We start from the raw sequence: 143,528 nt of genomic DNA, 5'->3' as shown, positions 1-143,528 counted from the left end.
TCTAGTAATTTGGTTCTATGGAGCAGATTCTTCTCTCGTAGTTGAATTCAGTCCGGTTGTAAGATCTCATAGCAACTGTTTTAGGCAGCTGCTGTTGGATATGTGAAGGAATTAGAGCATGTGCAGAGTGGTGCCTAGCTGCAGAGAAAGACCACAGGATATGCAAACTGCACGCTGCTGTTTTAATGTTATAATCTTAATCTGACTTGTGTAAAAAAAAGCCTTTGATCCCAGATTGTAGGCAGCAAGAGCTATGTTGATGTTGCTTCTTTTCTCTCAGCAACAGTGCTGCCTGCAGCAGTGCTGTGAGGAAGCCTGCCATCTCCCTGGCTGACAGCACCGATCTGAGGTGAGGAATATTGGCATATAGGCCACAGGCGTGATGAGATTTCCCTGTGAAGGACTCATGAGTTTAAAAGAATGCTTTGCTTTCCTTTCCTCCACAGCCTTTCCTCTATTTGCATATTGTGTTTTTTTGAATCATGGCATTTAGAGGTGGAAAGGACCTTTTACACCATATAGTGCAACTTCAGCATAGCCTTCCAGCAGGGGTGGTAATATTTTTTCAGCCTGAGGGTCACATGCCAATAGTGGACAGAACAGAGGAAAAAGTGGGCAGAGCAACTAATGTGAATTTGTATACAGTGGTACCTCGCAAGACGAATGCCTCGCAAGACGAAAAACGCGCAAGACGAAAGAGTTTTCCGTTTTTTTGAGTCGTTCCGCAAGACGAATTTCCCTATGGGCTTGCTTCGCAAGACGAAACGTCTTGCGAGTTCTTGCGAGTTTGTTTCCTTTTTCTTAAAGCCGCTAAGCCGCTAATAGCCGTGCTTCACAAGACGAAAAAACCGCAAGATGAAGAGACTCGCGGAACGGATTAATTTCGTCTTGCGAGGCACCACTGTACCTTCGTATACTAGGCAGTTTCTTCACACACATCCCTCTGTCTTCCATCCAGGCAAGCAAGAAGCATGATCAGAGTTCAAGGGACATATTCCAGCTAGGCAAAACACTCAAGGAGAGGCCAGATGAGGGGTATGGCTAAGGAAGAGACTTGAGTACCTGACAGAGAGGCCTGAGAAACTGCATGTGGCCTCAGGTCTGAGGTTGCCCATCCCTGCTTTCAGTATCTACTTGAATACTTCTCTGACATTTGTGCAAGAATCAGATTTATAGATTTGATGCAGCATACTGTTGTGCCTTAAGCTGTCTGCATTGATCTAACGGACTTGGGTGTGTGTGTGTGAAAAGACAGGTAACCAAACCCAACGCAGCTTTGAATAGAGTATGTTAGGAAGAAACACCGTGTACTAGCTAACACTGTGTACTAGTGGCTGTGCACAGTACAATCCCCTCATCTGTAGTGAAACCTCTATAGCTGGAAAATGGCGAGTTCTTACAGGAGATGCTTGTGGTTTATGTAAAGATACACCCACTAGAATGAGTACATTTTTTTTTTAGAAATACAGGTTGCTAAGCAACAGTCACCTTGGCAATATAGACTGGGAGCAGGAGGAAAATGCTGTCTTCTTTCAGTAAAACTTGTCATCTTCTTGTTGTGCCAAGCATATAATGTTGTTACTTCTGATGAAGCGGGGGGGGGGGGCGCGGAATCACTTGTGCACACTTTGCTAGTCTAGCCCCCTCTCTCCTACCCCTGCAGTTTTGAATAAGCTGAGCCATATTGTCAGAGTTTGAGTTTCTAACCTGCTTGGTCTTTGCAATCCATTTTGCAGGGTGCTGCTGAATATTATGTACCTTATCGTAGAGACTGTCCGTCAGGAATGTGAAGGAGACAAGCCTGAGTGGAAGACCATGAGACAGACCTTTAGAGCAGAACTAGGTAAGGATTCTGTTGCTTCCCATTTTGTGTTTGCTAAGGCTGTTTTATAAGTCTCTTGATTTGAAGTATCAGTAAGCCAGGAAGGTGCAATTACTTTGTTGCAAGAAAAACTGCCTAGCCGGGTATGGAAAGGTATCTTTTCTCATTTGAGCTAAATGGGCAGGATGTTTAGAACTAAACTGAAGCAGGGACAGTGTATACATAGACCAGAAGAAATACAGTGGTTATGGACAATATAACGGCTGTTATGTTGGACCTACTAGTGAATTGACGGCAGAGGATCGGGTTGGAATATATACAGCTAGAACTGAGGCATCTGCATGTAACATGGCCATCGCCAATATATTGCCTTTCAGGGGCACCTCTGTATAACAATGAGCCATTTTCCGTGATGCTCTTTGGAATGGTGACCAAATTCTGCAGTGGCCATGCCCCACACTTCCCTATGAAGAAGGTGTTGCTGTTGCTCTGGAAGACTGTCCTGGTAAGAGGTTGTTGCCTACAAATAATTGGTGTTTTAACAGATTGCTTCTTTTGCTGTAACTAAAAACTCTGTCCCCTTGGGATATAACCAGGATTACACAAAGTGATGTGGTGGTGCTGTTTTAATTTCTTGACTGAGATCAGTTCAGAGACAAGCATGCTTAGCGTTTAAGCTGTAGGACATGCATAGGTCCAGAGTCCTTTTTATTATTAAAAGCTCTATTGTATCTAACCAATAAATGTAAACCACTACAAGGATGTCTATGTGTTGTATGATAATATCCTAGGTTGAGTTTGTCACCACCATTAAAAAATCTCGTGGAAACTTTGCAATACACAGCAGTGGAGTTTTGGGGGTGGAGATATTATACCCACAGGCGCAGGACCAGTCCCTTTTCATGCACTGTGCAGTGCACCTACAAGCTATGAACAGTGCTGGGTTGAAGCAGGATCTTAGATAGTGACTTGGGGGAAAAAATCCCTTGCTGATCTTTTCCATCACTGTTGACAAAACAGACACACAGGAGAGCTGCTCTGTAATTTGTTGGGCTTATTCAACTCCTTTCATATATGTCCTGATAATGCCATTTGGCACATCCCTGTAGCAGTGCTGCTGGTTTCTTATGCTGGCTGCTAGCTGAGTCTGGCAATCCTCAGGGCTTTTTGATTGCTTGAAAATAGCAGATGGCATCATGGATCCAAGCCTGAGCAAATCGAGCTGCCATTGACACATTGGAAGGAAAATAATTATTAATGTGAAATGAGGCTTCTGGGTTGTTTTGTTTAAATTAACAAATTTATAGATATTTTGAAACTCGGAAGAAAGAGATGATGAATATTTTCTTGCTAGCTAAAGTATCTTAAGAAGAGCTTCAGTTTACATGGGAATCCTAGGACTGACAAAGAAGCACACTTGCTGGCCTAAATTTGAAAACCAGGCAGTCTATAATTTTATTTAATTATGAAATGTTTATTCCACCACACCAAATTGTTTTAATTTTTCATATTTTAATAAACGATTTCTGGATATTGACCAGAAAAGTATCCCAGGTTAGTTAATAAATGGACTTGCAGTGCACTAATGCATAATCTTTTTTAAAAGAGCACAGGAACAAAAGAAGTTATTTTAGTTGGTGCCATAATGAAACTCTTACTGCATACATTTGGCTTACCTTTTCTTTTTCTTTTTGAACTGCTGAAATGTATAGTTTAAAGATGGTGGTGCTACAACTAGGATGCTATAATATAATCCATTTGTGGATGATAAGGACATATTTTTCAGCTGTTTAAGACTAAATGATCATGAAATCAATAAAGTGCAATGTTGTTGCTAGTTTTCAAAGGACCTACTTCTGTGATCAGTTCAATGTGGTCCAGCTGCCACTCAGCTAAACACACCTATTTCAGATAAGCCTACCTGGCTTTTCCAGAGTTCTTGGTGTTCCTCTGGCTGCCGAGTAAAGAGCATAATAGTACAGATACCACAGACAGGTATCATATGCTACTGTTTAAACTAAAGTGGTCTTTCCCTGTCAGTGAGTGGATGAGAATTGCCCGGAAGTCTCATGTAAGCCCCTCTGAACTTCTTGAAGAAAGAGAAGGATATGTTAAATACAGTGGTACCTTGGTTTTCGAATGTAATCCATTCCAGAAGACCGTTCGAGTTCTGAAATGTTCAAAAACCGAAAACTCAATAGCCAACAGCTAGGCCTCAGGATCTTGCACTCAGCAGAAGCCGCATGGCACGTTCGACTATCGAGGCATGTTGGAAAACCAAAATGGTCATCAACAGAGATGTTCCAAAGCCGAGATACCACTGTATGTGTGTCTGCTAGGAATGTGGAACTCTCAGCTTCATGAGCAAGTGTCTTTAACTTCATTTGTTTGAAAGTTAGCTGTGAAAATGTTTCATATGAGCACAAAGACAGGTTTAAAATGCTATGTTCTTTGGTCTCTGCTGTGCCTTCTCATATACACAAATGGTTCTTTGAAGAATGATAGACATTCCTATAACTGCAGCAAATCCTCCATTCCTCCGTCTTGGTTTACCTTTAACAAACTGGTTTTTGAAAGGTTTATGAGTGACCAAAGAGATAATGGAAGTGAATGACCTGCAATTATCCTCTTGCCGTAGTGCACCCTTGGAGGATTTGAGGAACTCCAGGATATGAAAGCAGAGAAAAGGGAGATGTTGGGGCTCCCCCCACTTCCTGAGGATAGCATAAAAGTGATTCGCAACATGAGGGCTGCCTCCCCTCCAGCATCTGCTTCTGATTTGATTGAGCAGCAGCAAAAACGGGGTCGTCGAGAGCACAAGGTAAGTCAGGGTACAATCCGGGTTGGATGTAATCTTCCTTTGTTTAGGAAGACACTGAACCTAAGGAGAAGGCAGACTATAACATCATTTGCTGTGTGTTTATTCTTCCAGGCTCTTATTAAACAGGATAACTTAGATGCCTTCAATGAGCGAGATCCCTACAAAGCTGATGACTCCCGGGAAGAAGAGGAGGAGAATGATGATGACAATAGTCTTGAGGGAGAGACATTCCCTCTTGAAAGAGATGAAGTGATGCCCCCTCCTATCCAGCACCCACCGACTGACCGACTGACCTGCCCAAAAGGTTTGCCTTGGGCACCCAAGGTCAGGTGAGCACCTGTACAGGATTGTTGTATTTAAAGAAAATTCCAGAACTGGAAGGCTCTCATCTTCAGCCTCAAACCAGTGCTCAACTACTTGGTTAGTACGCCTAATAGATTACTGAATATGATAACTATAACGAAATACATGCTCTGGCTTCTCTCATTGACATTGTGATCATGTTTGGGAGCCTTGATGTCTTTGAGGATGCTTGAGATCAGAAGAGCCATTCTCATTTTTTTGTGTCTAGCATATTAAGGAACTTCATCTCACCAGGGCTTTGTGGTGAATGAAATATGTAATAATCTTGAGGAGCCCTAAAGTTCTGTCTGAATATGATTCTCTTCTCTTTTCTTCAGAGAAAAAGACATTGAGATGTTTCTGGAATCAAGTCGGAGCAAATTCATTGGCTACACCTTGGGAAGGTGAGTTAATGGCACCCCAAATTTGTTGCCTCCTTGTACTTGTTTGTAGGGGATCTCTTCTTACTATGCAGTTAATGTGCTGGGTAACTGGCAGCACAGACTTTTTCCTGAAAAAAGTAAAGACAGCAAGCTGTTCAGGCTTCGTTATTTTTTTAAGCATTCACATAATCGTTTCTCATCCTGTGTTAAGCCACTACTGTGATACTGTTCGGACACTGAGTTTCTGCTGCCCATATTGTCAGCTCTTGAAATCTCAGGAGGTCTGTGCATGCAATCATACATGCATCTCAAAACTATAAATGCAGCTATAATGTTTTATGGTATTGTGCTGTAATTTGAATAACTAAAAGGACTAAAATACTTAAACAACAAAAATAAGGTGTGCCGGTATACACAAACACACACACAATATTGCTATTGACAGATGAAGAATAGGACCAGGAAAAGACTTAGGACACCCACCATGTGTAGAGTTGCTAAATAAATTAGCATATCAAGTGGTAACAGACATTTTCCAGGCTTTTGGCTGGTACAACTAAAAGCTTAATAGGAATGGTGAAAACCTGCTACGCTAAGTCACAAAACCATATTGCAGAGGGTACATATGAACTACAGATTGAATCCAGATAACCAAACTTTTTCCAAGTCTAAGAAATCATAATTCTTTCTTTATTATGTATTAGTGCTTCATTTTAATAGGGGAAAAAAATCTTACGTTTTAGATGCATCCAATTAGATCCTCCTATTTATTTCAGGTTCTGTTCCTGATGCATAACTAATTACACAAACTGAACATTCTTTAAAATCTAGCATGCTTTTATATTTTAAAGTTGAGAGGAAGGTTCCTATAATTTCCAAGCATTCCTGTTTTTTAGGTTGCTAGGTAGCCTGAGAGAATCATATCTGAACTTACTAATGAACAATTTTTATTGGCTCAATAGGAGCAGGAAGCTCTTGCACAAGTGAAAGAGATTTTTTTCTTAGACAATTTATCAGGACATGCCTAGCAGGTCTTATAAGCTGCCCTGTGATCCTTGGATGAAGGGTGGTACAGAAATTTAATAAAATAAAATAAGGTGCTATTTGAAAGCATTACAGAGAGAAGAGTGAAATCCCTTAATCAGATTGACTAGCTTCCTATTCACAATTTTACCAGAATAGCTCATTTGTATCACTTACGATATTTACTGGCTGACTGGTTTTGCTTTCACCCCCTCTAGTGACACTAACACAGTCGTGGGGTTGCCTAGACCCATTCATGAGAGCATCAAAACTCTTAAGCTGGTGAGTACTCACTGTGTGGACTTCTTAATTTGCATGTGTAGAAGACATCTCATCTAATTGGTTACTGCTTGTCTAGGCTAAGAAATATATCCTAAGCAGGAAAAGTGCTTGAATTTACGGTGCTGCCAAGATGACGAGGTTAACTTTCTTTGCCCGGTCTCTTTATAGCACAAATATACATCTATTGCTGAGATTCAAGTACAAATGGAAGAAGAGTATCTGCGTTCTCCCTTGTCAGGGGTAAGTATCATAGGGCAAATGTTCAAAAGGGGGAAGACTTGTGGTTTAAAAAGCATCTGCATGAAGAAGTGGAAGGAGAAAAGTGTGAATCTCTAATTTGGAACTGGACATTTGGCTGATCTTTGCTATCTACATAATGCTGTGAGTTGGTCAAAGAGTTGATCCCTCCTGATTCCTAACCTGCAAATCAGATTATTGGCTTTGATCCAGAGTTCCCATGAGCAGAACTCTGCCCATGAGACACTCTCATTGGAAAGAGAGACTCAAGAGCCAACCCTTATGTGGTATGATTCTGTGCAGCTGCCTCTGGAAGGAGTTCTTTATTAAAGAAAGTTTTGCTGAGTTTCTGGATGAATGCTCATAATATTCAGACTAGCTTAGCATGCACTTGAGGTTGGAATGAATGATGCTATCATCTCCTTGTGTTAATAAAGGGGGAAGAGGAGGTTGAACAAGTTCCTGCAGAAATCTTGTACCAGGGTCTACTTCCTAGCCTGCCACAGTACATGGTGAGTTATCGTTTACTCCTAATGTTCATTCCCAAAGCTTCAGCACACCCTTTTCCCATTTCTTAAACTCTAGCCTCTCTACCATTTTCAAGATGGGAGAAATAGCTACACTCAGTTTGCATTTCACTGCTGGCTTATGCAAACTCCCATTCTGATATATCTCTTCTTTGCTTGCCAGTATGTGACAAGCTATTTCCTTCGATGTTTCATGTTCATCTCTTCCCGTTATCTGTGTTTTTGAGTTTCCTTCTCCTCTTTCCTGTTCTTTGGCAATTCTGAAAGCCTTCTTTGCTTCACTCAACTTTCACCCACAGATTGCCTTGCTGAAGATCCTGCTGGCTGCAGCACCCACCTCCAAGGCCAAGACCGATTCCATTAACATCCTAGCAGATGTTTTGCCAGAGGAGATGCCGTGAGTGTCATTCTTAGGGGGAAAGCATATGGTGAATGAAGGGCAAAGGCAATAAATGGATGTTTACTTGACATTCAGTGGTTGGGCGTTGAGTGGGCAGGCTGACATTTATTTGTATATTTAGACATTCCTTTCCTGCTGTTCTTTATAAAAAAAGAATTCAAATGCTTTTCATATGATGGAACATTTGATTGTCTTGAACCTTGCAAAATGATGTGTGCAGCCTAGAATTAAGAGATCTGGTAGCAGAGAAAAGAAGTGTTTGGACTGGTCCTGGAAAGCTGTTTTAAAATGGGTCTCCTTAGAAATAGCAGGCCTCTTAAGTATGGAGAGGGATGTTAAGTCAACCATGTCTTGAGAAGCTTCAAGGCAGCTTAAGTGGTGATGCTCGTGCTTCAATAGAAGACCTTTTTTCCTGAATTTGAATGTGTCATTAATACATGCACAGTACTTCTCCATGTCTGGAGCAACAAAGATTTCATAAGATTGGTAAATAGGTTCTGCCACTTAGCATATATGGGTTCAAGGCAGTACTTTTTTTCTTTTAAACTTTTGTTCTGCACAGTACACCCTGAAGTGCTTATGTTGGCAAATGGAGCCACACACAGCTTGTTGAATTCTTCATTTTATTGACATATTAAACAGAGTCAGGAAGGGCTTGGAGAAAAGTATTGAGGAGTTGCCATCTCTTCCTTAATCACCCATATATTAACTAAAATTAAAGCAACCTTCTTCACTGGCCTATAGAAAAGAGAGACCATAAAGTGCTACTTAAAGGAGAATTGCACTAATGTATAAGTAATAGCATTAAGCACAGACAGATCTGCCCTACCACAGTCAGCATCACAGGCCATTGAAGCTAATATTGCTGCTTTGCCTTCCAGAACAACTGTGTTGCAGAGTATGAAACTAGGCGTTGATGTGAATAGGCACAAAGAAATAATTGTAAAGGCCATTTCTGCTGTTCTGCTTCTACTGCTTAAGCATTTTAAGCTAAACCATGTCTATCAGGTAAGCATGAAATGGCATGAGCAATCAGCATTGGAATTGAAAGAGAGATTGAAGTGAATCTGGAATTTGCTTGGCTAACCATTCTTATCACATCTGTTTCCTGCTCCAGTTCGAATACATGGCCCAGCACCTAGTGTTTGCCAACTGTATCCCCCTTATACTGAAATTCTTCAATCAAAACATCATGTCATATATCACTGCCAAGAACAGGTAGGTGGGAATATCTCTAGCACACCTGTATCCCAAAATGCTATGACAGGAAATGTGACACACTATCTTTGCAGTGGGACACCTAGATGGTATCCGGATGGGATATCTAAGAATAACTAGTTATCCTCCACAATTTTAACTTGCAGAAGGGTAGATGTTTCATCCCACTGATAAACAAAAACCTGCTGAGAAATCATTCATCTCCACCAACACTACTACTTGTCTGTTAAATGGATAGCTTTAAAATGTGCTTGTTTGAAAAGACATTGAGTGACGTTCATGTAGATCCCATGGTCATGAGTGTTACTGAACTCAACAGACACCATTGTCCTAGTGGACTAGAACATTAGTTGGTTGACCTGCTTATTTTTCTTGGCAGTAGGTAAGTATCTGGGATAGGCAGATATAGAAAGATGTTCATGCATGAAGCCTCTTGGTTGTTGCCAACTGCATAGCAGCGGGTGGAGATGATGTCACAATCATTTTTCTCATATGTTTGAACCTGGCAGGGGCAACCATTTTGGACATGGTGTATTTGACTAGATAGGTCATCCATTCTGATCCGTTTGGGGTGTTTTGTGTTTTTTAGCATCTCTGTTTTGGATTACCCATACTGTGTGGTGCATGAGCTGCCTGAGCTGACTGCAGAGAGTCTGGTGAGCTAAACTACCTGGACATAAACATATATAGCCAAGGGATGGAGATGGCATTGTCAATAAGGGGCAATTCCTCACTTTCCTTACTTGGTAATATTTCCTTTGTTTTGCTTTTTTTCCTATAGGAAGCTGGAGACAACAATCAGTTTTGCTGGCGAAACCTGTTTTCCTGCATTAATCTACTTAGGATACTGAACAAATTAACAAAGTGGAAGCACTCGAGGACTATGGTGAGTAGAAGGGCCTCCTCTCATAGTGCTGTTAAGGCTTTATTGATCATGTACCATCATTTTGGCCTTAAGCAAATGGATGTTGACCAAAGCACAGATGAAGTCTTAGAAAACTGAGAGTGTTCCTTTGTTTTTTCAGATGTTGGTGGTATTCAAGTCTGCACCCATTCTGAAACGAGCCCTCAAAGTGAAGCAAGCCATGATGCAGCTTTACGTTTTGAAGCTTCTCAAAGTGCAGACCAAGTATTTGGGGCGACAGTGGAGGAAGAGCAACATGAAGACCATGTCAGCAATCTACCAAAAAGTGCGGCACCGCCTCAATGATGACTGGGCTTATGGCAATGGTATGTCCTGGATCTGTCTCTCCTCTTTCCACCCACTCCCAAGTCTTTCATAAGCCTTTAACTGCTATGCCAAGCCAGTTCCCTTAAATCACCCATCTGCCTTCCTGTTAACAGATCCCATCAGTAATTGCTAGGAGCGCATGGTGATGGCTCCACTTATCCTAAACAGAGCAAGCTGAGGAATGTGCTTCCCCACCTCTAAAATGATGTTGCTTGTTAGACAGTGTGTTACAGTAACTATAGTGTTGAACTTGGACCTCAGAAATACATGTTCAGATCCTTGCTATGAACCATATGGTGTAGTCTTGGACAAGTCAGTGGGTCTTAGCCTTAAACCTATTTTCTACAGTGGAACCTCAGTTTCTGAACATCTTGGAAGCTGAATGATTCGGAACACAAACACAGAAAACCTGGAAGTGATTGATTCTGTTTTCAAATACGCCTCGGAAGTTGAACAGCTTCTGCTGCATGTTTTTCCATTTTTTCAATGGATTTTGCTGATTGCCCATTGATATTCGGTTTTTGAACGTTTCAGAAGTCAAACAGTCTTCTGAAACGGATTACATTCAAAAACCGAGGTTCCATTGTACTAGAGTGACCATAAAGAACAAGATGGAGTCACTCCATACTTCTTCATAGAAGGTTGGAATACAAATGTGAGATATTATTGATGTCTATGTCTGCTGGGAAGTCCCTTTGCATCTCATCCCTAGAAGTTGTATTTCTTAAAGATCTGCCAAATGGGATGACATAATGCTGGACTGCCTGTATGACATTGTATGGCATTTTCATTGTGGGGGTATGACTGGAGCTCTTCTGCTCCTTCAGCTGATTGTTTGCTTCATGACTTTTGCAGATCTGGATGCCCGTCCTTGGGACTTCCAGGCTGAGGAGTGTGCTCTGCGTGCCAGCATAGAGCGTTTCAACTCTCGCCGTTACGACCGGGCACATAACAATCCTGATTTTCTACCTGTGGATAACTGTTTGCAGAGTGTTCTGGGCCAGCGCGTAGAACTGCCTGAAGATTTCCAAATGAATTATGACTTGTGGCTGGAAAGGGAAGTTTTTTCTAGACCCATCTGTTGGGAAGAATTGCTCCAATGACGTTTGAGAAGAGGGAATCGGAGCTAGTACGTGTGCCCAAGGACAAGGCATCTTCTCTTTGGTCAACTGGGCATAGAGAGAAGAGATAAAACTGGTTTTTCATATGGCTTGTAATCTGCAGTTCTTTCCTTCTCCTCCAGGTGGCGGCATGGATTTATACTGCTCTCAAGGTCCTAGCAAATATGGCTTTCCTACATCTTTTGGGCTGCTTCAATTACTGATTGGTTTAGAAGGTGCTAAATGGATTCAGAGTAGTTCACTTTGAGACTCAGATCAATTGAAAAACGCTGAGCAAAATACCAGTGTCAGCTTTTATTGCTATTCACGTGTCCTTGTTGGGCTTCTGTCCATTGACATTGGCCAGCTGTTCTGTTCCAAAAGTAGTATGGCAGCTTTTTTCTGCTATGCCCCCACTCTTATCCCAAAAGAACAGAACCCTTTCTCTGTTAGCTGCTAGGATGGAAAACAGTATCATGAATGAAAGGAGAAAAGATAGGTGGTGCATACAGTTGTTCATACTAATAGGAAAAGGAGCGATCTGGAGTCCCATCTAGTGCATGTAGGGACCTTGTATAATTGAGAGGATCGGGAGCAGGGAATAGGATGTGTTCATAGCATCTGCTTCCACTCTCATCTGGTGGATGGCTTGGCCCTTCACAGGGAAGGCAATTTAACTGGATCAGGGATGTTACCTTCTTTTGTTCCTGTAGTGGCACCAAACATCTAAACAACTGCTGATCATGCCCCAGTATAATTGAATATTAATATCTATTTCTTTCCATTGAGCAGTCTTCTGTTTTGAAGGCTTCACCAGGGAAAGAGAAACTCTTGACATTTTTCTGTTTCCATCAATATGCCATTCTTTCCTCCTTCGTTTTTTGAAAGCCTCAATTTTTGAATAGCTTTGATGCACAGATGTGCATGCCAATGTAGTTTGCTTAATTTGACCCCTTGCCAGGGCACCTTGTTTGTGCCTGCGCTTCTTGGTTAAATGTCGCATAATCCTAGTCTTCTCAGTCTGGATGTTGGTGACCCAAGCAAGTAACTCATCCTACCTTGATGCTCCATCCCAGTCTAGTTCACATAAACAGAAGATGAAGTGGCAAGCCTGTGTCTGGACTTTCCCACTGCAAGTCACACCCACAGCCATCTGGAATAGTACTGTCAGTCCAGACAAACGTCTGCCACTTCCAATGATGTTTTGTAAGAACCTAGTCTCTGTGTTCCTGCAAACCAGGACCGTGAATGTGGTAGAAGTAAAGGCATTTACTTTAAGTAGATAAGTGGACCTGACAATAAAGTAGGTGCTTTCACTTCCCTAGGAGATGGTATCTGCTCTGAGAAGACTCACAGCCAAATCTAAGTGTAGCCTGTTGTATTTATAAACATTCAGGAATAGGCAAGTACAGTAGGTCATCACCAGGTACAATATGGTAGAATGCATTTTCCTATTTGTTTGTGCTTTGTGGTCTGATTATATGCTCAGGCTACAATTCTAACATATTTGGAAGAGAGCCCCATTGAACAGGCCTCCTGAGTAAATATGTTTAGGTCTGGGGTGCCATTAAAATGCTACTTGTGGCAGTGGGTGGGACTGCTCCAGCACTCCACACTGAGCCTCAATTACTTGTCCCCAAACACACCCGGCTGTTTAACTTTCATCGCTGAGGTTACAGAGTGTCTCTCAGGCAGACAGCAGCAGGGACCAAGACACACAGTGTCAGCTTAGAATAAGAATCAAGTTTTAGCAAAGCCAATTCATTTGTTTTGAGCAAATGTCACCAGGCAGACATTTGCTCACAAATTGTAACGTAGCTACAGATGGGGCTCCAAGCTTCTTCAGGGTGTAACATACTGAGACCGTAGGGCTCCCCCCTCCCCATCTCTGCATTGTTAACAGTGTGATGGTGACATGATCATGCAACAGAAGCACATGGTCGCATAAAAGAATGAACAAGCATTAAAAACAACAAAATGCCTATCAACTTACAGTGGCTACTTTTGTGTATGAATCCTGAGATCTGTACGTATCTCCTGGAAAGAAATCCAGACAATTTCTGCTCAGTGGAAATTAGGGACTTCAGTGGGTGAGTACAGGATCTTTCTGGCTTTGCCCTGCTACCCACAGACTTCATAGAGCCTGGTGGCAAAATGAGCACCTGGGTGGATGTTGCCTCTTGACAGATGCAGCAGATAAATAACTCTTCTTTCCTGGGTTCAGTCAACCTGTCTCTTGGCTTACACCTCAGCTAGCTCAATTCCTCTACACCTCAGCTAGCTCAATTCCTCTATACCATAATGGGAGATAGAACTGGAGACATGGGGACGAAGACCTGATTAGCCTTCCTGGGTTGAATTGGGAGTATTTGGGGGAGGCCTGGTTGCATGGTGGTTCCTTGATATGTACTTGCTCAGTTTATCTGTAAAAATTCTGATACCGGCAAACATCTGGCCATTTTTTCCTTCTGGAGCGCTACACTATTGGATTTTGTTTTTAAATTACAGTGAAAATGAAATCCAGCTATTATGGGTAAATTATTCTGTGAGCACTTGCTGGTCTGTGACACAGCTGATGGGGACAGTTGCATGATGGGTACAGACTGCAAACTTGAAAGCTGCCTTCCTCTCCCCCACAAGTGCATTGATGTCTGTGGATGGAGAGGAAGGATACTTGCATTTTCCTTGGTCATTTCAAGCAATCTGAGTTGTGTACCACAGAATTGAACCAGGAAAGCAGGCAGTTAAGATCCCTTCCAGCACGGTCCCTTTGCAGTAGTAGATTTGTTCACTACTTAAAGTTTTAATAGGAGATTCTAACCAGGTAGAAGAGAGCTTTCCAAACTTTTTATGTTGGTGACACCCTTTTTAGGCAGGTATCCTTTCGCAATTCAGTAAATTCATTTTGCATCATTTCACAACATAGTAATTGTTTTACTAGCAAACCAGAGGTTAAACTTAACCTCTTTTTAGCCTCGGGAACAGCATGGGGAGCATTCATGTGAAACGCCTACACACTGCAGCCGACACACTAATGTGTCGCAACACACAGTTTGGAAAGCTCTGTGGTAAAGTAAGAAATTGCAAACTATGGATAGTATCCAGCTAACACATCCCATCATCACAACAATTTCTACTTACCCCCGGCACATGCCCTGAGGGGGTTGCAGGAACCCCTAGAACAGGCTTCCTCAACCTTGGCCCTCCAGATGTTTTTGAGACTACAATTCCCATCATCCCTGACCACTGGTCCTGCTAGCTAGGGATCATGGGAGTTGTAGGCAAAAACCATCTGGAGGGCCGAGGTTGAGGAAGCCTGATCTAGAACATATTTAAGGGGCACACAAGGGGAGGAGAGGGGAGATCCAATTGTGCCAAGTGGAAATTCTTGTGCTGGAGGGTTATATTACTCAGGGTTACTTTAGATACCCCAATTTTTTATTATTTACTCCTACTTATTAAAAAAAAACCCACCTCAGGGCATTTCTCAACAGAAATAATTTACAGTGAGGTTCAATGTTGGAAAATTCAGGACAGACAAAGGAAAGAACTTCGCAGAGTCCATAATGAAAACACCCAGAAGATGTAGTAATGGTCCCCAACTTGGATGGCTTTACAGTGGTACCTCGGGTTAAGAACTTAATTTGTTCTGGAGGTCCGTTATTAACCTGAAACTGTTCTTAACCTGAGGTACCACTTTAGCTAATGGGGCCTTCCCTGCCGCCGCACGATTTCTGTTCTCATCCTGAAGCAACGTTTTTAACCCAAGGTACTATTTCTGGGTTAGCGGAGTCTATAACCTGAAGCATCTGTAACCTGAAGCGTATATAATCCGAGGTAACACTATAAGAAGATTAGACAGACACATGGAGCATAAGGCTATCAGTGTCTGCTAACCACAATGGCTTTGTTCTTCCTCCACTGTTGGAGGCAGTATGTCTCTGAACACCAGGTGCTGGGGGTCACAAGTGGGGAGAGTGCTCTTTGACTCATGTCCTGCTTGTGGGCGTCCCATAGGTATTTAGTTGGTCGCTATGAGAACAAGACTATGGAATGAAGAGCTTTTGGCCTGATCGTGCAGGGCTCTCCTTACGTTCTTAATATCATATGGATCCTGCCCCTCAGTTGCTTTGTTTTCTACAAAGGCAAAGGCCCAGAGATTGTGTATTGATGACTGGAATGCATAAGCAGTTTTTGAGAGACAAATTGATTCATCTAATAATACTTGGAGTGCAGACAAGGCACACTCAGGCTGCTCCTTTGGCCCAGAGGCAACTCATCAGCATTTTAGTGCACATTTCTCCAGATGTAGTGTTTTGTGTGCAACATTCCCCAATATACACATTTTTGTATGCCCACTTCACTAACATAGTGCGTTTCTATGCACACTTTCTCCTAATGTTTATATATTTTGGCACACATCATTTCACTGCATTGCAAAATGCAGAGATGTGTGAATTTCAAAGAATATCGATTTCAGTTTGTGCTGTATCAGGAAGTGCAAATTAGGGAGTAATCATGTCAAAGTGCAATCTGAATTGAAATTATCCCCCATCCAAACTTCCCCCCTTTGTTCAACGCCTAAAGTTCACAGTGACCGGCCCTGGTAGAATTGTGACATCAGAGGAAAATCAGCCAATCGCTGCCTTCCTCTTTGTCCCTTCCTATTCCCTCATTCAGGCAGGGCTTGATTTACTAGCCCATTGAGCAAGGCAATGCTGCTCACAGTGAAGAGGCTGCTTGGGCAGCAGTGCCGCCTTCAGGTGTCTGGTGAGGAGAGGATCTCTCTGGTGAAAAGCCTGGTGTGTGAAGAGCTCAATGTCCCCGAGAACCAGCAGACCCTGTTGTTCCAGGGGAAAGTGCTGGAGGGGGAGCACAAATTATCAGACTATCTCATTGGCCCAGAGTCCATCCTCTATCTGGTCATTAAAAAACCTGAGCAAGCTCGTCCTGAGGAGCCCTCAAAGCCGACCGCTGCCCAGCCCCACTCAGTGTGGTATCGACTCTCGCAAGTCCTGGAGAAACATTTCAGAACTTCCGACGCAGTGAGGGTTCTCGAGCGGGTGCTGAACGACTACTACAAAGGCCTTGGCTTGCTGAGCCTGGAAAACATCGAAGAGTTAGCAGGGGACCTCCTAAGTCCTGAGGAGGGTGAAGGTGAACCGGTGGCTACAGGTGAGCTCCCCCAGCAAGAGGGGCACCCCACAGCCCCAGTGTCTGAATCCAGGGAGGATAAAGCGACCCAGACTGAGCCACAAGAAATGCTAGGAGGAAGGTGGTGCTGGAAGAACTCTTGAGTAGACTTATTTAGAGAGGTCTAAGCGAAAATTAAAATAGTGATGGTGTATGGAACATGGAGCTGTGTCTTTATGTACCATGGAGGAAGGAGGTTTAGTAAATGAAGATGACCATTTTTAAAAGGACCAGAGCTTCAGTTGGTATTGAAACTAGTGCTGTGCCAGATTTTTCACTGGCAAACAGTTTTGGCATGAAAGGGAAGGCGAAAAGTTCACTGAACAGCCCCTGAATGCGTTTACCCCTACTGACTGCTGCTTTGGTGTCATTCCCCCACCCCCACCCCGGTCATCTCATTTCTGTCTGTGTGATCCCAGCTAAGTGGCTGCCTTGTTCCTAGTGTGGTGACGTCATGGGACCACACAGCAAATCAGAGCTGGTGATGTCCAATATTCCTAAGGCCCAATGAAGCCCTAATTTACACTCATTCTTGAATGAAGGAAGTCTGTATTGGCTCAATGCTCCCTGTGTTATCATACTCCACTGGCCATTTAATTGTCTGACAGCACAGCAAGGCAGGATGCATCAGCACCATTGTCTTGGCAGCAGGCATTCTGAGGGAGGTGCAAAAACACCTATGAAAACAGTCTCCCTGTTTCAGAACTGGCTCTATCATAGGTTTATCTCCACCACCACACCCATCACACTAGGCTTGTATCCAGTTACATGTAAGACAGCGTGTGCTTCACAGATACATGGTCCTTGGTTCCATCTTTGGCATGGCTATTTAAAATACTGGTGTCCAAACAGTGGAAGATCTCTAGCAAGACTACATGAACTGGTTGAGCCTGACAGCCCTGGTTGAGATGGACAATTGTCCTTGTACGCCCTCTCTCTGTACATTGAATCAAACATTATTTTCTTAAAGTCAGTGTGTCATATGGGAGCATATGGCTGGCTGGCTTCCCAGGACCGCAAGCAGGAACTCAAGCATTTCTGTGGCAGCTTCCCAATTTTGTTCTGGAGCTGAAGCAAATAGTTGAAGAACCATTCCCAGGATCCATTTTACATGCTTCCCCTAGCAAATGTATTGGATTTTGTGCAGCCGTGATTCCTGCGTATAAATGGATCTGCATGAGAAGTGACTGTTCCCCTACCTCCAAGTAGAGCTATTCCACTCCACTTCCCAAGAAAGTAGTCTCCCAATTAGTAGTGGGTGGTTGTTTCTTCACATATACTAAGCTGGTATCAGCAAGCTGCTTCTGAAATGCTCGTTTTGACATGGTTCCCAACTTGTCATTGTGTTCCTCCACTGAGATAACTACCCAAGAGCAGAAGTGAAGGAATGTTTTCAGAATTGGAGATTAAAACTGACATTTCACTACAGAGGGAGTGGGGCGATTAAAGCACCAGACTTATGAAGAGTGCTACACCCTGCTGTGGAGATGAGATCGCTGTCTTCAAACATCTAAAAGGTTGCCATGCAGAGAGTAGAGCAGACTTATTCTCTGTTGCTCCAGAGGGCAGGACCAGAGCCAATGGGTGGAAATTGCAGTGAAGCAGATCTTGCATAAAAATGAGGAGAAACACCCTAACAGTAAGCGCTGTTCAACAACGGAACAGACTGCCTCAAGAAGTGGGCGGCTGGGGAGGGGGGCGGCTGGCTATCTTTTGCAAGAGGAATTTGAGCAGGGCCTGGATCTCTCATGGATGATGTAATTGCATCCTGCATTATAGATGTTACATTGAGGCAACAGGTTGGACTGGATGACCTAATGTCTCGTCTGACTTTTTGATTCAAATGTGCGTGACATCAAATTGTCTCATGGGGAGGGACATACTTTAAACATAAAACCTTACAAATGGTAAAATGGTATCTTCATGCCACCACATCTCTTGTCAGCCAAAGCCAACCTTTCTTAATAAAAGAGTTTTACATTGCTTTTGAGCTATGTTCACATAAGGGGAAGGATATTCCACAGCTGAGAGATAGACATGGAGAATACCTCCTTGTCTCCTTGCAGTTCTTACCTGGCATATATATGGTAAATTTAGTCCATCTTAGAAAGTGTGATGGACCATAACTAGAGCCAGGCTCAGGTATAGATGTTGAATCAAAGGTGTAATATGTGGCAGCAGCTCCAACAGAGCTATTCAGATCAAAGGATGAGCCATAGTTTGTCTGAAGTGATTCAGTGCATGATGAAGTCTGCAGCCACCACATTTTGGACAACATTTGAGCTTGACCAAACATTGATTGCTGAAGAGAATCAAGAAAACTTAATTCTTTTTTATTCTCATCACTCAGTGACTGCAGAAGTCATCAAACCACCCTGAGATCTACAGATAGAGGATGATCTGCTGCTGCTGCTGCTGCTGCTGCTGCTGCTGCTACTACTACTACTACTAAGTACTGGAAAAAGAGCAACTATGTTTGCAGAACCATAGTTTGTCTCCCAGCCCTAGGGTATTATTATTTTATGTCTTTTCATATGAGAAAATTAATGCCCATGTAGAAAAAGTGTCCCTTTGGTAATATATAAAGGGTTGCCTGGGTGTCATTTTTGCAACAGGTACATGCATGTCTGTCATGAATCCATCTTCTCTATACATTACAAAATGCACACCTTTTCCTGCAATGGCCACCCAGATGTTCTTGGACTCCAGCTGCTCTCATTCCTGACCCTTGGCCATGCTGGCTTGGGCTGATGGGAGCTGGGCTGGGACTGACAAGAGGTGAATCTGGAGAATCACAGGCTTCCCACCCTTGCTACATGGAAATTGATTTTTCATATATGGAAAAGTAATATGGGAAGGAGCCATAGATCGCATATTTATGTAATATTGGCTGTTACAGCAAGAGTGTTGTGCATTGAGCTTTTCCTAGGCATTGAAACAATCAAGCTCAGCACCATGCACCACTGGTCTAATAACAGCGTTGTAGGCACTCTGCCCTCCACAGGTCCCATCAAACCACCAAACATTCCTTTGGGGTAAAATTAAATTGGCAGTAACCAAGTGCTTAATTAGCATGCAGTAGTAATTCTGTTTGTAAACACCAAAGCCAGAGGAATGAAGTTTGAGGCAGCCGTGGAAGGTGGAATTGTTTAATGAGATGAAACGCATAAAAAGGACTGAGGGAGAGAAAAATCTGTCAGTAATATAGCCAACACAGGAGCTAATATGTCTGCATCTGTGCCTACATGAGGAGCACGAAAAGTGGGAGCTTTGGCCAGGCAGTGTCCCCTCAACAAACAGGGCTGTTGTATGCTGGCGGCAGGCTGCTCCACTAACTAGATGCTGCCTTCAGCCCCAGCTTCAGCTTCCTGACCAGACCGCAGGGCAGTTTCCCATAGAGTGCATTGCAGTAAGCTAATGTTGAGGTTACTGCTCCATAGACTCCTGTGTGTCCAAGCTGTTCCTGTCCAGGAATGGTGTCGCTGGCATCGCAGCCAAAGGTGAGAAAAGGCACACAAGCGGTGATGATGGATCAATGACGATTACCTCAAGCTATATACCTGATCCTAAGGGAAAACAGTCCTTTCCAGAGCAGCCAACTGATCTATCACCCAGAACCACAAACGGCTCACCCGCCGCTGGGCCCCATTCTTGCCAGGATTCAGTCTCAGTTTATTGGTCCTCGTTCCACCCAGCGCTATATACACCAAGGTGCTTGTATGAAATTGCATAGTCTCACCTGATTCAGATATTACGGAGAAATAGAGGGAAATGGGGGAGAGTCATTTTGTTTGACTAAATATAGATCTTAAGCACCCTTCTGAGCACTTGCTTTTTCACGTGCTGAGAGACACTGCTGTGGTGTGGTCCTGATTTAGGGTGATTCGGGAGGAAATGATGCTTTCATGACCACCGAAGGACAATGGTGAAGAAGAACATCACCTCCCTCCCTCCATCTGCCCATACTGCAGTTTAGCGAGCATTAATTGCCTTATGATGGGAAGAACGAGAGCACGCCGGACAATAATAGTCTAATCCCTGAAAACCGACAAAACAAGGTCCTGTTGAGATGGAGAAGCGCGTGACGTCAAGGAGAGGCTTAAAATATACTCCCGGGTTGAGGGAAGAAATCACATGACAGTTGTGAAACATGAGCTGCCCTTTTGAAGCACAAACCTAGGCAGGAGATTAAAGGGTGTGAGGGCAGGAGAGTAAAATTGCAGCTACTAAAACATTGTTTCTTTCCCATCCTTTTCTGAAGGCTCTGGCAGCCAAAACAGAATTATTTCATTCAGTGTACAGCCTTTTTGTACAAATGGCTGGCTAACCAGTTCCCCATCTGCTTTGCTTGACTGCCCCAGCTAGGCAGCCAACGAAATAAAAGCCGGGAGCAGTTCCTGGAAAGGGATAGCATTGAAGGGACCAGCTGCTGGTTCATGTTTGACTGCCCCCTATTAGTTGTTGCAGCTGGTTGATGAATGGAGCTCAGAACTGCATCCTTCAGCTTGCTTGCTTATTTGCAATTAACTATGGACTGTTTGCCTCGGCTTGCTTATTGGCTTGACATTAAATCTATCCCTTCGTTTAGCTGAAGGCTTATATATTTTGTGAATTTTAGCCAGAATCATTAGAATTAGCGCTGTGTAAAAAACAAACAAAAAAAGCCTCCCAGTGTTTTTCAGTTATTCTCCATCAATAAATAAAGAATGAATTTCTCCTAGGTGGGGTGCTTGGTTTTTGCTGCACTTGGCTTACTTTTGAGGTGGCTGGAGGGTATTTCTGTGAGTGTCATTTTTTCATTCTCCAAATCTCCCTGGTGGTCTGCACTCTGCAACTTTCCCAAGTGCCCCTGCATATGGTTTTGAGGAACTGCAGGATGGGAAGACAACAGACCATCCAGGGCTTGTTCTATAATGGAAGAGGACATTAATTCATGTCCTCCCCACCCCAAAGCCACTTGTAAGTAAATGCAATCTCTTCTAAACCTAGAAGTTCCTAGAATTTCACCCCAAGATAAAAGGCAGGTGATAAACCACCCTCTTTCACAGGAGATAATGATTATCCGGAAATTTAAAGGCAGGACTTGGCACAGGGCTAGTGAAAATGGGATCATCATATTCAAAAGCTGTGAGCCTGGAGTTGATATGGTGGTGGCTACCTCTCTCATTTGAACATAAGAACTCAAAAAGATATTTCATGGATCAGGCTAAGGGCCCATGTAGTCTGGCATCCTGTACCCCCAGTGAACAACCAGAAGTATGTAGAAAGCCTGTGAGCAGGAATTGAATGTAACAGCACTCTCCCTATTTGTGATTCCCGGCAGAGACATACTTCCTTTGACAGTGGAAGTGGTGTGTGTGTGTGTGTGTGTGTGTGTTTGGACTTGTGTTTGTTGGGGTTCTGTGCAAGATGAGCTTTTGCTCTGACCCAGCCAGGGGTGGAGAACCCAGTGGCTTCCAGATGTTGCTGGACTAGGGCTCCCATCATCCCTTCTTATTGACCAGGCTGTGTGGGAAAGGTGGGTGCTGGAATCCAAGAACATCTGGAGGGCCACTAGATTCCAATCCCTGAGCAAGGCAGTGCCACATTTACATGCAAGTTGCCATGCTAAAATCTGCCCTGATAATGTAGGGCTTGTTCCTGGTCACATTCTGTGTGATGTAGTTTCTTCAGCAGCAGTAATATGTCTCTGCAATGAACTTTGGGAAGCTGAACTATTCCTGTGAATGCTTTGATGCTTGTTGCAGAATCTGCTCCCTACTTAAGTCATGAAAAGTTTTGTGGAAAGTAAGTCAGACCATGATGTGAGGAATTGCAGCCAGGATACACATTGGAACATTCACTGGATACACTTTAATCTGCCAGGAAAGTGAACGTAGTTTGACTTTCCTGTGTAAGAAATGGTTGTGTGAATGCGCCCCCAGATAAGACTCTACAGAAATCCAGGACATTCAAAGGTGGGGGCAATTTACTTCCGGAAAAAAAGACAGAGGCTCTTTTCTCTAGTCTAGGGAATAGTTCTTCCTGGTTTGTCCATAGGGTAAACTCAACCTTATTGCATTTTTCATTCAGCTAAAATTAGAACAGAGCACAGTACTAATTAGAAGAGTAGTCAATGCAGAGTAACATTACATGATTGTTTTCTATAGCTTTCTGAGCTTAGTGCTTCTCAAATAAATCGGCACTTGCTATTCCCGTAATGGCATCGTGATGACTCATGTTCAGAGTGTAACTCTCTGTACCACCCCAGTTGCAGTGTAAAGTGATTCCTCATTTTTCCTTTATGTAGCAGCACATTATTTCTCATTTTGTATGTCGGCATACCAGGGTTGCACTGCATGCATGTACACTAGCGTCAGGGGGCATTCCCCTTGCCTCTAGAAACCTCAGAAAGAAACACCTGAAACCTGAAGAAAATCATCTCTGTCAGCTCTTGCTGACATTTTATAAGGCATCCTCAGTATCTCTAAAATACAAAATAACATGAGGGTGCAGATTCCAAAGGGGACGCTATTTCCTTGCTTCCAATTTCCTCCTCTCTGTACCATTGAAAAGGGGCTTCGGCCCAGAGCAGGGAGGCATAACATTTTATTCCTAGCCTGTTAATATCTAGCACACTGGGGCATCCACTTACCATATTGCTTCTTCAGAAAGCACTAGCAGTGTCTGCTGCTGGGACAGCCCTCTAAATGGCTTACTGACCTGACAAGGTGGGCTACTTCCTGGTCTTAAAGATGGCAGCTGAAGCTTGAAAAGGTGCAATTTAGAGAACACTCAGACAGTCACGACGTCTGCATCGTAACCAAAGAAACTGTGCTTGCTGAGCATTTCCCTGCTGCATACAACTCTCAAAGGGCTCATGGGATGAGGAGATGGCAGCTTCAGGTCTGACCCAGTCTTGTTACTATTAAAACACTACCTCTTTCCTAATGCTTCCTAAAACAGCAGCCTGCAAAATCCTCTCTCGTCAGCATCCATACTTGCCAAGATCAGTCTTTATCTCCTTGTGTTTTGACTTTCCTTCCCACAAAAACCCAAATGTTGATTTCTCCAAATTATCCCCCCCCCCATCCCACCTTCCCTCTCCGTCAGCTTGAAACAGCTATGAATGAATGGCTGGTGGTCATGTGATTCTATCACCATGGAGACACATGGCAGCTGTAAGATGTAAGAATCAGGATCATAGGAGGGCGGCTGCATAACCAGCAAGTTATTTATAGGTTGCTGTTTGTGAATTTATGGAATCACATCTGTCTTTGAGCATCATGTTTCATATTCACGCTGATTCCGGTGGGGAAGGGCATTATTCTTTTCAAGCGTGCATTATACAAATCCCCCAAGTCTGTGAATTAATGCAGAGAAGGAAGGGTTCTCGGTAGCTTATACAATCTCTGAGCAAGCTTAGATCAGGCTGGTTTAAAATTCACATTAATTTTTTCATCATGAGATCCTCTCACAAACCTACTCAGACTTCTCAATACATAGGTCAAACCACATCTTTGAACATAAGCTGCTGATGGCTGCCCCAAGAACACATGAAGGAAAAGGCATACAGCAACCCATGATCGTTTCTTAAACAAAGAGATTTCTTTTTGGTTTTTCCATGCAAATAGGAAGCAGGAGCCAGCGGCTGTTGGCAGCACAAGGCGAGATGTGGGATCACCTATTACAGGGTTGAATCTGAGAATTTTTGGTTGCTTGGTTTCTCATTTCTCCAATCTTAAATTCAGTTCACCACATTTCTGCAGCAATCTTTGAATTTTTTAAAAAATTGTCATGAAAATTATTCAGTATTTTAACGCAAATTTCTCCTAATAAACATATTTTTGAATGCAATTTTAGCTGATGTACACATTTTTGCAAACATTCTTTCCGAATATGATGCATATTTGTTTGCTATTTTCACCAATATATTCTTTTTTATGCACACTTTAACCTCATACTTGATTTTTTGCAAAGTCATTTGGGAACTGCATCACAAAATTTGGATGAGCGCAAATTTCAAAGTTTAGTTCTGTTTTGTTTCTTGCCTTCTTTTGGAAAGTGAGAATCTGATGGATTCACCTCTAAATGTGAACTGAATCAATATTCTCCCCCATCCCTAACTATAGGTACCCATTTTTGCCCCCTTTCTTAGAAGGTGAACATAATCTATTCAGCCCAACCTTAAACATTTTGTTATCCCCTAGGTGAAATATGAATAATGTGATCCAGCAGGCAGAAAGTTGGATCTGGATCTGGAGGACTTAGCAGTATCCATAAGCTTTCTTTGGCAGAGCAAATAACAGTTTGGGGTGGGGAAAGAGTTAACCCACTGCTGGTTATTGCTGCTTTAACTTACCAGCCAGGGGGAAAGATGGGTGGAGGTGTCCGGATATTATTTTCTTAATTTTTGCTTTGCCAGTCTGCTTGCACAGCAGAAAGATGCAGATTGAACTCTTCTCTGGAGGCTGGACCAGCTTAGGATCCAGTGGATCCTTGCCAGCCCTGCCCTGCCCCCATTCTACCGTATTCAGGGCTTAGGTCATCAGTAGTTTGTGCCATCAGTGGGCACATTAGCAGCTTTTGTGGAAGCAGATCCTCACCACCACCACCAGTACCCCAGCCGAGAGAAACACCTGGCTCCCTCCTGCAGCACATATCTGGGACTAGGATTGCTCTGCTCAGTAGGACATGAGAAGCAATAGGAAAGATGGCTTCTCTTTTTAATGCTGTGGTAGCCTTTCTTCATTAAATGGTCAGTGCAGAATCACAAATTTGTTAAACATCTAAATGAGCTAGGTCACGGGTGTCAAACACAAGGCCCGCGGGCCGAATCCGGCCCGCCAGACCTCATCATGTGGCCCGTGTAGCCGGTGGCAGCCACCAGCCTTCACCTTTTATTCTCGCTTCTTTCTTTTTTTTTGACACAAGAAAGCCGCCTCTTCAGCGCATGCGCGGCAGCCTACAAGCCAGAGAACGTCTGTCCTCTAGCGGCACCGGATGTTCTACACAGGAAACCTCCACTTTACATGCATTCCTACAGATACAACCGGCCCTTTGAGGGTGACCAAACTGCTGATGCGGCCCCCGATGAATTTGAGTTTGACACCCCTGAGCTAGGTTCTGCACAATGGATAAATAAGGTGATAGGCCTGCTGGAATGTATTTTAGTGGGGACCCTTTTCTTATAAAATAATCCCCTTTCCACCAAAAAGAGAAAGAGAGAAAAGAAAAGACTCCCACCAAACAGAATGAACCTCTTGTCACACCTAAGGCTGTCCAGCTCTTGAGGAGTTTCTTTGCCCTAACTCAGACTCCTGCCTTCTATCCTGCTTTAGAAAAAAAATATAAACAAGAAGAGAACATTTGATTTATGTCTCCAAAGACACAGAACTTGACAGTATTTTGTGAGATGTCTCAAGGGACATAACCCACTGTCTTAAGCACACAGGGAAAATTCTGATAAATTGCCATTTAAAAAACCAAGGAAGCCAAATGTCAAAATATAAATAACTTTATTGGACAGGCAGGGTGGAAGTAAAAGAAGGGAAAAGGAAAGGTAACAACCATCCATAGATACCCAGGCCAGCAGATAAAATGGATAATGAAAATCTAACTGAGTTGCCAATGTGCTATGTGCTTGGATGAAGTCTTTACCCACAGGCAGTTTTTCTTTTTAAATACCTGCACCATCAAGAAAGACACCCATATTGAGGTTATTGCAATATGGGTGCAAATGCATTTATATTTAATATTTATTTGTTTATTAAACTTATATCCTGCCCTTACACCCAAAGGAAGGAGCCCAGGGCAGCAACCAACAACTGATAAAACAATAAAAATGTCCTTACATGATTCCAGTAGAGATGTAGGCTGGGGAAAGATCTTGACTTAAAAGCTGGTTGGAAGAAGGTGCTGAAAAGACAACAGAGATGGCACCTGTCTAATATTTAAGGGAAGGGAATTCTAAAGGATAGCACTAAGACGCAGTTGTGAGAAGCAGACCCTCCTGATAATGTGGCATCTGCAGGAGGACTTCAGCTGCACAGCACAGTGATGGGTTGGGTATATAAGGGGCAAGGTGATCTTTCACATATCCTGGTCCCAAGCTGCATAGGCTTTATACACCAAAACCAGCAGCTGGAACTTGGCCCAGTAGCTTCACATGTTGGCAATATCCTGTCCCAGCGAGCAGCTGAGCTGAGCTTTTATGCTCCTTGACCAGCCAGGAGCTCATGCAGGAGGCTGCAAGACTGAATGCACCCTCTCTCCAAGCTCTGCATCAGGCAGGGAGGGGGCACTTGCCCCAGTCCTTGCAGCGCATACCAACTGCCTCATCAAAAGACAGCAACCCAGGGGAGCAAGCAAAGTGTTCAAGAACTCACTTCCTTCTCCAGGCTCCTGGTGCTGCAGTTTGTAATAGATTACAAAACAGCTGAAATAAAGTTATTTCATTGACGGCCCTCATATTGTTATGTACAGAACAACACTGAGGGTGTTTAAATTATAATAACAACAGCAACTTCGTACATTAGTGAAGTTAGCGTGTTATTAGATGCACAAAAATGGCACCTACGCAGCAGAATCATCTGCCATGGCTGGCCTTGGGCTAATCACTTGTCTCTTAGCTTCAGTGTTCCTTGACTGAAAAAATAGGGTGTTCTTTGTTTGCCTTTGACCCGTTTTAGGGGTTGGTGTTAGAATTCCTGATCAGTAGAAGATTTGTACTTATACATGCAGGCTATCTCGTGGCTCATGGGGCTCAGCAGGCAGTTGACTCCACTCTCCATGTGCACTATTACTTTGCATCTGGCTGAAGTTAAGTGGACCTTAGGGTTTTAGTGAACAAGGAAGTTGAACCCACAAGCTTATAGTCTGCCTTTGTTGATCAGTGCATGAAACTGGCAGCATATTAGCAAAATATTTGGTTTATGGACAAGCTCTGCTGTCATTTGCACAGCAGTCTGGAATCAGAGCTGCCACCTTTTTATGTCAAAAGTGCTGTTCCCCTGGAACCTGGGGATGGTGGCAGATCAGATAGAACCAATACAGAATCTGGCAGACTGGGGGGTGATGCCAGAATGAGACTTGGTGTTTTATGGCTGGGTGGGTCATGGTAGAATTTGGTCAGCCATGAGTGGTTAATTACATCGATTGCTGCCGAACTTGGCCCCTCCCACTCTGCCCTTCAGCAGTGAGCAGACCTCCATTCTGGGGGGTGGAGAAGTAAGGATTGCACCACCACGCAGCAGAACCAATTGCCACAGCTGGCTCTCCCTCCCTGCTCATGGTCACTGAAGGCCTCCAGTCCTGGGGGGAAATGATTAAGAAGCTCACAACTGGACAACAGACCATCAGTCGCCAGTAATAGGAGGGGGAGGAGTGAGATGGGATGGAGGGCAATGGGTGGGGACACTCATGACCAGATGAAAATAAGACTTTGAGTGGAGGATATGCCACCTGAGCAGTGGAATGTGTAAGAGTGGCTAGGAACGTGATTTACATTGCATCGTTTTATGCAATGTGCTTAGTGGATCCTTCAGAATAATACTGCCATTCTGCCAAAGGCGCTTTACCATTTAAAACACCAAAACAAGGACAAGCGGCCTCAGGGCATTGGTGCCACTTCAGGAGCTGATGATGGCAGTGGTGTAGCGTGGGTTGTCAGCACCCGGGGCAAGGCAAGTAATTTCTGCCCCCTAACCCGTGGATTTGCGCCCCCTAACCTGTGGATTTGCGCCCCCTAACTCTAACCCCCAGATGTTGCGCCCGGTGCGGCCGGCCCCCCCCTGCACCCCCCATGCTACGCCACTGGATGATGGCACTAGTTCCTTGGTTTGGGCTTCTTCCCTTCTGCTTTCCACTCGGAGCACACAACTTTTTAGACAGATCCCTGTCTGTGTGGTGAAGATGCCCTGCCTGGATCTCTTCAAGTGTGTGGCCTTTAGACTGCTCCAGAGCTTGAGCTCTCTGAGCTGTGAAGTTCCTGATTCTTCAGACCCAAACTCTGGGCCCTTGATAATACTGCCTTGCCTATATGCGTTGGAACTCTTCTGATCTTCCAGGTGGCAGCACGTCCATCCACACCACAGGCTGCTCGCGATTGCGGACACTTTCCCGCAGTGCCCAAGCGGCTCGCCCGAGGCATGCCGGGAAAAGCGCGCCTTTCACCGAAGCATCAGGTGTTGGTTGGCTCTGCCGGGGAGGGGCCTCGAGGGTCCGCGGAGCAGCAGCAGGTTCTAACCCCGCTCGGGCCCCCATGCCACCGCTCTGGGGCGCCGGGTGGGTGTGCGGGAGAGGCGGCTGGCTGCTCCCCCGCGACCCCCTCCCGCCGCCGGATCCCCGAAGGGCGGCGAGCCGAGCCCGTTGCCAGCCGAAGCCCCGCGCTTTCCCACTGACGCGCGTCGGCGAGTGACTCAAGCCTACGTCACGCGCGCCCGGCCAAAAGACGCTCTCCTTGCCTGGGGAAAGGCGAGCAGCGCCAAGGTGCTCTCGTGGCGGCGACGACGCAGCCTGCTCCGTGGTCTCTCGACGGCGACGAGCCGACGGACCTGACAGAGCCGCAGAAAGAGCGAGCCTTCGGGGAGTAGGAGGAGAAGCGGCAGCAGCAGCGGAGCAACTGGGCGAAGAGCGGCCCGAGCGCAGCGCGGCCACCTGGGTAAGCCGAGGCGCGCGTCAGGTCAGGGCGCGCGGCTTTGCCTTCCTCCCATTGCCCAGCCGCCAGAGCACTTTCCCCGGCGAGTTGTCAGAGGTCCGCCCGGTCCAGCCCAGCCGCCTTCCGTCCTGCGTCCCGGAGTTGTTCCTCGACGGCGCGCCGACGGGGCGGGCAGCCCGCTGGTAAGGAAGGTAAGGAAGAGTGAGCCCTTTTGGGGGCAGGTGCAGCGCCTCCTCGCGCCTTCTCCTTCGTCTTCCATCTGTTTCTTCCCGGTACGCAGGTAGGATCTGCTTGTTTCCATCACTTTACCAAAAGGACAAGGGGGGGGGGGAGAGGAAACTCCCGGTTGCTAGGCGAGGATGGAAAAAGGATCTCGCCTAGCAACTGGGGAGGAGGAAGGCAGGTGGACCAAGGGTGGAGAAAAGGGAAAAGGGAGCAAGGCGAGGAGGCGCGTCACCTGAAGCCTAAAAATAGCCAGCGATGCGGAACGGAAGGAGGCACGTTTGGGCGAGATAGATGGGGGGGGGGGAGAGAGACGAGCAACTCGCCCTTTGCTGAAGCCCGGAGGGATTGCCACGATCCCTTCCGAAGAGATGCTTGGAGAGCTGTCATTTTAAGTATGGGGTGGGGAGCGAGGTATATAGATCGTCAGTGGCCATCCTGAAATCCACGCAGCCTGAAGTGTGACCTTGATTGTAACATTGGGAAAGGAAGCAGAAACCACTCCGTCCTCATGAATAATGAAACGCCGGCACTTGAATCCTGGCTCGCTTGGCCCCACCTCTCTCTGGGACAATTCATCGCAGAAGTTAGGGGTATAGAAGATGGGCCACAATAAGCTGCATTCATTTGACTCCTAAGCTGTGGTTTAGGGTGGGGGAGAGGATGCTAGAGGTTTGCCTTGTTTCATTTTTTAAAAAACCCTTGGCATTTGTGAAAATGTTGGCTGCATTGGGAAGCCAGTTCTGCTTTTAGCCCTGGTGGAAAAAAAGATGCCATTGTATTTGATATAAATCCTATGCATTGAATCTTCCTTTTTAGTATGCTCTTTTTGAAATGATCAATAAACCCTTTTAAAATACAATCCAAGTCATCAGCTATTGACGTACGTACTTGAATGGGGTTTGGAAGTGGAAAGTGACAGATCCAAATAGCCTTCCTATTAAGAAGCAGCTCTGACTGTAACATAACTGCCTAAAAAATAGATTGTGTTTATGGTGTTTGCTCCTGATTTGCATTTGCAATTGGAAGCATGTGTGCAAAGCTCCATTAACACTTTTGCTTAAACCAGAGTGAATCTGGAATCAAATTCCTATCTCAGGAGCTATGTGCAAGCTATGTGGGTGTTTTAGTGCCCCAGAAGAAATGTTTAAATGGTGCCTACTGCACCATTTAATGGCACCATCCTCAGGCTGCTGGAGGATTATCCCCTATCCCACCTCACCTGGTCCTTTTGCTTGTCAATCTCTGATAAGGCCTCCTTCACTACCATTCCAGGTCCTGCAGCTGGATGAACAGACCCCTTATTGGACTATCTGGTTTCCATTTCCTCCAATATGCCCTGCACTCCATGCCTTGATGTGCCATGACTTCTTAACCATTTATGCTTCATATCCAGCCTTAGACCACTTTCCCACATCTTCCCTCTGCTCATAGCATCAGGTCCTCCAACCTGCGTTCATTCCTTGTTGTGCATAAGCAGCAGAAGCACATGTGCCAAGAATTCAGGGTGTACCTTTCCTCTTCTGCTACAGCAACAAAAGTGCTGTTCCATATTAGTATGTTCCTAGATCTCCACCACGACCACCTAATTGTAAGGCTAGCATAGTCTCTACAAATGACATTGAATTACTATGCAGCATGCCACTATAACTTAATAATGAACTTAGAAAGCTTGATATTGTCCCCACTAACTAACAGCAGCCCTCATGGGCTTCATACAAGAGTCTTTCCTAGGCCTATCTGGAGATGCAAGGGATTGGACCTGAGACTTTCTGTATGCAAAGCAGATGCTCCGCCACTGAGCTATGGCCCTTCCCCTGGTTTTGGCTCTTCCTGTTTGTGGACATATGTTTCGCAGATCCTAAGGTTAGATAAAACTGTCGGATAATCCAGCAGGGTCTCTTCTGTTGCACAGCCCATATGGATCTCCCCAGCCTGTGACTTATTTTTAGCTGCAGAGAAGCATCCTTTTAGAAGGCATCTCTATCCATCTTGATGTTCTCAAGGGAATAATAAAGTTTCCATTTGCTTGCCTGTCTTCCAGAAAGCTCATTCTCTGATGATGAGATTCAATAGGGACTTTCAGACAGAATGTTGGATCTAGGAGTTCAGGGTTCCATTCCTAGCTTAGCCTCTGCGTGGCCCTGGGTCTGCTCCCCATTTCTAATGTGACAATAATAATAGTATCATAGAATTGTAGAGTTGGGATGGACCACAAGGGTGCAAGAATATTTTTGCCCAGCATGGGGCTCAAACACATATGAGATTAAGAGTCATGCTCTACTGACTAAACTACCCCAGCAGTGATGGAACTTGCAAGGTTGTGTGTGTATGTGTGTGCGTGCGCAGAAGAAAATGAGAGATTTAAAATGAGTTTTAAAATGGCAAGGCACTTGGCGCAGCTAGAAGTGCCACATCCATTATTAATCATGGAGAATGCATTGCTGGTGGCCTCTGGGGGGGTCCTTCTGACATCATTCAGCAGTGCCATCTCTCCATCTGTCCCTCTCCTCTTGCCCTTCCTCAAGGGTGACCTTTTCTCTTTCAGCAGCTTTGGGCCTCACACCTGCATCGCTCTGCTCCTCCTCTGTCTTCATGTCTCCCAGGGGAGTTAGTGAAGCCATTTTTTTGCCTCCTTTCTTTGTTATCACTACAGCAACCCTCCAAGATCAGAGACAGAGGGGAGGGGAATGTATATCAGAGCAAGGGGAGAAAGCAGGTATGTATTGGAAGTGAACCGTATTCCTGCGGGTACGTGTTGGAAGTAAACCATAGTCCACGAAAGCTTGTGCCATTGTAAGTTTCGTTGACCTAATTTAAAGTGCCACAAGACTGTTGTTTTTGCTGCAAGAGAGTAAGATGGTGAATATAGTTTATGTTGGCAATGCTGTCTTCCATGAAGGTGCAGCCCCCAGTTTTAACCCTGAGTCCCCTGCTACTGATTTCCATGGGAAGATTAGCCTTCTGTTTTTGTAGTAAAGAACCAATTTGCCCTCAGGCTCTAAATAGAAAAACTCCACCTTGTGAATGCATTCACATCATTAAGGGAGTCATATGATTACTGGCTTTCACTGCCTTCAAATACAGGGTCATATTGTTATAACTTATATATGCTGCTATGATACCAAACAAGAAATGAACATGGCCTGTATTGGATGAATAGCCCCTTTTTACTCATTTTCTGGCCAATGATGGTGCAAAGTCTCTCTCTTTCTCTCTCCTTAGAGATATGAAAACAAATGGAGACATCTATGAAAGTATTGATGTGGGGACACAAAGAGTTGAGATATGTTTTGTAATTAGCTCCCTAGCTCTCCCTGATAGACTCCCAAACGCAATGCTGTGAAATAAGTCTTGCCTTGAGTCCCCCATAAGAGTGCTGTTGAGTAAGCTGTGACGTCTTTTATTACTAGTAATAAATTTATTAATAATAAAGGCCTACAAGTGGAATTCAACATGGCATTAATTGGGATATATGTGAGTGGGATGAGGTCTGCTTGGCAAGGGAACTCCCACATGCTCCTGTTTTGGGTGCCCCCCATCCTCCAGAGCAAAGGGGAGGAGAGGCAGCTTAATTCTTGTTCAGTGAGTGGACTTCATTCTGCTTGTGCAGCAACACAGCTGAATCTTACCCGATAGCACTTTTAGGCTTCTAAAGGTGACCACAGAACAGCAGAGCAGCTCTTAGATGCATCATAAGTGCTTCTCTCCTGCCAAGTGGAAGGAGGCTTGCTGTTGGGATGTCCCACACAGTGGGGGGGGGCAGGGGGAAAGGATCCTTTGGTGTCTCTGTATTGAGGATGCACAGGATCCTAAGCACCCTCATTCACGTAACATGGCCTTAAGAGGAGCCCTTTGCCAGCCTGTACGCTGCCATGGTTAATTTCCTCCCACTGACGGCAATGGGAAGGGTGGTGGGAAATGGCAAAGAAAAGGGTAAGAAAAAGCAGTCTCCTGACCCCCACCCTTGCCTGGCAGCAAGCTGTCAGGGTTTAAGAAGTGTTTTTAGCTGCACCACAGAATCCTTCCCCCTCCCCAATAGGATTGTTCTGCCACCGTGCAAAAACACTATCTCCCCACCCCCACCCCTGTATTCCAGCTCACAACAAACCTGTGCCATATGTTGTTATTATCCATGTTTTGCAGAGGAATAATTGGGGCTGAGAGAGTGTGATGTGCCCAATACCCAGTGAATTCATGGCTTGGCAGGGATTTGAGCTCAAGTCTCTAAGGTCCAAGATTCTAGGCATTGGCCCATTTTTAGCATCCGATAGCAAGTCTTTGGAAAGAAGATCCATTATATTGTTAACAATGTTTAGGGCAGTGTAACCAACAGCAGCAACAAAATTCTTTGCCAATTTTGCTCAAATTCTTATTGAAAAATCACACCGCTGAATTGTCTGACTGTTGTAAATTTTTAAAGCAGGCCAATTTGACTATCTTTGCATGTTCTGTAGAATTGCCTCTGTTTTAGATTATTACTGGGGAAAACAGAACAAATCCAGGCACTAGAAATCCTGCTCAGCCCTCCTCCTGATATTTGATAGGGAAGTGCCACTCATCTACTTCCAAGCTTGTCTTCATAGCCTCAGGAGAGCTAGAAACTCTGTTTTCCCCATATGAAAGCTGTGGGTTTTTTAGGGTGCTGAATTTTGTGCCCAGTGTCATTTTTGCACTTGAGAGATACAATCAAACCATCGAAGGATATACTTTGCTCTGGCAATATCCATTCAGACACAAGGCCATGTGGGGTGAGTTTTGTGGGTTGTTTGTGTGCTAAAGGTCACCAGCATAAGGAACAATCCCCCTCCCCAAAGAAGCTGGAAGGTGTGAATAGAGAACCTGTGCTAACATTGCACATATTAGCATACAAAGTGTGTCTCTTGTGATACCTCTCTGCTATCCATTGTAAGGCACCAGTGCGAGCTGGACAGTGGGCTCTGCTCTTAAGCAATTCTTACTCACTTCAGTGAGCACTGCTTGCAGAGGAGATTTTCCCTGTGAATTGTTCCTGAAATAAATGAAACAGGGTAACTGAATTTATTTCTTCTCACTCCCTGGTTTAATTTCTATTATTCACATCTGTGCAGCATCAGTGTAAGACATTAGCATCAGTGGGACTATAGAAAGCTGACTTACACCAAGTCAGACCATTGGTCCATTCTGTATTACACTAACATTGGCTCTTCAGGTTTCAGGCAGGGGGCACCCCCCGTCCTGCCTGGAGATGCAGGGGATTGAACCTGGCACCTTCTGCATGCAAAGCAGATGCTCTCATGGCTTGACCTCGCAAGAAACTGCACTAGGAAAACTCATTTTAAGGCTGGGAATGCCAACCACCACAATAGCACAATGCCTCTCATACAGAAGTGCCGCTGCAAGCTGACCCAGTTTGGAGCAGCACTTTTTTGCCAACATCATCAGATGCCATGCATGAGCATGGCAAACTATAGTATCCCCAGGTGTGTCTACTTTACTGAGCATGCAGAGGGTTGCTGTGCAAGGATAACATGTCATGGGAAACTACTCTCTTCAAATCTCTGCTCTCACATGAATTTATTGAGTGGCCTTAGGCACCCCCACCCTCAATCTGCCTTAGTCATATGTTTTAGGGTGATAACACACGCCTACTGTACATAGCTGAATGTAGCCTTGGGGTTCCAACTGTGTCTGCTAAATTCTCAGCCCTCAGCTGCATGGTTTAAGGCTGCTGTCTTTGCAACATCAGAGCAGCTGAGTCGAAGACAGCCAGAGGACTGGTGGCACATTACTTGCAAAGCCCCATGTGGACTTTGGAGCAGCTCAGCCAATGGCATCATTAAGAGGGATGGCATGGCAGACAGCAGGATGAAGGAGGAGTTTGCAGGAACAGATGACATCAGAAGACAAAGAATATGTTTTATGGGATAATAACCATGTAGCTCATTATGCTACAGGCATATAGCTATATTGTAATAATATTCTTTTTATGACATCTAACCTTGATTCAAGACTTGCTTCAAAATAGTTCAATTGATATTGGCACAGAATGAGAGAATTGTAGAGTTGGAAGGGACCCTGTGAATAATCTAGTGAAACCCCAATGCAGGAATATGCAACTGTCCCATACGGGGATCAAACCTGCAACCTTGGTGTTATCAGCACCATGCTGAAACCAAGTGAGCTATCCAGGCACAATCTTTTGGATCTGATGGTAGTAAAAGGTGTATTGGTGGTTGACTTCCCAAACCAAGCTGATGGTAAGAATGTAGGTCATTCTAATAAGCTTACTATGCTTATATTTTGATAATTGGGATCAGTGAAGCTTTCTGATGGGCTACTGGCAAATATGAGGAGATGTATGGCAAGAAGAAAACAAAAGAAAGTCCATATTCTGATATGGCCTGCATGTGATATGCAGGCCATGCTACTGCAGTAAAACAGGAAGCTTACATTGTCCCAAAAGAAGGAAATTATGACACATGGAGAAAAAATTCTGTCCTTGGTGCTGAACGTCTCATCTATTGCAGCATTAGTGTTGAAAAGATAAGCTGGTATGAAATGCAGCACTACGTAACTGTCCTGTCAGCACAAGGATTCTGTTTGTACAATGGGACTTTGCACAGTCTGTTCTAGGGGTTCTTCCAACCTCCTGAGCAAATTTGGGGAGGGTGTGGGGTCACACAGGTCTTCCCTCTGTGTCCAAGAAAAGTAAATAAGCTATCCACTGCACAAGTGGAAATTCTTGCGCTAATGGGATGGTTACTTAGCACTGTGCTGGTTACAAATCTCGTCTTTTTAACGCAGTCTCTCTATCTTATAATTTATAACTGTATGCTGAACTGGATGGAAGGATCAACACCAAGGACAGCAGCTTCCTCCATGTGATCACAGGCCTTCCTTATTTACCAGCCTCCCCACCCCCCTTTACTCCAAGGCAGCCTTACCTTATAAAATCAAATATATTCACTTTGCCATTGCATGAGGTGTGGAATAAGAAGAATCAGGTCTTCTGTCTGGGAACAACCTCTCCCAGAGATCTTGAAAAGCTGTTTCCCGTCAGACAGTGCCAGGCTAGATTCATCAGTGGTTTGCCTCAGTATAGCAGAGCTTTGTCTGTTAAACAGCACACTTTCTGCAGGTTTATACATTGCTGAGAAAGTTATTCTTTGCTTGTGTGGGTACTATTGGAGAGTCCCAGTTCTCCCTAGTAATGTTTATGGAAACCAGCTCAGACCATAACCGTGAACTTGCAGAAGATCCAGCGAATTGCTTGTGGGTTTTAGAGAGCCTCACGAGGGGATAGGAATGCTTAACAGTGAGATATTTTAGACTGGTTTGCTTCTTCACCTCATTATTTCCTTCCTTTTGAGAACTCACAGTTCAACCATCCGGTTCCTACTTCTATTAGAAATGCTATTTTAAGCTGCCTGTTGCTAAGATACACTGTCAGTTCTATGCACTTGCTGTATCGGTAGTGTCTAAGAACGATGTATCCAATCAGTTTAATTAGTTTCCCCAAATTAAATATAATTTACAATAGGATTAGTTTGGTAAAAAACATGCCATTGTGTTCTCTCACTGCTTACAACAGTCACTTCAGGGATAAGACACCTTCAGAAAGTGCGTCCTTTTCTGAGTGCCCTCAGATCTCATGTTTCATGGCAGGATCACCACAGCTCAGGAGGAACCTTTTTCCTGGTACCTAGTAAACAGCTAAAACCTTCCTCAACCTAAGGCCCACGGGATGTGTTGAAAGGTTGTCATTGATCCAACCTTTTCTGTTGTCTTTTTTCCATATTGGCTTAAATATGACTTATTCTTAGAACTTGGTGTACTACACTTCCACATCATCACCTCAGTGATAAGGAAGACTTTCCACCATGTGACTTCCCCCAAATCACAGAACTACTGACCTGGTTAGGAACATTCATTTCTTTGAAGCACATGAAAGGAGAAGGCCAAGCCAAATGAATCATTGTTCTTGCTATGAGAACAGGTCAATAGCTAGCCAATTAGGTGAGGTGTCTGCAGTTTGATACATAGGAAGTTGTGTACCATTCTCAAATGAAGAGTAATTTCAGATTCTCTTGCTTATTGGGCTAGGAAGGATCTTGGTTGCTGGTAAAGAAAAAGAAACCTGTCTTAAATGATGCAGTTAAATGTACTAAAACCTGCACATAAAAATACAGTGTTGTATAATAGGAAGAGTGTTGAGTGTAGAACAGGGAGAGCTGGGTTCAAATCCCTACTCAGTCACTACTCAGTCAGTGGCTTTACTGATGACCTTGCACAAATCTTGGTCTTACATTCTTCACAGTGGTGTGATGAAGAACAGGAATAATCTCATGCACTGCACCTTGATCTTCTTGGGCAGAGTGCTGGAAACAAATGTGGTAAATAAACAAACATTGTCCCAAGCCTGGACTCTATAATGCGGGTTTCCTCAACTTGGTGCTTCCAGATGTTTTGGATCACAACTCCTATCTTCCCTATTAGCTCTGCTGGCTGTGACTGAGAGGAGTTGAAGGCATAAGGTTGGGAAGGCTGCTATAATGGATTGCTGGGATGCAGCTACCAAGATTTTGCTGTCTCATATTGTGTGTTCCAGTTTTTCTCCAGGGTGTTAGATCAAACTAGCAAATGGCCAAGGAAAGTACTTGTTGCACAGAAATATTGCAGTTACAGGTAGCTATGGAAGATAACACCGCACGCACACACACACACACACACACACACACGGTTAGTAAGGGAATTATAGTGCCACATATTCAATGAATTAGCCGGTTCCTTTTCATTCATGGATCTCAGACATTCACAGCATTATATGTGGCATCTGGTGTGGAGTAAATGCAGATGTGGGTCCAAAGGAACAATCAGAAGCTTGAACTGAACTTTGCTGATGGGTGGTGTGTGTGCGCACGCTCAGCTCTAAGAGGGCAAGGAGTTTCTATTGATGGGCTGTGAGGGCCCTCCTTGTTCTGGGAGCATTTTGGAGGCATTGGCTGTTTGAAAAAGAATTCCCTCATGTGGCCAGTGCCTGAAAAGGCAGCATTCCCAGCTGGTGGGCAGGAGAAAGAACTTATTTACTAGGCCTATGCTCAGTGCTTCCCAAAGTTCCAGGCATAGAACTGGCGACACCTCTTGTGCTGTGGTTCCTAAATACCAACAACCAACTGGCTATTGGGCATTTGGGAATCATGCACAAGGGATTTTGACAGATGGGCCAAACAACACAGCTTTCAATCATGGGATTTCCGCAGTGATGTCACAGGTAGATTGTTCTTCCCCTCTGTCAAAACTGGTCCCTGGAGCAGTAAAGATTTTCAACCCCTGGTTTAACCATTCATACACTGCATCAAGATCAGCAAGTGTGCCAAAGTGCAATCAAACTTATATTGTTACCACACAGAGACCCATTCTATTTTATCAAGTGCATTTTTTTGATCAATTGACAATACTGATAATGGTTGATGGGATTTCTGTCTTCATGGTTGATGAGTCATTCAGTTACAGCTGCAATAGTTAAGAGTTACTAAGGCCTTTCACTGATTCATACTGCATTAATTTGAGACTCAGAACTCTAGTAGTATGGTACTGAGTGTTCTGGGGAGAAATTATTCTTACTTATATCAGCTTTTCACTCCGTATGTATTTTCATGATACTTTGGTGGTTATTTTCTTCTTAAGAATGCCCTGAGACATGAGACTTTATTATAAGGGCATATGTGTGTGCTTGCCCATGAACCTTTCTCAAAATCAACCTCCCATTGACATTCTGTCCCTTCTGCATTTCTGACAGCATAGTGGTCTTTGCATAGGCTGTCTGCCAGGATTCTGAAAGAAAAATCTTTTCCAAGTTGGGATCATGAGCTGCGTTGTTGTTGTTGTTGTTGTTGTTGTTGTTGTTACTGCCTTTCATGAGGAGCAACCACTGCATTCTGAGTGGTGCAAAAAGTAAATAAATATGGCCAGTGTGGGGACAATTATCATAGTGAAACTTTGTTGCCTGGTTTAGAAAGTATTCTTTGGCAAGTACATCCCATATAAGCAGAGTGAGCTATATCTACAACTGATAGCTCGTTCTACATGAGAAAGGCAATAATGTATAGTCAGATGTTGTTAAGATACTGTATTTTTCGTACCATAGGACACACCGGACAATAGGACGCACCTTGTTTTAGAGGGGGGAGAACAAGAAAAAAAAAATTCTCCCCCTCTCTGCCCAGCGCCCCTTCAGCGAAGCGGCAGGAGGCGCTGCGCAGAGAGGGGGAGAATTTTCCCCCTCTTGTTTCCCCGCTCTAAAACAAGGTGCCGTTTAAGGTGCGTTCAGGCGGCTACCTTGGAAGCCTGGAGAGCGAGAGGGGTCGGTGTGCACCGACCCCTCTCGCTCTCCAGGCTTCAGGTTCCTTTCGACTTGCTCTTTGGGGCTGGCGGGGGGAAGCCCACCACCAGCCCCAAAGAGCAGGTCAGGGAGCAGCGGAAAGGCGCAGCTGAGAGGCTGCTGCCATAGTCGCGCGTCACCTCTCCAGCCGGGCGAGGGTCGCGGGGCTATGGCGTCTTCGCTCCATAGGACGCACACACATTTCCCCTTCATTTTTGAAGGGGGAAAAGTGCGTCCTATAGAGCGAAAAATACGGTAACTCCCACTCTATGGGACCTGAGGTGAAATTTCTCAGAAAACAAATTTCTGAGCAAGTGAAGGGGGAATCGTAAAGTGTGGTTTTAATAACCAGACCTGATCTCATCTCCTTTGGGGTTAAATCATCTTGTGATGTGGACACAATGTCACACCATTAAAGCAGATTAGAGCCACCATTTTACTTATTGAAAAAATGAGGAGGAAAGCCACCCCCTTTTACTGCCCTGTTTTATAAGTACAACTGGGTGGATCAAGAATGTAACACGATCCTAAGTATTTACCCAAATATATCATGACCATAAGAATAAGTGCAATCTTTGTATAAGTCATCAGTCACCTTTATGAAACAAGTATTGCATTCAAGGGCCTTAGTTGCTCCTAATATTGTCAGGAATATGCTAATAAAAACTGTTTTTAAACAACCTTTTCATTGCCTTATTCACACATGCTTTCAAGGAAACCAAATCCCATAAATCCTGAAATAGTTCAGTATAAGAATTTTGCAGAGTGTAAAACTGGCAGGGTTTCACTGAAGTCCAGGGGACTGGGCTGGTTTAGCTCTGTTGAAAGACAGCAGCCCTTGAATGGAGAGGCAGGAGTAATCAATGGCTTTGCATGCAGTGCCAAACATTTTGCAGATACTATCTGTTGTAAAACTGTCATGGGCAATTTAACCTACAATTCCTGGCCATCCCAGTTGCTCCGATAATGTCATCAGCCGAGAGATAACCTTGGTGCTTGCTGTTGTCATGGAAGAACTGCTGGAGCCTGCCCAGTTCTTTAGTGCAACAATATTTTAAGCTAAATAGCACCTGACACATTGTTGGCACTAAGCACAGGTAAAACAGAAGTCATAGCACTTAGCTATTGCCAAACCTCAGACTTTCACAGATTCCAGACAACAAGGAGGAGGGACTAAGAAAGACAACCGGGTGGTGAGTCACAGTACCTTATAGGGTACAGCATTGTGAGAATGTAACCATTTCACGGTCCATCCGTCCCCAGACATACCCCTATACATATATTGCTTCAGAAAAATTCTACTTAAGTCCCAATTTCTGCAGCAAGTAAAGCTTCAGTCTCTATTGACTATGGAAATAGAGCAAATTTGCATATTTATTGAATTTATTTGCTTCTGCACAACCTATGCAGAGCACTGCAATTCTACCTCCTGTATCTTCTATTCAGTCCTACCTCCTCCCCGGAATCCAAGATTTCACCAGGCATTGCTTGCACACTTTTAAGCCTTGAGGACTAGAAGTTTGCTTTGCTCTTTTAAAATGAAAACTGAATTCTCAGGCAGATGCCTTCTGGAGCCTATACCCTTTCTAATTTGCACATTGATGAATCACATGGCTCTGGATATTCAACAACACCAAAGAAAGCAGAGAAGTGTAATGTTTTAATTCATTTGTTTTTTGTTTTTCAGATCTCGTAGATGACCAGGATCTGAGAGCTGACCTTCAAAACCTGCACCGCCCTAGCAGATACCCACTCCATCTTGGGCTCCCCTCTGCCCCCAAAATCCCTTCCTACATAGGAGTGGCTGAGCCAGACAGTCTCAATGCCTAAGCACAGCAAAGTGACCCAGAGGGAACAAAGTACTGAGCATGTCACTGAATCAGTGGCTGATCTGCTGGCCCTTGAGGAGCCTGTGGACTATAGACAGAGTGTCTTAAATGTGGCTGGAGAAAATTGGAACAAGCAGCAGGATGTGGATGACACTGGCGAGGATCGGCCAGCGTGGAACAATAAACTGCAGTACATTTTGGCTCAGATTGGCTACTCCGTGGGGCTGGGGAATGTCTGGCGCTTTCCGTATTTGTGTCAAAAGAATGGTGGAGGTAAGTGAGCAAGGGAGAATAAAAGTCATCTGTTATGGACACATGTTCTGCTTTCCTAATATAATAATACAAGAGGAAGGGAGCATAGGCTTGAAGGCCATAGGATGCTATCTCAAACTGAGGCAGACAATACACAGTACTGACCATGCTAAGTGGTAGTAACCTTCTAGGTTTCAGGCAGGATCCTTTCCTGGCTCTTCCTGGAAATTCTGGGTAAATCATGTGCTCAACCATTAAGCTATGGCTTTCCCTTCAATGGATTGTTGTAGTCACTAGTCTGCATGATCAGGCACCTCATTATAGAGTTAAATGAAGAACTGTTATCCTGAATCTTATGACTCGTCCTAAGTTTATCTATTCTATACAAACCAAGACTACTCCTCCACCACGCTCAGCAAGTAAGTCTCCTTTGCTGCGTGATAGTGTGCAAGTATTATTTACCTGGTCATTTTGAGTTCAGGTAACAATTTGTGATGGTGAAAGGCTGCCATTATTCTTGGACTGTGTCTTTTTTAAAAAAACAGCTATGTATTTCCCTGATTGTGCACTGCAAATCCATGCCTGAACCACACTGAACCATTATTATCTCAAAATATGTGAATATATAAACAAGCCCTTGCTACAAAAGGCATTCCTCTATAGCTTAGTAATAATTTTCACAAAGTTGAACTCAGCCAACTCTTCTATGTGTTTGAATTTGCCCTAGTTGAGCTGATTATGCACTGTTAATTTATTTCAGATTTACAGGTTGTGCTCTATTTCCTAACAAATTTGCTTTCCATGGTGTGATTCTTGCTCTCTGTGAGATAGGATGATAATATTCCATTAATCTTTTTCTTTTTTTTAGCCACCAAGTTGCAGGAAAAGCAGATTAAAGGCATAATTGCAAAGGATGACTGTGTAAGGCACATTGCCCTTTGGTTGGCTGCACAGATAGAGGTGACCACTGGTGTTTTCCCTCCTATCAAGTGCTGAGTCTTCAATGTGGTCAATAGAACATTAAATGAATGGTTGTTGCACCTTGAAGGCTTACCTGCTTTCTATTAAGCATATGCTTCCTGGATTATCCATGGATGAAGCAAAGTGCTGGCTGAGTATCAGTTGTGTGTAATGCGACAGGAATGGATTATTGATAGATAGATGCTTTTGTGATAAATGCAATTCCTTGGTTGATAATGTCTGTATCGATTCTGGGTTCAGCAAGCTCTTTCTGCTAAAAAATACTGCTGTATGTGAAAGTAGTAATTTGTGTGTTGTTTTCTTCTCAGTAATAAAGTGTGCATATGTCTAGCAGAGAGAACAGATTTTCATTAGGAAAAGGGTGGTATTGGGCCAATTCTTTGGAACATTGTGTGCTCAAGAACTTACAGGATGCTGCTGCATGGGTTGAATGCTTTGTTGAAAGCTGAACACCCAGGTTAGGGTTGCAAACGGGAACCCTTTAATTGTACCTATAATCTTGTTACAAAACCTGGTTTCCCCATTATGTGTACTGATGGCCACTGTGTGCCCTAAATGTGTAGGAAGCACCTGAGTTTCTCTGTCAGCTGACATGTCTGTCTTTGGAACTGGAGTGCATTGCTTTGCTAGTGTATATGGAATTTTGAAAGCCATTGCCTATTGGGGTCACCAGAATCAGAGGCAATGGCGTAATCAAAGACAAGACAGTTCCAGGCTCCAGGGAAGGAGGTAGACAAGGACTAGAAGCAGATGACTGAGTCAAAAGGCTCCAGACTAGGCAGAAAAGAAGTTTGAGGCAAGGGAGCTGGTGTGACTGCTCAGGGAGGCAACTTGTTCAGGGTAAAGAACCAAACCTGGCAACAGTTACACAGAACTAGCCAGGCCCTTACTGGTTCCTCTGACCTAACTTGGTTGGAGAGCAGCCATGCTGTCTCTGACCAGGACTGGCTCAATATATTTTGCTGCCTTAGGCAAAGAACAAGATGGCACCACGCCATTTCCCAGAGAGAAGCTGACTGGACTGGCAGTACTAGCAATGGAGTAGTGTTCGTCATAATGCCTGAAGGCAGCAGAGTAGAGAAAGGGCTCTGCCCTCTGACAGAAAGCACCACGGAGACTAAGCCAATCACTCACTTCTTCTGCTGTCTAAAGTACATGAGATGTGAAGTTACATTTTAAATAAGAGTATTCAGTCTGGCTGCTTTTTCTTTAAAAAAAGGGGGGCCCTGATCCAGAATTTACTCCTCATCCAGATCAAGGCCCTGCAGTGGTTTTCTGCTAAAAAAAAAACCACCCTTACCTGTTTGTTCTTGGTCCTCTTTCCTCTTTCTTGGTATGCTGTGAAGTGGTTGGTTTTCTTTATTCTGTTTTGAGGTCTTTTTCATATTTATTAATATCTATTATGAGCCCTGCTGGAAATTATTTTAAATAGTGTCATGGAGGAGTTTTATGTAGAGTACTGAGTTTGAGTTTATGGTAGCTTGTGCTAATAGTGGTTGCTTTCAGAGCCCTGAGCTGCTTCGGGAGGAAAGGTAGATATAACAACAACAACAACAACAACAACAACAACAACAACAGTAATAATAATAATGAAATTAATTGTAGCTAAGACCTTTTTCTAAAGGGGAAAAAAGAAACCTTGTTGTCATTTGCTTTGATCAGAGTCTTCCAGTGGATTCTTGTCAGGAGCTGACCCAGTTGTGTGAAGGATTTTTATATCTTTTTGAGAAGCTGTGAGTTGTGTCAAGAATTAACTCGGTGATGTTGTGCTGGCTGCACTTAATCGTTTCCAGCCTGCTTATCTGACTACCCTGAATATGAAGCAGGATCAAAATCCTGCCTACACAGCTTTCCTGTCTTATTAGAATTATGAACGTCCCAGGAATATTGATTTTTTTTTTTTGCTTTGAGTTTTTGGTCAACAGCTCTGTTTTCCAGCATGAGAGTTTTTGGCCTCTCTGGCCAACTGTTTATATTTCTCAGACTGCCCATTTGTTTCGTACTTTCTTCAACTAGCCAGAGATATATGGCCCTGCTATTTAAGTAGAGTCCTTTATGAAGCATTTTCATCTAGCCCTTCCAGGAATTGTTCTCTTTAACTGCATAGCTGGCACTGAAACAGCCATTGTGAAGGCAGAAAATAACCACACTGTATATACATTTATATATGGAATGTTAAAGTGATCCTGTGTGTTGTAGTTGTATTAACCTCTCCCTCTATTGTCACGGCACCATTTTAAATTAGGAGACTTGCTTCAAATAATGTTTAGAAACAAATGCTAACTGGAGCTGATGAGAGCTGGATGGGCCATACAAGTAAGAAGTGGTTGTCTCCTAGGAGCAGTCATGGTCACCTTCTCATGCTGGGACCTGTGTGATCAAAGACGGGCATCTCTAATGACCTTTTTCTTTCCTGCCAGGTGCCTATCTGGTTCCGTATCTCGTATTGCTAATCCTCATTGGCATCCCTCTCTTCTTTCTGGAGTTGGCTGTTGGCCAGAGGATCCGCCGGGGCAGTATAGGAGTGTGGAATTACGTCTGCCCTCGGTTGGGGGGCATTGGATTTGCCAGCTGCCTTGTAAGTGCTTGCAGAAGGCTTGTGGTGGCTTTGGGACAGTTGTGTGGATGATAGACAGGTGGTCTTCCATATGTGCTGTCTAGCAGAGATGTGCATAATAGACCCATTTCCCACTGTCAAGAGGGCTTAGTTATTGCAGAATATAATTAGAAGATACCAGTCTGTGAAGGTGGTTGGTTAAAAGCTCAAGAGTGATGCCTTGAACAGTTCTTTCCCCCAACTATGGAACAGGATCAGACATTTACCATCAAGTTCTGATTTCCTTTGATTTCCCTGCATGGTCCTATATATATCTGAACTGAAAGGACATGCCCTTCAAGAATGTGCCCTAACTGATCCACTGTTCACACCTGTCAAAACAAACCTCTTTGTAGTTTAGTCCTGATGATTCACTCTACAGAGGGTCAAGTGATGGGCAGGTGGGTGCTAGCAAAAAGACCATTTCCCCTCTGGCATTGATACTGGAACTCAAGCTTAGCACCACAACTCACTCATGCACATTGTGCCATTCAGCATCTTATATAAACTGCTGGGATGACAACCAAAGCCCCTTGATTGATGTGGATCACCTGTGCAAGAGCAACACTGCTTCCTTGATATCTGGCAATTTTAAGGGAAACGATCACTGGACATGCCCACATCACAGGGCAGAGCAGATTTTGAGAATGCATGGGGAGACGAGGGGAAAGAGAAGTCCCATTGCGTATCACTGGATATAAGCCAGTGCATTTCAATGTTCCATTCTCCACCATTCATTTTAGTATCACTTTGTTTGGAAATACGTTTTGCTGTCCAGGATCCAAACATTTTCATTCTCCTCTTGCCAGGTCTGCTTGTTTGTTGGGCTCTACTACAATGTGATCATAGGATGGAGCATCTTTTACTTTTTTAAATCCTTCCAGTACCCGCTGCCTTGGAGCGAGTGCCCCGTCATAAGGAATGGCACAGTGGCAAGTGAGTCCTTTCTCTTTACTGCTTTGCATGTGGTAGAAGGGAAATGAGGCACACTTCTTCAGGTGATAAACAGCATTCAGCTCTGTGACTTCTAATCTTCCAGAATCTTATAATTCACATGTGATAGTTGTTGCAGTAGTAATCAATGTTGGCTGATACCACACAGCACAGATGGGTGGATGCATTCATTTATCCTTTTCCATCATTGTGGGTCCCAAGGAGAAATAAGTCTTCATTTGCCCTGTACTCTGTAGTTACTATAGTTAGGTAATTCAACATTACTTTCTCTAGGGGTATTGAGAGTAGTGGCAGAGAATGGCCTTCCAGTCAACAACTTAACAATAGTTCAGGTTTGTTTCCAGCTGATAGGGTGTGGGAATTCCGTTTGGGCATTGGTTGGCAGGAAATGGATATTTTCCAAAGAGTGCTATAGAGACACTCTGGAGGTTAATGGAGCATTTAATAGAATGTGAACACCTCCCAGAATATATATAAATCTTTTATAGTGGGTGTAAATTGCCCCATTTATTTAACTTTTAGTTTCAGTGGCAAGATCTTGGATTCTTTTTCCTTTCTCCTAATGTGAACTTCGGCATCCTTCCTGAAGTGCCCTATGACAGCTTGTCTCTTCTACTTAGCCTTTAAATGCTGTCTTGCTTGCTGTGGCACAGGTGCTGTGGCACAGGTGACGAAGTCAAAGCATGTAAAAAAAAAACTCCATAGCTTTTTTCCCTTTTCAGCCGTGGAACCAGAATGCGACAAAAGCTCTGCTACTACTTACTTCTGGTACCGGGATGCCCTGGACATCTCCAACTCCATTAATGAGAGTGGTGGGCTTAACTGGAGAATGACTTTATGCCTCCTGGCCGCTTGGAGCATTGTAGGCTTGGCCATGATCAAAGGAATTCAGTCTTCAGGAAAGGTAAGTGTTGATGGTGGCAGCCCAAAGCAGAAGAGAGATTGCCAGAACCTACAACAGGTGGATCCAGTGGTGGATATAAAGCGGTGGATCCAGGGATGGGAAACCTGTGGCTCTCCAGATGGTGCTGGACTACAACTCCCATCATCCCTGCCCATAGGCCATCTTGGCTGGGGCTGACAATGTCTGGAGGGCCACAGCTTCCCCATCCCAGGGACACAATCTTGCAGCCAGGAACAAAGCGTTCAGCAGCTTCCACACATCCTGAATGGTTCATGGGGCCCAGGTAACCATAATGGAATAAGAAGCTAAGAAAAAGGAAAGGGTGAACACTTTTTCTTCCCAACCACTTGATCCAGGAGGGCTTGCTCCATTTTGCTTGGCCTGTGCCTCAGAGCAGCCACCTGAAAGTAAGAATAACATGTGAGAGAGCCCATAGTTGAATAAAGTCAGCAATACCCAATAGCAATCACAGGCACAGCTTCCTCTCTTTTGGGATACAGCTGTTCAGCTTACCTATCTTAGGGCATATCCACATCAAACCAGTTAGCAGTCACTTATTTCCCCATGGAGAACCACAGGAACTGTAGTTCTGTTTGGGGAAAGGGCTCAGGATCTCTAACAGTGAATTCATCAAAGTACCACATTGGCCTGAATATAAGCCACACCTGAATATAAGCCACTCTTTTAAAATTGGAGGGGGGTAATAAAAAGAAAAAATACCCAAATATAAGCAGCTCCCTTCCTCACTGCTCCTGGCTGCATACTGGGGGGGGGGGGGCTGTGTTGCGTTGCCAGCGGCCTTTCCCCTTCCTTGCTCTCTCCCTTCCCAGTCTTGGGGGAGAGGATGGGGAACTACGCATGGGGCTGCCGCCACTTCACCACGCTCCTGGCGCCGTTTGCCCTGCGCTCCTAGCTGCATACCGTATGGTCGCGAATATAAGCCACACTTTAACTTTGCACGGTTAGAATTTGGGCAAAAAGTGCAGCTTATATTCAGGCCAATACGGTATCTCACCAAACTACAGTTCCCAAAATGCTTTGTAGAAAGAAAAATACTGACAGAAGTTTCCAGTAGGGTAGATTTGGGCTTATTGTTCATCCTTAAGACTTCCTTTATATACAGTCTACTGCTGGATTATATAAAGTAGGATCTCCCGCTTTCTCTCCCTCTCCCACTCAGGTGATGTATTTCAGCTCCCTTTTTCCTTACGTGGTACTGATCTGTTTCCTGGTCCGGGGATTGCTCTTGAGGGGGGCGATAGATGGGATTCTGCACATGTTCACTCCCAAGGTAAGCCCACCACACTCACCATGTGCCTTTAGACCAGTCAGAGAAATGTCTCTTACTGGGAACTATAGCTAGCAAGAATCCTATGTCTCTGGTGATCATCACAATCCATGCCCTATGTTAAACTGATGCCTCTGTGGCCCTGCCTGGATGGCACCAGAACAGAGCAAATTTTACGTAGGTGTAGGTGTTGCTTTTTTAGTCAATGGTGCTACTCTCTCTGAAACTGAAATGCTGAAGATTAATTGCTTTGGGCGTGCCAGTCCAGGTCTGTTTCATTATTCTTCCTGCTTGGGTCAGAATTGTACCAAATTAACCAGGTTTGTCAAAGGACAGCTGCAAAATGGATCGACTTATTAGCTGTTTAATTAATTCATTAAACAAAGAAGTAGGTGATTGAAATTATGAAGCTGGCATTAATCCCGATTAATTTTAAATAAGATATTCTAAAATACAAGCCCCAGTGTCCAAGTTCTCATTGTAGGTAGAATGATTAGCAGCCACACACCTTCCATTTGCAATACTGTGCAGGCCCCGTCTGTAAATGGCATCTCCATCAGGTTTGTCCAGATTCTTGGCAGCAGAAGGTCCCACCGGTATCACACTACACACAATCAGCATGCAATGGATGCTTTAGCTGAGATTCCTGCATTGCAGGGGTTCGACTAGATGACCCTATGATTCTATGATTCTAATTTGGTAGGGCTCACTTTCCATGCCACAAACCATGGTGGACTGAAAGGGAGTAAAGTGCTTAATAGTTTGCTAGTACATTAGTTTGCAGAGAGCACTTGCATAGCTTGCTAGCATAAGTGTGACTATCCTGTGCAGTCTATTAAGTGTGTTTTGTAAGCAGCAATCCTTAATCAATAAGGTTAATCAAGCTTTTCTTGATAAAGGGATGGGGGCTAATTCTAACAGGCATGGGTCATTTTGAAACACTGAGTTTGTTTTTTCTCAACTTTCATTTGGACACTACCTGTGTTTTCAAGCTTTCTTCCATAGGAATCATAAGGGCTAGTGTTTTTTTTTTTTGCTTTTCTCTTTTAAAAGATCGTGACATTTTTTCAGGCATGATATTCCATACCTAACTGGGTAAGCCCACAAAGTGCACAGGCAGTAAAAAAAATCTAAAATGCAATGAAGAATAGGGCATTCACATTTCTGCATCTGAGATCCATTTATTTCCATGGGACCTGATTCCCTTTCTATTGTGCCCTTAGGCATCAATAATTGAGTCAACAGAGGAGAAAGATAGAGAGCTGTCTCTAGCATATGCACAAAGAACAGATACCCAGGCAATGGTGTGCTGTTCTCAGCTGCCAATGTTATACATTTAAATATAAATGTGCCATATGTGTACCAAGCCGAGCATCTCTGATGCAGGATGGATGACTTGGCTTCCCTCTCATCTCTCCTTACAGCTAGATAAAATGTTGGATCTCCAGGTGTGGCGGGAAGCAGCCACTCAGGTCTTCTTTGCCCTCGGACTGGGCTTTGGCGGAGTTATTGCTTTTTCCAGTTACAACAAGCAGGACAATAACTGCCACTTCGATGCAGCCTTGGTCTCCCTCATCAACTTCTTCACCTCCATTTTGGCCACACTGGTAGTCTTTGCTGTGCTGGGCTTCAAAGCCAATGTCATGAATGAAAAGTGTGTGGTTGAGTAAGTACTCGTTCCAGTCTCTCCCTCCCTCCCTCTCCCTTTCTCTCTCCCCAAAAGGCTTCTCTAGAGGGCACAACCACAGCAGCTATTTTTCAGGGTACCTTATAGTTACTTTTAAAAAAGCATCAAGTGCAGCTGGTGCAATTCTGTTCTGGCCTGAAGCTTTGATAGCCAGCAACGGTGGTTTCCTTCTGGCCAGGTGGCAACCTAGAGTGCTCTCTGGAACTAGGAAAGCAGCTTTTCATCTTATTATTATTGAAGAATGTGTTGTGAAGTAACTGGACTAAAACCTGCCACTTCATTCATTCATTCATTCATTCATTCATTCATTATTATTCAGTATTCATTCAGCTCATTCCTTCACAATTTTCTTCCCTCCATTTTATCCTCACGACAACCTTGTTAGGTAGGTTTAGCTCAGAGACTGTGACTGACTCACCCAGTGAACTTCATGGCTGAGTGGGAACTAAAACCTTGGTCCCCCTGGTCCTAGTCTGACATTCTTGATTAACCACTGCACCACACTGGCTCCCATCAACTGCTGGGGTTCATTTTGCCTGTTTTGCTGGAAGAAGATGCCCTTCGCCCAGAACAAGGTGAACAAGGCCAGGCAATGGCTCTGTAATGACCTTTAGCTTCTTCTCCATAGGAATGCTGAGAAGATTCTGGGTTATCTGAATACCAATGTCCTCAGCCATGCACTCATCCCACCCCAAGTGAACTTCTCCCATCTCACGGCCAAAGACTACACCGAGATGTATGGTGTGATAAAGACAGTGAAGAAGGATCATTTCGATAAGCTGGGCCTGGATCCTTGTCTACTGGAAGATGAGCTTAACAAGGTATGTTTATAGCCAGACTTGCTTTTCACAGTATATTTATAGCTGGGCTTGCTTTTCATGGTCATTTTCGACCCTAGATGCTGGTTCCGCTCTTGTACATCACTGAAGTCTCAGAGCAAGTCAACTTGCTTGGGAACAGCACATGGTAGAGCTCTCTTGGGATTGTACCACTTCTGCATGGTGCAAGTGGGGGATCTCATGCTCATATGCACCCCATTTTCTTGTTAAAAAACAACCACCTCTCATTGCATATAGAAAATCAACACCTTGCATATAGAAAATTAGCATATTAGGGAGAAGGCTAAGGCAGAAAGCTTGTGATTTCTGTTTAAGATCACTCTTGGTTGCAGTTCTTACCATGTGCTGATGAAGACTTCACTGACATAAGGAATAAGGAACTGAAGTATGTCAAAATCATTGCAAGAATTGAGCTTGTGAGAGGTGGCCGACTATAACAATGTTATGGAACAGATGTGTTTGGGTGCTATGAATAGTAGAGCCTATGTTTCATATGCTGAAGTTCCCAAGTTTATTCCCCAGCATCTCCAGGTGGGGGTGGGAGTGTCCCTTGTCTGAAAACCTCAAGAGCATCTGTATAGATGATGCTGAGCTAGATGGACCATTGGTCCGACTTGGTTTAAGAAAGACTCCTGTCTTCCTGAGATTACTGAGGGAGGGGAAACTGAGAAATGAATACATCATGTAATTTCTATGGGATACATGCATTGAAAAGCCACAACTTTCCATGACTTCTCAGAACATGTACAGATGTAGTGAAACAGATGCTTGTTCAATCATTTGTATACATTATGCATCATTTTCCTTATACCCACAATGGTTTGGCTGTTTGGTTCTGAGAGCCTGTGATTTTACAGCTAGAAATCTATTTACATGAATACATGCACACCTGCTTTTATGATGTAATCTTCTGCCCAGAATAACGCAAGCATCTTCTTTTGGCTGTGTACAGTCAGTGCAGGGAACTGGCCTTGCATTCATAGCTTTCACAGAAGCAATGACCCACTTTCCAGCTTCTCCTTTCTGGTCAGTGATGTTCTTCTTGATGCTGATAAACCTGGGTTTGGGGAGCATGATTGGGACCATGGCTGGCATCACCACACCCATCATTGACATGTTCAAAGTGCGCAAGGAAGCATTAACAGGTAAGTTCTCTCTTGGGGAAACTCAAGAAACCATTCACAGAGTAGCACTGTTGTGCATGCAATGGCATCATTTAGTTCTGGCCAAGACTTGTGCTACAAAATACATTGCTGGATGGGATCAAACTGTAATTCTTAAAAGTCATGGCATAACATCAGAGCTGAAATATATTTGCTGTCCCCAAAAAGAGCAGAGGGATTTGGGGGTTAAGGGGTGCCTGTCAACATTGGAAAGCTCACACACTGTGATAATGTGGCAGTATCTGGGGAACTGATAATTTTGGGTCATTTCATAAGACCAAACTGTGGAGGGTTTATGGCTGAGTAGATCTGGGCTGAGTTTGGAAAGTTGCAAAATGATTTTGTGATTATTTCATCAAACCCCCACATTTATCATACCACTACAAAGCTGATCCAAATGGCTGCTAGTAGCATATTCACCGTGCAATCCAAGAATGCTTTGATTACTTCAAAGTAAATCACAGTGGTTTCAATGGATTGTAGCCCAAATGTGCCTCGGGTTATGATTTGAACACTTCATTGCATGCCAAACTCTGGTAGAATCAATTCAATGCACATGTCCAAATTAGCAAGCTATGTAAAACCCAATTAAGCAACGCAGGGTATGAAGCACTGGTAACGAATTCCATTGCAGTGACAAAAGCAAAAACCAGCATTTAAACTCATCATTCAAAGCATCCACATCTGAAGCCTGATGTGAGCCTTGCAGTCAGGACCTATCATTGCTGACAAGCTCAGTAAAGTTAAGGGGATGTTTCTGAGGTATATAGTACCTTCTGTGATCTCCACATGCCTACCTACCTAGATACTTGCAGATTTGTATGTAGCAGATTTTGTTTTACATTTCTCTAAAGATTACATTGCATATTAAAAACTTAAGAGCAATTTATAGGGCACTCCTATGAATATTTGCTTAGAAATAAGCCACACAGTGTTCAATGGAGCTTAATCTCAAAGAAGTGTGTCTAAGATTGCAACCTTAAACTTTTAAATAGTGAAATCAAGTACTTAAAATTCACCGAAACCAAATGTTGTGCTTGCCTTAACTCTGTTTCCCCATAGTGGCCAGTTGGGGCTTCTACATTTAGGATAAAATTTCTTGCATAGAAGCCACATGTGGAAAGTTGGGTGAATCCCACATATAGCTTGCCACACATGTCTGTTTTACCATGAGTACCAAGTACAGGAGGCGCTAGTGGTAGCCCACTTCTGTCAGGCATATGCACATTAACAAAGTTGATGTGTATTCATTTATCAGCAAGCTACATGCAGGATATGTGGCCTTGTAGGTAAGACATTTTGTCATGTCTGAAACTGGCTTTGGAGTTACTTTTTCTGCAGGAGTGATATAGCCATAGAGCAACGGACATAGCAACTTGAAGCTCACTGACCCAACTCCATGATATAGGACAAACAGGGGCAACAAATGCATAATTTTTTGAAGTTGGCTCAGTCTGAAAAATCAGGAATCTCATCATCACAGCTCTATTGTATCTTCAGCGCAGAGTCATTTTTTTCCATGCACCTCGATATATATTCAGACTCCTATGGTGAATTGAATTGAATGAGTCAAGTTGGAGAACTGACATGTGGGTACTATTATGACCAGAGATGATGTGAAAGATGTTTTGTAAGATTCAAAGAGGGCATTAGACTGCAAAAGTCAGAGTGACCTGGGTTACTAACATCCAAATCCAGTTCATCCTGGCCTGGAAATTGGGAAAAGGGTGCTTTCGTCAAGTGAATCAAGAAATCGGTGACTCTTCAAGAGGAAGTTAAGTTATAATAATTTTTGCAACAATTCTGCAAATATAAGGAACTTGGGATCTAGTTAGTATGGCACAGACATGAATTTGGGACATTTTAAGTGCTGGACTTCACAGCCTCAATAACACTTAATGAAGAGAAGATGTTTCCCTACATCACAGTGAGCAACAATGTGATAACTTTTAACACTTTCCCAGATTATCTAGTATAGCCTCAAACTTTCCCCTGTCGAATTAGAGCGCTTGTCACAGATATACCCTGAAGCACTTTTTGTCCGTTTGAATAGCTCTAACATATTGATGCACTGTTTGTGTATCTGAAGAGCTCTAATCTCTCTTTAATTCCTGCCCTTAAAGTCTTTACCATGCACACGCATCTCATGATACTGCCAGGGGCCCTTGTAATACGTTGCTGCTCTTTGGTAGAAACAATATTATCAGTTTGTCTTTTGGATCCTGCAGCAGTTTTGCATGTTCTCGTGTAGCTGATGGTTACTGTGATCTGCTCTTTACAGTTGGCTGCTGCATTTTTGCTTTCTTCGTGGGGCTAATCTTTGTGCAACGCTCAGGCAACTACTTTGTCAACATGTTTGATGATTACTCTGCAACGCTGCCACTCACCCTCGTAGTCATCCTGGAAAACATTGCGGTGGCTTGGATTTACGGCACCAAGAAGTAAGCATTTATTTCCAGGAGGGTTAGCCTGTTCATATTCCTACAGGCTTGTCTGAATTCCTAAGCATTTGGCTTTGAATGCTTCGCCCCTCTTACCTACCACTACATGGGTTTCATTGTTCTTGAAGCACTCAGGCTTCTTGATGCTTCTTTGGACTTCTGGCCCCACCAGAGTTCCCATCCAAATCTCTCCATCCAAATCAAGGGGAAGTAAAGAGCAAGGAACCTTGTGCTTCAACATCTGTTTGTTTGCTTTCTTCCTTTCTTCTTCCTAGATTCATGCAAGAATTAACAGAGATGCTGGGTTTCCGCCCTTACCGGTTTTACTTCTACACATGGAAGTACATCTCGCCTATTTGCATGGCTGGCCTGATGACAGCCAGTGTGATCCAGCTAGCTGTCAGTCCTCCAGGTTATAATGCCTGGATCCGAGAAGAGGTGAGTTGGCAAATAAAAGTGCATCCCTCAAAGGCTACAAATCCACAGGCTGTGTACCAGTTGGCAACCAACCCACATACTATACAGTGAAGCAACAGGGTCCTCGCTGCAAATGGCTGTGATCATTTGTGCAATTGTTAGGCCAGCATCCACCTGGAGGACAGAGAGGCATCATACCAGAGTACCTTCCATTTCTTCCTGCTTCCAGAGCTGTGGCCCCAGAGGTTGCAGATACACCATAAAACCCAACTAGCCAATATCCTGCTGGAGATGATTCCAGACAGAGCTGGCATGGATTTCTGATCACCCTGCCAAGGAATTGGGAGTGAGAGGCTATCTTAGCCATGTAGAGTGACAGCGGTTGAAATCCCAGTGTTGCAAATGCTCCCTTGCTTTTTAGGTTAGTCCAAGGTTAAGGAGCAGTAGTTCAAGGTATGGAATCTGAACATTCATGTAAACGTTTATTTGTTCTGCAGGAAAATTGTTGGTCCAGCTTTGTGTAACTATGAGAAGCTACTGCCTCTTTATTAGCATTTTATTTAAGTGGGGGTTGCCTCCTGCAAGAGCAAAATGTTCTAATGCAGTGTGCTCTTGAGAGATTAACCCTTTGGCAGGTGTTTCAGGGTGTGTATGCAGAAAAGGGAACAGAGGGGTGAGAAAGACCTTTTGGCAAAAATCCTTTGCATGTATAAGATTTTCCCCTTGCAGTACATGCTGGCCCTTCTCTTGGAGATGGGAATACATGCAGCATACTTTACTTGCCTTGGTGCCACAGAAATAGCAACTTGATCACTTCAAGGACCTCACTTGTGTCGAGGCTGGCGAATGCCAACTGCCAACTGTGTTTTCCCTTCTCTTCCAGGCAGCAGAGAAATATCTCTATTACCCCAAATGGGCAATGGGCATCCTTGTCTCACTGATCATCCTGGCCACCCTTCCTCTGCCGGTCGTCTTCATCCTCCGCCAGTTTCACCTGGTGTCAGATGGTTCCAATGCTCTTTCTGTCACTTACAAGAAGGGGCGTATAATGAAGGACATCTCCAACTTAGAAGACAATGATGAGACACGTTTCATCTTGAGTAAAGTACCCAGTGAAACCCCTTCCCCAATGCCTACACATCGTTCTTATCTAGGTCCAGGGAGCACATCCCCAATGGAGATGAGCAGCGTTGCCAATGGACGCTACAGTAGCGGGTACCTTACGGCTACCACTCCCGAATCTGAACTGTGACCGTCAACCAGCAACCTCCCTCTGTTTGCTGGGTAAAGGAGAGGAGGTCCAGGAGAAGGAACCTCTGCTTTAGAACCCCTTCCCAGAATTTACAGCAGACAGGGACTAGATGATGTCAAGAGAGGGTAGACGTGGGAAGGGGCCTTCTCCAGCTGAAATGCCAGATCCCTCCTCAGTGAATAATAGTAATAAGACATTGCAATAAATTTTTATGGGCATAAGGAAATTTTTAGCCAATTGGCATTGAAAAACACAAATTGCTCCTATATAAGAGGCTGGAAAAGGGGGATAAGTTAAGGCAACAGCCAAAGAAAAGAGCACCATGTTTTCTGGATCTCTCTCCTTGTCCATCCCATTCCTCTAGTTGGGAAAAGAGATATGCCTCATTCCACTGAGTATGTTTAACCACCACCATTCATAGCACAAGGAAGATCAATCTTCTTGGTATGGATTCTACCAGACCACCTGTGGTTTTACACTCTGATAATCTCCAAATAGCACATTCTTGGTCAACACTTCTTGCAAGTCTGGGCCAAGATATATTTTATGTAGGCAGCACATTACAATGCCTGGCGATGCCATCATGTGATACCTGCCACATCATTGCTGATGTTGGATCAAAAACAGTAAGGAACAATGGGATCTCGTTTCAGTGAAGTTTGCATTGGTATGCGTGCTAATGTTACTTGCAGTATTCCTTCACCAAACGTCTGCTTACGCAGCGGTACAAATTCAGGTATGTGCCATGTGCATAGGCCAGAATCAGAAAACTGTTCCATCAATGTAAATTTTCTGGAATTTGTGGTGTCACTCCTGATATCTACATAACTCTGAGCAGGCTGTGACCGCAGCCATTTTATCAAATACACCATCTGTCATAAACTTTTTCAGTAGCAGCCATACTCTGCAAGCACTGTGAGTGCATGCTGGAGTCTTTTTGCTGTCAGTTTTGCGACATTAAAAGCACCTTAAAAATAATAATAATAATAATAAATGTTCTTACTGAAGAGAGTGCGCAACATCTTTCAAGGTAGTCTAAGTGTGTTGGGTCTGTTGCATTTTCCATCAGATGGTGCAGTCATTGCCTTTTACTCTTGTGAATTAGGCTGTGCATGTGTCACAATTATCTAGGATGCAGCTGATAACATTTTTAATGAATAGTGATTCAGCTCCATCCAACCTCTGGTTAGTCACATTCAGCTGGTGACTGAACCCTATCTTAAAAGTTTTCTATTATTTTCATTTTAGTAACTAGGAGGTCATGCAGTTCCTGTGTGGGAGTACACACTTAATGGGATTCTTTAAAAGAATGTTGCTCATATATGCCACTGAATTTTTAAAAATCTCTTAAAGATTTTTCTTTCTTTCTTCATTTGCAGTTTGAGCACTCCCCTCTGCACAGTGAGTCTGTGGGAGCACACATTTTGCCTGCTGGAGAACAGCAGAAGGGCACCGCTGCCACAAACCTGCCCCCGAAATGTCAAAGTGCAACAGGCTCTTGTGCTGTTGCATATGATATTTATGCTGCCAATGGTTAAATGTGCAGAAGCTGCTTTAAGTGCTGTATGGTTAAGGTGATTTGAGAGTATATAGTCATGGTCATTGATCTGTAGAAAGATCCATGGCCAAAAGTTATATTGTTTTCTCCTGCTGGAAGAGTATAAGATGAGGAAAATGGAACTCTGAGAATCTTTTCATGCTTGCTAACATGGGGGCAGCTTGTCTCATGAGCAGCTCTTTTGTGGCCTTAAGTTAGGGAACATGTCTGGCTCCAGAAGCGCATGCTTGCAGCAGATAGCACTGTTGGTTCCAGTGACAGTTGACTGATCCAACCAGCCGTGCTGTGAAAACCAATTTAAGTGGCTACCCACAGAGACTATCTCCATGCATTCATTCCAACACAGCCTGAGCTTACAATCCCGTGCTCAGGTATTTGGGAGTAGGGTGGAACAGATTGGTCTACTTCTCATCCATGTCAGCTTTTCATGTGTTTATTCATAAACCAGTTCTATCCTGTTTCCACATTAATTTTCAGATTTCTTTTTTAAGAATCCATGTAAAAATTAAATATATATGTAGATTGAAATGCCCCAGCCAGATGGGTGGGGTATAAATAATAAATTATTATTATTATTATTATTATTATTATTATTATTTGCATAGTTCATCATAACATATGAATTTTATATATTTATTTGGATTATATATATATATATCTACACATAAATATATTTCAAGTGTTTCAAAACATATTCAGTATAAAAATAAAAATAATGGCTAAATGCTACAGCCCAGCTACTGTAATTTACAGTACAGTACTGTAATTTACAGCTAGTGTAAATACTAAATTTATTGGGTATTATGTTACTCCTTTCCCTTTCTCTAGTAGCAGGACCCCTTCCCAAAACATGCACTCAAATCCAGTAAGATCCCCATCCAGATGCAAAAGGCATGTTAAACAGAAAGAAAGTGAGGACTAAAACTAAGTCAAGTTCTGTTGCAGAAAAAAACAATTGTGAATTATGAGTTCCATAGTCTTTTTTTTAAACAACAACAGCAACCACATTTTGGTACATTATTAGGCCAAGAAGTGAATTGTAAAATTTGGAGAAGTGCGAAATCCAAAGCATAATTACATTTCAATCCATGTCTGGGAGGTGTGAATGAGATCAGTTCACTTGAAATGCAGACTAAACCAAATTCTTCTCCATCCCTACCTTGGTGTAAGCACCACTGAACATAGTGGGAATTCTCAGAAAAAATGCACAGGCTTGCACTTGTAGTGGGAATTTCTCCCCACATCACTGTAGCTCTCCACACCCCCTCCAATCAAACAGGCTTGTTGTAGCTCAGGAAACCTCCCAGACCTGGCTGTTCTGTGTTGTGGGCCTTGCTGCACTGGGGCAGTTGCCATGGCAAACAGTTCTGTGTTACCTGACCAGAGCACCTGCTGTCTTTTGCCATTAGCAGTAACTACTCTCCGCAGAGTCTCAGCTTGCGGAAACTTTTCAGCACTTCTTAGACTCCCAGAACCTAGAGTACAAAAAAAAATAGGAAGACATTTAGTGAGGTGGCAATCCATCCTAGGTCCTGTTGGAACCGAAGGGAATTCGTCATATCAGATGGAAAGCTCCTTGTGTCCTGGTTTGATTTTGCCTCTTCTTCGGCATGCAAAATCTCCCTGCTACTCTTTCCCCACTCTCTGCTTTACCCTCTTAAGGCAGGAGTAACCAATGTGCTGTCGTCCAGGTGTAGCTGCACTCCAACCCCCTCCAGCTCCACTCAGCATGGCATGGCCAATGGTCCAGGAAAATGGGAGTTGTAATCCAGCAACACTTTAAGGGCATGCCTCCAGATGGCTATGCCTGCTATCGTTCTTCTGATTCAATTCACTGGAAGCCTCTTGCAGCCTCCTTGAATAAATTCCACTCTGTATTATTTGTTTAGTCCCTGTAGAATTTCTCTTGAGTTGCTTCATGCAGACTCTGGGCCTCTGGGGAGCTTAGGTGCTTTGGAAACCAATCCCTTTGCCTGACAATATTTTTTAATAGATGCATCTCTGAACCCCCTAAGCAAAAATTAGCTGAACTCTACACGGCCCTTTGAAAGTGAGGAAATGGAGAGATTGTTAAGTCTGTTTCAGTGTGAGTCAGCAACAGAAGCAAGCAATGAAGCCTGGCTTCCCAACCCAACCCTTTCCTCTCTTGCCTTTATCCCTTTAGCTTAATATAGCTGGAAAGGGTTAGGGTATCGTCTTTTTTAAAAAAGAAAACCCTACATTGAGGCACACCAATAAATGTTAGTGTCTATTTTGTATGGGAATGAAAAATGTCAAGGCTTATTCATTATGGAACAGCAGGTTGTGTTGTCAGGAAAATGCCAGGCATGTGAAAAGGGAGCAGAACACCAGACTGTCTAAAATCCACATTCTCTCTGGTTCCTGAAACAAAGAGCTGCTTTACGGGGTTTACTGATTATTTGGTTTGCCTGTGCCATTGCATATGCATGCCAGTAGTTCATCGCTTTTTACACTTTGGCAAGACAATGACCGTCTTTCTGTTCTCTGTTCTGATTTGGCTTCACTCTGGTTTGTTTTAGTTTGGTCTGCTTTTTAAAGCAGGAATATGCTGATTTGCACTTCCTAGATGCAGATTTGAGTGCAGCCATCCTTTTGCACTTCTCTGAATTTTTTGATTTTTACACTCAAAATGTAAAAATACGTAAAATGCATATTTTAGGTTAGAATGTGTATGAAAATTTGTGCACTGTGAGAAAATACATTTAAAAATAATGCTGATTTTTCTGCTGTTGTTTTTTTAAAAAAGCCACTGATTGCTGCAAAAGCATAATGGAACAGACTTATGAATGAACACATGCAAAGCTGATCTATCCATCTCTAGTGCCAGTGGGTGGCAGTGTTTTGCTATGTCCAATGTCAAGGTTGCTCCACACATTTGAGGCTCCCTTGTTTTCTCTGTACAGTTTTGCATGCAGGTACACGGCCAAAGGATGTGAATTAAGCAGTACGCAGTAGCCCGTTTGCAGGATAAGTGCAGCACTTCCCCAGGCCCCACCCTGCAATTATGGGAATTGTTCAGAGCCTCTTCATGTACTGCTGGTTTACACTAATATTTCCCCACACAATGGTGTGATCCTGTAATGAAAACATGTGGAGACCTTGAATATGTGACATTACCCAAAAGCATCTAAAATAACAGGGAAGAAGGAATGATGGTAACCTGTAAGGCACAGTGTGCTTCTTTTTACCTAATGACAGCCTGACACACTCTTTTGGAGATCATGACAGACTGCTAGCTCTGTGTTGCTTTTTCCTTAATCCTAAACACATTGCTAAGGAAATAAGCCCCATCAATTCCAATGATACTTCTTTCTACCATCAGAATGCTGGTTGTAAAGGTGTAATGAATGCCTGTTGCAGGACCTGGATTACACAAATTGCAAGGGGTTCAGAGGAGACCCAGCCCATTACCTTTTGTGATGGTTGCTGTTTATAGAAGGTTAGGGGGTGGTTGGGGGTGGTTTGACTAAAATTGAGGAGCATGTCAATATAATTGATTTGATCAAGGCTCAGCAGAGACTTGTCTCAGCACCATCTTCATCAGTCGGAAGCAGAGAATAAATGAGCTTTGAATCTGAGCAATGAAATGGAACATTGTCCCCAACACAATGCCTATCTTGTGATGGGATTTTGATGCCTTATGTTTTGGGTTGAAGAGGAGGCTTTGGCCTTCTACTTACTGTGTGGTGGTGGCAACTTTGGAGTTGTGACAAAGGAGGGATGTAGCTGAAAGAATTGCAATCTAGAAGTTTTCTTCTTTTGTGTTTCTTCTTTGTGTGTGTCTTTCTCTGGCCCCTCGTTGGCATCCATCTGTCTTGAGAGGCAATGAAAGAGCGCACCATTGCTGGTAAAGTCAAACTGTTGGAGGGTTACAGCACCTGCTGTGGCTGTACAGATATGAGAGAGACTTGTTTTATTGCAGCTAGGGCAGATGAAGGCATCCAATTTCGCTGTTGCAGATGCACCATGGCGTTTCCTTGTTTCCTACCTTACAAATATGGTTAATTGAGCTCAGGAGGTGGCTACTGTAGCTTAGTGGGGAACTATGGAAATCAGCTTTAGAAGGTCTGCTGATGAGCTGTTACATAATTAGCCCCCATAGGAAGTCCATTACTAGTTCCATTGTTCTCTTTCCCAGCCTATACTCTTTCTTCCTCTTCTTCCAATGTTATCTCCTTTAGAATGGAGGTTGCTAGGGACTTGCAAACCTCTTCATCTATATGTATTTCTGTTGCTGTGCATTCTCAGCTTATGCACATTGGCACATTATTTTCCAAGTTCCATAGGGCAGACTAGAACCAATGTAAACCAGTGCACCTCCACTGGAGTGAGTAGTTCAGATGCTCAGGTGAAGCAGATCTGTGCCATGTTGCTATGGATCTTGGCCACCATTTGAGTGGGCCATGCCTCTGGTTCTGAGGTGGGTCCATTGCATTTCCTTCTCTTATCCTGTGGCGTAATGCCAGCAGCAATGGGAAGAAAAAGAAACACTATAGTATATGTGTGTATATATATAGAATAACCTATAGTTTCTATTTCTATTGTATATTTATTCTGTAAATGTTGGTGTAAATTCTGTTAAATGACAAAGCATATTCCAAAGTGATCCGTGAACTATTTTCATTCTCAGTGCTGTACAGATCTATTTTACTGTATATTTGATATATTTATAATTTTTTAGTGTACGACTGGTGACCACACCCTGCTGAGCTGCCCACTTGGGGGTGGGGTGGGTGGGGAGAGCACAGAAGGGCACTGCCTTCATTATTTCTGTGGAAATATAACAGTATTACATTGTGGCATTTTGCTAGGCGTTAGAATTGGGAAGTGGTGGGATTAAATGTTAGATGCCTTGAGCAGTTGCTCCATTGAGTCTCCTTGTGTTAGGGCTTGTAACTGCTGTTGTGTGTGTGTGTGTGTGTGTTTTATTAGGGTTAGCTCTATCTATAACGAAGTCACTTTCAAAGCCATTCCATAGCTTTATGTTATGATGGATGTTCTCAGTAGATGACCATGCCTTGAGGGTGTCTGAAATTTATGGCTCATTCCTGTCAGGGATAAAACAGGCACACTACATGCTTTTGTGACCATGTCCAGGCTATATTTCATAATTACAAGAATGAGCCAGAAATTATGATCACTGTTGAACTGAAGTACAGAAATGGGTGGTGTTAGATGGGGCACTTCTGAAGTCAAATTTGACCTTCCTCTTTAGTGTGGGGAGGGCCAAGTGGCCTTTATTTAGATATATACACCTGTTGTTTGCATGACCCAACTTTGCAAAAATAGTAGCCATCATATGATGATGGATCAGTTGAGAATATTCTCAGAAGAAAATAATAATCCTGATCTGCCATTGAGCTGGCCCCTTTAGTTGATACCTGATCCAACCACTTAGGATATCTAGTCTCTTATAGCACACACTACAACTTCCAGAAAGCACAAAAGCCCAGATGGGAAAAAGCAATATTCCAGTGGCCCCTCCATTCAATGCCCCTATCTGGAATGTATCCCATAGTTCTAGTATATTCACTCTTAAGTACTCAGGAGCTATTGAGTGAATCCACTTTTTAGGGGTCCTTTTCTTTTATACATTCATTCTATGTATCCTGATCCTTCAGGCACAATCAGGTCATACCAGGTTTCTGCCTTTTGGTGTAGCCACATAAATACTGAAGTTGCTGAAATGTTTACCCTATGGAGGAATGCCAGTCATACCCAGCACACTAGTTTTATATGTTTAACTTGGCTAGCAGCCTCCAGACAATAGCACAGGCAACAGAGGGAATTTACATTCCAATCCAGAAAATGAAGTTTCTATGTAGTACCAAGTTCCACATGTAGGTCTAATTCTTTGGATCAAGATCTGTGGGCATAAACTGGCTGCATTCAAATGTGAGTGCCATCAGTTTGTGCTCCGTTGCTTTTGGTTTGATGCAGATCCAGGTGTGCATCCCCACCTGCAATGCAAATCAGTCAGATCAGAGCTGGATGGACTTCAGACACCCTTGTTGCTTGACAGTATATGCCTTTTTATCTTGTCATGAGAAGAGCTTGAAGCCAAAGCCTTCCGATTTTAACCACGGCGCCTCTGTTGCTTTAGAGTGGAACAGGTGAGCTTTTAGGGGTGCAGGGAATGTAGTTGCCAATGAAATCTGAAAGCATAGATCCATAGATATGGCTGGTTTATCATGTGGGGAAGTAAAACAATGAATTGACTGTAGATGGAATAAATAGTCTTATATTAACAGTCCAGTCCTATGCAGAGTTAAATGTGCTTCGTTTTGCATAGGTTCAGCCTGCACATTGACCACATGGTGGGTTCATCCTGTAGCAATGATAAATTGAGTAGACTTGGCCACATCAGAAAAGATCCCAAGGTTCTTAGTCATTGGGTTTCATCCATTGGAGCGTGGCTGAGCTCATCAGTGTTTTCTACCTTAAATTACCTGCACCTGGCATTCCAGGAGTTGAGGGAAATGCTCATCATTTACCCAATAAGGCCGCTCTGGATTAACTTTACTCTTACCAGCTGATAGTTTTCACGTTGCCTCAAAACTGCTTAATAAACCTTGGCAACCCCATCCTCCATCACCTTTAGATCAAACTGCCTGTAACATAATGAGCTGCAGTTTTAATCAAATATTTAGATAAAATAAAATAAGATAGCTGCTAATGCAACAGGGAATCAGGTTCCTGACCCTGCACTCTTAACCAATTGTCCCCCCTTCCCCTGATCTCTTACAGGGACAAGCTTTTTCTAAATGATCAAATATTACTCGATCTTCTTGCTAGAGCCATGTCTTTTAGATTTTTAAAGTAGCAGTGGGTCCAACAGATAGCCATGAGGGATGTCAGCACAAGACAGGAACTCTGAATCCTTCACTCTGCTGGGAAAGGATTCTTACCTCCAGCTGTGGAGCATCCCCTTCACCACAGCACAGTGGCATCACATTGGTGTACTTGACATAGCAGGTCCATGCAGAACCACTCAGAGATCTGTTCCAAAAGAAGGCCCCCCCAATGAGATGTTGTCTTGTTCTGGGAAAACACTGTGCTATTAATACCTTGGCAGAATGGCGGAGGTTTCCCAGAATCCACTGTGGAGGTTGTTTGGCAACCAAAGGCCCGATTCAGCCGTGGAATACAAATATCCATTGACTTCATAGCAAGCCCCAAGAGGTAGATGCAAGTAGTATTGTTAGCCTGAAGACAACTCGGGTATCCTGGGGGAAAGAGGCAGGGAGAGGGTGCACTTGAGCCTAGCATCCAGTGCCTGACATGCTGGCCTCCATAGCTGGGCCCTAAATCCCTAACTGGGATGCCTCTAACTGCAGTGAGGAAAGCAGAACTCGGAGCAGGTGTGGTGGCGCTGGCGAGTTTTCTAAACTTTCATGCAATGAAAAACATGGAAAGTACATGTCTCTGATGAAACTTTGCTGTAGAAATAAAAACAGCAGCACAGATTGTAGTGATTTGTCTCATATACAGTGTAGCCAGTGTAAGCACCATATGCACCCTGTGTCAGCGGGAGAATTCTGTTGTATGGGAGAAATACTGTAACAACTCCACAGCAGCCTGCAATTAAAAGAGTTTCTTCTTTATTACCATGCAATGTCTCCTGGGTCTCCTTTTTTGCTTGTACATAATGCCAGGTCATTGGGGAGCACTTGTCGTTAAGCTCTTGAGGAAAGAATGGTATGGCCCAGTGCACAACGCTTAACTCACAAAGAAATCCTTTATTCTGATCACACCAGGACTGGAGAGATGGTGCTGCTACATCAACAGAATAGCTGTTGTATCCAGTGCATGCTAGACACACACAACCAGAAAATGTAAAAAAAACTGGCATCAAAGTGGCAGGCATTCAACACACATGCACACCGCGGTGTCCCTGGAAACTCCATCAGGGTCCAGAAATTGTGGATTATGCTTGTAATTTTTGTTTGTTTTATTTATTTATTGAATTTATATGCTGCCCTATACTCGGGGGTCTCAGGGCGGTTCACAGACTAAAATCAAGATATAAAACCACAAAATACATAATAAAAATAAAAACAACAACCCAATAGCCCCCCCCAACACATTTTAAAAGGGCATAGGATGTAAATCAGATCAACCAAAGGCCTGGTTAAAAAGGAATGTTTTTGCCTGGTGCCTCAAGGTGTTTAATGAAGATGGCAGGCGAACTTCCCTGGGGAGGCATTCCACAGATGGAGAGCCACTGCAGAGAAGGCCCGTTCCCATGTTGCCACCCTCTGGACCTCTGGAGGACGAGGCACATGAAGGAGGGCCTCAGAGGATGATCTCAGGGTCCAGGTAGGTTCATATGGAAAGAAGCGGTCCTTGAGGTATTGCAGTTCTGAGCCATTTAAGGCTTTGTAGGTCAAAACCAGCACTTTGAATTGGGCCTGGAAACTAATTGGTAGCCAGTGCAATCGGACCAGTATTGGTGTAATATGCTCAAATTGTATTATTAATTTTGTATCCCTCCCTTCGCCCCACAGGAGCCCAGGGTGGCAAGCATCAAGAGGTAAAAACAGTACAATTTAAAATAAAACACATTTAAAACACTTTAAAACATTTTTTAAAAAAACAAAACAGAAAGCATTTTAAAAACAACTTTAAAAAACAAAAAGCACTTAAAAACATTTAGAACTTCTAAAAACATTAAAAACCAATACGCTCGGTCATTAATGTTATAGTTGCCATGGCCAGTATCTATTACCCATCCTGGGTAAGCAGGTATGTTTTTAGATTTCTCCTGCAAGTCAATAATGAGGGAGACAGGCAGACCTCTCCAGGGTGGGCATTCCACAAATGGGTCACCACCAACAAGAAGGATCTGTACACACCAACTGGAAAGGAGCTGCTGGACTCACATGCTGCCCAAACTTAGAGGGAGCCAAGGAAATTATGACAATGGGGACATGTGCCCAGCACACAGCCTACATTGCAGCTTAGCACTGACAGTTCTTCTGTCCCAGCAGCATATCCAGGTAAGAGCCCATTTCTGCCTGTCCTAGATGTTCCTACAGGTAAAGGGCATCCTTGCTCTGGCAAAGACAACTGCTTGAAGAGGATGTATCAAGTGGTGTCAAATGCTAATTGATAAAAAGCCACTCTTCAATGCCCAATGTTGGGAAGTAGGGTTGCCACTGATTCCAGAATGTAAAATTTCCTAACTGCCCCACTGCTCCAGGGAAACACGCCTAGGCTCCAGGTGCGCAGGCTGATTTCTGCATGCAAGTCCATCACTTACAGTGTCAAGCCACAGGAAAATATTTTCCTGCCAAGTTGTTGTGGAACATATTGTGGTCATGTTATTAGGTTTAAAATGCCGAGAACAGGGATTTATTTAATTTCTGATTGATTCTACAGAAATCGTCCCTGGGATTGGTGAAAGAAGTGACGTCACTATGGTGTTGGTATAAGCACAAGATGTCTCCCTGCTCCATGGGAACTGGCCAAAGCTCCTCTAATCTTGTTGATTTCCTCCCTTTCCAATACGTTGGCATTTTTGTTACTTTGGCACAAAAAGCATAGACTCCCTACATTGTGTACCAGAAGAGAGCCAAATGTTTTTTACTGTGACAATCTGATGTGGTTTCTGAAGGATTTCAGGATATTACCCCGTTACTTTAGGAACAGATAGCCTTAGCCTCAACAGCTGTTAACCAGCATAGCTCAATTGACTTTCACAATTCCAAAATTCAGCATCCTTGAGGGTGGGTCATGGTGAGAACTGTTTACTAGTGTTCACTGCCTACTTACTGACAAACAGAACATGTCAACTGGGGAAAGGGAAGGTACTTGCTTCCAGGCCCAGGGCTGTCTCTTTAAGGACTTCTCAGCCAGCGGAGTGGGTATGGAGCTGGACCTAAAAGGATATAGAAGGCATAAATCAGAGCTAGAACTCCATCACGCACAGTGATCTGTCCATGGTCCTGCAAAGCTTTGTGCTTCTATTCCTGGGCAAAAGGGTGAGCCCTAAACCAGGCATAGGCAAACTCTGGCCCTCTAGATGCTTGGGACTACAATTCCCATCATCCCTAGCTAACAGGACCAGTGGTCAGGGATTATGGGAACTGTAGTCCCAAACATCTGAAGGGCCGGAGTTTGCCTATGCCTGCTCTAAACCCTTGCTCTCTCAATTCATCACGCCATCTGCAGGTGATGAATGGGGGAGAGGCCTTTTTTCCATTTGAAGGGGGTTGCAATTTGAGTCCTAAAATACCTCCCAAACAGTTTTTTTTGGGGGGGGGCTTGCAATTGTAGTGGGGGCAGTTCTTATCCTTCCTGCTCTTTTCTTTCCAGTTCCTTCCTGCTCTTCTTTAACTTTGTCTAAAATTGCCTCCTTTGCTGGCTGCTGCCATAGCACATGGGTGGTCATCAGAACATTGCTGCTACACTATCAAAGCTGCTAGCTTTTAAAATCTTACCGAAAAGAGAAGGAGACAGATTTAACAATAGTTAAGAAAGTAAAATATTTGGGGGTTAATATGACTGCTAAGAATTTAAATTTATTTAAAGATAACTATGAGAAATGCTTTCCTTGTTGGGTCGAATTGCAGCTATAAAGATGAATGTATTGCCAAAAATGTTATTTTTGTTTCAGTCATTGCAAATTTTGGACAAGATGGACTGTTTCAAGAAGTGGCAGAAAGATATTTCTAGATTTGTCTGGCAGGGCAAGAAGCCCAGAATAAAATTTAAAATACTAACTGATGCAAAGGAAAGAGGTGGATTTGCCCTGCCAGACTTTAAATTGTATTATGAGGCAGCAGCATTCTGCTGGCTGAAAGATTGGCTGCTTCTTGAGAACACAGACATTTTGGATTTAGAAGGGTTCAATAATGTTTTTGGGTGGCATGCATATTTGTGGTACGACAAGGTCAAAGCACATAAAGCATTTAAAAACCATATTGTCAGGAAAGCATTGTTTAATGTCTGGATAAGATACAAAGACTTATTGGAAACAAAAACCCCAAGGTGGTTGTCACCAATGGAAGCTAAGGCTCAGAAAAAGCTCAATATGGAGGCCAAATGGCCGAAATATTGGGAAATATTGGAACAAGATGGAGATAAATTGAAATTGCAGAGTTTTGAGAAATTAAAAGATAAAGTGCGAGATTGGCTTCATTATTATCAAATAAGAGAGGCCTATAATTTGGACAAAAAAATTGGCTTCCCGGTGGAAAAGTCAAAATTGGAAACAGAACTGTTAGATCCCAAAACTAAGATACTTTCAAGAATGTATAACTTGCTGTTAAAATGGAACACGCAGGATGAAACGGTTAAATCCGCTATGATCAAATGGGCACAAGATATTGGTCATAACATTATGTTTGCTGACTGGGAACAGTTGTGGACCACCGGTATGAAATTTACGGCATGTAATGCCTTAAGAGAAAATATTATGAAAATGATATACAGGTGGTACATGACACCAGTCAAGCTTGCAAAAATATATCATTTGCCCGATAACAAATGTTGGAAATGTAAAGAAAATGAAGGTACATTTTTTCACCTTTGGTGGACGTGCCCAAAGATTAAGGCTTTCTGGGAGATGATCTATAATGAAATGAAAAAGGTATTTAAATATACCTTTCTGAAGAAACCAGAAGCCTTTCTCCTGGGCATAGTCGGCCAACTGGTGCCAAAGAAGGATAGAACTTTCTTCATGTATGCAACAACAGCAGCAAGAATACTTATTGCAAAGTATTGGAAGACACAAGATTTACCCACCCTGGAAGAGTGGCAGATGAAGGTGATGGATTATATGGAATTGGCGGAAATGACTGGCAGAATCCGAGACATGGGAGAAGAGTTGGTGGAAGAAGACTGGAAGAAATTTAAAGACTATTTGCAGGAACACTGTAAAATTAATGAATGTTAAAATGATGTTAGATTGAAAATAAGTGGCATTAGCAACAAAGTTAATAAGAATATGCAAAAATGAATTGATAATGGGTGAAAATATAGAGTTATAATATGTTAAGATATAGAGTTAAGATAAACGAAAGAGGGTAAGGATTTGCTGATTTGATTATTTAAATGGGAATACAAAAAGGGGAGGTGTGAGGAGGTCAAGGAAACAAGCTAATGAGCTTAAAGTAACAAAAATGGATTTGTTTTTAATTCCTCTTTATTTATTCGTTTTTTGTATTTTCTTTTTCTTTTTTCTTTTTTATGTATCTTTTTCTTTTTATATGTCTTTTTTGTATTTTGTAAACCTATGTTTTTGTAAAATCTTAATAAAATATTTTATAAAAAAACCACAAAAAAAAATCTTACCGAAAAGAAGAAAACAGTTCAAAAGAGACAGGAGGAACATCCCACTACAATTGTAAACTCCTCCCCATAATCATTAACTCCCTCACAATGACACCCCAAATTTGGATGAACCCCTCAACCTCACCCCACACATATACATGTAAAACCAATCCTACTCTGGACCTGTATTGGTTCTTGCTATCACCCTGACGTTGGAGTGGATCCCTCATCCGCCCCCCACTTCCCTGACTGTCCATAATCTCTGCTGCCTTGGTACAGGGTAATTATCAAGGCATTATCCTTGTTTTATGTTGATAGCGGAGTACAATGCTTTGGCAGCCCCAAAAAAGCAGAGCAGCACCACTAATAATTAGTCAGAAATGAGAGATAATTTGATAAAGACTTACTTTGGAATCTTCCCAATTACACTGGCTCCCTTTTAATGTTTCATCTTTTTGTTGCTGCTTCTAGAGATTAGCCAATTAGTTAACCATGGTATTTGGGGTAGAAAATCTATGCCTAATCCATTCATCATACCAAAGATTTCTGCCTTAATGTTAACAGCGTTACAGGCTGGCACTTACTTTAGTTTTGGGGCTGAGCTCTGCAGCCTGAACAGCAGAAAGCATTGGCTGATGGAGCATCATTCCAAATGTGCAAACAGTGAGCATAACTGCAGTTCTAAATTCAGAGACTGTGCCTGGCTGGATTGCTAGTCCTTGCTCTGCTAATTTAATTCCCTCCATTTACCAGGCTCCTTTGGCTCAGGCAGAACTAAGCGGAACCTTTTCCCCATAATACAGTTCTGAGCTGCTCTTTATGACTTAATTACAATCTTTTTAAAAAAGAAAAAAACACCCTACTTTCTCTGGGTGATGGAAATAAGCCCAAAGTATGAGGCAATCTGGGCTAGGGAATTGCACTTAAGTAGGTAGGTACTCAGTGGAGAGAAGCAAAAAGGGCTCTCTGGGAAATCCAAATATAATATTATAGATGATAAACCCCACATCCCATCATCTTTGACCATTGGCCATGCTTGCTGGGGCTGGAGTCCCACAACATCTGGAGGACCACAGGTCCTATACCCCCGGTCAACTTTATACTTGACTGAGCATTAATTAATGCATAGATGTCACAGAAATAAGCCCATTTGCTTTAAAACAACAAGGTGATAGATCTGTGTTGATAACATTGCTAGAATTACTACAATTTTCAGAAAAACTCTCAAAATGTACAGTTTTTTGGGTGCAATATAATGTTGAATACATCCAACAGCAAGCTACTAGCCACAATTGCTATGCTCTGCTTCCACAACTGGAGGAAGTATACTTCTGAATACCAGTTGCTGAAAACTGCAAGAGGGGAGAGGGCTCTTGTGCTCAGATCCTGCTTGTGGGTTTCACCCAAGCATCTGGTTGGCCACTGTGAGAACATGATGCTGGACTGGATAGCCATTGGCCTGCTCCAGCAGGCTCCTCTTATGTTCTAGAGAATTTACCCCATCTCTGAAACTCATCATCTCTAAAAGATGAAACTGCGAATTTCAAGCAAGGCTTCCTAGAGAAGTCTTAGTTGGGTGGGTGGGAGGGATATTTACCTGGAAGAAAGGCTCAGTTTTATACATGAAGCAGAATTTCCACTATGCACCATTAGGAGCAAGTAGGCAGAGAGAAGTTTTTCTCCCTCTCTCATAATACTCAGTGGTGTCCATTGAAGCTGAACGTTGAAAAGATTCAGGATAGAGAAAAGAAAGTACTTACTCATGCAGCAAACAGATAAACAATGGTGTTTGCTCCCACAAGGAGGAGTGGTGGCCACCAGTGTAGATGTCTTTAACATAGAATTTGATAAATTAATGGAGGATAAGACTAGCAGTGGCTACTAGCCATGATGGTTATGTTCTGCCTCCACTGTCAGATGCAGTATGCATCAGAATACCAGTTGGAGGGGATGGTAAGTAGGGAGAGTGCTGTTCCATTTGTGCCCTGCTTGCAGGTTTCCTAAAGGCACCTGGTTGGTCACTGGAACAACAGAATGCTAGACTAGATGGGACTCTGGCCTGACCCAGCAGAACTGGGGTTCTTATGAGGGCTGTGTGTGCTCAGCATCCTGCCCAAGTAACTGTGGGGATACTGTGTCATGTGGCCTCTCCTTCCTTCCCTGTTTGTGTGCTGCCCTCCAAACCTATGCCAGGAAGGAGCATAAGGGGATTTGAACCCATTCCTGTATCCCTGCCTGGAGACTGGCAGTTGAGGGTCATTGCTGCCTGCAGAGGCGGAGCTAGGTGCTCTGGCACCAGGAGCGGCGTGCACCAGGGGGCAGGGCTAGCCGCTCGCGGGGGTGGGGCAAGCGTCCCAGGGGTGAGGCAAATGTCACAGGGGGTGGGGCAAGCATCCTGGGGGTGTGGGGGGGTGCACCGCCCACCACGAGCACAGCAATGTCACCCCCCCTCAGGGATGGCCCCTGTGGCAGGCCACACCTGCCTTGCTCCACCTCTGGCTGCCTGAGCTGCTGGGACTGGTGAATTGGGGATGCTCTGGCATCATTGTGGATGTTGTGATGTACCCCATCATTGTGAGTTTATTGGTCCTCTCTTTGTGTGGGTTGTATGCAGGCATCATCACTAGCAAAGTTCCTAATTGGTGGGTTTTGGCAGTATTTGCAGGGATGGGGGCACCTGTTGTTTTCACACCATTTTTGGATGGTGTGTGTGTGTGTTTTGCATGTTTTCTCCAGCTGAGCCCAGCAGCTGTTCTGCCAATGTAGCAGCAGTGCGTCTCTCCCCACCCAGCATAATTGGTGTATAGAATTTTTCTGTTTAAGTGATTTTTCTTTTTTCTATGTCTGCAGCTTGCACATAATTATAAATCTTACATCAACTCAAGTGCCCATTAGATTTAAATAGAGGAAACGCTTTTCTAGTCCACATTAACAACACACACAGTGGTACACAAATAATATAAGAGAAGACACACTCTTATTCTTGCCAGCAGGGGAACAGTCAATGGTAATAACAGCTACAGTTGGATCAGAGTCTAGGCACATTGGCCTAGGGAGCTTCCAGACTGTTGCTATTTTTGAGTGGGATTCAAACACGTACTGGCAAACTCAGGTTGCATGATCACAGCTAATTGGGGGTTGGCTTGCAGAACAAACCCACTTCTCTTCCCCAAAGATTGGACTATATGCAAATAATGAAGTAACAGGGAAATGTACTGGAAAGTGTATTTAACCTCCCTGAAAACAAATCAGAACAAATGCTCGTTAGATAGCCAGCCACTGTCTAACCTTCCTGTGAACAAATCAGAATGAATGCTCAACAAACATGTCACCTTAGAAACAAATTTTGCTGAGTCCGATGGGCTTCCCTTGAGTAATTTTGCATAATAGGGTTAAGCTGCACAAGGCCTTTTCAGCATCAAAGTTTTGCTTTGCTATGTAGATAATACATGCCCACTTAAAGACTATATCGTGGGTGGGCAGATCAGGATCTACTGATAGATTTCTGGGTGGTTTGCAGTAGATTGGCAAGAGGTTCTGACTTTCAAGTGTTTAACTACAGCCAGAACAAAACTATTCATTCCACCTAATTTTAGCTGCTGAATCAGGTGGGGTGTAGAGTGGGGTTGTGTGAAAGCCAGAGAGCTCAGTTCTTTTCTGGTTCTGGAAATGAATCCCTAGGTTCAGAATGTGCTCAGAGGCACCCAATTCTTTTAATGCTAACTGTCTGTCTTTTGCACCTGACTCTAGATGTCAGATCTTGGGGTTCTATTGGAAGAACAAAGTAGATCTCACAAGCCTGAAGTCTGCCCATCCTTTCCCTATATCCAACTCCCAGGCTTGAAAACAACAGAGACTGGTGAATTGGCCAAGGGCGCTCTGCATACAAGATTGATACTGCCTCCAAACTGTCATTATTGTGGGGGAGGGATTCAAGTGCACATTGCTACTTTAAGTTTGCACAGCTGAAGTGCATTAAAGGGGTTTCATAGTGCAACAAATCTTCAAAAACGAATCGGTTATTACTATTATTTTGCAGCTTGGGAAATGCATTGAAAAGCATGGGATGAATGAATGACTAACTAACAGGAAGACGTGGGAACACCCTGCAAGCAAATCAGGGTGGATGCTCATTGTCCTATAACTGCCCCACAAACAAATCAGAACAAACTCGCAAGAAAGACCAGAAAGAATCGAACGTCCCCATGATTTTTGTACAAGCATATGACTGACTGTTCAATAAACAGCTTATCCAGAGGGACCCCGTATCACAGATACAGAGGAAGCAGCCTTATAACCGAGTCAGACTATTGATCCATCTAGTACAGCCTTGTCTACACGGCTTGGTTAACGGATCTCTAGGATTTCGGACTGAAGACTTTCCCAACTCCCCACCCAGATGGACCAGGGATTGAAACTGGGACCTCTAGGCACTTAGACTTTGCTTTCACGTGCCATCCTGGGAGCTGTGGGTGGAAAGCTGGGGTGCCCCATTCTCAGAACCTCCAGTTGGGGGGCGGCAAAGCAGGATGTTCGCCACGTTGAAGGTGCTTCCTCTGAGACGCCGAAAGGTGCCGTTGTGTGACCCACAAGCTGTGGATGATTATTTTTTTGGGGGGGAGGACGACCCTCCTTTCCCCTCTTTCTCACGACCCCAACTTCCTCCTCTGAATCTGAAAGCCGGAAAATTTACACTGGTGGGGTTTTGGGATGGCTTCGCTCTCATGCCAGCTCCTTTACACTCGGACCCCAAGAGGACTCTCCGTATCAGCTCGCCCCTCCCTTCCGAGGACAGCTTGTTCCCCGTCTCGAGTTGCCCCCCTCTGGAGGAGGAGGAAGCCGCGGCGAAGAGCTCAGGCAGCCCCGCCCCGTCCACACACCCTCCGGCGCCGGAGCTGCCAAAGCGCGCCGGCACCGACGGGGTTAATCTCTCCCCGCGCAGCTCCTGGGAGGCGAGGGAGACGAGCCCAGCCGAGCCGGGCTGGGAATTGAAGCGCCCAGTATCCGGGCAACAGGCGGCGGGAAGCCACTGGCTGCGAAGCCGCCGGAGCCGTCCTGCTAGCGCTGCCCTCCGCAGAGCGCCCCCTCTGGACAAAGGGGCGAAATGCTCCCGCCTCCGTCGGCTGCCTCGAGCCGAAGGCCAGGAGGAGGCTGTGCGCTCCGGCTCTTCCGTGGAGCCTCGACGCCGCGGGGCATCGCGCAACAGAGCGCCTGGCGCGGGGAGCACAACTCGGGCGGCAGCTGTCCATGGCCCCTCTCCGCCCGCCCCCAACTTCTGGGCGGCCCCCCAGTTGCCCCTGGTGACCAGCCCCCCCCTCTCCCTGCAGGCTGCCCCTCCCAGCCCTGTCGGAGGGGAGGGGTGGCAAGAAAGAGGCCAAGTCGCCCAGGCGGTGCGCGGTGCTTCCTCCCTCCCTCCCTCCCTCCCTCTCGCCCTCCCACCATCCGACCATGAGGCAGCTCGGAGCGGGCTCGGCTTCCTCCAGTTCTTTCGCAGGCGCACCTGAAGGCCGGCAAGACCCTTCGCCGTCTCTCTCGGCAGGAGCTGTGAGGAAAGCGCAGTCCCACCTGGACCCGACGACGGCCACCTCCGACGGAAAGTGCGTCTTGCCGGGAGCTTGAAGCGGCTTCTCCTCCTCAGCCTTGCTTGGACCTCGCCGACGCCGCGCCCCCCTCTCGCCTTCCCTGGGGGTTGCTGGAGGGGAACCAGCTCAGCCAAGCAGAAGCAGCGGCGGATGGTGCGCCTGGTTCGCTCGGCTTTCCTCGCCCGGAGGCTCACGTCTAGGAAATAAGCGGCGGCGGCGGCGGCTCCTTCCTCGAGCGCGGGAGACGTCCATGGTTTGCTTGTTTGTTTCTTGATTGCGCGTCTGACCTGCCTGGGAGCCAAGGCGAAGCTCGGCAATCCCAGACGGCAGGAAAGGCGAGAGCCCGGGAGTGAGTTGTTGGCGGATCTGTGTCAGAGAGAGGGAATCCAACACTGGAGCTCTTTCAAAGTTTAAAGTCAAGTCAAGCCCTCTCTCCTCTCCACTTTGGGAAGACTCAGCAACCTGCTGAGGACCAGAAGAGAGAAAAGAGCAGAGGAGATGATTTCCTCCTCCTCCTGTTCCTGCTGCTGCAATATCCGTCTGATTTGTTCCTAACACGGTGTTTTTCTTTACCAGACTCCTGTGCCCTCGATAAACACGCGCGCACCAGTTCCGTTGCCATCTGCTTCCAGTTCTGCCTCAAGGCAGGGGGGGCCGAATCCTGTAGCTCTCCGGCTCGCCAGCCAGGCCCCTTTCCTTCCGTGTCTGGTCTTCGGCTCCCCCTCCGTCGAGGCACTTGTTGCTGCTCGGTGGCTGAGGAGCAGAACACTTCCCGCTGGCCTCCTCCACGGCCACGCACGCACACACAGAGAGACACGCGCGCACACAAAGACGCTCTCCCTCTCGAGAAGGACTGTGCCTGCTCCGAGCTGAATGCCAGTCCCGGCCCACCTCTGAGACCCACCGCTCCTGCCAGGGAGAGAGCGAGAGCGCGCGTCCTTGCCCAGCCGCCCAGCGCAGCTCCTTGCCGGACGGGAAGGGTCATCCGAGGGCACCTGCGGGCCACCTAACCTGATCTATGATCAGCTCGGTGTGTGTCTCCTCTTACCGCGGGCGCAAATCCGGGAACAAGCCACCGTCCAAAACATGCCTGAAGGAAGAGATGGCCAAAGGCGAAGAGTCGGACAAGATCACTATCAACGTGGGGGGCACCCGGCATGAGACGTACAAAAGCACCCTGCGCACCCTGCCAGGCACCCGCCTGGCCTGGCTGGCCGACCCGGACGCCCAGAGCAACTTCGACTTCGACGGGCAGAGCAAGGAGTTCTTCTTCGACCGCCACCCAGGCATCTTCTCCTACGTGCTGAACTACTACCGGACGGGCAAGCTGCACTGCCCCGCCGACATCTGCGGCCCCCTCTTCGAAGAGGAGCTCACCTACTGGGGCATCGACGAGACCGACGTGGAGCCTTGCTGCTGGATGACCTACCGGCAGCACCGCGATGCCGAGGAAGCCTTGGATATCTTCGAGAGTCCGGAGCCCGGGGCTGGCGGGGCTGGCGAGGAGAACGAGGAGGAAGGAGCCCCGGAAATGTCTCTGCAGCGCCTGGGCATGGACGACAGGCCACCGGGGGCCACGGGAGCAGGAGGCTGTTGCCGCAGCTGGCAGCCCCGGATGTGGGCGCTCTTTGAGGATCCCTATTCATCCCGGGCAGCCAGGGTGAGTTGATGGGCAATTGGTGGGGGCACCTATGGGAGCGGGGGGGGGGCTCCCCACACACTGGCCAGATCCACAGAGGCTCAGCTGGGTCCTCATGGGCCCCCACCACTCCGTTACCCTTCCTGCGCCACCCCATTGTTACGTCTTCTGTTTCTCTCCAGAGACAACAGTTGCTTCACATTTTTAAAATTTGTTTCAAAATTTTGTTACTAAATTATTTCCATGAGTTACATTCAGTTTGAGACATTTTTGTTATGGGCAGTATGGGATTTCATCCACTCTTGAAGGCTTTTGCGTCGGGTTTCTTTTCTTTGTGATGACCCTCCTGCAGTGGCGTAGCGTGGGTTGTCAGCACCCGGGGCAAGGCAAGTAATTTGCGCCCCCTAACCCGTGGATTTGCGCCCCCTAACCCTAACCCCCAGATGTTGCGCCCGGTGCGGCCGGCCCCCCATGCACCCCCCACGCTACGCCACTGCCCTCCTGTTCATTCGCTGCTATTTTCTCTTCCTCTTTCCCTTCATGTGACCTTCTCTCCTTGCTCTCCCTTGCTGGCACAAATGTGAGAGGGAAGCGTCTCGGTTCTTATTTTCTCTCTCTGTGTGTGTTTCTTTTCTTTTTATGCACACACATAGAGGAGTAAAACAGCACCCCTGAATTTGTATGGATGTGGCTTTCCCCCACCCCAGACAATGATCATCCCAGCACAACTCTCAGTATGCAAACACAAGGCCTTCAGATTCCCAAGGCAGCCTTGGAGCAGTCTGCCCCAGCATTACGCATGCTGTCCCCTCTTCCACTCATGGAATTCAAGATCTAAAATATGTTTAGGAAAGCCTAGTAATAATTACCTCTATCAGTGGAGATCACATAACAAAAACTACCATAGAGAGATCAAAATTTTCATAAGTCGTAGGTCCATGACTTTTGAAAAACAGGGGTCTGTAGTACTTAGCTGATTAGGGACCACTGACCTATATTTTCCCCTCCTATGCTTCTTCCAAATTCACCACTGGCTTGCATGTGTCCTTTCACACCTCTCTCTTGTGTCTGTGCTTACATGCGTGTACACAGAAATTCATGTCTTAAGCAGCCAAAGAAAGAAGAAGCTGTGGGTGGGAGTTTGCCCTTGACGACCCAAGGAGGGTACATTGCCCCCAACTTTTATTTCTATTTATTGTCCTCTTTGATCCACTATTCAAAAACAAGCCTTCCTTTTGCTTAATGAAGCTGTGATGCAACCCCCTGGTTTCACCCATGATAACAGTAAATTTAATTTTCATCTTTTAGAATTCTAACTTGCAAGCAGATTAGTGATACCTGCCATTCCTACCTGTTTGCAAGTTCCGGAACAAGAAATACAGCCTGACGGGAAGCCACCTGCTACTTGCCTGCTTTTTCGCTTTGAGAGATACTTTTTCATGCCTACTGATGGAGACACACCCACTTCATTCCCATTCAAACCCACACAAATTAATAGAGGCAATCTCCACATGCTTCTGCTTTTTAATGTACGCATAAATCAAATGCATTATTCACACCCAGCCATACGCTCTTGCTTTTATACTCAAGAAGTAGTGGTTCATATCTCTGTTTCCTTAGTCACACCTATCACGTAAATGCTGGCACATATACTCTTAGCTCTCTCTGTCTCACATGCAGAAGCATTGCTGGCATTTAGAGGTGTAAAAAATGCAAGGGAACACTCTGAGCTCAGCCTAGATCCTGGCAGAGTTCACATTAAAATGTGTGCGTTGGTGGGGGGTTGGACTCTCTAGAACCATCATAAGCAGCAAATACTCTTTTGGCACCTTAAAGACTAACAGGTTTTGGTGGGCATAAACGTTCATGGACTGGGGTCCACTTCATCAGCTGCATGAAACATTATCCTCCATTGCAGGTATGGCAGAGGTGTATGCACATACATCCAACATGTTTTCTTCCAGCCAAACAGCCAAATCCCGAAACCAGACATTCCAAAGACGGCATTACCGGCCCCTTCTGTAGTCTCAAAGGTCTTAGATTTCCAAAGCTGCTCTCAATTTATGAGAGGGTCCAAAATAGACTTGCTGAAAACAGCCTCCAGGGATTTTCCCACACTGCCTTCGCCTGTCTCTCGTCTTCTCCTGGAAAATGCTTTCCCCAGCCGTTGACCTCGGTGATGCCTGGTGATATGATTAACAGAGCTAGAAATGAAAAAATCTGCCCCAATGTAGTGATGAGTACATCTGTCCCTACCTTCTCCCTGCAAACCATTTAAGAATATGATCAGCCCAGGTCATTGCACGAAAAAATCTCAGTACCTGTTTTGTTTTTGCGAAGGTTTCAGTTTCTTGGAGAAAGCAAAGCTTAAGGGGCTCTCACTGTCAATGGCAGATGGAGAACCTGGCAGGAAATGTGACTGTCCTCCCCCAGGGACCAAGGCGCAGGGCCATAGAAGAATGGCTTCGAAAAGCATCTAAATTAAAAGGAAGAGGATATGTATTAAGATTTGGTGGGCATTAGCTAGATGGCATGACCTGGCAGACTCTGCTGTACTCTGGGGAAGCTGAGAGCAGTTGACCCAGGAAACTTCATTTACCTCCATCTCCAAACTTCCTTCCAACTGTGATAAGGATCCTCATATGGTATAAACAGGTGCTGTTCAACTCATTTCAAGCTCTCGATTACCGGTATCTCAATTTGTACCAGCTAAGTATCCAGTACTGCTAATGTTACATACTAGTGTTGAGAAGGGTGTTTTAAATGGTTCATGAAATATGAATGGTTTGTCTTAGAAAGTGCCCTTGCGCTTCATTTAGGTGGTGTAGAAATAACCCCCCCTCCCCTTAATGGAATCCTGCTCTGAAAGAAACAAGTGTTGATGCATTATTTGCCACAGAAACAAGATCTCTGATCTTTGTTGTCCACTAAGGCTTGACTTTCCAAAGACTGCCATACCATCTTTTTCATCACTGGAATAAATTCTAGCTGGCCTTAACTGGCCTTATTAACCCTTGTTCTTCATTGGGTACATGACATTTTGATTTGCTTTCTCAGGCCAGAAAATGTTTTTAATAATAATAATTTTGTATTTTTCTTGACTAAGAAAACATAGGGGGAAAGGTACAAAAGTGATGTTACTCAGTCTCACTCCTTCAGTGTTCCTGCTCAAAAGATGTTGCCCTTTGCATGTAGTTGTATGAAAATGTGGGGAGCAAAGGACAGTCCTTTGTGGCCAAGTTGTTCATTGTAATCAATATTATTCATGCTTCCCTGGCAAGCAAGAATGTCTGGGTTTTTCACGCAGATGGCATTGGGATCAGCCCAGACAGGCCCCATTTCTGGCTGGACCCCATTACTCTTAGCCTGCCCCCAATTTCTCCCTTCTGCCACAAACCAACATCATAAGACATCTTGGTCTATAAGGTTGTGCTGTGAAGGGGAGGAGCCTGTGGCATCATTATCAAAAGTGACAGTTTTATTGGTGCTTTGGCTGGAGCTAGGAGTCCCTGCTGTGGCATTGACCTCTGAAGGTTGGGTTTTGAGAGCTGTTTTCTCCACACACCTATGGAAGATATTTAGCAGAACACAAAGTGAGCAATGAGGCACAGGGCAACGACAGAGTTCATACTTCTTCTGGAATTACACTAACTCTAGTTAGGAAGTCCCTCAGCACAACAGAAATTGATTCCTCCATACAAAATGCAGAGAAAGCGGCTTTGGCTGCAGGAAGCAGCTGACTTTGGAGTAACAGTAGGAACTGGCGCTTTGTGCTGGGAAGGAGCCCTGTCCCCCTACCGTGATGAACAAAGGCATGGCATGCTAGAGACTCACACAAACAGCTGTAATCATGGACATGAAACATTGCAGCAGTCTGCTCAGCAGGAGAGAGCAGAGTTTAAAAGCCCCAAATGAAAGCAGATCTCCCACCTTAATTTCTGCTTCTCACAGCCAGACATAATTTTGCATCCTGACTCACTTGCGGACTGTGAAGAACAGTAAAGGCAGAGCTGTGTAGTGGGCATAGCTCACCAGGAATTCATACAGAGGTTCTTTGCTCACACTTTGCCTGCCACTAGAAGGCAAATGTTTCAGCAGTAGCAGAGATACTAGGATCTGACAGTGTTGGCCAGGGTGATATTGTGGTAATTGTGTCAGACTAGGCACAGACAAGGGGAGATCTAGGGTCAGTTCCCTGCTCAGCCATGAAGTTCACTAGGCAGCCTTGATCTAGTCGTGCTCTGTCAGCCTAAACTGTATTGCAGACTTGTTGTGAGGAGAAACATTGGGGTGTGTGGGTGTATGTCCCTTAGGTTCCTTGGAGTAACAGAAGGGTGGGAATGAGATAATAAATAAAGCTGCTAGACTGCTTTTGTTGCATTGCATATTGCACAGAAACAGGAGGAGGAGGAATAATACCTGAAAAGGCCTGCCTCGACCAAAATGACACTTCCACACCTGGAATATACCCCAGGCCAAAGGGAGACAATTGCAACAATGTGGTGGTGGGGGTTTTTCTTCCTCTTCTTCTTTTTTCTGCACAGAGAAATGTAACAGAAAAGGTAACAACGTGCTTAGTAAGAGTGGCAATCATGTTAGCTACTGTTGCTGTTCAAGTAGATGGGGGCAGCCCTAGAAACTACACTGAGGACTCAGCTATACAGCGGTAAATAAAATGTTTTAAATGCTTTGTATAGTGCAATATACAAATGTGACACTAGATTGTGATGGTGAGCTATGGCAAATTCAATATATTTTTCAATTTTTTTTATATATAAAAAGCATTTTCACAGCGGTTTTTTTATATGTGTGTAGATTCCACCTGAGGGCATAAAACCACGAAAAGAGGAAACGAGCATGCCAGCAATGCATATACAAGCCACAGGAAGAGGCTTCAATGACTCTATGTGTAATCAAGAAAGTGCATGATCTAAAAAACAGGAACAAGCACACTGTATATGTGAAATTAAGGTGTTTCCCCACTCCTGTAACGTGCATCACTTTACACTTGCTTACACTGAATTGTATTTCCAATTTTACTACTCATTCACCCAGTTTGGATAAATCCTACTGGAGCTCTTCACAATCTCTGTTTGCTTTGTTTTAACCACCCTAAACAATTTGGTATTGTCAGCAGGTTTCCTCACTGCTCCTGAACTCTAGGTCATCTATGGACAAGTTTAAAAGCACAGGTTCCAATGGTGATGCTTGGGAGCCTCAGCTTTCTACATCCCTCCATTAAAAGAAGGGTCTGTTTATCCATACTCTCTGCTTCATGTTTCTTAACCAGTTACTGATCCTCTCTCTTATTCCACGACTGCTAAGCTCAGGATTCTGTGGTGAGATGAGGTACTTTGTCAAAAGCTTTCTGAGAGTCTATCTCTATGCCTGTTGACATTATTGAAGAACTCTGATAGGTTATTAAGGCAGGACTTTCTCTTGTGGAAGCCATGCTGGTTCGACTTCAGCAAGGGTAGTTCTTCTGTATGGTTGGTAATTTTGTAGAACAATGTTTTCTACCAGTTTCCAATCTGAATACCATATGAAAAATGGATGTTACATTGGTCACTTTCCAATTCGCAGGTGTGGAGACAGATCTTAGGGGCAAGTTATGTGTTTTTGTTATAAAGTCAGCAGTTTCACATTTGAGTTCTTTAAGAACTCTCAAGTGATGGCTACCTGGATGCAGTGATTTGTCAGCTTTTATTTTGTCAAAAAGACATTGAACTTCATCTCTTGACATCATGATTTGCCTCAGTTTCTCAGACTCCCTTCCTGTGAAAGTTAGGCACAGGGATGTGCCTTATAAGTGAAGACAAATGCAAAGAATTAATTTGGCTTACTTCATAAAGTTCACTTAGGATAGTGGTTGATCCACCATTCAGAACAGGTGGGAGTCAACTTTACCCCAAGTATCTAAGTGGAGATGACTAATTTAATGGGGTTGTGCTTAGAGACTGGGGCAATTGTTCCACAACCCCATGAAGTATTATGAAATCAATATTTGCCTTCATATCACAGGGCTGATGAGTCTCCTCTTGAGCTAAAATCAATGATCCAATGCAATGACTAGATGTTAACCGAGGCCAAGCAGTAAAAATGAAAAGCTCTGCAAGGCTCATCACCAACTTGGTAAAATTGTTAGGTGCACTGATTTGTTAAATAAAGCATCAAATTATTCTGAGAGAAATAGTGTACACTTGTGTGTGTGCATGTGTGTTTGTGCTTATTTCACATCTGTTCCAGTTATTCATTTTCTGAAACACCTTGCACACTATGGAGCTTCAGCCAAGAGTATGAATTCTTCATTAGTATGAGGAATGGAAAGGCCATCAGCTTCGGAGGCAGGGTGTCAAAGCACGGTGAACTATTGTTATTTTTTAATTGCTTTAGAATTTAAATATCCTTTTATTTTTATTCTAAGTTTCCGCTACCTTGTGAATAGCAGAAACTTATGCATGTATATTCAGTAGCAAGTCCCACTGAAACCTCTCAAGTAACTCTGTAATTCTATACACACTTAGCTGAGAGGATGAGGAATATTTGTGGACAGATATACATAGGACCACTCTATTACATTTCAGTGGAAATTACTCTCAGGTACGTATGGCTGCAGCCTTAATGCCAGCTACACACACACACACACCACTAGCCTGCTTTAAAATGAAATCTGAGTTTAATGCAAATAAATACATTAAATATTTACACTAATAATCTCAGAAAATTCAATTGATAACTTTCTGTGAAACACGTTGAATTAAAGGTCGAATAAGCAGGACAGGAGCGCAACAGAACTTTCTGATTTGGGATTCTCAGCAACTGGCGTTCAGAGGCATATTGTCTCGACACTGGAGCTAGTACTCAGCCAACATGACTAATAGCCATTGATAGCCTTTTCATGGATTTGTCTAATCCACTTTTAAAGCCAACTGAGTAGATGGCCAACTCATCTGGCATTTATTCCTATACCATGGAGGAAAACTGATTTGCCCAATAACCGCCAGCCCTTGCTTCTGGAAAGTTATCAGTTTCAAAGGCAGTTTGCCAAGTGACAGGGAGAGTTGTGTTGTTTGGGGAAAAGAAACTTAGAACTCCTCTGTGCTCTCTGAACTAGTTTTACTCAGGATCCTAGCCTTAGCCTTCAAGCAAATCATCTGGCTTAGTCTGCTCTCATGTGGACAGGAAAAGCCAAACTAAAATCTGTGAATTTCACAACAGATCCCCTTGTATCTAAATGGCAGATACTGTATATATTCTGCAGTACATGTAGCCTCACAGTTTAGGGTTTTGGATTATACTCCTAGGTAGTATGAATCATTTATTTAATTGCAAACCAGTGCTTTAATTAATAGCACATCAAAATGATATATGAACTATCAAACTTACTTCTTCATCAAAGCTACCAGACCTTTGCTCCAAGTCATCGTCAACCAAAGCACAGAAATAGCCTTCTTATGTTCATGTGGGTTTTAATCCATGCATTGGTTGGCAAACTAATGTGCAGGGGGGAAACAAACAAGAATGAGGCTGGAGCACAAACAAACACAAGTAGTCCCAACTGGGTAATTGAGCTCTTCCTGTTTATTGTTAGTATCAGTGGCGTGTGAGACTGGCTGGCCTTTGGGATACAGGAGAAACCAAAACTGCTGATGAGTTTCATTGCCATCAGAGGCATGGAAATTTCATGCTGCCCAACAATTTGGTCCAAAAAGGACATCATAAAGCAATGAGGAAGTTGAGTATGGCATGTTCAGTCCTTGCCTAATCTTGGTACATACTTATTAGTATTATTCCTTTAAGGTTAGCATAGTGTTGAAGGTAAATGAAAGGAGACAGACTGCCTGCAAGCTCATAATTTTGAGGTATGAACGCTCATTGTTTCCACAGTCTCCTCCCTCCAACTTCTTTGACTGATCAATCTCACCGAGTTGGTGGCTGGAACTGAAAACTAAGATTCATTCATGAAGGAAAGGATCCATTCAAAAAAGACTCCTCCTCTCCTCAGAGAGCACGGCCACATCAAGTGGGTAGAGAAAAATTCCAAGCTTGTCATTTGATCATGGCTATGCCTCTTCCTAGGTTCAAATCAAGCATACATCTTCATTCTGTATCTTCTTTGTAGCAATTAATAAGTGCACCAGAGAAAGAGAGAGATGTTGTTTTCTACATATATTGTTTTTCTGCTCCCATGGCCTGTTCATTTTAATCACTGAGCTTATTTTCATGTCCTCCTGCAGATAATTGCTTTTGCCTCGCTTTTTTTCATTCTGGCATCCATAACAACCTTTTGCCTGGAGACGCACGAAGCCTTCATCATAGATGTTAACGTGACTGAAACGCTGGTGACGGGCAACACAACCGAGACCTTTGTGATGCGAAAGCTGGAGACAGAACCCATCCTCACCTATGTTGAGGGAGTCTGTGTCCTGTGGTTCACTCTGGAGTTCCTAGTGCGTATTGTTTGCTGCCCAGATAAATTGGTCTTCATCAAGAACCTTCTTAACATCATAGACTTTGTAGCCATCTTGCCCTTCTATTTGGAGGTGGGACTCAGCGGCCTCTCATCCAAAGCTGCACGGGATGTGCTGGGCTTCCTGAGGGTAGTACGTTTTGTTCGGATCCTGCGGATCTTCAAGTTGACACGCCATTTTGTGGGGCTTCGGGTACTGGGCCATACACTTCGGGCCAGTACCAATGAGTTTCTCCTCCTTATCATCTTCCTGGCTCTGGGGGTTTTGATCTTTGCCACCATGATTTACTATGCTGAAAGGATTGGAGCCAAGCCATCTGATCCGAGTGGAAGTGAGCACACCCACTTTAAGAATATTCCCATTGGATTCTGGTGGGCAGTGGTGACCATGACCACATTGGGCTATGGCGACATGTACCCCAAAACCTGGTCGGGCATGCTGGTGGGGGCTCTTTGTGCACTGGCAGGGGTGCTTACCATTGCCATGCCTGTCCCAGTTATTGTCAACAATTTTGGAATGTATTATTCATTGGCGATGGCCAAGCAGAAGCTGCCAAAGAAGAAAAAGAAGCACATACCTCGCCCAGCGCCGCTTGACTCACCAACGTACTGCAAGTCAGAAGGCAACTCGCCCCGCAACAGCATCCAGAGCTACAACAGCCCTCCGGCAGCTGCAACGGCAGGGGTGATGGAGAGGAAAAGATCAGGTGAGGTGCAAGATCTTGGGCTGACTAAAGCCAGAGAGAGAAAAATTGGTGGTAGGAGACTAGAAGCAGCTAAACACCTTGCAGAGACTAAACGGGTAGATTCTCCATCATGTATGTTCTTCCATTAGGCCACTCATATCATGATGCTGAATTCATAGTTAAAACAGAGGTTGGCTTTGAACAATTCTCTCAGCATGTCCCTCTATTAAATTTTCTCTTTTGTGTTTATGGATCAGGGTAATTGGATATGTTTAGCCAAAGCTTCTGACTTGGTCAACATGTCAGCATGGTCTCATTGTACCAGCTAGATCTTGAGCCAAATTCTCTACTTTGATGTAAATGAGAAGTAGCTTTATTCAACAAATGACTTTGTTCTCAATATCTAATGGCTCCATGTAGCATCAAAATTAGCAAGTGTTTGCTGTGCGGGACAGAGATGCGTTATGATCAATGATCAAAGACATTATGATACATTTTCACCAATGACCTGCTTGCACTATTTATTTAATAAATTTATTTTATTAATTAATTAAATTTCTAAACTGCCCTTCATCTAAGGATCAGAGGGTGGTTTACAATATAAAAAACCAAAAATACGTAACAAACAAACAAAAACAATAACCCTGCCCCCATAGTTTAAAAGGCCATAGATTATTTAATTAGCTGAAGGCCTGAGAGAAGATATGCATCGAAGGCGACAGGTGAGCGTCCCTTGGGAGAGCACTCCACAAACAGGGAGCCACCACAGAAAAGGCCCATTCGCAATTGGAGGGGACACATGAAGGAGGGCTAATCTTCCAAGTGTCAAATCACCAACAGAGATCCCTGAACTGCTGAAGAGAGTGAATCCTCAGCATGACTACTCTCATATCTCAGTGTCCAAAGCGACTCAGTATCATGTGAAACACAAGGGAAAAGTACCTTACATGGATCACTGCAAGGGGCAGTGTTGGCATGCCTCTCTCAGGGGAGTTGTGCAAGCTTCTCCTTTGGACATTACACCAAGGGTGTTCTCCTTTGTGAACCTGTGGCGACCCTGATCTGGATCATGCCCTGATGGCAGGGGCAGGGTCAGAGGGGAGAGCTAAGCTGTTCCCTTTATGCTGTTTTCCAATGGAAAATCACCCCCAAAAGCTGCTATTTGTCCCCCAAAGCTGCTATTTGCTGCTGTTAATAGTGCAGAAAGATTCCACAGGGAAACAGTGGGGTGGGGGGCGGGAGGCATAACAATCCCCTGTTCATGGTACTTCCCAAGACTGCTTTGAACCATGGGATTGAAATAGGTTAAGCAGTTTGTGCAGTTTGACCATGTAAAAGCAAAAGAAGATGCATGGTCTCTTGCCCATCAACTTCCAATATCGTGAACCATTTGACCTTTTCTGCAGCAACAATTATTGATAACAGATGCTCTTCAGCACCCCTGAGTCAGCCAAGAAGCCCTTGATATGTGTCGTGTGTGTGGAAAGCTTGTGAACATGACAGGCAGGTGATTTGTTTCTGATTGTTGCAGTGCTTTCCCCTTTCAGCAGCTGGCACTTGTTGTTAAGCGAGGCACAGTTGCTGCCCAGGGCTGTGGCTCTCTAAGGGATTCCTCTTGCAGGCTCCTGTCTAGCAGTCGGAAGTGCTCTGGGACCTCTGTGACGATCCTAAGTGTACAGCACCACTTAAAGGGGATGAGAGAGAACGAGAGCGAGCGAGAGAGAGAGCTTTATTGTCCTTTGCCACAACAGAGGCAAGAATTTGCATGCAAGAGCCTTCCAGTAAATGAGTCCTAAAGAAACTGAGGTGGACGTGTGCCCATGCACATGTCCACAGGCATGAATGGAACTCAGAAGAGCATTGATAACAGTAGAACTGGAGCATCTTACACCCGCTGAGGATCTGCCTTGAATGGAGTCTCTCTAGATTTAGTAATAACAAAGGGCTTTCAGACACAGGTCTCAGGAGGATGTCCTTGGCTCACCCTCCACATCACTGCTAGCAGGAGGCCAGCCTTTCAATTTTCTTCTTAAGATTTCCCACCTTGTTAGTGGCCGGATAATGCTTTTAGGCTGGCCTGTCAAAGAGGCTCAATGGCAGGCTGATTGGAGCCATTCTCAAGTGCCAGTCTTGCCACCCAGATGAAGGAAGCTGTCCGGATATGCAAGCTCTGTTATTGGCAGAAAGTTGGACCAGGTATGACACAACTACCATAACTGGCACTAACTGGCCTTCTGGAGGAATCCAAGAACATCAGAGCACGGTGGTTGAACAGCTCACTTGGTTTCTTCAGACTGTGGCATTGGTATGCGGTAATGAGTAGCACACCAGTCTATGAACTGGAACAGGACTGTAGGGATGGAATGTAATCAGAGGCATCTCATACAAGGATTATCAAGCACCTGATACAGTAAGCTGCTTGCAGGAGACTCCAGTTTCTGTAGAAACCATAGAGCCATTGCCATAGCAGTAACATTTGCTATATTGGCAGGCAGTTTCTGCAAGCGCTCTCTCTTTCTGCAGACTTATGGGGAGGAGTTTAATGTAGCACTCAGCAGATTGCTCCATCAGTGCAAGCATTTATATTTGCCTAATGGAACCATCTGCCCTCTCCTCTCCTTGTGCCCTATTCTGGGGGTTCTAAACCCACAAACCAATTGGGGATGTGGGGCATGTGAGGGCAGAGAAGGGTGGTGGGGGAGATGCCCCATTGTGCTAGTGGAAGCCATTGCATTATAGAGTCAAATCTTCCATATGCATTACATTTTCTATAGCATACAGTATTTGATAACAGTATTGGGGAGCATTTGGTATGGTATGTTTTGCAATGGCGAAAGAGCTGAATGCAGACCACCACTAACCCCAAATCTGAAAGACAAGAATTTGATCCTAGATTGTATTGGAAGCATCCCAGGATCATGGCCAGACCATCAGATGGTATAAAACTTGAAGGGAGATGGCAGGAGAAGAACGACTGCCTTGTCTCCCACAGCACTGAGGGACTTAAAAGTACATGACTGAGTTGCAACTTGGTAGGTCTAACCTGTGCTGCCCATGTAGTCTCCACACTACGGCTGCTGCTTTAGCATCAAGAGAGCATTACCCTTCCCCACTCCATACTGTGCAGCTGCCAGGTATGCCTCATCTTCTCCAAGGACCTTTGCCGTTGCGCTAATGTCCAGTTTGCATCTTCTCAGAGGCATCCTGTCAGCCACTGTGAGAACAGGATGCTGAACTAGATGGACCACTGGCCTGATCTAGCAGTCTCACCTTATGTCTACCTGCTTGCACAACAAAAACCTGCTTTTGTAATGGGACTTGTGGCTTCTCTTCTACCCCTACAGACCCTTGCACATATCCCCAAATCTGCACCAGAGCCCCCCACCTTGAGCAGATTTTGTGGGGACCTGGGAGAGAAGTGCAGGGGACAAAAGGAAGAAGAAGCCCTGCTGCAAGCATGGATGCGCTGATTATGCTATGTTGTCTCTCTCAGCACATGCCTAACATTTTCCAGCAAAGTGAAGATTTACTTCAGATTCACTGCCTCTTTTTTCCTCTACAGAACTCCTCAGTTTGCAGGGTGGGCAGTGAAAGAAGAGCTGAGGGACAAAAGCCTCCCCACCCCAATTTATTGTATTTATATCCCACATTTTTCTCCAAGGAGCTTGAGGCGGTGTACATAGTTCTCCCTCAGTTAAATCCCACAGCAACGCTGTGAGATAGATTGTGAGGCAGTGAATGGCCCAAGGTCACCCAGTCAGCTTTATGGCTGAATGGGGATTTGAACCCTAGTCTCCCAGCTCCTAGTCCGACACTAACCACTAGGCAGGCCCGCCCATTGCTTCACACACTGTGGGGAGCAAACTCTCACTGAGCCTGCCAGAAGGTTTTCCAGAACCTTCTGTGTTTTTTGCTTCTTTGCCAAGCAGGTACAGATTCAGGCTCCTCCCCCTGAAACACTTACCTCTTTGCCTATTCTTTCTCCTTTCCAAGATACCAAGCAGAACGGTGATGCCAACGTGGTGCTGTCAGACGAGGAGCAGCCTCTTTCGCCGCCTCACGAGGAGAACCAGCCCATGAGGCGCTCCAGTACCAGGGACAAAAACAAGAAAGCAGCTACCTGCTTTCTTCTGAGTGCTGGAGATTTCTCTTCCACTGCTGATGGTGGCATCCGGAAAGGTATGAAGGAAACCTAGAGGCAAGCGCCGGTGGATGGAGGGGAGGTTGTGGACAAAAGAAACATGAGGCAGGAATCCCAGCTGGGCTGCTTTGCAGTCTTTGTCACAGCTGAAAAGGGAAGAAAATACTGCTTTTTAAAGCCCACAGCCCTTCATGCTCTTTTCCTGCCTGTGATAGAGTTGCCAGGTTGGGACCTAGAGGACATTTATATAAGTCTCCCAGTGAAGCAGTAAACAAAGGTCGCATCCACCCCATGTATTTAACCACTTTAGCAGTCACAGCGTACCTCCAAAAGCACCCTGGGAACTGTAATTTGCTAAGTGTGCTGGAAATTGTAGCTTTGTGAGGGGTCTCCTCTCAGCACCCTTCATGAACTGCAGTTCCCAGGATGTCTTGGGGGGGAGGCACATCTGTTAAAATGTCCTAAGAGTGCTTCAGAAAATGGCATGGATGTGACCAGGGCAGCCGTGACATCTCCTTCCCTCTACCTTCTTGGTCCTGTCAACAACCCTCCTCTGACACCTGCTGTGGCAAGCAAGACTCCAGGTATGGTTGGGAAGAGGATGGAGGGCAAGATCAGGGAGGTAATGCATGAGAGAAGCTGTAGCTGCCTTGCCCCTCATGGCAACAAGAGATTTCAAGGCATATGAACACTCGGGCTGCGGCTCCCTTTGCCCTCAAGAAGCAATACTCTCCTCTTATGTTCATGTAGCTCATCAGAACTATCTTTAACCAAAGCCACACCTGGTTTGTGCTTCTGTTCCATCTCCAACCATTTAGGCTATGTAACTCATTTCTTTGGAGCAGATTTGTCAAGGTTTCAGGTTGGGTTTCATAACCTTCCACCCCACCACCTCCTTTCTTTCAATTTTCATCAGACTTTGAGCGTGGCTGTATTTGATTTTACTCTTCTTCATTTCTTCATCCATCTGACCCACCATATGTCTACACCAGAGCCCATCTAGAGATGGTCCTTCATAGTTTCTTTCCTCATGGTTTGTTGCCCCTTGTTCTTCCTTGATGTCGCTTTAACTACTCTTTGTGCAATGCTTGCCTCTGTGTGCTTCCTCCTCTTTGACCCAGTGGCGTAGCGTGGGTTGTCAGCACCCGGGGCAAGGCAAGTAATTTGTGCCCCCTAACCCGTGGATTTGCGCCCCCTAACCCATGGATTTGCGCCCCCTAACCCGTGGATTTGCCCTAACCCCAGATGTTGTGCCCGGTGCGGCCGGCCCCCCTGCACCCTCCACGCTACGCCACTGCTTTGACCGTAGGCTGGTATTTTGGTTAATAGCTATTTTACATGCGGAAGAGGCCCAAATAACGCCTATGTACTCTTACATTTGCATTGAAGTGTGAAAAAATATCAGGTTGCACGCAGCCTCCATCTCTGAGGGAATATAGAAACCGTTGGAGCTGTATAATGTCATGAAAAACAAACAAATAAAATGAGGTGTCTGCTTGTAGGGCAGAGTACGTGGATGCAGAGGTAGAAAGAAGAGAAACAGTGAAAATGGAGGAGAAATGAGACAATAGGGTGAGGACATTGAGAGAGATACATACACACAAATATAGGCAATAGTTCTGGAAAGTGAGTAGCTGCTTAACTGTGGTGTCAAATTTCACATGGGGGGTGGGATCCTTAGAATTGTTACATTAATCACAACATTTCCAGATCCACCAAGCGTCTCTATTTTCCAGGGACAGTCCAGGATTTACAGAAGCCGCCCCGGTTTCTGATCTGATCCCAGAATATCTTGCTTCTCCTTAGAATGTCCCTATTTTCATAGGAGAAATGTTGGAGGGTCTGGAGTTATCTAACCCCCAAGCCATCCGAAGGGCAGTTTCTTGCATCTGTCCCTTACATCTTTCTTTCAGATTTGCCTTTGCATAGAGACTCAGGTTAAATGCATTTATCTGATTCCCTTCCACTTTATCTATTAAGCCCATCTACCTGTTTAGTTAACTTCCTTCACTCTGCTCTATTTATGCCTGCCAGCCTTTATTCCAAATGGCTTTTTAATATCCCATCCTAGCAATAAAGGCATATTTTTCTCTGATTTACAACTCTTGTCCTTGTTAATATCCTATGAGTTCAGAGCATTTGAGCTCTGATTTACACTAGCAAGCATAGGAGGAGAACAGTGGGTAGATTTTAAAAAAAGAGAAACAGTTCACAGTAACTAGCCTGGGTAAGTTTATTGATTTCAATAAAAACAGCAGTCAGCAGCTATTGGCAGTACTTTTAAGACAGACACAGTTGAGAAAACATAATCAAATAAGGCTGAGTCATTAGTATGAGCAGTTCTGCTGGCTCTTTGCCTCTTTGTTGAGAACTGAAAAGCAAGCCATAGCTCAAGGACAGGGAGCCTGTGGCCCTGTTCTTGTTGCTAGACTGCAGCTCCCATCTTCCCTGATCATTGGCCAAGTCCAACAACCACTGGGTCCCCCCACAACTTTCCCCTCCCTTCCCCAGCCGCTTAGATTTGAAGCCTTGTCAACACACAGCAGCAGTCATACCCTGGGGAATGGCTTCAACCAGCCAGCTAAGCCAGGTGTTGGTAGCCAATGGGTCTCAAACCCTTGATAAGTTAGGGACTTCCTCTGCATGCGAAGAAAGGCTCCAGCAGATGGAGCAGACAAGACCAAATTGGGTCCAATGGTCAGGGAAGCTGTATTTGCATGTGATGTAGAGGCAAGATGGGACTTGTCCACCTTGGAAGGTTGTTCATCTCGGACAGTGGTTCTCAACCTGTGGGTCCTCAAATGTTGTTGGACTACAACTCCCATCATCACTGAGCTCAACCCATAGGTTGAGAAAGGCTGATATAGGAGAAGGAAAGCTCTGACCCTAAACCTCCACTGCCTTGCAGATCATCTTTAAGAAAAGGCTAAGGAGCAAACCCTTCACAAATCTGGAGTGGGATCACCAGATACTGTTTCACTATCTGCTCATCCCTGTCTCCAAATCTGCAGGTCAGCCTGTCCTGTTCCTGTCTGACCTATGATGTTGACAGGGACCAGCATGGGGTATGTAGTCTTCAGAGGTAGCATCCCACAGTGAACACTTGGACTTGTCCCAAGAGGAAAGGATAGGTGTCTGTCTCAAGAAACATCTAGCTGCATTCTCCAGTGCTCAACTGGGGACATGAGAAGCTGGTACTGGTGCCACCTACCTGCAAAGAAGTAGCAGAGGAGTTTCCATGCTTTCATAGCATGGTGAAGTGAGCATCAACAAGGTTGCAACGATACTTTCCTTTGGGACTGGTATCTAGATGGGGACTAAGAAGGGTATTTAGATCATGACATGTTTCTATTGCTAGCTTATAACAGTCTAGTTGCCCCTACTCATCAACTGGAAAGGCCCTAACTATGGGATTTGTGGATTTTATATATTAACACTCTCTCTCTCTCTCTCTCTATATATATATATATATAGAGAGAGAGAGAGAGAGTTACATATTAATTATATATTATATATTAACTATATTTAAAATGCAGATGAGCAAACCACTTATGAGATATTTACATTTGATATACAATGTAAATCACACCTTTGTTTCTGTGAATGTAGTGGGTCTCTGTTGCAAGAAAGGATCATTTAAAAGCATACTGAGGGTCTTGGATTCAGTCCATGATGGGTCTCCTGTGCTTGTAAATAGTTCTGCAGAACCAGGAGTTATATTGGGTGCTGCTTCTTACAACAGCAGAAGACTGTGGGCTGCTATTGATTCTGGCAGTCCTCAGCTGAGCTCGATGGTGTATGTCTAAGTGCACATACATGGATGTGGAAGTGAGTAATTGATCATGAGGCAATGCAGCTCATTTCATGTCTCTTTCTCCAGCATTAACGTATGCCCATAAATCTGTGTGCTTCTGTGCGATGAGTGCCTGCACGCCAAACCTATGAAGTATTGTGATACCAAAGAATGATCTCAGCTCCCTTCCTGGTGGCCCAGATCTCTTTGTGAAATGCCTTCACGCAGTTCCCTGGCAACAAACAAAACCCATTTTTAACCACTTAGGGTGACTTCAACCAGTGTCTGTGTGCATTGCTGGGAAAGCTGCCTGTCTAGTTAAGCTGCACTCATAGCAATTAGCAGAGCAAACAAAGCAACAACAAAAACACCTTCTCACAACCATCTATTGCTTGGCAAATTTTCTTATAGTTGTTTCAGAAGTAGCTCTGGATCATGTGCTTTTTTGATATCAGTTGTCTATGTGTGGACAGGAGTTTCACTTGCTCCTTCTTGACACAGATATCAAGAGAGAAAATGCAACTAAGTGCAGTCTGGTACAGTACAATTGTATTCCAACACCATACTGCTTTTTTGGTTCTGGCATTTCCAGGTCGATGCAGGTTGGCTGTGCATTAGAGTCATGGAATCATAGAATTGGAAGGGACCCAAGGGTCATCTAGTCCTACCCCCTGCAATGCAGGAATTTCAGCTAAAGCATCCATGTCAGAAGGCCATCCAACGTCTGCTTAAAAACCTCCAAGGAAGGAGAGTCCACCACTTCTTGTGGGAGTCTGTTCCACTGTGGAACAGCTCTTACTATCAGAAAGTTCTTCTTGATGTTTAGTTGGACTCTCTTGAGACTTGAATCCATGGGTCCCTCAACCATTCCTCATAAGGCTTGGTTTCCAGACCCGTTATCATCTTGGTTGCCCTCCTCTGCACACATTCCAGCTTGTCAATCTCCTCCTTAAACGGGACACAGTATTCCAGGTATGGTCTATTACTTTCTTGGACTGGGACACTATACTTCTATTGATGCATCCTAGAATAGCATAGCATTTGCCCTTTCCCCCCCCCCTTTTTTTTTTGCTGCTGCTGCTGCATCACATTGTTGAATTGTGTTAAGTTTGTAGTCTTCCAAGGCCCCTGGGATCCCTTTCACATGTACTACTGGCAAGGTGTCCCTCATCTTGTATTTGTGCAGCTGGTTCTTCCTGCCTAAGTGCAGAACCTGACATTTGTCCCTATTGAAATTCATTTTGTTAGTTTTGTTAGTTTGATGGCATCCATTTCAAAACTAGGTCACACCATGGAAACAGCACAACTGCAAGCACAGTCTGAAGCAGGACTGGGAAACCTGTGTCCCTCCAGATGTTGTTGAACTACAACTCCCATCATCCCTGATTGTTGGCCAGGCTGATGGGTGATGGGAGTTGGAGTCCAGAGCATCTAGAGGACCACAAACCCCCCACCCCTGGGTCCAAAGGCTTGTGGAGATGTAACAATGACAGTGGCTGGTGTATGCCAGCATAAGGCATACAATTTGAAGTGAGCCTATTTTTTAAAAAAGGATAGCTGTCTTTTCAAAACACCTGCTCCATTTGCTTCCCACGCTAACAGTTTAGCTTATGAAAGCTGAACTTATGCCATGGGGAGCTATTGTTTGGACACAGCTTTAGGCACAAAAATTGAGCTGCCAACCTTTTATTCTGATTATTACTTCCCATCTATGCTGTATAAAATGGAAATGCCTAAGAGGCTGGGCTCTGTCATGCTGCACATCCCCTCCTTCTACACCCTCCCTCTTCCTCCACTGGTCTCTTTGCCCATCCTCCTCTCCTGCCTACTCTCAAACAAACACACAAATATTTTACTGCTGATACTTATTACCATTGCAAGGTACAGTATAGACACAATCAACCTGCAGGATACTTAAGACCGCCCCAGGGCAGACAGGTGAGAAGGTGGCACAAGGAATGCCTCTGCTTTTGCTGCCTTGCAATGGTAGTCAAACCTGCTGCCCTCATGATGCCTCTTAGCTATCTCATACAATCCTAGAGCTGGAATATAGTCCAAGCCCTTGCAATGCAGGAATATGCAGCAGTCAGGGATTGAACCTGCAACCTTGGCATTGTCAGCAACATGCTCTAACCAACTGAGTTATCCTGTTATTTTGGACTGCAACTCCCACCAACCTCAGTTAGCATGGACATGTTGGCTGCGGCTTATGGGAGCTTTAGTCCAAAGCATTTGGAGGGGACCATGTTGGTGCAGACTGATCAAGGATTTCTAGACGGCCTGAGCTGGAAGATTCCTCAGCTTCTGTTTTCTAGCTGCACACATCCCTTTAACATCAAATGGAAATCATTCTCGGATGTGGCTGAGCTTCCTGTTTCTGAAACTTGAGGAAGGTGAAAGATAAAATGCAGAGACTTCCATCAGCCTGTAATTCCTGTGCTTTGGTAGCTCTGAATGAACTCTGCACTACACCAGTGAATAATCCGCTGCTTACATCCGGCAGGTTTGTCAGGCACTTGTTCCATAGGGGCATACTTGGCACTTGTGCAATTTTTAAAAATTAAGTGTATTCATTTACCTATTAAGCTTGCCATTCTCAACACTTTGTGAGTCATGCAGTAAATATGCTTAATACCACACACTCTGTTCATTGGAGAGAAATAGGATTCAGCTGATCAGAGAAATGATACATGCTTCTTGTCATCACTCTGCTGTATCTGAGAAGAATATCATTATTTGTAATCGGCTCAGCTGCATAGCACCCCGATGTGGAATAAGGCCAATTTTGCAAGTCAGCAGTCACACAAGCATGCATTTGAGGGATTGGGTGCACTACAGGTGATCAAATCCAAAGGAGGGTGTGGCATTTGGAACCTTAACAGTTATGTAGACGAGGGAATTTTAGCAGACACAACTATTCTCAGCCCTGCAGGTCAAGTTGCACTTGCTGAAATGCTATCAAGGTACACTCAGGGCTTTCTCACCCATTGGGCAAAAACGGTCCACCACAGGTGTGCACAAGAGTCCAATCTGATCAGATGTGGGAACTGAAATAGCATCCTTGATTAATTTAATTTTAAAATAATTGTAGGAGGTGTAGTTTGCTCAATCATATTTAAATAATCAACTGTCAGCTTTGTTATTCCTTCTGTTTTGTTATGACACCACCATTTGGGATATTTTCAATAGGTTTTTTAAAGCACTACTGAGTTGAATCAGCAAATGTTTTTTTACCCTTGCTGAAATTTGTTTTCTTTTTTATTAGTTTCTACATTTCCATCTTTTGCTCATCCAAAAGGAATGGCTTAACATCGAGGGCTGCATAAAACCCAAATAATCTATATACAGGAGCCTTATTCTGCTTCACATCTCATCACCCTCATTGCTCTTGCACACTGTGGGTCTCCTCTGTGACCAGTGGGGGCAGTACAGACTTCCAGCTCTTGGTATGTAGATGCTTCTGTAGGTGCCCAGTTGAGGCATTTAGATCATGCTGCTTGCACTTTCATCTGGGTGCAGTAGCACAGAACTGATGCCCAAATGAACAATGCTGTGGACAACCCTGTGGATTGAAACATTTGGTAGCTGGTTAGCCAGAACTTTTTGCCATTTGGACATAACTCAGAAACATGGAAAGAAAAAGGTGCTGCTCAGTGAAAATCCCCTTGACCTTGGAACTTAAACAAAAATCAGTGCAACTTGAAGCTCCTGTCCAGTGCCCTGGGTTTTTAAATGCTGAACATGCATAAACAAACTCCTATGCACTTTTACACACCCTCATTTCTATTAGCTGCCTTCCTACCTGCCATACCTGTGAGTTGAAAAATAGCTTTTGAGCGAGTTGCGGGGCTGGGAGGTATCCAACTTTCAGTGGGATTCAACTAAGGTCTTCCATCAGTACAAAGATTTTCCCTTGTGCAATGGAACTTCTCTCCTCTTCCCCTTGCCCCCTCCACAGATCTGCACCGGAGGGTTTGGGGAACCCCAAAACAGATTTAGGAAACCTATGGAGGCAGTAGAGAGGGCAAAGTTCTGTTGCATAAGCAAAAATCCTTGTTCTGAGGGGAGTCTTTCTTAGTGCTACTTTGGACAAAGTCCTTAGTTTCATTATATCTTGTTTTTATATGGGGCAGTCTATTAACATAGCAAAAATGAAAATTCCCTGCTCCCCCAGAAGTTTACATTTCAACAGTTAGGGAGGACAACAAAGGAAGCAGCCGGTTGCTTTTTGTTAAAGCACCTCTGCACAACTTGCAATTCCCACCCCCAAAGTCCACCACAGACCTCCAGCTTTATATTGTGGCCTATTGGGTGCATAAAACACCTCTGCTTTTGCAGTCCCAGACAGGCAATGAAAGCAGGGAGGAAGGGGGAACCTAGAAAGTTTATCAAGGCCCTGGTAGGCCAGCATACACAGTGGTGGTTTTGTGGTCTGACATTTTGTGGAACTGGGCTGCTGCATATGTTCCTTGATAGGTTTTTGCCAACTTGTAGAAAATTGCTGCTTAGTGTCATTTAAATGCAGGCTTCTAGCTCCCCATAGATGAGTTGCAATTATCTGTTAATATAGCAGTCAAGGGTAAAAGGAGGTGTGTTTGTCTGCCCTGAGGACCAGGGGTTTAGCACAGTCACAAGCAGCTTATTCGTTACTGATGAGACAGCTGTGGCCTTTGTCAGGCAGGAAGTCCAATTAAATTACCCCAATGAGCCTTCTCCTTCACCATTCCACTTCTGTGCTTGTATGAGGTGCTTGCAGGAAACCTGGAAAGGACACTGGGATTGAAACGTATGTGGAAAATATCTTCATAGTTGTTTTTGCAGGGTCTTTGGCACTGAACAAAAGAGTGGGAGCACCCAAGTGGGTTTAGGAGCCATAATTGGGCGATACATAGCCAGGTGGCTTCTGTTATTGGCTTTCTGATGTTAGATAGCCAGGGGTCTGAATCTGATTTCTGTTTGAACCAAGGACAAGCCTGTTGCTATTTGACATGGAAAATCCTCTGTGGACCAAGCATTCCTAATCAGCAAGGATAATATTGTTTCAGGCAGCGCTTATTAGAACTGACATGCAGCTCTGCTATGCAATTTTTAGACTTGGCATTATGCAACTTGGTATATAAAGCATGACTAATAGCCCTGCTGCTGTGAGAACAAAAACCAGAATTAGGGAGTGAGATACCAAGAGGCTTATTGGAAGCCTCCTCGCTGTTGATAAATCAATAGGTCTTGCTCCCCACCCTGCCCTGCTCTCCTTCTCAAGCACATAACATGTGGGGTCTGTCTGTAATATCCACACAATGGCAGTGCAAAATGTTCCCTAGAATGAGCCTCCCCAAAGAGACACAATGAGAGGAAAATTTCAAGTTAAGAAGAAACTTCCATGGAATAAAATGGAAGAGGCACAGAGTTAAAGCCACAAAAGAGGGATTACACAACCCCCATTCCCTCATCATTTTCTTCTGGTGAAGGCTGCAATTTTAAGTTTATTTATCTGAAATGTTTTCCCCTGACACCAACGCACTTAGGATCCAAAGGTGAAGAAAGACTTTTTACTCAAGTATTGAGTATTGAGAAAGACTCAAGTATTATTTTACTGTTGTTAGCGCCTCTGTGCCCGGCTTTGGCTGGGGAGGGCAGGATATAAATAAAATATTATTATTATTATTATCAAGTGATCAAGATGTGGCCTCGAGGGGTTGCCAGACTGCAACCCAGAGAACGAGCAATTACCATTAAATGTACAGATCAAGTGAAAGACACCCCACTTACAGCACCAACCAGGACTACATGGATACCCCATAGGAGGCTGTGGAGTGGGGAGGGCCAACAAAAGCCAGCAGCATCTGCAGCTACCTCGCCTTCTAGTTGATCGATCAGTTTAAAGATAAATGTTTACTTTTCAGCTATCTGGCTGTCATAGTCTTTGCTTGCTTTGGCATCACTGTGTGGTGCAGTCTTCACAGGACTGGGCAGTGCACAACAATCCATCACGTGTTAGAAATGTGACTCAGTTTTACTGGGACCATCCGCCTTGGGTTTGCCTCTGTTTATTTTGGCAGGGACTCCTGTGCCTTTACCGGCTTTTAACCTCAACAGCCTTTCCTGGCATGAGAAAACTTAGTTGCCTGAATTGAGCTGAGAGCCCTGAATACTTGGCCTCTAGCTGATGTACAAAGTAAAAATGGCAAAAGTGGCATCTGCAGGTAGAGCACCTCACCGCTGTCTTGCTAGTCCGAAAGCTCTAAATTGATCTTCAGGTTCACCTACTTTTATTGAGACTTATCAGGAAGGGGAGCAAAAGAGATGTTTGTTAGGCATGCTATGTTAAACCTGCTAATTTCAAACTTTGTGCAGGCCACTGAACCCGAAAGGTATTTCCTTCCCTGCTAATTTAGATGGATTAGATCTCATCCCTTGGGAAAGGCCACACTCACCCGTGCAACTGCTGATCTCCTGACCCATCCCTGGGAACAGGATGCAGCTGCCTGCAACCAATCAGCTACAAATGTGTCAAGTGACTGAGGTTTGAATGCAGAGCAGTCCCAGGGGAGCTGACCTGGGAAAGTATCTTAAGCCCATAAAACAAGAAAGACGTGCTAGTTGGGAAGGTTAATACACTTCTATACCAAGAAGGAAGTGCCTGTCCTTTGTGATGGAGTTATTCTTACACTACATAGAAAACTCTCCCGGATCAGTTCAAAGCAGGAAGTGGGCTCAGATTTGGTGCATACGCATGCATGCATTCAGGGAAAACCTTGTGCGTAAGTGGTCTAACCCAATGACAGGGACCGTCTCCGGTTGGCTATAAAAGGAGACCAGACAAATTAATGGAGGATGAGGCTATTAGTCAAATGGTTGTATACTACCAACAGGCTCAGAGGCCAGTTGCTGGGGTTCATGAGCAGGAGAGTCTTGTTTGTGGGCTTCCCATAAGCACCTGGTCATCCACTGTGGAAAGAGGATGCTGGACTAGGTAGGCCTTTGATCTGATCTAGCCAGACTCTTCTTATGCTGTCTGCCCTCCCAATTACTATAACTAGTATTCTTCTTTTGAAGTTACATCACTTGTGCCATTGCAACTGCCATTTCATGCAAGGGGATAATGTTGGAATTCTCCTTACCTGCACTTTGATTGGGTCTGCTTGCTTTGCTTTTGCAAATCACGTTTCAGTTCACATTTAAAGGCAAGCCTACCTGATTTTGCACTTTACAAACAACATGCAAACCAAAGCGCAGTCATCCTTTGAAATGTGCACTTCTCTGGATTTTGCAATGCAGGTCTCTGGCCAAGGAATGTGTACAAAAATGCATATTGTTACATGCTACCCCAATCTCTGAGCAATGCAAGATTCCAGGGGTTCCAGGAGCTTAAACGGGGTTCATGATTCCTTAAATTGTTTGGGTGAGGGTTTTATTACATTTTTTATAAACAGACTGGAGGAGGGGGATACCTACAATATTGTGTGTGGAAATTGCACAAGTGTCTCTTTTGCTACATGTACATTTGCTTGAAATTTGCATCTTGCAACAGCATCCAAGCATGTGGCTAAAACTACATATGTGCCTTTTTCACACATGAAAACCTGTGGCCCTCCAGTTGTTACTGGATTACAACTTCCAGCATCCCTCACCATTGCCCATGCTGGCTGGGGCTGATGGGTGTTGGAGTCCAACCCCATCTGGAGGGTCACAGTTTCCCCATCTCTGATTCACACTTTCCTTTTTTTTTTTTTTTATAATATTTTTATTGAACAATTTTTTATATAACAGAAACAAAACATACATGAACAAACATTCAACAATAATAAAACATAAAACAAGTACCATTTCATAACCCAATTTCTAAACCTTACTTCCTCGACCTCCTCTTACTTCCCGTTTCTGTATTCCAAATTCTTACAGTTATTCAGCGAAATCTTACCTTATTTTATTATAAATTTATGCTGATCACCCTTATTCTCTTTGTCATAACCATTACTAATAGTAACCATTTGTTTTAATCCAACATCATTCTAACTGTCTCCAATTTTATAATATTTCTTTAAATAGTCCTTGAACTTTTTCCATTCTTCTTCCGCCGCTTCTCTTCCCTGGTCTCGGATTCTGCTCGTCATCTCTGCCAAGCTCATATAGTCCATCACCTTCATCTGCCATTCTTCCTGATTCACACTTTCCTCACTCTACCCTTGTAGGGAAAACATTGGGTGTGAAGCAGCCCTAGTATTTTGGAGTCTCGATATGTCAAATACTGAGTCTTTGCACCAGTGCTGTCATGGCTACTAAGACCTATGAATCCAGATAGCCAGCTGAGGTACCAAAAGAGCCTCTTTGTCCTGCTGAGTGAGGAGAGGTTCCTCTTCATTTTTATAAGCAACAGCAGAATTGCGAGGGAAGTCTCTTTCCTGGTTGCTGTTGTTGTTTAGTCGTGTCTGACTCTTCGTGACCCCATGGACCCCCAATAAGCTTGCAGCAAGTCCACACATTCATCACTTGATGGCTGCACACCACACGGTGCATTTTATGTGTGAAACAGCCATTGCAAATGAAACACCGTGGCAGAGACGTCAGATCACAAACACCAGAATTTTTGATCCACAAAGTTCGCACAGCCAGATGCAAATGAGAGTGTTTAGTCTTCAAGAGATGTGGCATTAATGATGCATGGCTCAGTTAGTTAGAGGGTGCTAATAACACCAAGGTTGCAGGTTCGATCCCCATATGGAACAGCTGCATATTCCTGCCTTGCAGGGGGTTGGACTGAATGATGCTCAGGGTCCCTTCCAGCTCTACAGTTCTGTGATTCTTTGTGTCAATCTACCCCTAGCTACTTCTGACTATGGCCAGATTAAAAGCCCATGAAAGCTTGAAGCAGAAGATACTCCATTAATGTTCATGTTCATGCACACGATTGCCGCTTTCACCCTGGTTTTGCTTAATGCCTCCCAAAAGAAGTATGACAGGCAAAATTCAACAGAAGACGCATTACCCAGCAAAAAGCTGCAATAATGGGGAGAGCAGCGCTTGCTGGATAGCTCTTATAAAGCTGTTAATGGCACACACTTACATCCGTAAAAAGGGTTACGAACACACTGAAAGCTATTCTTCTCATAATTGACTGTGCTGTGATATCAGTAACAGAAGGATAACCATTAGTGGATTCCAAGCAAAGACTGGCCTGGCAATTAAGGCTGTGGATGAAAAATCCAGATATTGGCATTTAATTATTGACTGAATACCATAAAAGCTTGGGCAAGCCACTCCATTTCTCTACACCTAAGTATCTGGCTTGTAAATTGAGGGGAATCCAGGCAATAATTTCTTCTCATCCAAATAGATTCTCTGCAAGAGGCATATTCTATCTATTACTGTCTGGTTCACAGTCATTCAGAAAAGGGAGGGTAGGAGCTGTTTGTTGTAAGCGTTTTCACTTTCAGTTCTCGTACCTGAAACATGATGAGAAATAGTTGCCTCAAACGGGCCCTTTTACTAAAGATGTGCAAAATATTTCCATTTTGTTTGTTTATAGCATTGTCAAATATCATAATTGTTTCAACATTTACTCTAAATATAAAAAAGCTATGAGAATGTTTTCAAAATTCCTACCAAAACACCATTCTGAAAGAACATGACAATTCTGTTCTATTGATGTCCCTTTGCTTTATATATCCAGCTCTACTACCTGACCAGGTCCTGCTAATATTTAATATAAGCTGCTTCAAAACAATTATAATTAAAATAAATTCTCTCTCCTTCCTTCCTTCCTTCCTTCCTTCCTTCCTTCCTAGAATTCCTGAATCAATGATATAGAAACTAGACCAACAGTGAATATTGATTGATATGGGCATTGTATCTGACAAGTGTCTTTCCAATTGACTTCCCAAGCAGCCTCTGCTGCAATTTACAGGAGCTCTTAAGCCCCAGTTTCATATCATTCAACTGGGGGGGGGGTGAGAGAGAGGGGGGGGAGAGAGATTCTGTTCATACATGAAAAGCTTTGAAATATTGTTTAATGAAATAGTCAGATGGATAGTGCTGAAATATTCTGCTCCTCAAAGTAAGGGCAATCTGACCCCTCAGTTGGGATAATTGGGATACCTGCCTAGGATATAATCTCAGGCTGTTTGTCCTGCATATTTTTAGTGGGCTCAGTCCAGGGGGCAAATCACAGCCTAACCAGAGTATAGAATGCAGTGCTCAAGCCACAGAGGAATCAGGTAGAGAAATTACATGCCTCCTCAGCGAAAGGCAGTGTGTTATAAGAGCATTTATTGATGTTACTTTTTAAATACCTAATATCTACAGCAGAGTTATCAAGCTCAGACAATGCCCCTAGCCCCATGCACACCTTTTAGGCATCAAAGAGTATGTGCTTTCGGCATGCATGCCTAGTACCTAGGCTGATTCAACACTCTCCTGAAGTTCCATCAAGAATAGTCACTCTGTGCAGAACTAGTGACTTGTACAGAAATATACATGCTCCAAAATCCTTACATGAGGTCTGAAGCATGGAGTCTGTCCTGGCTTTGGACAGATGCTACTATGAAAACAATTTTTATTCATTGGAAGGTCCTACTTCTTGTCTACAAAATGATAATATGGTGTTAGTAGGCATTTGTCCAGGGTCGGGGGCATACAGGTAGGGTAACAATGCTTTAACCCTCTCTGTGGTTGCTTCGGCATGGTGCTGTCAGTCTCCACTGAGCTTTTGTCTTCTCCCTCTGACTCAGCCAAGCTACCATATGTGCTGTCTGGGCAGTTTCTCCAGCCTTTAGAAGGCCGAATGACTCACCACCGCTCTTCCCTTTGAAGCACCTCTGGATTCTCCAGCGCACAGCTCTGATTTTCTCCCTTACTATGTTTTTTTTTTGTTTTTTTTATAAGCCATTCATGTCTAGGAATCAATGGGAGGAAAAAAAAGTATCTAACAGTGTTTTCAGTGCCAGGTCTCTTAAATCAAAAGAGCTGAAAAGATGCCTTCCTGTCTAACCAGCTCCGAGGAAAGCTTTTGTCATGGGACACAGAGACAAGCATACACGAAGCATTGATTGGAAAACTATTTTTCCCCTTTTCTTTTCTTTTTCCCCTTTTTGGAATCTTTTGCTGGGACGGAATCTGAAAATGCTTGTTTTTGCAGGACTGTTGAATCCTCAGTGACTGTCACTAGAAGCTGGGGTTGGCTCGAGCAATTATCCTGTTAGAAATGTAAACTGGGAGAATATAAGCTGGGAGGACCTTCCTGTTTGCTGTAATCCTGCTTGCTATGTATTCAATGTGTGAAAACATCTCACGGGCATCCCAGGGTTTCTCCACACTGCCAGTGTCATCATGGGCTCTCGTCCTGTACCAGCACCTGAACTCTCTTCCATCAGCAGCAGCATCCTCTCTCTCTTTTTTATTGTGTTAACTGACCTGTTGGCTGGCATAGCTACTGAGCTCCACTGTAGTAACTTTAATGGTTCCTGGACCTTGTCATAGATGGACGTTGCTAATCTTAGATAACTTTCTTGCAGGCTCCTGCAGATGCTTCAGTATGTAAGTGCCAAGCATTGTCTGCAGCTCTTGTTTTTTTAGACTCTGCCATATGTGCGCCAGACTTCTTCAATGGAAATGTTCCCTTTCTAAAAATGATATTCGTGGAATTGTTTGGGAACTGGAACCCACGAGATGTTGAGAGGAGAAGTCCTGACAAAGTAGCTTTGTGGACTATTATAACAGGAAAAAGGCAGGACTGTTAAACTGGAGAGGTCGTTATGTTGTTTCCCCCCCCCCCCAGTGCTACTACTGCATCCCAGACAGTATTTAGTACTATTATCTCCTGTGCTGTACACATGCCTCTTCCTGTTGAACTGTACCTAAAAATCTTAATAAAGAGATGTGGGAGCTGAATTCTAACTTTTGGGTATTCCTGCTGTTGCCTTATTCTTGGTTACTGGGAAGGTTCAAGCAACCTAGCCGTTAGAGTGAAGTTCTACTGAGCTGCTGTGCCAGTGATATGGACTGTAATTATCTAGCCAAGAAGACTCTGATGCCCGTGGCATGGTCGTCTTCTGCATCCTGCAGCATCAGTGCAGTGCTCTTGCAGCAAAAGCGAAGGCACACACCAACTCCCTTTTGCACAGCTCACTTCATGTGTTAGCCCGACTTCATAGCCTTGCTTAATTGAAAGGGCTTGCACAAGGATGTCACCGCATGCTATCTGTTTATCAGCAGCAGTGGAATTGGCTAAGTCAGCTGGCAGCCTCCCTATGGAGGCCTGAGAAGTTCCAGGCAGGGTGGTGGCGATGGGGCTGAGGTTGTAGCGATTCAGCCAAGAGGCCAAGCACAGACATGCCCCTTTTCTATTCCATCCCCCAACAATTACGTGTTTCTACATCACACAATAACTCTAGCAGTTCTTCCTTCCCAAAACTATTATGCTAGATTGTTTGCATAGCTGGGGAGTCCTTATACACAGCAACCTGGATCCAGCTCCCACAGATTGCAATGCAGCGCTAGAGCTTGCTCTGTTTGTGTTAAATGCAGAGTGTCTCAGCCGGGTGGCTTAACTCTCACAAAGCCTGAGGTTGTTCAAGGAAATGGGACTGGAACTGAGGAATGTTGCTTTAAACCCAAACCCTACCCAGCCCTGCTGCTTGCCATGAACTGAGGTGAAACTGTAGCTTCAGTAACACATTCCACAGGAGAGCACTCTTTTCTTGCCTGCACCTTTAATCTTACAGACACACACAGGGGAGCGTTCTGCCACCCCCGCCTCGGCACACTCTTTCTCCAGCTGCAAAAGTCCTAAGGCTACAACTGCTGCTTCTCAGCATCAGTTGCACCCTTGATGATCCAGATCAAGAGGACCCTGTGAGGAAGTGTCAGGAGGACCAAGGTGAGGACCCTAACAAAGTGCGAGTGGGTGCTGTAGTTCTAGGAATGCAGCTGGTAGCCAGAGAGATTGCCAGATCCACGAGTTCCAGAGTGTGCTGCTGTTTTTCACCTCAAGTGCCAGACCTTGACTGAGAGAAATGTCTTTCCAGCTTTCCGGCAGCAGCATCCTTCTCATCCTCTGCTGCGGGCAGGAAGGCAACAAGCTGTAGACAAGAGCCAGAACTGAGCTGTCCCTCACCTCTGATCTGAGGTCCATCTTTGGCAACAACAGTAGCAGACTGGGTTCAGCCCTTATTGTATCTCCCTGCCCTAGAGACCAAGGACCTTGGAGAGCTGCCAAGGTTCTCTGGCTGCTGGCACCAGCCCTGCTCATCTGAAGCCAAGGCCCTCAATTAAACTGGAAAGAAAAACAGCATCAAATCCTGAGCAATCCAAGCTTTGTGGCTGATGGCCAAGCCTCAATTACAGATAAAAACTCTCTGACGCACAGAGAGAAACTGTATAGTGCCCGCTGAGATGGGGAAAAGCCATTTGTAAATCAGGATGGCCTGAAAGCTGCACTGCTGGGTCCATAATGACATTGAAGGCATTGCTGGGGTGCTAATGATATTATACAGCAGGGCTTGTTTCCAAAATTGCTGCTGATCAATATAAGCAGATGCAACTTTCGATGCCTGAGAAAAATATGGGAGCTGCTCTGTACATGGTACCAGCTTACTCAGTGACCAAGGCACTGGTTTAAGTCCAGGTAAGTTGAAGGGCTTGTCCACATTTGAGCATTATTTAGCAATTTATCCACTTGTCTCCTGTCCAAATTAGACCAATATAGTCCATTCCCACATGTATTTGAATGAGTACTGAAGAGCAACTTCAATCTTTCCTGTTCATACCAGTAGGCATTCCCCTTTGTGCTTCTATCCGCCTTCTGATTTGTTGATTCCATTATGCCAATTAAGTAATGAGAGGGCATGCATGTGCACCTTGTTTTGTCTTTCTAGTCTACCCAAGACATATGCAAAAGTGCACAGGAAATTGTAGATTTGCTTGTGCAGTTTTCTAGTTTTGTGCAAATCTGAGGAATCCAAAGAAACACACACACACAAGCTTGTGATGTGCCCCTACTAGCATGTTAGAAAACAAATGAAAGAAACTGTAAATTCTCAGCACACAATTTTTCAGACTGCTGCCCAATATATGATTCTGGCATAGGAGTTTTTTATGTTGTTTGCTTGTGCAGTGTTCTGGTTTTGTGCAAATCTGATGGATCAAAAGAGGGAAAAAAAGAAACCCCACTGGAAAACATTCCAAGCACGGCCAGAAAAGTAATGGAAGCAATGAGGAAATAGCAGACATGGAAAGGGGAATAGCATAAAGTGAAAATTAATCCACCCACCCCAAAAGAATGAAACAAATAATCTGCAACCCTGAGTGAGGTGGTTGGAAGCTTGAGTCTCCATAACTTATCAGATTACCTCTATCAGGTAAACCCCAAATTTACAAGGGAATAATTATGTTGTTGGAGGGTAATGTTATGTGGACTATACAAATTAATTTGGAATGCAAACACACAGTAAACCCCAGTGTGGACAAGCCAAAAGAGCTATTTAAGTACAGAATGCTCCTTAAATGAATCTGTCATGAAACTCACACTCCAACATTCAAATCCAACTTGACACCAGTGAAATAAAAGGAACATTAGAATGATGGAGGAATCAAACCATTAACCAAGGTTAGTGACTCAAAGGATGCAGCTAAAAATGCAACTGTGCATGCTTACTTATGTATATGCTTCCATTAGGCAGAATGAGGCATCTGCCTCAAGATGCTGATTTTGGATGTCAAAGGGTTACTTAATTTATTATGATTGTATGGTGTGTGTTTTTTATTGCTAGGGGGTGGTGAAAAGGTTTGGAGGAGTTTGTGCTTCAAGAGCCAAAATAACTTGATTCTGGGTACCATGTATGATCCCTGTAAGACGGTCACTGTTTGCTGCTATTCCTCAAACAATACTGAATTGATCAAAGCTCCCTGCTTTGTATAAGCAGTGCTTTTGCACCAAAACTCCACAGACTGTGCTCTTGTCTTACTGTTTCGGGTTCCCTGTGCCTCTCCCTCCTGTATGTTACCTGCTCCCTGAACTTTCCTGTGGCTTCCTCCTTTCTCTTCTTACCCACCCCACCCTCAAATTTCTGTTTTACCTTTCACTTATCCAAACCTTCTTTAAGTTGTCAATTGTAATCGCTCATGCAAAGACTAGAAGTCCCTGAATTCGACTAGAACACGAACATTCAGATCTCTGTTGTGACCCAAAACACTCTTGGCTATGCCACCAAGAGTTGCTCTGCAGAGGTTATGTTCCACCAGCTCCCTACATGACATTTTACTATTCTCGACAGATACCACTGCAAAGTAAACACATTTTTGCAATTTCATCACCAAAGGGTAAGATATTGGGAAACACGTTCAACTCTCTGTAAATATCTCATAGCCCAGCGAGATTGTATGTGCATTAATGACATCTCCATATAGACTTAGGAGCTGTCATTTGAATCTTCTCCAAATCTCTCTGCCTGCCAAATTTGATTGGCAGTAGAAGGAAACTCTTTTTACTTCCTTTATACATTTACACTTACTGCCTTCTACCAGCACTTAGGAATGCTTCCGTCAAACACAGTGAAAGCTTGTGCTGAGTGGAATTCAAATGGTTTGCCTTAAATTCCTTCTTACATAGATGAGCCAATGGTGCTAGCAGGGTGGGGTGTTAACAAAAAGCTAGGTTGCAACATGAAGCGTGGGACTAGGCAAACACATATATCTGGGGTAGTGATATTGTGTGTGTGTGTGTGTGTGTGTGTGTGTGTGTGTGTGTGTGTTTGGTTAGATTTGGGATGGGCCTAAGCATTTGTTTGGGGGACCTGACTGTGTGTTGAAAATATTTTTATAGAGCGGGTGCTCATTACAAGATGAAACATGGTGATGATACTAAAAGGTTCTAATGTACCATGCTTAATGGCTCACTTATGATGGCCACACTGAGACAGAGAATTCCAGAGAATGCCCCATATACTGCATACTGCCTCTATATACTCAAATAAATATTTCAGCTCGGTTTATTTGCAGGTCTTACTTCCTGGAACAAGAGCCTCAAGTTCGGGTTTGATGTACCCAAACTATATTCATTCAGTGTCTAAAATATCAAGCATTCCAGTCAGGCTTTAAGGGCCAGAAGGCATTCACAATGTTCTTCAGCAGCAGCCGGTAACTACTGGGCCTGGTGGAGCAGCTAACAGGGTCCCTCGAGGCCAAGGGGTCACCAGAGGGGCCCCCAACTTTTTATGGTTTTCTCCCCACCCTTCTCCTTTGCAAAGATACTGCTACACACCACCCCAATATCCCAGCAGTGTGAGATTCCAGGGGTTCCAGGTGCTTACACAGGGTCCATGTTTCCTTTTGGAAATGAGGCACAGCAGAGACTGGGGTGCTGTTTCTTTACACATATATGCAACCTGAGCCTACGGTGGAGGGGTTCACAGTATGGACATCCCAGGAGGGTCTTGCTTCTCCCTTAGCTGCACTATTGGACTCAAACTAACCTCAGCCATGGTTCAGACTCTCTCTCCAGCTTGCTTCCTTTTACAGAATGTCACATGTACCAGACATCATGCAAAAATGCCAAATCCTAAACTCAACTTTAAAACTCTACTTACTTCAAAACTCTCTTTTGTCTTCTATCTCTGAGTTGTCTTCTATCTCTTCTATCTCTTTTGTCTTTTGTCTTCTATCTCTGAGTTGAGGCAGGCCCCCCTCCCATTTGGCTTTCTTAATGGCCCATTACCTTCCCATCGACTTTTTAATGGCTCATCTCCCAGGCGATTTACCTGTCTATTGTGGCAATTGAATATGCACTAGAGCCAGGAATTACAAAGGGGTCCAGGCATTCAGCCTACCCACACAACTCAAAGCAAAATGTGGATAGGGCTCTGTCCCTGTTGACCAGGCCTCCCAAGATTCTTGTATATGTTCACTTAAGTGTGTGTATACATAAGTAGGTATTTTCTTTATGAAGATTGGGGACAGTTTTCCTTAAAAGTTCCCTCAATGCCACAAAGCCCTAGAGGACAAATGGCAACTCATTGTCTTTTGGAATAAATTTGCCCCTAGACAATATCAAAGGGGAGTGTGTATAGATTTGTTAAGCAGACAAAAGTACTGATTCAACTCCCAGGGAAAGAAAGGGGACAAGCAAACTGGGCAGAAGAGGGATTAGCAGCCTTTTGAGAGTGTTCAAATTTTACAGAAATTGTTAGGAAGGAGAAGGAAGGGAGGAAATAGGTGAAACCTAAAAGGTAATGGGAGCTAGCTAGCATAGGAGAGGAGATAAAAGGCCATGAGACAGACACAGAGGAAGAGAAAAGAAGAAAGCGCAGAAAGCAATGGAATGAATTCACAAACCCCAAAATAGAATCTTCACTCAGCATGCCTGGGTTTTTTGAACTTGTGAGTAGTTGCTGAATATAATGAGAACATTTTGGTAAAGAAAAGTACTTTGAAAGGGGGCTAAAAAGAGCTGATGAGACAAAGACTTTTGATCTAGGAAAACGACAAAAAACGTCATCTAACGGGATTGAATCCAAACAGATGCCAACTTTGTTTTTTATTTCTAGTCCACAGTTCAGACATATTTTCCCCCAATCAGAACTGAAAGACAGTGGAAAGACTTGTGGCAAAGAATCAAAGAGAGAAACTGAAACCCGAGCCTAGATTGTTGCTGCCTTATGGGAGAAACATCATGCCATCAGTTTCAGTTTGGCATGGAAAGGAGAAAACTCACGGGTCGTATTCTTCAAATGCACACATGCCTGTCCAACCTCTGCTGCAAGACTTCCTATGGGAGAGAGGTCACCCAGCCTCTGGGCAATTACTTCCATTGCTGAGCTGCTGTTGCTGTGAAGATGCTTCTACTAATGTTCAACCAAAATCTTCCCTTCTGCATCATGTTCTAATCAGAGGACCACATGCCAGTGGTGGACAGAGCAACACATGTAATTTTTACTTTTGTACACTAGGTTCATTGCCACACACATTTGCACAGTAGTGTCAGGTGGGGGGTGGGGCTGCACTGCCCTCCCAGCTTCCCAACACCATGGGTTGCTGCTGCTTACCAAGAGGGATGCAGGTGGCACTGTGGTCTAAACCACCGAACCTCTTGGGCTTGCCGATCCTAAGGTCGGCAGTTCGAATCCGCACTACAGGGTGAGCTCCCAGTGCTTTGCCCCAGCTCCTGCCAACCTAGCAGTTTGAAAGCATACCAGCACGAGTAGATAAATAGGTATGACTGCGGCGGGAAGGTAAACGGTGTTTCTGTGCACTCTGGCACTTGTCATGGTGTTCCGTGTGCCAGAAGTGGTTCAGTTATGCTGGCCACATGGCCCAGAAAAGCTGTCTGCAGACAAACTCCAGGCACAGCTGTCAAGCGCCTCTTATTTGGTGGGAAAGTCCCTTATCCCAGTGCTGTGTCCCGCTGCTGTCCCTTATAGATGATGTCCCTTAAATTTCCCAGGTTTCAAAGGAAGCAGCTTCTTTCCCTCCCTCCCTGCCGGCCAGGGAGGAGGGAGGCTCCAACTGTGTTGCTTGGCTGCATTGCTCACCCAATAAGGAGTCTAAGAACGACTGGGGGGTGGAGCTTGCATGCCTTGTGCCAATCAAATCGGCCGCATTGCCTGGGGACTCGCCTTTGCTCAGCGCTTCCCAGAGGAGAGGTGACGGTGGTTTTCCTTGCTGCATCCCCTTTGCCTAGTTGCTCCGCTGTGGGAACCACCGCTTGAGGATTTGTTTGGCTGCTGGCTGGGCTTTCTGCCTTTGGCTCGGAGGGGCTCAGAAGTTGAACATACCTGTGCTTGGAAAATCCCTTATTTTGGCTGATGGTCCCTTATTTTCGAGGCTGCTGGTCCCTTATTTTCAAATCTGTAAGTTGACAGCTATGACTCCAGGGCAGGGCAGCAGGGAGCTTGGCACAGTGTGAATTCGGCGGCAGAGCCAATCTGACCCTCCAGCCACTGCGCCAAGCATCCTGCTGCCTTGCCTCTCTCCCTTGGGAAGCAGCAGCAAGCAGTTGTGTTGGGAAGCCAGGAGAGCAGCACAGATCCACGCAACCTACTGCCCTCTCCTGCAAATCACACTCTCCTCTCTATCCTCCATCCAGACAAGCAAGAGGCATTATCAGAGTTCAAAGATGCAATCCCAGCCAAGCAGAAATACCTGGGGTGCGAAGCAGAGATCTGAGCAACTGAACTCAATTAAAGCAAGACATAACAGTGGTGGCAGTCGGTGAAGAAAAGAGCATATTTTCTTTCAGAAAACTGAAAACTGCCAAAGAGAATTTGTTCAGGTTGTCATGTTTAACCATGCTACCTCTCCAAAGGTCGCTGGTTCTCCCTTCTTTCACGTGCCCTTAAAAGGAGAAGCAGAAAGCCACAGCTTTGTTCCATACATCTTCGCTGTGCCTTGGCACAGTGAGATGGAAACTAGAAACAAGGCCAGTGCCTGAACTTATTGCAACATGAAATCATGTGACATTGTCCCTGGAGGTGATGAATGGTCATGATCCAGCTGAAGTTCGCTGGGGTTAGGTCTTGCTTTCAGTAGGACAAAGTAAAGTCATGGGTGAGGATTCAATGCTGATCTTACTCTGAAGAGACCCACTGATATTAATGAACCTGACTTTCTTTTCTGCCAGGCCTTTGGATCTGAATTATCTGTGGTCTCCTTCAGTGGGCGTTTTAACCCTGCTTTTAAAAAAAATATGAATATGTTTTAGATTCTTCTTTTTATTTTATACTAGTTTAAATGCACGTGTTGTTTGTTTATTGCTGTGTAATAACAACATAGTTCTATTTATTTCAATGAGTCTACTCTAAGTAACATTTAGTTGTTTAAATATGGTGGTAGAACATGAGACTGTTTAATTTCATGAGACTGTTTAATTGTGGGTTTGAGCCCCACATTAGGCAAAAGATTCCTGCATTGCAGGGGGTTGGACTAGATGACCCTCCCTGTCCCTTCCAGCTGTACAAATCTATGATTCTATGGATGTAACCCAGTGGCTTTAGTCATACCAACACTGAAAGTTAAGTTCTGTTTAATTACCGTATTTTTCACCCTATAGGACGCACCGTCCCATAAGGCGCACCTAGTTTTTTGGGGGGGAAATAAAGGGGAAAAAATTATTTTCCCCCCAGGCATGGGGCTGGGGCGGGGGAGGCCCGCCCGAGCTTCCCCTGACCCCAGCCCCCAAACAGGCAGCTCTCTGCAAGCCTGGGAGCCCGCTGCTTGCTGAGAGGTCCGCGAAGCCTGGACGTGCTGAGCTCAGTGCGCACAGGCTTCAGCATGCAGGCAACTCTCCGCAAGCAGCGGGAGCGCTCCCGCTGCTTGCGGAGAGGTCCGCGAAGCCTGGAGAGTGAGAGGGGTGGGTGTGCACCAACCCCTCTCGCTCTCCAGGCTTCACCGAAAGCCTGCATTCGCCCCATAGGACGCACACACATTTCCCCTTCATTTTTGGAGGGGAAAAAGTGCGTCCTATAGGGCAAAAAATACGGTACCTTCTGGGCTGGAAGAGCACTCTCATGAGATACCCACACCACACAGTAAAAACAGATAATAATAATAATTGCAGCGTTCAGTCAGAAATGCTATGGAAATATATTTATCTCAGAAATGGGATCCTCATAACAGAGGGTCCTGGTTGCGCTTGGGACCCAAGAGCTCACCTGACAGGGTTAAAATGGGGGGCGTGATCCCAGGGGCTTTAAAAACAGCAGTGTGATGCAAGTGGGGCACCCGCCCACCCTCCCTAGTTTAGGTAGAGTCGCTTGGCCTTGCTTTGGTTCGGGTCGCCTATTTTGCAACAGGGGCTGGGTAGGATTTTTTTCCATTTGGCAGATTGGCTTTAGCCATTTGGTTTTCGCCTACCCCTTAGCAAATTGTCACAACTTGTAAGGTGGGCATTGGCTCAGTTGGATTGTGGGGAGGGGAGGTGCGGCCATCACCTGCCCCTCCAGGAACTGGGTATTCTGTTAAAGGAATCTGGGGGTCCTTGATCTCGTCCGAAGTCTGCTTGAGGGGCTAGGGCCATGCCAGGACCACAGGAACCCCGGGGTGAGCTTAGGTTGGTCCTCATCGACCTTGCTCCCTCGTTTGGTTTACCCCATTGGACAATCACCCTGAGAGGTGGAGTCAGTTATAGTGGGGAGTCAATGCCTAAGCCAATACCACTCACGTGATTGTATTTCAATAAAGTTGTGGCCAAAATTTGCCCAAAACCTAAACTACTATAAGTGTCCATGTGTATTTATTTTGTGGGTGGGTCTTGGGGCCTCAAGACGCAATCAAGAAGTACACAGTGTTCCTGGCCTAGATAGACTAGATATATTTAACTACAATGCACCTCACATATTCCTACGGTAAGAGCCCATTTCATTTTCCCATGAACAATGGCAAATTCTTAATGTAGTCTGCAGTTCTTTGGTGGGACACTTCTTCACGTGTTCCAGTCTGGCTTAATTGTAGCTGATTCATAGAAATTCTGAATCTCAGCAGAAGCTACAGCAAAAGCAGAGTCAGTTTAAGATGCTTACCGAAGTTCAGGAAGAGAATGAATGGTGTGTATTTTTAGCCCATGGGGTAGCTGAGTGGTATTGAAATTCAGTCTGTGCTACAGACACTTGGGTTGAATCAGTATTCCAGCATGAGTCTCGCTCTCTTCATACTAGCATTTTCAACTGAGTGTCTGAAAAGCGAGTGTTACCATGGAGACTCGGCTCCAGGGCAACAGCACTTCCTGTCAGAAAACGGCTACACAGGTAGAAATATGGCCCAACAGAAACCTAAGCAGCTTAGAGAATGTCATACAGTCCATCTCCACAAAGCAAATGTCTTTAATAAACTCCATCTGGGAGATACAGGCTAAACAAGAATTGGGATTCTTGGTCTGAAGATCCCCTGCAGGAAAACAGGCTTCAAAAGGCATCCATTGAAGCACTGTACATTTCGCCAAATTGTATTTCTCTGTTTTTTTCATAGTTCCCAAAACCCAAAGACCTTCTTGAAAGAGAGTCAAAGACATTCCTGGAAGGAATCAGAAATGTGTAGATGAAATGAGAATAGACAAGTGGCAAGATTAGAATAAGGACAACAATTTCAATATTAGAACAGCAGAAAGTTGAATGGGTAATGTCCTACCCTGAGGCTGAACATACTTTTGCATACACCCCAGTTCTCAAAATCATGCAGTGTTTCAGGGGTGCAGTGCTTGTCCGGGTTTGCTTTGCTTTGGTAGGAGGTCATTGGAGGCTTACTGGCATTGTGTAATATTTGTGTGCATTTATAAACGTGCAAGGACGTGGGTGGCGCTGTGATCTAAACCACGGAGCCTAGGACTTGCCGATCAGAAGGTCGGCGGTTCGAATCCCCACAACGGGGTGAGCTCCTGTTGCTTGGTCCCAGCTCCTGCCAACCTTGCATTTTGAAAGCACGTCAAAGTGCAAGTAGATAAATAGGTACTGCTCCGGCGGGAAGGTAAATGGCGTTTCCGTGCATTGCTCTGGTTTCGCCAGAAGCGGCTTAGTCATGCTGGCCACATGACCCGGAAAAAACTGTCTGTGACAAACACTGGCTTCCTCAGCCAGTAAAGCGAGATGAGCGCCACAACCCCCAAGTCGTTCGCAACTGGACTTAACTGCCAGGGGTCCTTTACCTTTTTTATAAATGTGCAGGTTAAGCATTAGCACTGTGAATCTGCAACAGATGCCCCCAAACCTGCTGCATCCATGTCAGATTTCATGGAGAACAACCAGCATCCTAAGATTTCCTTTCCTCAGCAAGGTCAACCCACTCCTTCACTTCACATCAGGCAGCTGGTTAGGAAGGGCATAGAATTTGAACACCCACCACCACCATTTAGCTCTCTAGGAATGCTGCCCCCCTTGTTCTTGCAGCATCCTGTACTACCCAGGACAGGATGGGGTTGTGCAGAGTTGTTAAGGCAGCAGAGAGCATTGTTGGCTGCCCACTCTCCACCTTAGAGCAGATTTATGCCACAAGGTGCCATAGGAAGGCACTGGACATAGTAAAAGATCCATCACATCCTGGTCACTGTCTCTTCGAGCTCCTGCCGTCAGGACGGAGATACAGGACGATGAAGACAAGAACGAGCCGTCTTAAGAACAGCTTCTTCTCCAGAGCGATCTCGGCCCTGAATGGGAAGCCTGGACTTTGAAAGTCATCTAATCTTCCTTGCTGTACTATACTGTATTGTTTTAATTAGTGTTTTTATGGAGCAATCAAGTAATTTCGTTGTCCCTGAGAGGGGGCAATGACAATAAAGATATTATTATTATTATTATTATTATTATTATTATTATTATTATTATTATTAGTGGTCAGCTGTGTTCCTACAGGACTCTTCAGTAGCAGCAGATCACCCATATCTTGCTCTGGGGAAGGGTTCAGAGATTGCCTGCCCCTCTGATGCTTTGCCACAACAAATACTGTTTAAGGTTTAACTTTTAATGTTTAAACTTTGCTTGCTACTTTTAAATCTCAAAAGGATTCGCTGAGATATCTTTGAGGCTGCCTGGCCCACCTTGCTTTGCTCTGCAAGGACCCCACATTCCCGAGGGTCATTCATCAGAATGAGGCTTTGTCAGCTGGGAAACCTGGATAGCCACAGAACATCTGCACTGCCACCGCTGCTGCAGCTGCAAAGTCAAGAGGAGGAGGAGAAAGGATGAGGTCAGCACTGGGAGGGAGCAGCATGTGGGGTGGCAGCGGCTTTGCTTCAGATGGTAGAACATCTTGAGCTGGCCCTGTTTCCCATTCTCCCTTTCTCCAAACTGAGATTTCTTCACACACATAGCTTGATGACATTGCTGTCAAAGAAAGGCATGTTCCCTTCTCCAAAATGACTCTCCCCCATTTACAACTGTCTCTGGCCAATAACTTGCTCATCAGGGCTCTACCATCGCCATCGATCCCCGGCATTGAATGTGTTGGCCTAGTGTGGGGCTCCGAGGAGAGCTTGGCTGTCTGGCTGGTGTACCGGCCACCTAGTGCACCAGCAGCCACCCTGTCAGGCCTACTGGAGGTGGTGGCCGGCTGGGCCTTGGAGTTCCCTAACCTATTGGTATTGGGGGACTTCAACATCCATGCTGATGCCATTTCCTCCTCACAGGCTCTGGACCTGGTGTCTTCCATGGCGACACTAGGGCTCTCCCAGTTTGTTTCGGGCCCCACACATCAAGCGGGCCACACGCTGGATTTGATCTTTGGCGTAGGTATAGATGTGATCATGTCTCCTTCGATGAAGGTGCCATGGTCTGATCACTACACTCTGAAAGCCAGGATTGATTTTCCACCCCCACCCTGCTTAGGTGGCGAGCCAATTTGGGCTCGCCTGCAGAGGCTGATGGACCCTGATAGATTCCGTCAGGCCTTGCGGGACCTTGCTCCCCCTGGCGACTCATTGACTGAGCTTGTTGAGGGCTGGAATATCCTGCTCCTGGCAGCCATTGATGAGATCGCACCTAAGTGCCCTCTGCGACCCCGCAGAAATCGGGCTCCCTGGTTTACCGAGGAGCTCTGGAAAATGAAGCGGGACCTCAGACGGTTAGAGCGAGTATGGCGGGGTACCCATGACGGAGCCTCAAGAACATCTTATAGGGCTTTTATGAAAACCTACGAGATGGCGGTGAAGTCTTACTTCTCGGCCTCCATTGCATCCGCTAGCTCTCGCTCGGCGCAATTATTTAGTATAATTAGGTCTTTAACGTCCCTTGAGGGACAGCCAAATTTAAATAACAATTTGGTACACAGCTGTGAGGCATTTGCGAGCTTTTTTGCGGAGAAGGTCTTGTTGCTCCGCCATGACCTCCCTGCCAATTTGGATACAATAAAGGAACTGGAGGCCCCTCGACTGTCCTCGGGTCCAGTATTGGACCACTTCGACCGGATATCCCCAGCCGATGTGGACAGACTCCTCCAAGTTGGAAAGCCCACCACCTGTCCTCTCGACCCGTGCCCGTCTTGGCTGATTAGAGCGTGTCCAGACGAGGTGCGGGCCCTCCTGGGGGATATCATCAATTTGTCCCTTGGCACGGGGACATTTCCAGGGGAACTGAAGGAGGCAGTGGTGCGCCCGCTCTTAAAGAAAATATCATTAGATCCTTTAGATCTATCCAATTACCGCCCGGTTTAGAATCTTCCGTTCCTGGGTAACGTGATTGAGAGAGCGGTTGCTGAACAGCTTGGTGGGTTTCTGGATGAAACACCAGCTCTGGATCCATTCCAGTCCGGCTTCCGCGCTGGTCATGGGACCGAGACGGCTCTGGTTGCCCTAACAGATGATCTTCGTAGACAGCTGGATTGAGGCGGGTCGGGGCTGCTGATTCTTCTAGATCTGTCAGCAGCTTTCAACATGGTCGATCACGAACTCCTGGACCACCACCTTGCCGACGTGGGGATCCAGGGCACAGTCCTTCAATGGCTGCGCTCGTTTCTCTCTGGTCGGGGACAGAGGGTGGCGCTTGGGGGGGAATTGTCATCGCACCACTCCTTGGTGTGTGGAGTACCTCAGGGTGCGATACTCTCCCCGATGCTTTTCAACATCTTTATGCGCCCCCTCGCCCAGCTTGTCCGGAGTTTTGGGCTGGGTTGCCATCAGTATGCTGATGACACCCAACTCTATCTGTTATGTACTGAGTTGAATGGGATCCAAAAGGCAGCAGTCTGATTGGTCCTAGAACAATAGGATTCAGAATGCAGCAGTCTGATTGGTCCTAGAACAATGCAGCACTATGATTGGTTGGCAGGAACCACCCAATCATGCCCCAGATAGAAGTGAATCCACAACCTGATTGGCTTACAGTAGAATTCCGGAATTAGCCAATCATGTGCAGCCCATTGTGTAAATAATGTATATAAAGCAGATACTTTGAGGGGACATTCATTCATTCCTCCTCACCACTATGAGCTGAATAAAGAGCATGAAATCACTTTGCGACTCTGAGTATATTTCACTGGCGACGAGGATGGGATCCCGCTGAGCTGACTGCCACACACAGCACTGCAGCACCGCCACCTGCCGCACCACTGCCTCGCACCGTGTATCCAGGCTTCAGCTCCGGGACACAAGGAACTCAGAATGGCAACCGACAGCAGCTTCTCGCCGTTCAACCCAGCATCCAGAGACTGGGAGGCATACGCCTCCCGTTTCACCTTCCTCCTAGAAGCCAAAGGGGTCACCGACGAAGAAGATGCCAAGAAGAGGGCGATATTCTTCAGCGTCTGTGGAGAGGAGACGTTTGAAATCGCCCGGCTCTCCTTGCGCCTGAAGACGTTGCTACTCTTCCATACAAAACAATAATGGAACAGCTGAAGGGGCACTTTTCGCCGCAGCCCTCAGTGGTGGCTTGTTGAAATGCCTTCTACACAAAGCGGCAAGCCCCTGGGGAAACCATAACTGGGTTTGTGACCTCTCTCCGCCAAGCCGCCCGGTTCTGCAACTTCTCAGAGCTGGAGAACATGCTTCGTGACCGCCTCGTCGGTGACCTGAATGATGAGAAGCTGCAACGATGCCTCTACGCTAAGAAGGACCTAACGTTCCAGGTCGCTCTGGAGGAGGCCCTGGCAACAGAAGCTGCCGAGAGGTTGACGCAAGAGGCACGGCCGAGCCTGCCGTCCCAACTGAGGGTCCACCACGAAGACCTCACCGACGATTTAGGATCCGACAGGGAGGAGGTGCACCGAGTACAGCAGTGCACTCAAGCAGCCCACATACCACACCTGCCTTGACGAAATTGCCCCACCCCAACGTAGAGAAAATTTATGTAGAGGTACAGATAGAGGGGGCCCCATGCCGCATGGAGCTTGACACAGGTTCAACTCTATCCATAATCTTGGCAAGGACCTTAAGGAAACTGTGTCCTACTGGGGGTCCTAAACTCAGGCCGGCCCCATTCACCCTCCGGGACTTCCAGAAACGTAAGGTCCCCACAATTGGGGTGGGGACCTTCAGGGTGCAATACCGAGGGCGGACGCGGCAACTGGACTTGCTTGTCGTCAAGGGCCCCTACATTAGCTTACTGGGATTGGCATGGTTTGGACCACTGGGGCTAGCTGTCACCGGGGTGAACAACACTAGCTTACAAGTGGACGTGGACGCCATATGCAAGGAATTTCCGGGGGTTTTCGATGGGAAATTGGGACAGTATACGGGCCCCCCCATTGCTCTACAGCTTGACCCCGCAGTACGACCAGTCAGGCTCAAGGCCCGCTGGGTCCCGTTCGCCCTGAAACCCCGTATAGACGAGGAATTGGACCGGCTCGTGGAGCAAGGAGTGCTGGAGCCGGTGCCTAATGCCCCCTGGGAAACCCCAATCGTCACACCCGTCAAGCCTAATGGTTCGGTCCGCATCTGCGCAGACTACAAATGTACCATAAACAAGGCCCTCACGGCCCATGCATACCCAGTGCCAGTGGTCAGCCATGTTCTTGCTACCCTGGCTGGGTCGAAAATTTTTGGCAAGCTGGACTTGGCCCAAGCATATCAACAGCTGCCAGTAGATGAGGCCACAGCAGAGGCACAGACGATTGTGACGCACAGAGGAGCGTTCAGGGTAAAGCGGCTGCAATTCGGTGTCAGCGTGGCTCCAGGCATATTCCAGAATCTAATGGACTCGCTCCTTAAAGGGATTCCTGGCGTCACCCCCTTCTTCGATGATGTGTTGATTGCCGGGCCCACACCAGAGGAGTTTGAGGACCGCCTCCACACCGTTCTGCACCGTTTCCAGATGGCAGGTCTCAAGGTGAAGCGGGAAAAATGTCTACTAGGAGTGCCTCAGGTGGACTTTCTGGGATTTATGGTGGACGCAGAAGGGGTCCACCCGACTGGGGACAAGGTACGGGCCATTTGTGATGCCCCAGCGCCCAAGAGCAAGACTGAACTCCAGGCCTTCTTGGGACTATTGAACTTTTACCATTCCTTCCTTCCCCACAAGGTGGCGGTAGCGGAGCCCCTACACAGACTCCTGGAGAAGCGGGCCCCTTGGGTGTGGGGCCAGTGCCAGGAGGCCGCATTCCAGGCAGTCAAGGACTTGCTTGTCTCAAACTCGGTCTTGGCACACTTCGACGAGAAGCTGCCAGTGATGCTAGCATGTGACGCCTCGCCCTATGGCATCGGCGCTGTCCTGGGACACCAACTCCTGGATGGAAGAGAGGTACTGGTGGCATACTTTTCCCAGACACTCACTGCAACCGAGCGGAACTACTCGCAAATCGACAAGGAGGGTCTGGCAATCGTGAAGGGAGTGAAAAAATTCCATGATTTCTTGTACGGGCGGCCCTTCACCGTGGTGACTGACCACAAGCCGTTGCTTGGCTTGTTTGCCCCCGAAAAGCAGACCCCCCAAGTGCTGTCTCCTCGCGTCCTCAGGTGGTCAATTTTCCTTGCCAGCTACCAGTATGCACCGATTCACCGCCCTGGGAAGGCGATGGGCCATGCGGACGCCCTCAGCAGGCTACCACTACCGGAAACAGGCCCCGACCCAGCACCTGCACAAGAGGTTATGAGCCTGGAGCTGCTTCCCGACCGCCCCATTCAGGCACAAGAAGTTGCACACCATTCCAAGAAAGATAGGGTCATCTCCCGGGTCCTGGACTGGGTGTGGAGGGGATGGCCCAGCAGCAGCCCCGGGCCAGAATTCGCCGGCTACACAACCCGCAAACATGAACTGTCGGCCCACAAGGGGTGCCTGTTATGGGGAAGCAGGGTCGTTGTTCCCCAGCCCCTCCACAAAAGGGTCCTCACAGCCCTACACGAGACACACCCAGGGGTAGTAAGAATGAAGGCCCTTGCCAGGAGTTATGTGTGGTGGCCAGGGATCGACGGAGAGATAGAGGCCTGGGTCAAACACTGCCAGGCCTGCCAAGAATCCTGCCCAGATCCCCCAAGGGCCCCAGTCAAGTCCTGGGAGTCCGCCCGAGCCCCATGGTCACGCCTGCATGTGGACTTCGCTGGCCCCTTTCAGGGGAAAACATTCTTCATAGTGGTGGACTCCTACACCAAATGGCTGGAAGTCGCACTGGTACCGTCCACTTCTACGTCCGCAGCCATCCGGGTACTACGCAGGCTGTTTGCAACCCACGGGCTCCCTGACACTCTCGTCTCAGACAACGGGACTGCATTTACATCAGGAGAATTCCAAACCTTCACTGCGCAGAACGCCATCCGCCACATCCGTTCGGCGCCATTCCACCCTGCCACCAATGGCCAAGCAGAACGCATGGTGCGGACCACCAAGGACACCCTTCGCCACATGACACAAGGGGATTGGGAGTACCGCCTTGCCACATTCCTTCTAGCACAGCACAGCACCCCCAGCTCAACGACTGGCCGGAGCCCCGCTGAACTACTAATGGGTCGGTGCCTTGCAATCAGATTGGACCGCCTTCACCCCGATAGAGCTCAGGATGAGGTAGTGGTGGGGGAAGGCAGGAACCCCCGGACCTTCGAGGCCCAGGACCCAGTGTACGCAAAGAATTTTGGGGCAGGCCCAGCATGGGTACCCACCACAGTCACCAGGGTCACTGGCCCCGTGTCGTACGAGGTGCTAACAGATGGGGGGCAATGCTGGCGCCGCCACTGCGACCAGATACGGCGACGATTCCCGGGAGAAAACCAGGAGGAGGAGGACAGGTCAGAGGAGTCCCAAGGGAACAGTGGGGCAGTGAGGCCCATAGAGCAGCAGGGGCCAGCAGGAGAGGCAGAATCAGTAAATACAGAGAGGACCCGTGAGGCCGAAAGGACACTGGAACCAGAACCACGACTGAGCGAGCCAGTTGCACCAGACCAAACAGCCCCATCACAGCCAGCATCCTTGGAACACGAGCCAGAACCTGAACCCCGGACCAGGGAACACCCCAGGCCGCAACGCACACGTAGGCCGCCGGCGTACCTTGAGGACTATGAATGCGACCTCCCGGGCAGGACTGGAACTTAGAGGGGAGGGGTGTTATGTACTGAGTTGAATGGGATCCAAAAGGCAGCAGTCTGATTGGTCCTAGAACAATGGGATTCAGAATGCAGCAGTCTGATTGGTCCTAGAACAATGCAGCACTATGATTGGTTGGCAGGAACCACCCAATCATGCCCCAGATAGAAGTGAATCTACAACCTGATTGGCTTACAGTAGAATTCCGGAATTAGCCAATCATGTGCAGCCCATTGTGTAAATAATGTATATAAAGCAGATACTTTGAGGGGACATTCATTCATTCCTCCTCACCACTATGAGCTGAATAAAGAGCATGAAATCACTTTGCGACTCTGAGTATATTTCACTATCTGTTGATGGATGGCCATCCTGACTCGGCCCCAGACACACTGACCAGATGTTTGGAAGCTGTGGCTGGATGGTTACGTGGGAGCCGGTTGAAGCTAAATCCTTCGAAGACAGAGGTCCTGTGGCTGGGACGGGACGATATGGGATTGTGGGGGGAACTCCCATTTCTTGCGGGGGCGCAATTAGTGCCAGCACCATCCGTTAAGAGTTTGGGTGTAATCTTCGGCACCTCCCTTTCCATGGAGGCGCAGATTGCAGCTATAACAAAGGCGGCATTTTTCCATCTCCGCCAAACTAAGCAGTTGGCTCCTTACCTCTCTTGCCCTGACCTAGCCACTGTGATCCACGCGATGGTCACCTCCAGACTGGATTATTGTAACTCGCTCTACGTGGGGCTGCCCTTGAGACTGACCCAGAAACTCCAGCGGGTGCAGAATGCTGCAGCAAGACTCCTTACGGGGTCTTTGCTGCGAGATCACATTCAGCCGGTGCTATACCAGCTGCACTGGAACCCGGTGGAGTACAGGATCAGGTTTAAGGTGTTGGTTTTAACCTTTAAAGCCCTATAGGGCCTAAGACCCTCGTACCTATGGGACCGCCTCTCCTGGTATGTCCCTCAGAGAAACTTACGGTCTTCAAATAAAAACATCTTGAAGGTCCCAAGCCACAGAGAGGTTAGGCTGGCCTCAACTAGAGCCAGGGCTTTTTCGGCTGTGGCTCCGATCTGGTGGAACACTCTGTCACAAGAGACTAGGGCCCTGCGGGACTTGACATCTTTCCGCAGGGCCTGCAAGACAGCTGTTCCACCAGGCCTTTGGCCAGGGCACAGCCTGACTCCCTCCCTCGGCAATCTTCACGCAGCTCTGGCCCTATGGTTGCCAGTGTTTTGATTTGAAGTAATTTTATAATGAATGATTTTAGCGTGTTGTGTTGTTGTACTGTTGTGCTGTTTTATTGTTGTTAGCTGCCCTGAGCCCGGCTTCAGCTGGGGAGGGCGGGATATAATTAATTTTATTATTATTATTATTATTATTATTATTATTATTATTATTATTATCAGCTAATCTCCACCCAACAAAGGGAAGGTACTGGCAGATTTGCCAGAACTATTAACAAGTCTAAACCACTGAGCCTCTTGGGCTTGCCGATCAGAAGGTTGGCGGTTCGAATCCACACAATGGGGTGAGCTCCTGTTGCTCTGTCCCAGCTCCTGCCTACCTAGCAGTTCAAAAGCACACCAGAGCAAGTAGATAAATAGGTACCGCTTTGACGGGAAGGTAAACGGTGTTTCCATGCACTCTGGTTTCCATCACGGTGTTCCATTGTGCCAGAAGTGGTTTAGTCATGCTGGCCACATCACCCGGAAAGTTGTCTGTGGACAAACGCCGGCTCCCTCGGCCTCATGAGCACCATAACCCCATAGTCGCCTTTGACTGGACTTAACCATCCAGGGGTCCTTTACCTTACCATTACTGGCAGCTTTGCCAGAACGATTATCAAGTCCAGTGCATGCCTCAGGCAACCTACACTGATTGGAAGCCCATTCACAGAATCACAGATCAGTCAGTTGGAAGGAATGCCAAGAAGAGATCTAGCCCAAACCCAAACCCAGCATTACAATCAAGACATGTTGACTGTCACAGTAAGTCAAACTATGGCATATCCAAACCATGCAAACCTGCAGCTTCCCAAAGAAGACCTCACAGCTACTTCGTTCCTCCAGAGTCTTTTTCCCTTCCCACATCATACTGAGCTTGTCATCTGACTAGCCTAGCCTAGCCTAGCCTAGAGAAAAACCTTGGCTACAGTGCATGGTTATTGAGGAGGAAGCTTAACCATGAGTCTGGCTTCAGATAACACACTAAGGCAAACATTGGCTTAGCTCAGCGTGCTGTGAGAGAGAAAAAAACCAAACCAGGCCACTCTGACAACAAATGGCCTCCATCAAAAGCATTTTCCTTTGCTTGTGAGTCACCATTGGACCTGGAAGTCCTCCTTGCCATATATTCATTATTCCTGCTGCATTCTAAATGGTATTAGCCACATTTACAGGAGTGTGAAATTGAACTGCTTATCCTCCATTGCATGTTTAGTTATTCTTTCGCATGAGTTTCTTGCATTTCATTCTATGGATTTTTCAGAGTTTACCATACCTAAGTTGGTGCAATCCCTCCATTTTTATGCCACCTAAAGAAACATTCCACTTCAATGTATAAGTAAATCCATTTTGGCTGTTCCTAATGGCACACTACTGCTATGTGCACAAAGGGCAGCTGTTTCATATTCTAGCATACGGTTAAATACTGAAATTAAAGTGATTGGTCTATAATTTCCTATATAATAATTTCCCCCATTTCAAAACATAGGAATTATCCTTACATTTTCCCAGACTCCCAGCACCATGTCTATCTTCAATGAAGGCTCAAAATAACTGCCAGCATTTCTGAGTCAGTTCGTTGTTTCAGCTTTTTGACTCCTAAGGTGTGATTTAAATCCATTCAAATGTGGCAAATATTCTTTGTTACCAGGAAGTGCGCTTCTTCCTCCCCTCCCCTCCCATCCCCTCTTTATGTTAATGTTGTTGATTTGTGGCTTTACCTTTTCGCTTTTTGTGACAACAGAAGTACAATCAGCATTGAGCTTTTTTAAAAAAACAAACCCCCCAAAACCGGTTAGCAGTTCATGTTTCCATTATATAACTGACCCCCTTATGCTTAAGGTATGTATTTAAAATCCTGCTTCTTTTTGCTTGCACCCTCCCATTTTGTTTTTCCCCCTTTTTCATTTTATTCAAGGGTACATACAGATGTATATAGAAATTAAATAAATAAATAAATAAAGTAAAGGAAGTAGTCATTGCACTATGGCACACAATTACCACATTGTTGGCTATGTACAGAGGCAGATTTAGGGCAGTGTGAGTGGTGCGGTCACACTGCGCAGCTGAGGAAGGCACCTTCTCAAAGCCCATTTAGCACTGGAACAGCTTCAGGGAGGAGGTGTAGGGCTCTGACAGGGTTCTAGAGTCCTCCTTTCTTCTCCCCAAAGCTGAGCGAGTGCTTATCAGGCTTTGGGAAGGAGGTAGGTGGGCTCTAGGACCCTGCCAGAGCCTCATGTCTCCTTCCCAAAGCTCAGCTTTAGCTGGCACAGACAGGGTGGCATAATACCAAGGCAGTCTATACTCTGCATTAATAAAATAAAATAAAATAAAATGTTTAGCCATATTCTGCACCAATTCTGTGATCTGCATAATTTTTTTTTTTTACATAATTTTGCTTATTTGGAACAAGTTATTCTCTTTCCGGTAACCATGGAGAGAAATGAGGAGCTATGTAAGACTGCAACCCTGACCCCACTTACTTGGGACTAACCTGCATTGAATTGAAGAGGAGTTACATCTGAGTAGACATGGTTCAGATAGCACTGTAAGCCACTGAAGCCATAACTGCTGAGCATTGGAAAGTTTACTGGGATCCTCTCTAGTTTCAGAGATTTCACTAGAAGTTGCCACAAGCCAGCTTTGCAACTATGTGGCCTAGAAACTTGTTCTTAAAAAATTAATTCTGGATTCAGTACCCAGAACCAAATTCTGTAGTTTTTTTGGCACTAGCCGTGGAATTCACCTGCCCCCTAAATGTAGTCCGAAAGATATGGACTAATATGTAATAAGTATTTGAGTGGCATGTGCCATAGCGAGGAGTAATACAGAACAAGTGATACTATAGTATGAGTGGTCAGACTTTTCAACAGTCAGAACTTTTCCAGCACAACTGTTCTTTCATTCTATAAATGATGGATCCAGAAAATCCAACCAAAGTCAGAAGAGCCAAGCCCATTCTTCCAGAATAAGAAAGAAGTAGAAAAACATCACTGAAAAAGATTGGACTTCAAAGATATAACCATGCTTATTATATGGAAATGAATAAATAAGTACACTGGAAACAAAAGGGTTTGGACGGTTTGGAGTTATTCTGTATTTTGTGCGTGAACAATTTCTATGTTCCCTAGTTCCCTAGTTCATATGTCTACCTTGCACTAAATGTAGCCTCTCTATGTTGGAAGAGAAGGGAATATTCACCTTAGATACCCACAGTGCAAGAAAATAGAACCCAGACATTAAAGGCCTTCATTCCAATCAGAGGTGACAAGCCACACATCATTAAAAAATGTTTGAGCAACAAAATAGCTTTGAAACATTTCACATTACAAAGAACACATTTCAAGATCAGGATGGGGGTTGGGGGGGGGACTTCTGCACATTTTGAATCATACCTGCCAGCTCTTGTCAGGTCTAACATTTGTTTCCAAAGGAAAAAAGCACAATCTCAAACAACATGTGGGTATGACTTTATAAGTTAAAAGAAAGAGAAATTGGGGCAGTGGAGGTGGAGGGAGAGAGAACACAATTCTCTGAAAGATTGTTTTCATTTAATTGAAGATACCCTTTTCTGTGGTGGATGTGATACCATCGTACCAGGCATTGAAGTCCAAAGAGTGTTTGTTGCTAGAAGTGAAAGGGTTTATACTAGCCTCAGAGAGATTATCCTTAGCTTTTGTTGTACAATAAATGCTTGTCCATTTATAACCCAGGTTACTGGGTAGACGGAACAATGTGGAAACGGCTGTCTCGAGGACACTGCGTATCGTATCTGGATCGAGGATCCTAATTGTGTTTTTTGTATTAGGCACAGTTCAATCTGCAGCAGCCAACACCATCTTGGCTCCATGACCTTGTCAAAGCTCTCCAACGAGACAAGGTCAAGGCTCCTTCTTATGGCAGGCACAGGACAGCGGCCGCAAATAATTTCTGTAACTTGACGCACGTTGTATGACTGGCATATGCATGGAAATTGCTTCTTGCTAAAACCTTGAGCTCGAGCCTCATGGGAGCTGTCCCATTTCTGGAAACCATGTCATCTGAATTCATCCTTGGGGGTGCTTCATCAGAAGCACAAGACATCAAACTCTTCTGAGAAAGCACAGGTTAAGTACTTAATTCGTTCCGGAGGTCGGTTCTTAACCTGAAACTGTTCTTAACCTGAAGCACCACTTTAGCTAATGGGGCCTCCTGCTGCTGCCCATGCCGCCGGAGCACAATTTCTGTTCTCATCCTGAAGCAAAGTTCTTAACCTGAAGCACTATTTCTGGGTTAGCGGAGTCTGTAACCTGAAGCATATGTAACCTGAAGCGTATGTAACCTGAGTTACTACTGTAACTTCCTGGAGTGTGTGCAGGTACAGAGCTGGTACTAGAAGTGCACTTCTAATAGTACTGAGGAGATCACAACATCGGAGATGGCACAACTCAGGGCTGCCCCACACATGAGGCAAGGTGAGGCGACTGCCTCAGGCGTCAGGCTCCACTGCGGCAGCAGATCCCAGGAACAAGATCTTCCCCTTGTTCCTGATGTAGGTCTTCCCTCACTCCTTCTTCCCTGGTGGGGAGGGGGGTTCCATTTTGGGCTCCACCTCAAGTGCCAAAATGTATTGGGCTGGCCTTGGCACAACTTAGCCCCATTGTGTTAATATGCTTGATGCTGTTTAATGGAGGGTGCCCCACTGAAGGAAGCTAAATGGGTGGTCTTGGGTTTGATTGAAGGTATGTTTTGTATTCCCCCCCCCCTGTTGTTCTTAGCATCTGAGCTTGTTTCCTGTTGCTTGAAATTCCTGTGCACGTCTTAATGTGTTTTCTGAATAAATGTGTTTCTTCCTTTTGAATCAGTGGGTGGCTTCTGGCCAGAATTATTATTTTATATATATATAAATGCTAAATGTGCATAGAAAACAGCTGAATGCCCCTATAAATATCAAAAATGTATTTTTTTTCTAGAGTGTGCACCCTCCCTCCTGCAAAAAAATTTGAGGAGTATGCTTGTTTGTCCACACAAGATCAAAAGCCGAGGAAATGGAACAGAATATGCGTCTAGAGGTAGAGAGTTTGATGCAGAGATTGGTTTGCACAAAAGGAGCTTTGATTAAGATGGAGCTTGAGGACAAGAGCTGAAGTGAGAGGCATTATGGTGTGTTTGCCCAAACAATCATAAGAGACTTCTCAGTGAGGTTAGCACACATTTTATGAGGTATTGACTTTTGTGCTAAGAAACGGGATGGGAGTGGAATGCTAATTAGATGCAAAGTGCCCAGATGACTAAAGGTTTTTACTGGCACAAAGCATCCAAAACCCAGCTGCTTCAGACACATTGCCAGGGAGAATACTATGGCCTCTTCATCACTTCCTGCCTCAAATATCTGTGAATAAACATGCATGTGTGAAAGAGCCAGAACACAGGTCATACAGTACGTTTTCGAGCACAATTCAAAGTGTTGGTGCTGACCTTTAAAGACCTAAATGGCCTTGGCCCGGTATACCTGTATACCCCCATTGTTCAGCCCGGATACTGAGGTCCTCCTCAAAGATCTTCTGGAGGTTTCCTCAGTGCGAGATGTGAGGTTACAGGGAACCAGGCAGAGGGCCTTCTTGGTGGTGGAGCCCGCCCTGTGGAACGCCCTCCCATCGGATGTCAAGGAAATAAACAACAATCTGACTTTTAGGAGACATCTGAAAGCAGCCCTGTTTAGGGAAGTTTTTAATGTTTGATTTTTTATTGTATTTTTAATATTCTGTTGGGAGCTGCCTAGAGTGGCTGGGGAAACCCAGCCAGATGGGCAGGGTATGAATAAAATATTATGATTATGATTATTATTTACATTGTGGGCAGAGCTTTTCCATGCCAGCAGTTTGTCCATTCAACTGCAAGCTATAGAGACCAGCGATCAAGTGACTTTGTGCATGTGTGAATTGACCCACTGCCCTTTATCTATTACAATACCACCCGATCTTAGCCCAAAGGCTGAGAAGTGATGATGGGCACAGCATGAATGAGGCGAGAAGGAGAAAAACCAGACTGGCGAGCCTAAGGTGGCCTGAGTCCCGTTCCTGATTCCATAATGAGAATCCTTTACATCCCTGCTGTTTTTCCACACAGCTACCAGCTTTTCTGCTCTCCCACCTGCTTAGAACATATTGCCCTGCTTCTCATCAGCACCCCATAGTGAGTAGTCAGCAGGGGTTGTTTCCACAGCTCTGGAATCTTAAAACACCATTGGATCAGAATGTATACGAAATGCAAAGTTCTGTTTTCAGATTTGGATTGCTTCCCAGTGCAGTCGCAGTGGACCTGCATTTCAACTCAATTGCTGTCATTTGCAGTTCCGACAAATCGCTCTCCATACCTGCTGTTTGTACCTGTTGCCGCCTGAGACTGGGGACAGTGGGGTGTTTCAGCTTCGTCCGTCTTTATATGCTGATAAGGTTTTTTGGCTGTGTTTTCTGAGCCAAGGGGTAAAATAGGAGACAGCATATGCCTGCACTGCCCAGGGCAGGCGCGCTCCCGAGGGAGGCGGGGCGCGGAGGGTGCCCTCCCAGGCGCAGAATAGCCGCTTGGGTGCACGGAGCAGCGTGTGCACCCTGCAGCCAGGGGGCAGAGCGAGCCGCTGATGGCGGACATTTGGTGTGCCGCCCACCCATGACTGCCAAATGTCACCCCCCTCAGTGAAGACACCCGGGGTGATCCGCCCCCACCGCACCCCCCCTTCCTCCGCTCCTGGTGGGAGATGGTATTGTTTCTCTTCTGATGGAAAGTGTGCATGCATACAACAAACACATTTTTAAAAGTAGTCATGTTAAACTGTAGCAGCAAGAACAGGAAAACCACTGTGATGTTTTAGAAGCTGCCTGATTTGCTTAACACAAACTCTCTCAGGCAACAAGAACTAATGGAACTGTGGAGCAATGAAGCTATGCAGGAAGGAGTGGTTGTAGTCTGGCTGATACTCAAAGTGAAAAAGCAACAATAATGACAACATTGCTTCTCTCTGTACTGGTCTCCTACTCTGCCTCTGCCAGTCAACATCTTATATATATAGTTTTATTTATTTATTTATTTATTTATTTATTTATTTATTTATATATATTACATTTTCTAAATTACATTTCAAAATATCCATTTAAACAACCTTAAATCAATGACTTCCCTTCTTCTCCTTCGGTGGTTCATTTTGCATACCATACAACCCTGCATATTTTACATGAACTAAACCATTCAATAATCCATTGTTACATCTATCAAAATTTATTTACACTGTTGAATTAATCTTAATTGTACCAGCATTTTTAAATGAACACGGTTTTTACCCATATATTCTGTAAACATTTTCCAGTCTTCTTTAAACGTGCATTCTTCTTGTTCTCTTATTCTATATGTTAAGTCTGCAAGCTGCGCGCATTCTATTAGTTTAAGTTGCCATTTGTCTTTGACTAGGACCTCACTCATTTTCCATTTGGGGGCTAACAAGACATGGGCCGGGGTAGTGGCATACATAAATAGTCTTTTTTGACACATGGGAATTTCCCTCTGAATTATCCCCAACAAAAAGGGCTCTGGTGTTTGCTTGGTGTTTTTTTGGAAAGGTACTTTAAAACATTTTTTTCAATTCATTATATATCATTTCCCAATATTAGAATATTGCCAGTCAACATCCTCTTCTGGATGTGGTTGTTGTCCTTTAGCCCAGCAGTAGTGGTGGTGAAGTACTTCCGAGATGTTATACGGCATGCACATTAATTTACAGACGTATTGAAGAGCTCTATAGAGCAATGGGCAATGAAGGGCAATTAGCTAGGGCTGTGCCAAAAATTTATTCCCCATTTTCTTTGGCCATTCTCCATCAACTAATGGGAGAAGAAACTGAATTCAAGGGCTTATATCCAGTGCAGTGCTAAGGAAGCATCCCATCAGCACAAGGATTCCCACTTGCACAATGGGACTTCCCTCCGTCTCCTCCCCCTGCCTTCCCCAACTCTGCTCCAGAGGTTTAGGGGAACACCCAAAACAGATTTAGGGAGTGAATGGGGGGGGGAGGGCAGGGAGGAGGAAAGGGGGGAAGCCTCCTGGTGCAAATGGAAATCCTTGTGCTGATGGGATGCTAACGTAGAACTGCACTGGATACAAGCCAACCATTATCAAATAGGAGGGTAAATTCCAGTGGCGATCCCATTCATAGGGTGTAGGGTATTTGTTGTGCTTGCCATGCCTTTCAGGTGGCCAACTGAGCACCATTTCTTTCTTTCCCCAAATCTTATCTCCAGTGCTCTGCATTCTGCAGCCTTGCCAGGTGCCCACACTTTCTGAAAACCCCATAACTTCTTCGGATGGGCTTTCATTTAAGCAGGGGAATCCTGGGAGGCTGTCTACCATGCTCTAGACAGCTGTTTATTTTTTAAGTATATCATTTTTTTAAAGAAATCATTGTGGAACTGTTTTTAATGGTAAAAGGCTCCCCTTAGAAACAAAATCACTGAGTGCACTGAACTCAGACATGATAACCAGCCTCCAGGGCTTCCCTCACCTTCTTCAAGCTGGAGGAAGATGTTTAAACAACTCCTCCCATTGGGCTGTTTCAGATCAGGAAGTGTGGGCAGCTAGGGAGACTGCAAAGCATTGGAGAAATGTTTAATGGAAAGCAGAAGGAGGAAACACACCACTCTCAGTTACCTCACAATACAACAATAATGTAAGCTCGGTGCCAAATAGGGATAGGTGAACATGTTAATTTCAATTTCTTCTCCATCCAGTAAATAAAGAAAATGGATCGAATGTTTCCTAATATTGGAGGCGACGTTGTGATGTTGGACTGGAGGATAACTATTGTAGACTTTTATAATTTTATTTGGAGAATATTCCTTGGACTTCTTGAATTGAAAGAATTGAAAGAATTAATGATCCAAGTGATCTCGTGTAGAATTAAGCACCAGAGCTAGTATCTTTCTGGTCCTAGTTCAGAAAGTGAGCTGGCTACAGCCACCCCTTTGGAGAAGGTATTTTATTTGCTTGTAGGGAAACAAATGCATTTCATTTTGGATACTTGTGCATGGAAATGTTTAGGTTTCTCTCTTGTCATGCAGCTCTTGGATGGTCCCACAGGGAGGCTGTCTATTCTGCCTAGCTAGGGTGGTTCACGCACCGTCTTGTTGCTGTAAGCTTGGAGCTGCAAGTGGGTGCTCATGCCCAAGGAGGCTAGAATTCTGTTCAGTGTTATGTTGCAGGAAATGTGCTAGACTAGAGTGAATGGAAGACACCCCCTCTGCCTCTCAGCTCCACTCTTCCTTGCTGCCAGGGGCTACAATTCAAAACAGATGTTCTGTGTTGACAGGAGACCAAACAACCTTCCTGTGTCCTAGAATGAAAACACATGGATGTGAAATCAGGGTGTTCAGGATGATTAGACTAAATTGGACGGAAACTGAATTTGCTTGTGAGGGAAGAGAAAATGCAAGCACACTGTTGACACCAGTCACATGAGCACAGTTCTCCTCAGAGGGAAACACTGCTGTTACTGCAACTGAAGAACAGACACTTTCAAAGTTTTTATACCCATACACAGGTTGATGATACAATTTCTCATTTTGACTAGGGGACATACTTTGGTTCAACTTTTTTCTCACAGATGGATGAAACCAAACCAAACCAAACCAAACCAAAAACCTATCAGAGGACACGTTCTAAAATGGCTTAGGGAGTTTTGTGGGGTGGGCAACATTGTTGCTGTCATTGTTATTCATTTTTTGAATCTTTATTTTAGATCTGACTTATGTGGAAACCATTTAATGTGTATTTTTAAATGTTTTATTTATTGTCCATGACTACTTTTGTTACGTCTGTAATTATGTGATTTTCCTTTACATGTTGCTAGCCACTTTGAGCGTGGTTTTAACTTTGGAAAGGCAGCAAACAAATAATATGATTGATTGATACCAGCAAATTCAGGTTGCACAATTAGAGTGGATTTAGTGCTCTTGCACAACAAACCCATTTCAAAAAAGAGAAGTATTTCCAGGATAAGGGAAGTAACAAGAAAATGCACTGCAAAGTGTGAGGTATCAATTGCTTGTCATAACTTTATACAATATAATCTTCTCACAATCAAATCAGAATTAATGCTCAATAAACAGGCTGCCTCGAAGCCATCATAGGAATATTTTGAGTAGTTTTGAATTTTTAGAAACAAATTGTAAAAGGAATTGGGGTTGCTTGTGCGTAAAGGGTGCTGCAGCTCTAGGCAACGTTGCCTGGCTAAACCTTTCCCTGGCTGGACAGCCCTTTCTCCATGGCTGTGTCAGTCGCTGGCAGAATCCGTCAGTGGGCGTTTTCTGAACTTCTTCCAACATAAAAACTCTTTGACCCCAAGTCTCCTCCTAGCCTCCCTGTGCGGAAGTCTCCTGTGCAGAGTGGGCGTGCCCAACGGAGGTCCTGGGCTCTCCCTGCTGCTCTCTGTGGAAGAGTCTCGGAGCCCTCTCTCCGCAGTCTCCCCTTGCTTCCTGGTGTCCCTCCTATTTCCTTCCTCAAAGGAAGTTTGCTCTCTCTCCCTGCTGGTCCCTTCTCCTGCATCGTTGGGGAGCCTTACCTCCACTCTAGGCTCCGATGGCAGTTCCCTGACACAAATCTACTTAGTTTAATGACAGCATTTTGAGATGAGTGTCATTGAATCAGCCTTGTACATGAGTTTTCAGGCAGATTACGCCCCCCCCCCCAACATCAGGTGTATTGAGTGATGTTGGCTTCTATATTATGGTCCCCACATGAAAGTCCCAAGGCAGTTATCACATAAGGGACCATTTGTGTCTTGTGGTTCATTGTGCAGAGTGGCCACTTTCTCTTCTTCTTCGTTTTAGCTGCTTGCTGTGACATACAAAATAATTACTAAGTCTCAAGTGGTGCCACACATGAACACATGTGATACTGGCCATCCTGAGGACTGATTTAATACAGCCTCCACACTTAAAGTGCAAACTGTGCCCAAGAGTTGTTTCAACATGAGTGCTGATAAAGTACAAAACTGCTGTCAGTCGACAGATGACTTGTACAACCCAGTGCTCATAACCCACAGACATATCCTGTCCATCTCTCTATCATATCTATACAGGCATATTCACTTCCTCTTTTTTCCCTTCCCCCATCTCCTTCTCAACTGCCAAGAATGAGCCTATTACCACTCCCATGGTCGTTAATCGTGGGGTCCTCCTAAGGTAGCTGTTATCTCTTACAGGTATTTAGGCTGGGATCCTCCCAAGGTGGTACAGTCAAACCTTGGTTCCCAAACGCCTCCGTTATCGTACGTTTCGGCTCCCTAATGCTGAAAACCCGGAAGTAAATGCTCCGGTTTTTGAATGTTTTTCGGAACCTGAATGCTTGGCTTCCACTCAAGTGCAAGAAGCTCTTGCAACCAATTGGAAGCCATGCCTCGATTGTTGAACATTTCAGAAGTCGAACGGTCTTCTGGAACAGATTACATTCGACAACCAAGGTTTGATTTTACACCTGTACACTATCTCTTGTAGATGTTTAGGCTGGCAAGCAGACAACTTACATGATTTAGCAGAATAAGGCTGTTTAGCAAGATAAGGCGAACTGCTGCCTAGGAGAGTGGTGAAGGCCTCATATCAGCGAAGGAGCAATTGTGACAGACCACTATGCCTCAATGCACAATATACATTCTGCTGCCTTTCCCATACACCCTTGCAATACGAATTTTGACTGCATCTTAACACAGCACTGAATTGCCATCACCACAAGTGGTAGCATGTGCAGCCATGGGCATTCAACTCCCCCTTCCCTGCTTAAATGGCTTTAGGATGTCTCACGCATCAGGCAGTTTACCTGAGCAGGTAAGCACTGTGACAGTGTTTCGGAACCGTTGTTAACAAAGCAGAATCTAAGCACAGCTCCACGTTTTAAGCAGGCACACGCTTACTGCTGGTGTTCCCCACAACAGATGCATACATAAAGTGTTAGTGACAGATACTCTTCCTTAATGTGTCATAGGGCTGTACCTAATCAGGGCTCCCAGACCAGTGTATATGGGTAAAGGAGCAAATGTGCTTGTTTTCCAACACTGTGCATTTTCAACAGGAAACCACAGCCTATCTGCAGCAAACACAATTGCTGATAATGTACCAATCCACTGTCATTTGGTGGATGACTTGTGGAACCCACCAGCCATAAGCCACTAATGTATTCTGTCCAGCTCACTATCATGCTTGTGCAGGCGCACTCACTTCCTCTCTTTTCCTTTCCCCATCTCTTGCTCAACCAACTCTTGCACAAAGCAATCCCAAAGCAGAAGCTGTTGCTTTGGCTGGGGGTTGGGTGGAAACCCTCCACAGTGGCTGCCTGCCAGGAATGCTTCCACACTGTTGTACTTCTCTGTCAGGAAACCTCCTTGAGCAAAATGTTGCCCTTATTCCTTAGAAATGCCTCTCCTGTCCATCAAGGCCAAGGAAATATGGTAAGGCTACACCGAAAGCAAGTTGGAGGCAGATTAAAGGCAGTCAAAAGGCCATTTCTGATTTAAATGCCCAATGTGTTCAGGGACAGACGTTTTCTAGTGATCACATGGGCACCTCTATATAAAAACATTACATGTAGACTAACATTACAGTATAATATCATAAATAGGATCTGTTGGGTTGTGTTCCTGGATTTAGCTCTGGAAAACTTTAACGGGTGATTAAGCACGCTATAATGGAACTCCTTGCGGGCACTGGCAATATCATTTTCAAAAATGTATCAGTAAGCACACATTTGAATTTTACCAAATTGCTTCTGCCACTTTGCCCCAGTTGAGGCAATAAGAAAACAACATTGTTTCCTACTCAGTCCCCCTTTCTCTCTCTCTAATATTATCAAATGTCTTTTTTTAAAAAAGTTTTTATTTACACTTTTCAAGTTTATACATTTCATTAGTTTTACAATCAATTTAACATCTCAAAATTTGACTTCCTTCCCCCTCTTTCTGCGGTTACATTTATATTGAAAAATATCTTCTGAATATCCAAATTCATTTAACTTGCTCATTTAATTATCTATTATAAATATATACTCCTATGAAACTGCAGGTTGTTACAATAATCCTGCTAATGTTTTTATCTGTTTGCAATTTATCTGTAAATATTAAATAAACCATTTTTTATAAAAAGTTTGTTATCTTGATTTCTTATTCTTCCGGTAAGTTTCACCATTTCTGCATATTCCATAAGTTTTTGTATCCATTCTTCCTTTACTGGGACTTCTGCTTCTTTCCGCTTTGGGACAAGTTTCCTACTCAGTCTCAGCTATGCAGAGCATGCCATCAACAGCCTCAGAAACAATCCTGACATCATAATTAAAGAAGCCAAAAAAGGGGAGGGGCTGTTATAAGCAAGTTGAACTACATATGAGTGTCTGAGAAGTAACTCTCCAACAGTACATCTTATAGTCCCCTTGTCCTCATACCCAGATGAGGAGTACCAGAAGGACCTACATAACTTGATGGAGGAATTTCCTGCAGATGTGCAGGGCTAAGTCTGCATAGATAAGATACATCCCTGGAAACTTAGTGAAGGGTCTTCTATCTGTTACTGAAAGTGCAGAAGGCAATCCCAGATGCCCTACAGTTTGGGGCATCAGTACTATCACTGCTGGGGTATCTGGGTATGTAGACTTTATTCTCTGATCAAATGCCATCAATACTCCTAGAGTGAGATCCTGGCGCTACTTGTGAGCTTCGCATAGAGAAATGTTTGACCACTGTGAGAACAAGATGCTGGACTAGATGTGACTTTGATCTCATCCAGCCGGGCTTCTTAGGTTCTTAGGAAAATTAGGAACTACTTGGGCTGGTATTAGAGAATGTTGTGAATACTCATGCTAGAATTGCTTCAACAGTGTCAAGCCTTGACCAGAAGCACTGGTTTATTTTTCAGAAGTAAAAGGGTTAAAAAAATATCCTGAAAGATTGCATGAAAGATACCCTATCATTTTTCTGGCATGGCACCAGTACTACTAATCTCCCAATTTAATCGTATTGCCTTAAATGGGCATTTTTCTGGAGAGGTAGGTAAGTTTATTACTCCCCACCCCCATTCATACATCAATTTTATATTGATCCCTGCCAAGCTTTTGTCTACAGTGAAGAATATTTCTATCATAGGGTGCTCTGAAGGTAACCATTTGGCATTAATTGCTTCCTGATTTTCTTGTATTCACTATTAATTTTATGTTTTATTGTGTTCTGGCTATTGTGCTCAGAATGTTTTCTCATTGAAATGATGGAAAATTATAGTGCTGATAGAGTGGGCAAGTCATGTAGATTCACACTTTGTGTTGAGGTAGTTCTATATTGGAAACAGAGAATCGGGTGCAATCATATGCATGGTTACACAACAGTAAGTCCCATTCATCGCAATGTGACATAAGAGTACAGTGATACCTTGGTTCTTGAATTTAATCCATTCCAGGAGTCTGTTTGACTCTCGAAATGGTTCAGAAACCAAGGCACAGCTTCCAATTGGCTGCAGGAGCCTCCTGCACTCAATTGGAAACCACGGATGCTACATCAGACATTTGGCTTCCAAAAAACATTTGCAAACCGGAACACTAACTTCCAGGTTTGCGGCGTTTGGGAGCCGATTTGTTTGGGAGTCAAGCCATTAGACTACCATGGTACCACTGTATATAAGATTGCAGCTGGGGGCACATCCAGCAAATACACTTACTATAACAATGAAGAGATAAGTCAGATATATATATATATATATATATATATATGCATAAAAGAAAGGAAGGGCAATTAATGATCCAAGTTTAAAGCGCTGGCACAAAGGCAGCATTACTATAAAGGTTTTTATTAGGAGAAATCTGGAAAGAGTGAAATTTGAGCAAGAGATTAGTTCATCGTTGTTGCTTAAACTGAATTTCTATTGGACCTTGTGCATGGCCTATATCTGCCTGCATTGCAAATGAGATTTGAAGTGGTTTGGCAATGCAAGGAAGACCCCTGTCAATGCTGAATTTCCCCATGCCACATGTAGAGAGGCAGGTCCACTAAGGAGAAGGGAGCACTGTAACATCAGCCTCAGTCTGCCTTCAGTAAGGAAGAGGGGGAATTAGTTGCCTCTGCCTGCATTTGACTTCTGGCTTCACCTACTGTTTTTGGCCCAAGCAGTCCCAATAGCCAACAGCCACAACTGCATACCAGTGGTGAAGGCTGGTCCATCAAGGCAAATGGGACAGTGCTCCACTAACCAACCTCAGTCTGCCCTTAGCCAGACTCTACCTGCCTGCCTTTTTACTTGCATCCTATCCGGGGGGGGGGCACTACCTGTCCATTTCTTCCTTCTTAGCACCAGTGTTGGCATTATAGAAGTCAGTAGGGGCAAAACTAGAATTGGCACTACCTGTCATTGGCTCTGGCTCACAATTACTGTTGGACTACCTGTGTTCTGCCCTGCTAGCCTCAATGGCCCCAGGTACCACTGCATAGCTCCTTGTTTCTCTCAATATGAAGATATATTGGGTCATACTACTGCTTCTGTTGTTAACAACTGTAACAGAGCTAATAGTACAGACTTCAATAAAGAGTCACTGGGGGTTGGGGGGCTAAAAAGTGTTTAAAGAGAGGGAATGAATTTTAGCACTTCATTCACGATCCCAATATATTTTAGACTTCTATGCAATCTTTTGACAAACTGTGGTATGGATTTTTTTAATTAAAAAATATAATTATCAACAGCTTCTAGGAAAGGAAGGAACTTCTGCCATCTTTCCGGTTCAATGAGTGCTCAATTGCCTGGGGCTGCCTGTTCTGCCACTTTCCTCAACTTTTGTCCATTAGTCTCAGAACACTAGAAGAAAGTGGCCAATGATTGCATTAATGGGTCTCTCATTATTTATTAAAACTCGGCACCACCAGTCGTCATTTGACTGAGTTGGGATTGGTACAATTAGGCAGAATTACTCTGGTGAGATGAGACATTTCAATAGATTTTATCTGGAGGCTCTTGTTACTATTATCTGAGGTCAGGTCATCAACCGCAGATGGAAAAGCACATTTGGAAAAGCAACAGGGAAATTCCTACACGGTTTCTGCCCTCTGCTGGTCAGTGCCAACGAAAAAACATGGTTGTTCCAATACTGTACATGTATTAGACATATCATAGTGAATTTGTCTACTCCAGTCATCCAGTCATAGACTCCTGAAGGGCAAGGGTTGTAGGAGTAACCCCAGCCAGGTGGAGCAGCTTGTGACATATGCTCAGGACGACCCAGGATTGAATCTAGGTTATTACCTCAAATTAGGAAAAGTGGTTAGGTCCTTTCAACAATCAGGCATACCTAACCCAATCAGGAGTGCAGCATGGATCAAAAGCCTGGCTTCTGCATGGACCAATCAACCTTTTTGGTCCACTGCTGGCAACCCATGTGACCACCCCTTCCTATTTTACCTGATGGGCTGAGCAGATCTCATTGTCCTCTCCCCTCATCATCCCAGCCTCTCTTCTTCACCAACTGACTGCATCCTACATTCTGCAAGGCTTGCCCCATCACATACCAGGGAACCTGCATTGGATAGAGCATACATTGGATATGGTGGCTGTCCCATGATGCAGAGGCAGCATATCTCCACTCCTGGCATGATGTAAGTAAAGGATTGCTCAGTAATCTTTTGTTAAAGCACTTGGACTTTACCAACGGTTTTCTGACTGCTGAAGTACACCAGACTTGCTAATGTTGCCCCTGCTAGTATTCTCTGCTCTTTCCATGTCTCAGTACCTGTGGGACGGCACCTCTCAGAAAGACCTACCACAACAAAAACAACACAACGTGACACTGGACTGAAAATATATTTTAATGTGATTTTGACAAAGGATATCTTAGATAAATATTTTTTATAATACTAATTTGCAATTGTATAAAACGTTGCATTATTACCTTCCTTGTGAATGTAAAGAAACTTACTCTAGAAGCATTTTTAGTGATAAAATGGTCATTTTGCATCTCTCAAGACTTTAGGTACATTTGAATGCTAAACTTAAAAAAAAAGAAATGGGGGCAAGGAAAATGGTTGAGACTTTGACAGATCCAGCATAGTATTCAGTAATGCTGTATACAGTAATACTGTATTCAGAAGTGATGCTGAAAAACAGTTTACAGCTGATGACAATCTGGTCTAAATCCCATTAAGATCAAAGCTAGTTGTGTATGCTTTTCTGCTATGTCATCCTTCTCCAAACCCAGCAAAGCTGCTCAAAATAGAAGTTAATGGAGGCTCTGTCAATGTGATTTGAAAATAGATTCATGCTAACCATTAATTCGTTTCTATGACACCCAGTCTAACTGAGTATGTTCTTCTGCCTGTCTCCCACACAGATTCGTAAATCTTTATCCACATGAAAGTAACCTATATTGAAATATGAAGTTATTGGCTCTATTGTCTAAGATTAATACATATCGGACTAATTCAGTGTAATATTTCAGTGTAAACTTTGTAGCCCAATTCACTATACAGCTAAGCTAAACATACTTGCATTTAGCCCCCAAAGGACATTTACATCCAATTTCTACATTGGGTGAAATTTCTATGTTTAGATGAAAATTTCTCATGTATTTCACTTGGATGTTTCCCCTCCATATGAGCAGATCGGTATAACCGGTAAACAGATGTCACCGTTCACCAATCACAGCCACAGACATCAGGCATATGAGGCTACAATACAAATACCAGTTAATACTGGACTAGGCAATTTAACACTGTTATTAAACAGTGCAGGGGCTAGAACAGAATTGGGGAACCTCTGGCCTAGGGGCCAAATTCAGC

The 143,528-nt window shown here is 44.8% G+C and overlaps 4 protein-coding genes and 1 long non-coding RNA gene across 12 annotated transcripts in view; all 5 read left to right on the top strand.

Annotated features, from left to right (window-relative positions):
- Positions 1-13,374, top strand: part of STRIP1 (striatin interacting protein 1) — a 19,836-nt gene extending 6,462 nt beyond the window's left edge. Inside the window, exons 6-21 of one of the 2 annotated variants that reach the window (XM_053392812.1) lie at positions 287-349; positions 1,737-1,843; positions 2,200-2,327; positions 4,461-4,643; positions 4,755-4,972; positions 5,324-5,389; positions 6,610-6,673; positions 6,842-6,913; positions 7,348-7,422; positions 7,737-7,834; positions 8,719-8,845; positions 8,955-9,055; positions 9,645-9,711; positions 9,837-9,941; positions 10,081-10,285; positions 11,142-13,374. In XM_053392812.1, coding sequence (XP_053248787.1) covers positions 287-349; positions 1,737-1,843; positions 2,200-2,327; positions 4,461-4,643; positions 4,755-4,972; positions 5,324-5,389; positions 6,610-6,673; positions 6,842-6,913; positions 7,348-7,422; positions 7,737-7,834; positions 8,719-8,845; positions 8,955-9,055; positions 9,645-9,711; positions 9,837-9,941; positions 10,081-10,285; positions 11,142-11,389 — 1,927 coding nt within the window. In that variant the 3' untranslated portion in view covers positions 11,390-13,374. Of the gene's footprint in view, positions 1-280; positions 350-1,736; positions 1,844-2,199; positions 2,328-4,460; positions 4,644-4,754; positions 4,973-5,323; positions 5,390-6,609; positions 6,674-6,841; positions 6,914-7,347; positions 7,423-7,736; positions 7,835-8,718; positions 8,846-8,954; positions 9,056-9,644; positions 9,712-9,836; positions 9,942-10,080; positions 10,286-11,141 lie in introns of both variants that reach the window. The other variant, XM_053392811.1, reaches the window with a different exon arrangement.
- A 1,558-nt stretch (positions 13,375-14,932) lies between these two features.
- UBL4B (ubiquitin like 4B) lies at positions 14,933-16,738 on the top strand. The gene is made up of 2 exons (XM_053392815.1): positions 14,933-15,007; positions 15,237-16,738. The coding sequence occupies exon 2, from the start codon at positions 16,102-16,104 to the stop codon at positions 16,681-16,683; it is 582 nt and encodes a 193-aa protein (XP_053248790.1). The 5' UTR covers positions 14,933-15,007; positions 15,237-16,101; the 3' UTR covers positions 16,684-16,738.
- A 12,325-nt stretch (positions 16,739-29,063) lies between these two features.
- On the top strand, positions 29,064-58,485 carry SLC6A17 (solute carrier family 6 member 17). 2 transcript variants are annotated; one of them, XM_053392809.1, is made up of 12 exons: positions 29,064-29,407; positions 41,489-41,903; positions 45,284-45,441; positions 46,269-46,395; positions 47,136-47,317; positions 48,498-48,608; positions 50,030-50,271; positions 50,921-51,113; positions 52,084-52,276; positions 54,576-54,735; positions 55,011-55,173; positions 56,036-58,485. In XM_053392809.1, the coding sequence occupies exons 2-12, from the start codon at positions 41,624-41,626 to the stop codon at positions 56,402-56,404; spliced, it is 2,178 nt and encodes a 725-aa protein (XP_053248784.1). In that variant the 5' UTR covers positions 29,064-29,407; positions 41,489-41,623; the 3' UTR covers positions 56,405-58,485. The 2 variants fall into 2 exon arrangements, with proteins under 2 accessions (XP_053248784.1, XP_053248785.1); XM_053392810.1 differs by lacking the exon at positions 29,064-29,407 and adding an exon at positions 29,648-29,833.
- A 68-nt stretch (positions 58,486-58,553) lies between these two features.
- Positions 58,554-65,598, top strand: LOC128415937 (uncharacterized). Its single transcript, XR_008331108.1, has 2 exons — positions 58,554-58,724; positions 59,073-65,598. It is a non-coding gene; the product is annotated as an uncharacterized LOC128415937 (long non-coding RNA).
- Positions 65,599-76,222: 10,624 nt separating this feature from the next.
- On the top strand, positions 76,223-142,546 carry KCNC4 (potassium voltage-gated channel subfamily C member 4). Of its 6 annotated transcripts, none has more exons than XM_053392802.1 (4): positions 76,223-77,501; positions 85,718-86,657; positions 90,630-90,815; positions 142,203-142,546. In XM_053392802.1, exons 1-4 carry the CDS (start codon positions 76,860-76,862, stop codon positions 142,313-142,315), a joined length of 1,881 nt encoding a protein of 626 aa, XP_053248777.1. In that variant the 5' UTR covers positions 76,223-76,859; the 3' UTR covers positions 142,316-142,546. The 6 variants fall into 6 exon arrangements, with proteins under 6 accessions (XP_053248777.1, XP_053248780.1, XP_053248781.1 ...); XM_053392805.1 differs by lacking the exon at positions 142,203-142,546 and adding an exon at positions 134,470-134,556; XM_053392806.1 differs by lacking the exon at positions 142,203-142,546 and adding an exon at positions 106,081-106,462.
- Positions 142,547-143,528: the final 982 nt, after the last annotated feature.

The sequence above is a fragment of the Podarcis raffonei genome, chromosome 6 (assembly GCF_027172205.1).
Source record: "Podarcis raffonei isolate rPodRaf1 chromosome 6, rPodRaf1.pri, whole genome shotgun sequence".
NCBI lineage: Eukaryota > Metazoa > Chordata > Lepidosauria > Squamata > Lacertidae > Podarcis > Podarcis raffonei.
This window is presented reverse-complemented; position numbering and strand designations above follow the sequence as displayed.

Bases quoted from the DNA above. Each gene is read 5' to 3' on its own strand.
- KCNC4 (XM_053392802.1), top strand. From the start codon at position 76,860: ATGATCAGCTCGGTGTGTGTCTCCTCTTACCGCGGGCGCAAATCCGGG. The intron at 77,502-85,717 runs GTGAGTTGATGG...GTCCTCCTGCAG, and splicing joins ATTCATCCCGGGCAGCCAGG to ATAATTGCTTTTGCCTCGCT. The intron at 90,816-142,202 runs GTATGAAGGAAA...TCATCATCCCAG, and splicing joins TGATGGTGGCATCCGGAAAG to CCTCTCTTCTTCACCAACTG.
- UBL4B (XM_053392815.1), top strand. From the start codon at position 16,102: ATGCTGCTCACAGTGAAGAGGCTGCTTGGGCAGCAGTGCCGCCTTCAG.
- SLC6A17 (XM_053392809.1), top strand. From the start codon at position 41,624: ATGCCTAAGCACAGCAAAGTGACCCAGAGGGAACAAAGTACTGAGCAT. The intron at 48,609-50,029 runs GTAAGCCCACCA...CTCTCCTTACAG, and splicing joins TGCACATGTTCACTCCCAAG to CTAGATAAAATGTTGGATCT. The intron at 51,114-52,083 runs GTATGTTTATAG...GGCTGTGTACAG, and splicing joins TGGAAGATGAGCTTAACAAG to TCAGTGCAGGGAACTGGCCT.